Here is a 118,331-nt window from a genome sequence, read left to right on the forward strand (position 1 = left end):
CGCAGCATCGCCGGCCGCGCGTCGTGGCGGGAAGGCCTGGGAGAGGGAACCGAGTGGCGCGTCACGCCCGCCCGGGTTCGACCCCCAGCACCCCCGTTCCCAGCGGCTGCCAGGCGACCTCTCCGTGCTCGCGTGACTGTCCCTTCGGCTCTCGCGCGTGGAAGGAGGATGACGTCACTCGCGCGGAGTGGACGCGACGGCTGGGCACGACAAAGGGGCGCCCTGCACACCCACTGCGGCGTCCCGAAGGCGAGCGCCCGCCCCTGCGGCCGGGACGCGACCCCGGAGTAGCCGCTCCGCGCGTCTGCGCCCCGGGTGCGCGCTGGGAGCGCGAGGCCCAGCTCCGGGCGCTCGGGGTCCACCTGCCGCGCCCGCCGCACCCGCCGCGCGCCTTCCTGCCGGCCGCCCCCGCTCAGGGCGCGCGGCTCCCCCTGTCGCGAGGCCCCGCGCCGCCTCTCAGCGCCCCGCGGGCGCGCACGTCCCTGTGGCCGCGGCCCGCGGGCTCCGGCCGCACCTGTCGCAGGAAGAAGGGCCGGCCCGGGGCGGGGGCGGCGGCGGGAACTACAGCTCCCAGCCCTCGCTGCGCGGCCCGGGGAGGGGGCCGCGGGCGGCAGGCCCCGCCTCCGGGGAGGGGCCCGCGCGGGGGCGGAGCCAGGAGGCGGGCGGGCGGCGGGGGGGGGGACGCGAGCCGAGCCAATGGGCGCCGCGGCCACTAAGTGGGCTTGGCTTGCCGAGCAGCGCCGGCCGCAGGAGGGGAGCAAAGCTGTTGAGCCCGCGAGGAGTGAGGCTGAGCCTGGCCCTGCGCGCTCCCCGAGGGCCACCTCCGGAGCCGGAGTTCCTTCTCCGCTGCTTTCCGCTCCAGGCCCCTCCTGCCCAGGGCAATGCATTCTTGAGTGGCGGCGTCTGGACCCCAGGCAGCCCCAGAGGACCGAAGCCAAAGAAAGAAGACTGGGGCCAAGACACCCGGTGGGGGCTTGGATGCCTGGCTTTCTCTGAGGCCGTCTTCGGAGCGAGGGTGGCTTTGGGGTGGGGGCTTGTGCTGCAGGGAATCCAGCCAGGCCCCAAGATGGACACTTCTGGGCACTTCCATGACTCGGGGGTGGGGGACCTGGATGAAGACCCCAAGTGTCCCTGTCCATCGTCCGGGGACGAGCAGCAGCCGCCGCAGCCGGCAGCAGCCCCCCAGCAGCCCCCGGGACCCCTGGCGCCGCCTCAACCCGCTCAGCTCCAGCAGCCGCCGCCACCACCACCACATCCCTTGTCTCTGCTCGCCCAACTCCAGAGCCAGCCCGTCCAGCCCGGCCTGCTGCACTCCTCTCCCACGACGCTCAGGGGCCCCCCTTCGGCCAACTCCACCGCCGTCCTCCACCCTTCCTCCAGGCAGGGCAGCCAGCTCAATCTCAATGACCACTTGCTTGGCCACTCTCCAAGCTCCACAGCCACAAGTGGGCCTGCTGGAGGCGGCCGGCACCGGCAGGCCAGCCCCCTGGTGCACCGGCGGGACAGCAACCCCTTCACGGAGATCGCCATGAGCTCCTGCAAGTACAGTGGTGGGGTCATGAAGCCCCTCAGCCGGCTCAGCGCCTCCCGGAGGAACCTCATCGAGGCCGAGCCTGAAGGCCAGCCCCTCCAGCTCTTCAGCCCCAGCAACCCCCCCGAGATCGTCATCTCGTCCCGGGAGGACAACCGTGCCCACCAGACCCTGCTCCACCACCCCAACGCCACCCACAACCACCAGCACACCGGCACCACCCCCAGCAGCGCCACCTTCCCCAAAGCCAACAAGCGGAAAACCCAGAACATTGGCTATAAGCTGGGACACAGGAGGGCCCTGTTTGAAAAGAGGAAGCGGCTCAGTGACTATGCTCTGATTTTTGGGATGTTTGGAATTGTTGTTATGGTGATAGAGACCGAGCTCTCTTGGGGTTTGTACTCAAAGGTAGGGGCTGCGATTTCTCTTTATACCTTGAACAAAAGGGATATGTAGGTAGCAACAGAGAGAGAGAGAGAGAGATTGATGGAGGGGCGAGGCGGTGGTGGGAGAGGCGCTCGCTCAATTATATGGAACACGCGAACTTCCCATGGTTTTCCTTCTGAATCCCGGGAGAATTCATTCCTCGCTTTCTTGGGGGGGCTCCCCGCACACTGCCTGCTGCAGACTGTGAGGGAGGAGGAAGGATTCGCTTCTGAGACGTCGTTTTCGTCCCGGTTCCCTCGTACCGAGCAGAGCCCAGCGGCGTAACGCACCAATTAATTACCCTCTGCCTTGATGTGCCTGCCAGTTCCCTCCTCTGCTCCCTGCCCTGCTCCATTTTCCCGAGGATAGAAGAGAAATAAATGTCTGGGTGGGGGGCGGGGACTCCTTCCTCTCCCTTCTCGCTCTGGCTTCTCCCTCTCTTCCCAAGTTTCTCTTTCCCCCCTTGTCCCTGACAGACTTCGGGCTAGATGGCAGAGCGCCGGGGACCCAGGTCCCTTGGGGCAGGGGTGAAAAGGGGCAGAAGGACCCCCCCCAAGTCCTTTCCCTCAGGAAAGAGCCCTCAGCAGAGGCCGTTGCCTGTAAACAGCCGGCAAACCGGCTACAGGTGTCCCCAGCAGAGCAGGTGGGCGCCGCCTTGGCCTTGGCCCCGGGGAGCGCCTCTCCTTCAGATGGGCTGACAGGGCTTCCCCGAGCCCCGGGATCCGTGAGGCAGACCGTGTGCACACCCGGCTGAGGCGCGCGGCTCAGAAATCACGGCCTCCAGGGGCGTGGGGGAGGGAGGCAGGTGGGTTTCTGCCAGGGCTCGGCCTGCTGGGGGCCCTGCTGTGCCGGCAGGCCGAGGGCTTGGGGCGCCGGGCACTCGGCGGGCAAGTGGATTTCTTCCCGCTGTCCCCCTCACCCCCAGTGTGTCGTGGGGGAGGGCGTGTGTGCGTGCTTGCTTGTCCCTTGGATTTCTCTTATTGGTCATTTGGGCAGGGGGAGGCTGGGAGGGGTTCAGCTGTCGGAGGTTTCAAACAGAGCTCAGTTCAGGCTGGGCACAGCTGCTGCGGGGTTGCCACATTCCTCGTCGAAGCCCGGCCGCAGAGCCTGGGAGGTGCCGATCGGATTTCCCTCCTTCCCAGCCTCTCTCTCCCGCAGGCACGGGCAGACCTGTCAGGCCACCTGGGTAGCCAGCACCAAGACGTCCTCGCACACGGAGGGTCCCCCAGGGGCACGCTGCGGGGGGGGGCTGCCCCAGTGGAGGGCAGCCCCTGGAAGCTGCCTGCATCCAAATAGTGCAAGGGTCGGAGCCCCTCGGAGAGCAGGAGTGAGTGGGGTTTCCCCGGGAATAGCAGCTCACTTAGTCATCCCGGAGCGAGCCTCTGAGCTGCTGCTCTCTCTCGGGGCTGCCTCTCCTGCGGGTGCTTGGGAGGGGGCGGGGAGGGGCTGCCGTCCTCGGCACAGCCCTGCCTACCCCCAGCCCCCCGTGGGGGCCGGGAGCCCTCCCTGAGGGAGACTGACGAAGGCCCAAGGGCAAGGGGGTGAGGGCAGGGGGCAAAACCAGCCTCCCAGCCACACACCCCCCCACCGCTCAGTGCTCTTAAGGGAATGGCTCTCGGCGTGGGGCACGTTGGTCTTCATGCCATGGGGGGACGACGGGTTTGCTGCCGGCAGGGGAGGGTCTGGAGCGGGCACCTCCCTGAACGAGTTCCCCGGGGAAAGGGCCTTACCCAGAGCCGGGGAAACCAGACTCTGGTGTGAAGGAGGGGGGAGGCGGGCCCACGGGGCTGGGCCTTACCCGGTTCTAAGCTGCTGACCATCACGGCCGTGTGCGGGGCTGGGACCGCCTGCCCTAGCTGAGTGCCCTGAGACAGTGTGGGCTGTGACCAGCAGGGCTCACGGGAACCTGCTGCCATCTGCCCCTCTGTACACTGAGTCAATCTGGGACACGCGTTTTCAGGGTGCCTCCCGGGTCAGGCCGCGTGGACGCAGGATGCGTAAGGCGGCGAACCCTCGGCGCTCCCAGTCACGAACAGGGTCTTTGTAAAGAGCCCGGGTGACGTCTGGGTCCCAGCCCGCTGCTCCCAGGGCTGTGATCTTGGACGAGCCACAGGGTAACTTCTGCGAGCGCGTCTCCCCAGCTGTCAACGGGACGGCTCCTGTTGTCATTGTTATTAATAGTGGTGACGAGGGGAGGTCTTTGGGCCCAGCTCTGGCTGCAGAGCCGAGTCTCCACAGGCTGGAGCTCTCCCTTGGCCGTGGCGTGAGAAGTTGTGTCCTGTCAGGGAGAAGTTGTGAGAAGGGGCCAGGTCTTCTGTCTGCAAACGGCTCTAATCATGGCTCTGTTGCAGGGGATGGTACGTGTGTCCCCCGCCTCCCCGGCCTGTCACAGGCTCCACGTGGCCACAGGGCTCGGGTCAGGACAGAGGGCCGCGCGGCTGTCTGGCGGGCCCAGGGCTGGGCTGGGCAGCTGTGTCTCGAGCCGGAGAGCTCCAGGCGTCTGTCGGCTTTCCTGACCAGTGTGGCCGTCACACTGAGGGTGGCACTTCTCACTCAGAGGCCCTTGGGAGAGGGACACGCGTCTTCACCGAGCGATGGGAGGCCGCTGGCCTGCGCGGGAGCTGCTGCTTGCCGGGGCTCTGTCTCCTTCCTCGGGGCCGCGTCTGTCTCCTTCCTCGGGGCCGCGTCCCCGGCGGATACCGGCTGCTGGGAGGAATTTGCCACGTGGCCTGGCGCCCTTGCGAAGGAGCAGGGCCTGCCTGGAGCGTGTTCCGAGGTCGTGGGGAAGGGGCCCGTGTGAGGAGGTGAACGGTCCTTCCCGCAAGCCCCAGCTGACGGCGGGGAGCCGGCCAGGCCCAGAGGTCCTGCTGGGAACTCTGAGTGATTTGGGCTCTGCTGAGTCTGTGCCAGTCGGAGTTCAGGCGCCGTGTCTTCGGGGCGTCCTGTGACCTTCCCGAGCTGGCGGGAGGCCTCGAACGCCCTGCTGTGCTCTGTCAGCTGGTTGGAGGGAGAGCCGGGGCCAGGTCCTCTCCTCCCCGGGCTGTGCACCCCCTGCCCCAGCCTGCTTCTTGCTGTGGCTCGGCTGTGCCTCTGTCCAGCTGGCAAGTCCCGGGGGGCCTGGTTCTCAGGGACCTCTGGGCTCAGACGGCGGGGCCACCTCAGGGGAGGCCAGGAAATGCTGGTGCAGCGAGACAGCTTGCCGTGTCCCCTGTTCGTGTCCAACCCCCAACCAGCCCCGGGCTCACCATCCAACTGGGTCTCACCTCCTGGGCCGAGCGGTCCTCTGCCTGGTCCTGCTGCTGGGCTTGCCCAGGCTGTGGGGTGGGGGGTGGGGCAGTGGGACCGTGCTCCCCAGATTGCCCTGCGCCCCTGTGCCTGGCTCTGTGTCCTTCACAACACCTCGGCCCCCCCCCCCCCCCCGGGAAAGGGCAGGTCCCTCTGCATGCCCAGGGGAGCTAGGTCTCCTGGACATTTACTGTTCAAAGAAAATGGGGTGCCTTAGGGCCAACATGTTGTGTGTCTTTGCTGACCTCACAGAGGTCAGGGAGTCCACACTCAGCCTCTAGCCAGAATGACTGAGTAGGTTTGCAGGTCCCAGGTCTCTGAGCCCCTGCCTTCCCCAGCCATGTGTTTGGTTTCCCTAAAGACCTTGTGTGCCAAAGGGCAGAGCAGCAGGCCGGCTTGGCTGGGAGCACAGCCTGCACCTGCCAGGCCCAGGAGCCCCTTGGGATAGGCGGGTGGCTGTCAGGGACCCCTGGCCCTTGGGAGGAGACGCCTCTGTGGTCTCAGGAATGTTGGCATCTGAAGGGGACAGACCCCTCCCCACCCCGAGTGGCGCCTGCAGGACAGGGCTGCGGGAGGTGGGAGGGTCTGAGCCCAGGCACAGGTTTTCCTCTGAGGTTGTGCTGACTGTCTGCCCCAGGAGGGCAGGAGCAGCTCTGAGAATATGGAAATGAGGTTCTGCCCCCACCCAGGGTGGTGGCGACACTATTTACAGCCTTTGTGGTGGGCTCACTAATGAGTCAAACGTTTGTGACCGCAGCGGGGACCAGGGTGGCGCGCACCTGTCCGTGGCGCGTCATCATGCCGTCTGTAGCCGTCTGGGGAGGCTTTGGGGTGCTCGCCGACACCCCTCCCTCCCGGCGGTGTCCCCTGCGCCCGGGCCTGGTGCTGTCGCTGGGTGAGCGTCTGCGGCACGGGCTTGCTGGGAAGCTGGCGGCCACCTCGCATGTCCCTTCCTGAGCTTTTGGGGGGGGTCACAAGGCTGGGCCAGGGTCCAGAGATCCGCTCTGAAACACAGAAGGTAAAGACACCTGAGCGGGAAGGAGCTGGTGTCCCCTGCGCGGAGCGGCCGCCGCCTGCTGTTTGTGGCTGGTCCCGCGGCACCCTGGGGGACACCGCGGGTGACAGAGTGTGGCTGTGAGGGGCGTCTCGGCCAGTTTTTCTTTATTTTAAATCCCTGAACGGGAGAGTGAGAGACCGGGAAGGCAGCTACTCCTCTCTAAACGGCGAGGGAGGGGGCGCGGCCTGCTGAGCTGGAGGACGCGGGCGGGTCTGAGGCGCTGCCCTGGAGCCCCAGGGCTGCCGGAGGGCTGGGGGCCAGCAGGGCCTGCAGGCACCCCCGAGGCAGTGGGGGGCTCCTGAGTCCTAGCGGTGGGCGTGGCCACGGCCCCGTCCCCTTGCCCTGTGGTCCCCAGGCCAGGCTGCTGTGTGAGCCCGTGGGGTGTTGCCATGAGCACCCAGGCCTGTTCCTTTGCCGGCTGCTGCTGGAGAAGCTGCTCGTCCCTGTGGGGAGAGGCAGGTCAAGGCTGAGGGGCTGGAGCGCCATGACACGGAGCACTGGGCGGGGACGAATGTTTCAGGGGAGGCAGGGACCTGGGGGGCACCCGTGTGGGGCCCTGGGGCAGCGTGGGTCTGGGCTGAGATGCGCGCAGGCCCACGTCCCATGGGGAGGCCTGCGGGTTCTGCCCTGGGGCGATGCCCGCCAGGCGGGGCTGGGGAAGGCGCAGGGCTCACCCGGGAACAGGAGCCCCCCCGCCAAGGCCCCCAGCCCTCCCGTGGGCGGCTCTCCCTCCCCAGCACAGGTGGCCGGGCTCCTGCCGGGGCGACCTACCGGGCTCCACAGGTTGTGTGTGTGGCACGCCGTACCTCTGTGCCAGTGTTCCTCACGCCCCCGGCGGCCCTGGGGTCACTACTGACAGCGGCAGGCAGAAAACTGGGCTGCAGAGTGGGTTGTGGTCTGCGCCCAGGGCCCCTGAGCGGGGGCGATGGTTCTGGAGCCAGAGGCCAGGTTTCCAGCGCCTGCTTGTCTCCCTGTCCCCAACCCTGCCACAGAGCTCAGTGAGGGACTCGAGTGAGGGAACCGCTACAGGCTTCTCCGTCTCTGCTGCTGGGGTTTCCCTCTCCATCCTCGGGGCCCAGTTTCCTCCTTCCCTGGCGCGAGGCTGTGTTTGGCTCTGTTCGCAACAGTGTTCGGGAAAGGCCCGTCTGCTCCCCCTCTTGCTTCCGACTCGCTTAGTGGCCATTGTCAGGACCCTTGGCCTCTCTGGGCCTCTGTTTCTCGGACTCAAGCATGAGGGCAGGGTTCTCTCCACACGCACCCCCTTCCAGCCCTTTCTGGTCTCAGTGCGTTTGCTCCGCTGCAAAGACCACAGCCTACTGTCCTCAACTTCTGTCGTCGGGGGCCAGGTTTGCACCCCGGTGCACCCATCCAGGCTGACCTCCGTGTCCGCTGGTGGCACTGGGGCTGCTGAGCAATGAGGCAGCACTTCACTCACTAGAGAGGCTCCCTGCGGACAGCGGGTGGTCCCCAGGATGAACTGGGCAGAGTGGAGGGAAGGGGGCTGGAGCCATCCTGCTGGGGCAGGGTACAGGGCGGGGAGGGAGGACAAGGACGCACGGGGACTTCCTGGGGCCAGGTGTCACCTGGAGCTTCTCTGCAGGGAGCAGCAGGGCAAGCGCTCCGGGCAACGTAGTACCTCACTGACACCTGCAGTCGGCGGGAGCTCTGTGTCCGCACCGAAGACCTGAGGCTTTTCTCCGAGCTGGTGGCCCCGGCAGAGCCGGGCTACGGTGGCGGTCAAGGGCTTGGGCTCTGGGTTGGAGTTCGCGGCCTCTGATGGTGGGTCTCCAGGGAGCTTCCTGAGTTTGAAGCCCATCTCTCCCGTGTTCGGAGGGACTCCCAGCCCCCGCCTGCCAGTAGTGCCTGACGTGGAGTCAGGCACACACTGAGCCCTGCCCCCTGTGACTGCTGCGTCGACGAACCTGGTGCCTAGAAGCTGCTCCTGTGAACCCCCAGGCTCCTGGAGGGCAAGGGGATGGGCGGGGCACCCGTCACCCTCTGCACCATCAGCCACAGACGCGGGCTCTGGAGGAGGCGAGCACGTGCGGCCTGTGCCCTTCTCATCCTTGGGTGACAGGCCACCTGTCGTGCTTCTGGACGGGTCCCCCTGGGTGCATCTGCATGAGTGAGGGGAGGCAGGATGTTTCCTCCACCTGGAAGGTGGAGCTGCTGTGGTGGCCTGGCCTGGGCTTCTGGAGCCTTCCTGCCTCAGGGGATCCAGTTGTCCTGACCCACAGTCAGCAATCCGTGGCCTGGGCACAGCTAATTGGGTGTGTCCGTGCAAACGGGACAGGTGGAGAGAACAAAAATAAGGCCATGGAGTCAGGCCAGAGCCTCCGAGTCCGGGAGGAAGGTCAGGGGGACGCGCGATGACCGATGACGGAGCAGAACGAGGCGGTGTGCGTGGGACAGCGCTGGGGAGGGACGGAGGGTGGCGGTGGGCCCACGAGGAGGCCGTCCTGGCACAGAAGCGGGGGGCCGAGGAGACACGGGGGCTTCCTCGTGGGTCTTAAGACGACAGGCTTTCGGGAGACTCGGGACAGGGAGTGCGGGGCTGGGGGAGCGAGAGGACCGGCTTCTTCCCCGGCTCCTGGCTGTGGGCCGCTGCTGGCTCCCCGCGCCGGGCATGCCAGGGCGCCAAGAGCCCCCCGGTGCGGGGGGACATGCCGGGGGTCAGGGCCTGCCCTGTGAGGGGGACAGTTTTTGGTTTTTCTTTCCTTCCATGAGGGCCGCCTGGCCGCGAGGTAATGAGAGCCGGATTCGGAGCAGAGCCGTGGGGCCCTGGATGCGCGCCGTGCGGACGGCGTGAGGAATTCGCAGACTGGCGTCTGCTGTGTTCGAGTCAGCTCGGCGGGCATTTTCCTAAGGGACAGGCGTGATGTCAGCATCAGATGGGCAAGAAAGCTGTGTTCCAGGCCCCTCCCAAGGGGCTGAGCCCCCACCGCACACCCCCGGGAGCGCAGGGCCCGGCCTGCCAGCCGTGTCTCCGCGAACCATGGTTTGCCGTTGGGCACTTACTGACTGGGACCCCCGCAGAAGTGGGGCCCGCCACGGGCAGGGAAGGAGCCCCCTGGGCAGCGGGGGGCTGGTCTGACCCAGGCCCTCACCGCTGGGGGCCGTCAGGCCGGTGACACCCGGTCCCCAAGCCTTGCTCTCCCGCTTGTGCGTGGAGGGAACGGCCTGCAGCAGCCGGGCGAGGGGCTCGTGGCTCCGGGGGCCGCACGCCCCAGCTGCTGCCAAGCGGAGGCCTTCCTAGCGCCTTTGCCGGACTTGGCACCTGCTGGCGTCCGCACGGGGATTTTGCAGAACTTTTCTCCTTTTAAAGAAGATTCCCGATTTTAACAGAGCCATTGCTTCTCTCTTCTGGCTTCCCCGGGGTCGGGTGCTGGCTTGCTGGGCTGGGGGGCCGTGTGGCTCCCGTGCGTGGGCGCGTGTGGGGATGTGGGAACCACTGACTTCGGCGATGTTGCCTCCCCCCGGGAGGAGGGCTGGGCTGAGCATGTCACTGTGCGTCAGGCTCAAGGTGGATGGGCTGCGGCCTGAGGGGGAGCTGGGGGCACAGCTGGCCAGGGGTGGATTCATACCTCTAAGCCGGGCGGCCGAGTTCTGCGGACCCGCAGGGGTGAGGAAGGCAGGGTGGGCCATCCGCTTTACAGATCTCAAGGCCCAGAGAAGTGACTAGTCCAAGGCCACTCAGCATCGCAGGGGACAAGGGTGCAGGGGGTCTAAGTCGTAGTCCCGCCGAACTCCTGCAGGCGGCCGGCCCTGCTCGTGGCTCCGGGAGCGCACAGGTCCGCGCCGTTGAGGACTTGATCAGCGTCAGGGTCTCGTCAGCCGCTGTCGGCCGCCTCTTCCTGAAACAGCTCCGGCTCTCGACACTGGCCCGGGGTCCGACCCTGACTTTGTACGATATATCCGAGTGGCCCTGGGCAGTGGCCTCCTTGTCTGGAAAGTGGGACCATCATTCCTTCTGCTGAGGGGGGTGATGGGGGACTCCGCGTGGCACGGACCGGGCCCTGGGGGCTCCTTGGCCCACACGGGTCTCCAAGGCTCGGCTCTTCCCAGAGCCCAGTGGCCATGGGACTCCAGGGGACCCTTCAGCTGGTCCCGTGACTCTGGCCCCCACCCCGCCTGCTCTGGGCTGGACCAGGTGTCCGCACTGCTGGATGCCTCCCCTGCCGTGGCGGGTCTGGTGGTGCCGTGCTGGGCGGGGGGCGTGGGGCGCAGGAAACCAGGCCGGGCCGCGCTGTCCGATGGCGAGGAGAGGACCCGCGGACCGAGGTGGCTTGGGCGGGGCCGAGAGCCGCTGCAGGGTGGAGGTGGGGCGGGGAGAGCCGCCCCTGTGGTGGGCTGGGTCGTGTCTGATGCCCCGGGCCTCAGCAGCTCGGGAGAACACGTTGCTCTCATAGAATAGAAGGCTTCACCCTAGAAACGGCTCCCACGTGCGTCGCATTCAGGAGGGAAAATGGGCAGAGCGGGGAGGGGAGGGACACACCGAGACTCTTCCGTACCCCTCGTCTCCTCAGTCCCCACGATGGTCCCGATGGACAGACGACCCAGCTGAGCTCAGGGAACTTCCCAGAGCCACAGCCAAGAAGGAGCCGGCCCGTGATCTGCACCCGGAGCGCCCTCGGTGCCTGTGCTGTGTGGCCGCTTCCTGGCCTCAGCCCTTTCAAGCTCCAAAGCCATTTTCTCCTCCTGGGCGTCCACCCCGCCCACTGCACCCTATTCCCCCGGCCCCCTCCTGGCCCTACCAGCCTCGCCCAGAGCTTCAGTGGGTGATTGGAGCTCAGTGGGAGGGAGGGCTGTCGACGGACAGGTTTGTTGACCCGCCGGGAACCCCGGGATGCTGGAGTACGAGCTGGGCTCTGGGGCTGAGGTCCCCCACGGAAGAGGGCGACAGGGACCAGGTGTCCTGCTTGGCTTTGGGGCCCAACACTTGCTGAGGCCTGGGCTCGCAGGCTGGTTGGGGAGGGACAGAAGCAGGTGCACGCGGCCTGGATCTGACCCCCAGCCTGAGGCTAGGTCTCCCACGTGGCCTCTCCCCACCGCGGCCCCCATGTCCCTCCACATCTGTCATCCACCTGGGCCGTCTCCCAGATGGCTCTGCGGGTCCCACTCCCCGGGAGAGCCTGGCCTCGGGGGGGGGGCACAGCAGATCTGGCTTTGAACCCTGTGTCTGTCGCTTACACGTGTGCGACGTGGGGCGGGTTGCCTTCATGCTTGTCTTCTGTCTCCTTGGGGGTTAATTGCGGCCCCACGTCTGGGGCAGTGTGGGGGTTAAACGGGACCCCACTGTGGGCAGAGCATGTGACGTGGTTGTTGGCCCGTGCTAAGCACCAGCAGAGATGTGGGTGCCGACGCAGGCCCTGGGCTGGGTTTGGGAGGCCTGGCTTCTGGCTTCTGGCCTCAGTTTTGTCATCTGGAAAATGGGAGAAGTGAGGTTGTGTACAGAACAGCTCCTCCAGGAGGGAGGTGAGGGCCAGATGGGGTCAGGAAGTGAGTTGGGGGGGAGATGGCAGGGCGAGGTTTAGCCCCCAGTCTTGGGAGCAAAGCCTGCCAGATCACTGTGGCTAAGTGGGTTTTGTCACTCTTGGGAAACCGCTGAGAGAGACAGGCCCTTCTGGCCAGCCTCCCTCCCCACGGCCTGCTTCCCTGAAGGCCAGCCCTTGGCTTGAGGCCTGCTCCCTCCCGAGCTCTCCTAGCAGCAGGGATTTAATTACTATAATGTAAGTAGCCATGGCTTGAGGCCTTTTGGTGGCAGGGAAACAGATTTGTCTTCTCACTGGGAGAATAAAAATCGGTGGGAAGGAGCGGAAATGTACCTTCCCAGTAGTGCCCACGGCGGCTTTCCTGGGGGTGTGGGGCAGGGCGGCGTCTGAGGCAAGGACCTCGCTACTTGCTTTTACCTTCCCTGGTGAGACTGCACCTGGCTGCCTCTGTTTCCCCGGTGATCCCGGTAGCAGCCCCACCAGCACCTACTGTGTGCCCGCCCTCCCCAAAGGAATCTCCGGCTACCGTTTGTTGAATGTCTAGCATGTGCCCATTCCCCTGCAGGGATGGTGGGAAAAAAACCACAGCCAGAGGGAAGCCAGGGCCTCCGGGAGCGCCGGGGTCATGGCTAAAACGGATGCTGAACTCTGACACAGGCGCCCTGCTGGGAGGTGTTGCACGCGATCAAGGAAAGCAAAGCTGGAGGGGAAGGCACGGGAGAGTCGGGATGCGGAGCCGGTGTCTGAGAAGGCCTCCCCCAGGGGACGTCTGAGTGAGGGTCTTCCGGAGGTGAGGAAGCAGGACGGGGGGGCCGGGAAGGCTGGGTGGGCCGGCTGCCCGCTAGCCTGCGCAGCTTCACCCCTGCGGCCGGGATGCCTGGCGCTGCCCCGGAGCCTGTTCACGTGGAACGGAAGAGAAACGGGAAGCCCCTGTCCGCGCTTTCTTACTGAACCCAGCAGAGCAGAGAGACTGCCGTTCCGACGAGTCACGAGTGGAGGGGACTGTGGACTGTTAGCCGCACTCTGTGCTTCATCTGAGTCTTTAAAATCCAGTGTGTGCCCCCAGGACCTGCCCGCCGTCGGACCCTGACCCGACTGTGGAATCCCAGATCCGTACTGGGGCTCAGAACTGACAGTGAGAGAAGTGGACTCACACGCCCAAGCTGTTGCAAGTATATCTAAACGTTTTCCAATAAAAACATGGACTTCCAGTTTTTTTTTTTTTTTTTAAAGATTTTATTTATTTATTTGACAGAGGGATCACAAGTAGGCAGAGAGGCAGGCAGAGAGAGAGGAGGAAGCAGGCTCCCTGCTGAGCAGAGAGCCCGATATGGGACTCGATCTCAGGACCCCGAGATCACGACCTGAGCCGAAGGCAGTGGCTTAACTCACTGAGCCACGCAGGCGCCCCTGGACTTCCAGTTTTTAAAAAGGATTTATTTATTTTAGAGAGAGAAGGAATGTGAGTGGGAAAGGGACAGAGAGAATACCAAGCAGACTTCCCACGGAGCACGGAGCCCAAGGTCACGGCCTGAGCCAAAACCAAGAGTCAGATGCTTAACCGACTGGCACCCGATGGGTCCCCTATGATCAATATATTTTTTTAGATTTTATTTATTTATTTGAGAGAGAGCACACGAGTGGGGCAGAAGGCAGAGGGAGAGGGAGAAGCAGGCTCCCCACTGAGCAGGGAGCCCGACGTGGGCTCGATCCCAGGACCCTGAGATCATGACGTGAGCTGAAGGCAGAGGCTCAACCCACTGAGCCCCCAGGCGCCCCCCAAACATCAGTTTTTAAGTGTCAATGCTAGACATGAAATAACTTTTAAAATCCTGCTGTAGTAGCTGCGTGGCATGGCCCAGTGGTCCCATGGCCAAGGTCCACTGTGTTGGATGGTGGGGTCTCAGGGCTGCGAGGGTCTGCGAGGCCGACTCCCCAAAGGACGAGGGCCTGGGGGTGCATGGGGGGGGCGCTGCAGTCTCCGTGGCGTGAGGTGAGGCAGACCGAGGCCTCTGTGTGGCATCACGAGGTCTGGCTCACATTTTAACAGGACCCGCTGCTGAGTTGGGAACAGACAGGGGGTGGGGAAAAAGGAGCCCCAGTCCGGCGACCGGTGAGGGCCATGGGGCCTGGCAGGCGGGCACAGGCTGACGGTGAGGTGTGCTGGGACCCTGGGAGTCCCGGGGTGGAGGTCCTCCCTGGCCGGCTACGGGCTGCTCTGGTGCTGGGAGGGGCAGAGAAAGGAGGAGCCGGGAGGTCGCCCAGCAAATGCGAGGATGAGGAGTCCGGGCGCCGGCATGGGGGCCGGGGAGAGACGGTGTTGGGGGAAGACTCCGGGGTTGGACTGAGGTCGAGTGTGTCCGTGCGCAGCACGTGTCCCAGAGACAGTGGGAGGTCAGCGGACAGGGCCTGGGTGGGGGGCTCTGTCTGGGTCCCTGCCATGACGGCTGGCTCCCCACCCGTTCCCAGAAACCGCCTGTGGCACCCCGGGTCACGTTTAAGAACATTCACCTGCATTCCCTCTAGCCCCACACGCGCCCTCCTCGGAGGCCCCAGAGGACTTTATGGGTCAGAGCCACATTTCAAGTCATGTTTTCCTGCTCTCGGCTGACCCCAGGTCCGTCTGGCACATCAGGAGGGTCCTCCGTGGCTGAGAGGTCCACTGGGAGGCCTGACTTCACACGCACTCTCGGAAACAAGACGCACGTCCACGGGTTCACATGTCTGACTGACTTTCCCACGCATCCACTCGTGGGCCTGGGGCAGGGGTGAGGGAGGCGGCAGCATCTCCTCAGGGCGGGCCCCATGCTCACCTGCCGTCCTGCCCAGTGTCCAGGGCTCTGGGGGGCTTGCGGGGAGCTGTCCCACCTGGCCCCTCACTGCCAGGAGGGGAGTCGGGAAGGGGACCACGAGTGGCCCTGAAGGCCTTCTCCATCGCCTGCCGATGCTGGGCCCTGGGCCTGGAGGGTGAGGTCTAGACCTGCCGGCCACAGGCTCTCTGTGGGGCAGACCCGGACTCTGGGCCTCGCTGGCTGGGGGACTCTGGTGGCTCGATGTTTGAGTCCGTTTGCCTGCTGGTGCAGGGTGGCTGGTGCCTGCCTTGGTGCGTGCTGAAGACGTGTTGATGAGGGGTCCCTGCTAGGGACTAGATGCCTGGTGAGCGCTGGCTCTGGGCACCTGCGCGTTCCTGTCCTCCTGCCCTGGCCAGGTCTGCACTGCCCCAAGGGATGGGGTGGGGCGCGGCGCAGGAGGCCGTCTGCTCTGGCACGAGACAGGGAAGAGAGAACAGGGGGACCCATCTTCCCCCTGTGATGCCCAGGACCCAACTCTGGGCCTCTAGATCAGGGCTTCTCAACTGGGGCAATCTGCTTCCCCGAGGGGCACTCAACACTGTCAGCCAACGTCTCTGGTTGTCACAGTAGGAGAGGGATGTTGCTAGTGGGGCGGGGCCGGGGGTGCGGCCGAGAGTCACCAGGCCCCAAACGTCGCCCAGGTTGGGAGACCCTGCTTTGGGCGACACACACTCACAGGTTTTCGGGGTGAGTGAGAACCGCTCACGTCTTATGGGGGGCAGCGCGGCTCCCTAACCTGGTGCCCTAACCGGGCGCCCTGAGCCTACGCCCCCGGCCTCGCTCACGGGCGGCCCTCGTGGCCATGGGCTCTGGGCCAGCAGCTGGAGGCCCAGGTCAAGGCTGGATTCTGCAGGGCATTTCCTTGTTCCTAGTGGCTGCGTCTGCCTCCCTGCAGGTCGGCTCTGGTCCGTCATCGGGACCATGGTGTCTCCAGGGCCACTCAGGGCAGGAGGCGGGGGGGTGTGTGGGGTGGGCATGGGGACAGTCACCCCAGCCCTAAGGGGACTGCTGGGGAGGGAGCCCAGGACCCCTCTGCCCTGCCAGGCCACACGGTCTCCTCCCAGACCCATGCGTCAGGCCCCTTGTTTGGTGTTTCCTTAAACTGGCGGAACTGGCCCTTGTTCCTGCGCCGTGTGAGTGGGCGACAGAGCGGGGTGAGCGGGAGGTTTTCCTGGCAGGGGAGAGACATCGGAGTGCGCCAGCCTGGGCCCTGCCAGGATCCTTCTGGGGGGAGTGGGCCAGGATTCCCCGGGGGCTGCCGCAGGAAATCCGTGTTTGCTCTGAGCCCTGGGGACAGACAGGACCCACTGTGGGGAAGGGTCTCCACCTCCTGGGCGGACTTCTGCAGATGCCCCTTCTATGATGGGCACCAGCCTCAGGGTCGCTGGGGGGCACGGAGGCAGACAGCTCGTGGTTGGGGGGTGGCCGGCTCCCGGGGTGGGCCTCCTGGGGCAGACGCAGCAGCGTGTTGAGGGCACACCTGGGACTCCTGGTGTCTGGAGCTTCTCAGGCCTCGCAGGGCGTGCTGGGCTGGGAGGGACGGTGAGGCTTTGTGAGGCCAAGGGGAGAGCGTTCCAAGCTGCAGGGACAGCCTGGCCGGGGCCCAGTGCGGACAGTGCCAGGTGTTCTCAGGGAGGGACAGAGGAGACAGGCTTTCCTGGAAGTGCTGGGCACCAGAGACTGGAAAAGGGCCCAGAAGCTGGTCACGGGCCCGGAGTCGGCACTCAGGTCTGAGGGCACAGAGCGTGGTGGGAGGCGCTGGAGGTGGGCGGTGTGGTCAAGCCGCAGTAGGGGCGGTTCGTGGGGGGAACAGGCCGTCTGGCGGGACGGGGCTGGCGCCATTTGCGGGGAGAGGTGAGGGGAGGCTCACGTGTGGGGCTTGGCGTCTCCGCGCCCCGGGGGCCAGGCTGTGTGTGTGAGGCTGGAGGCCTGCTCTGCTCTGCTCTGCTCGGAGCCTGGGCCCCCCTGGAGCCCAGAGCTGCGAGACCACCCCCATCCCGAGCTGCCGGCCCTGGGCTCGGGGCCCCACCCGACGCTCAGGAGGTGGGGCGCGGCCTCTCCTGCCTGGGAGGTGTCCTGGCGTCCGGCCGCCCGGAGCTGTGTGTGGGGCCCAGGGTTAGGCACCTGCACAGGGGGCTTGTGTGAACGCTTCAGGTAAGGGCACAGGCGGGCTGTCCTTCACTCAACAAATGGCCAAGAGGGGGTTTGGGGTCGATGACCTGGGCAGAAGCCTGGGTTCTCCAAAGGGCAGCATCTCCCATGCAGCAGGCACGTTGGCCCCGTGAGGCGAGGGCTGTGGTCCCCCCACCGAGCCGGGCCAGGGGGTCCGGGTGAATGTCCGCATGGGAATGAAGGGTGGCCGGGCGGGGAGTGTGTGGGGACCCCCGGGCCAAGCGTGGGCTCTACCTGCCATTCCCAGGATGGCTTCGACCTCGGGGTCTGCCTCAGTGTCCCCACATGTACGGGCAGAGGTGAGGACGGCACTGGGTCTGTGGAGCTTGCCTCACGGTGCCACGGTGGGTCCAGATGGCCACAGGCGCCGGGGACGGACAGAGCTCTTCATTCACACGCACCCCTCCTGCCGTAAGGGCAGCAAGCAGCAGGGCAGAGTCCCCCCTGAGGGCGGTCTCGGGGGTGCTGCGCAGGGAGGTGGAGTGCGAGGGGCCCGGGCACCGGGCCGGCGGGGGCAGACACGAGGGACGTTGTCTACACAGAGTGGGGAAAAGTAGGTACAACCGAGGACGGGTACCGGTGAGCTGGCCTCTGGCTTGAGCCGCGGCCACTGTCCTGAGCCCCGTCAGTGATGACCTGAGCCCGTGTGGTGCGGAGGTCCTGCGGCCCCCAGTCCCCAGAAGCTCTGAGGTCCGTCCCATCGTCACGTCGGGAGGGGGACTTCCCAGGGAGCCTTCAGGACGGCAGCAGCTGGGGGCCTGGGGTCTAGAGACCCCCGCAGGGAAGAGGGAACAGGGCAGGATAGGGGGGAGGCATGCGGGCCGTGGCTGCAGAGGCCTTGCCAGGCCCTTTGGAGGTGGGCACAGAGAGGGTGTGTCTCCCCGCCCTGCGGGACCGGCCCTTGGGGGTCGAGAAGAAAGCCCCTGGCTGGGGACCGGCCGGCTGCCCCTTGCCCGCCGGGGGGCGGGGACGCAGGAGCCGGGCTGGACCCGCGGTTCTCCTCCTCTCATGGGTAACAAGCCCATGAGCATCAAAGCGAGCTTTTCCCGGCTTTCTTTGCCGTGATGTAAATGGGGTTGTGGGAGGCCCACGTGGAAGGGTTGTGGAGGGATTGTGGAGCGTCTCTGTCTAGACTGGAAAGGCCCGGACGAGGGGGACAGTGGCCCCCTCTTTCCCGCTGGGGGCTCGGAGGGCTCCGGCACAGGGTGAGGTCGGGTCTGCTCTGGAGCAGACACCTCCGGCCGTGCGGCGCCTGCAGACGTGTGCATCAGACCGGCCTCCGGGCCCCTGCGTGGACAGGCCCTGCGGGGAAGAGGGGGCCCTTGGGGCCGGGGGGGCAAGCTGCCCCCCTTCCAGATCTGCTCCCCAGGGCAGGTGCATCCGGTTCCATCTGGAGCCTGCGTGGACCCAGGCAGGTGGGCTCCGTGGCTCTCGGCGCCGAGAGCTCAGGCCCTTCTCGGAGGTGCCCACGGCAGGGTTGGCGGGATGTGGGCGCCTGGGCGGGGCTTCCTCGGGGTCACGTCCACTGAACCACAGGGCTAACTGCCAGAAGGGTGGTGTTGAGGATTCTGAGGGGCAGTGTGAGCTTCATGGGGACACTGCTGCGATGGACACGTGGTGTCGTCCTAGGGCATGGGGAGGGTCGCCCGTTCTCTCTGGGCCAGCCACTGTGCCCTCCCCCCCTGGCCTGCTGACCCCCAGCCACCGTTCCTGCCCAGACGACCTTCCCTGGGAGTCCCCAGGGCACCGCATCCCCATCCCAGTGTCCGTGTGCCCCGGGTGCTGGGGCCAGTGCGGGCGAGAGCCCCTCACTGACTCCCCGGCTGTTCTCTGGCACCTCTGCGCATTGCCTCCCAGGGTCTCAGCCTCTGTGGCCAAGCAGCCCACCTTCTGCGTGTCCCTCCCGGCCCCTGGGGCCCGGGTCCACCTGAATGCTGAGGTGAGGCGGGGGGCACGTGAGTTCCGATGCCTGGGGGTGAGCGAGCAGCTTCTTGTTCTGGACAAGGGGAGCGTCTGCGTGGAGGCGGCAGGGGTGAGCCCGGCCGGGGAGGGGGCGTCCAGCTCCTGGGAAGACCGAGTGGCCTGTGCGGCTGCAGACAGGCTGGTGTCCTGCTCAGGTCCTCACAGAGCAGACACCGCGTCCTGGGGGCTGGGGCTCACGCTGGGTGTGCGGACCGCGGAGACAAAACGGAGCTCATCGCTGTCATTTGCCGGCCCCCCGCCCCCCCCCCGCCCCCCGCAGTGGCGGGCCCCGCTCCACCCCCCGCCCCGCCCAAGCTGCTTGGTCCTGGCTCGCGGCACTTGGGGCAGCCCCACTGTGTGGGCCGCTGAGTGTGGGCTTGGGCCCGCTGTCGGCTCGTGGCCAGGCCTCCTGATCTTGACCCATTGCTGGTTCGGCTGACACAAGCCCAGACCCTTCTCTCTGGGCAGGTGGGCTCTGAGGCTCTCCGTGGGTCTTGGGGCCCTGCGGTGAAAGCGGGTGGTGGGCGCGGTCAGCGGGATGTGTGAAGAGGGAGGTGTCCCCAGGAGCAAAGTCCCACGGGGAGTTAATTTTGGGAGGCCCAGGAAGGCTCATGGGGGCGGCCTGAATGGCCCCCGTAGGACCCAGTTGCCGTGTGGTGCCTGGAAGAAGGTGGTGTGGGCTGCAGGTCAGTGGGTTGGGGCAGGCGAGGGTGATCCCAGGGGCTCGCCACCTTGCCCGCTCCTGGGCTCCGCCCCAGCCTGGCCAGGCCCCCCCCAGGCGGGGGGGTCTGTGGGTGCCTCTCCGCGTGTGGCCTCCATTTGCCTGTGGGGGTAGGTGTGGTGTTCCTGGGCCCACGCAGACCCTAGAATGGGGGCTCTGAGGCTCAGAGAGGAGACGCGATTGGCCCCAAGGCCCCCAGCCAGTGGCCAGCCGTGGGTTTCTGGGCTCAGCCCCCCCGGGCGCGCCCCACATGCTCATCCCTGGTCTTCTCTAGAGCAGCGGCTGTGCGGACTCACACACGGGCACCTCTGAGTGTGACTCCCTCATCTCACTGTGCTCTCGGGGCCCTCTTGGGCCTCTGTAGTGGAGAGAACTGGAGTGGGGTTCTTGGAGAGGGCGGGGCAGGCCCAGCGCTGCCCACAGGGTTCCTGCCCCCGGGCTGCTTGGAGGGGTGCCGGGCGCGAGCACTGTGCCTGGTAGTTCAGACGCCCTGCGGGAGCCATCAGGAGCCCCATGCTGGACTCAGAGACGTGTGAGCCCGTGTGAGCCCGTGTGACTTCAGGCGAGTTCTCAGCTGCTCTGAGGGTCGGTTTCCTTATTAATGGGGGTGACAGTAGCACGCGCCTCCGTGATACCAAATGCGGCTCCATTTTGGAGTCGCTGGTGGATCTTGAAGTGCACATGCCCGGATTCCAGCCCTCCTGGTGGATGAGCCCAGGGCCACCTGCCCGTCAGGGACTCTGGAAACTCCCCAGGGGATATAAAGATTGGCAAAGTCTGTAGCGGCCATCACGGGTCTGGGGGTCGGAGGAGGGGAGGGTCATTCGGTTGTCCGGCTCTGCTCAGTGTGGGGTCTGGAGGCACAGGAAGGGCTTGCCCTGAGGCCTGACCCTGGTGGCTCTCCTTGGCCCATCTTTACTCAAAAAGTCCCTCCTTAACCCTGGGGTCACTTAGCTGGGGTGCCCCTACAAGTCTCCTCCTGGTGGCTTTGGGGACGGGAGCGCTAGACCCCATGAGGTCCCCGGGAGGCAGAAGCCCAAGGTGCTGGCCTACAGTGCGCCTGGCCTGGGTGTGGTGGCCTGATCTCGGGGGCTCTGGGCAGGGTGTCTGTGGGGACGCAGCAGGGGAGGGGCTTGGGTGGAGGAGTGAGGGACCCCAGATCCCACAGGGGTCCCGGCCTGAGTAAGGGAGGAGGGGTTCCTGCCAGCCAGCCTGGGGTGGGGTGGGGGTCTTTCTCCTTCAGGTGATTCCTTGTTCCTTTCCCCCGAACCACGGAGATCGGATTTAGCAGATGGAGCCCAAGCGGGGAAGTGAGAAGGGGGTCCTTGGTCTCGTACCCAGGTCCCTGCTCCGGGGAGGGGGGCTGTGTAGCACTTGGCGAACCACAGACCACTTTTCTGTCTTCTCCTCCGTCCACAAATCCTGCCCTGGCAAGTGCCTTTGACTCCTGTTCTTGCCACCCCAAAACACAGGGAATCTTTTAATAGCACAGGCCCTTTGGATCTCTAACCAGTCGGTCACCAAATCCTACCCCAAGTGTACTCAGAATAGATGCTTTTAATAAAATATATTACCTTTAAGCCAGTGTAAACCCGTGAAATTTATACATTTCTTTTAGAGCATCTCTACAAATTTTACAATATTGAAATCACCACCCAGTGACCTTTTGGGAAACACTAGATAAATTACAAGAGACAAACAGAGAACAGGGAGGTCCGCTTTCTGGTGCTGCCCCTGCCCGGTTCTCAGGCTGAGCCTGGAGACCCCCGACTCCCCAAGCACCGTCCCCGGACTCTGGGCGGGCGCAGCTGTCCGCTCTGGATACGGCTCCCCGACTCCGTCGGTGTGCCTCTGCTCTCCACCCCCGAAACTAGTCCCCTGGTGGCCAGGGTCCCCGGAAATGTGCTCGGGAGGCCCGGACTGCTTTGGAAACACCCAGATGGTCTGCTGAGGGTCTGCCCCAGGCACACGGCAGGAGCCCCTCGGCCGTGCAGGTGACAGCCGAGCCTGGCTGAGCCCAGGGGCCCTGCTGTGTTCTCAGGGTTTCAGCCCGCCCACTCCGTGTGCTTCTCCTCCACCCACAGGTCAGGTCCTCTGCCCTCCTGCCCCTTGGGCACCTTCCTCCCTACCAGCTGGTGATGGTCGGGGGAAGCCCAGCGGGTGACCCCTCTTCCTAATTTGAGGGGGGAAGCAGAATTTCGAAAGGAAATGGTCCATCAAACCGCGTCTCTGTGAGCCCCGAGGGGAGCTGCTTCTCGTAATGCGGATGCACAGGCCGGGGATAGGGCAGGGGCGGGGGGTGTGACCTCACAGGCGACCGAGGCCCACCCGGCTGCTGTGCCATCACGCTCTGTGACCTGCCCCTCGGTCGGCTGAGGCACTGTCCGCGTCTCCCAGGCCCAGGTCTCCCGGGCCCCCCTGCTGCGGTTTTCCCGCACAGACACCGCCTCCCTTGAGCCCTGGTCATGGTGGCCGCTGCCACGCTTAGGCTCGGAGAGGGAGGGAGAGGAGAGGAAAATCGGGGGTTAGAGTCTCCTAAGCTACCCAGGCCAGAGGCTGCTGGCCCTGCCGCAGGGGAGCAGCTCTGTGAGGAAGGGAAGGAGACCTGTCCGAGCTGCCCATGGGCCACGCACGCCCTCGTCAGTGAACCCGCAGACAGGAATGGAGTTTTTCGCTGTGCGAGGGGCGGGGGCACGAAGACCCCGTGAGAGGACGGACAGCTGGTCCCCGGGGCTCGTGGGGTCCGCCCCTCCACTCTTGCTCCCCGGGGGGACGCAGGGAGGAGGGGCCACGTGGGAGAGGGCGCTGCTGGGGGTCGCAGGCTCACAGCGGGGTCTTGAGGGCACCCGAGGAACGTGTGGGGCTGGAAGGGGAAGGTCTGTGGTGTGAGTGAGGCCGGGGAGGGCAACAGGAGCCCAGTCACGCAGGGGCCTTGCTCAGGGGACCCACCTCCGTCCTGTGGGCCCTGGAGACGCGAGGCGGGTCGCCGCCGGGCGTGCAGGGCTCGGGGCCTCCGGAGCGACCGTCCGGGTCTGGACCCAACTGCTGGGTGACTTGGGCCCAGACCCCAGTGCGGACATTGTCTGTCCACCTCTGGCCACCTGAGCCGTGTCTGCTGGATGTCGCCGTGCACAGCTGGCGGCAGCTGGAGGGAGCAGGCAGAGTTCCCCAGGAAGGATGTGCCCTCTGACCCCCATGGCTCGCACTGCCTGGCCCTTTCCAGCCCTTCTGGCTCCCCCAAGCCCAGGGCCCAGCTGGGCTTCTTCAGTGAGACCATCCGTCCGGCTGGGCGTCCCGGCTGCTGGCCCCCTGGTGACACCAGCAGCTGGTCTGGGGAGGCGGCCCGGAAGCTGGGGCCACGTCATGTGCCTGGACGAGCCGTCCTGCCCCTGAGCTAATGGGTGAGGCTTTGCATGTTGCCCTCTGTGCTGGGGGCTCAGGGGCCCGGCGTCCGCTCCTGCCTGGGGCCCCAGCCCCTCGCCAGCGGTGCCGGGACGGCTGTGGGCGGGAGGTCAGGTTCTCATCCAGGAGCGCCGCTTCTCCCTCCATCAGAGCTTCCCAGGGCGAGGAGCCGGGGTGGGGGCTGCCCAGGGTTCCGGTTTTCCTCGCCTGTGCTCACAGCTGTTACGTGTAAAGGCTGAAACAGCGTGTTCTAGGTAAGTGAGTATCCGTTGAGTCTGTGGGATGAGCAAAGTGTCGGTGGCTCCAGGCCGCCCTCCCCCTCCACCCGCCACCTCCTGCCAGTCCCACGTGCGCGGCCTGGATGGCCGGACCTGTGATGGGGTCGTTCCTCATGCTCTGCCCTCCTGTCACTTACTCGCTCATCAAGTATTTACTGAGTATCAGGTCACGGGGACAGAACTAGGATAGCTCGGAGTCGGGGATGACCCCCCATGGGAGCCGAGGCGCTGCGGGGTCTCGGGGGCCCAGCACGGAGTGTGGTTCAGACCTGGAACTGCAAGCTGACAGTCGCCAACCCTGTCCCTGGGAAACAGGGGCACAGCTGTGGGGTGGCCGGGGCAAGGGGGCACGGCCGAGGGGACCCAGCTGGTGCCTGGACCGTCCTTGGTCCCTGCTATGGGTCCCAGCCACAGCCAGAGAGGACCGCTCAGAGGGACAGGCCCCGGGCGGGCTCGGCCCCACCCTGGCAGGCTGTGCCCAGGGCTGCTCCCACCCCCTGGTGGCACAGTTTCCCATCTGTAAACTGAGGCTTAGGGCTGGAGGAGGACCTCGGCCGTCTGCTCTGAGCCCACGTTCTGTGCCCAGCACAGGACACCGGCCATCTGGGGCCGGAGCTCCTCAAGCGAAGGTGTCCCCATCTCACACTGAGAAAGTCCCCGAGGGGCTGCGGGCGTCCTGCTAGCTCCTCGCCGGCCAGGCTCTCCTGGCTCAGCCCTGGGCGGAGGAGCTTGGGTCTCGTGTGGGTACGTCCTGGGGGACATACTCTTTTTGGAGTTTCTGTCTTTGCTTTTCCTTCCTGTCAGTGAGGAAGGCTCCAGGTCCAGGACCGTCTGCGGGACAGGCGCCTCGGCAGGCCCAGCTCCCGGTGCCCTCAGAAGCCGTCGCCTCCGCCCGGGGCGGGCTGTCTGGCCACTGCAGCTCGAATGGCACGTCCCCGAGAAGCCCCAGGCAGGCCGCATTCACGGCTCTGTGAAGAAAAGAGTGTTTGGGCAACACAGTGTTAGAAGATTTGGGGTCCCGAGCTGTGTGGCCCTGGGACACATGTCAGTTTTCCCATCTGTAGCTGGGAATGGCTGTCCTTACGTCCCAGAAGTCAACTAGAAAACCAGGCCCAAAAAATGCTTCGTAAGCAGGAAACCCTTCGCTGGTGTCTGGGACAAAACCATCTAGTCGTGAACATGTCCTGATGTTCCACCATCGCCGCAAGTCCTCTGGGCTGAGAAATTCCAGTCGGCAGGGGAAGGCCCGCTAGGCCCATGGTTGCCTACGACAGAGCCAACACGGGGAGGAATGACAGACCGTCGTTGTGAAGGCGGGAGCAGCCACGCCGTGTCCACTAACGAGGCTTGATCCAGAATATGATGCTTGTCCACAAGCCTGGGGGCCGGGACCGTGGCAGAGGGGCTGCTCATGGCGGCCTGGAATGCCGCCGTGCCGCAGCTCAGGGCGGGCGTGGAAGCTGGGAGGCATGGGCCGCCGGGCCCTTAGGCCTCCCAGACCTGACAGAGGCTCCACGTCTGGGATGATGGTTAGATTCTCTGTCTGGGCAGGGAGACTTTGGGGAGTAGCATGTTCGTGGCTACTGTTCGTATTAATAATCATGCCAGGCAGCAGGTGCAAACTGTCCCCCCGCTGCCCACGGCTGCTGGGAGGCGTGGCCGTGCCATGCACAGACCGTGGGGTGCTCTCTGCCCACTCTTGGTCGGAAGAACTCCGGAGGGAAGAAAGGACTCTTCCTCGGTGTCGGTATAAGGATGAGGGTGGAGTGGACCAGCCCAGTTGGGGCCTGCGGTCTGGCTTCCCTGTGGTCAGCCTCACGCAGAGGCGGCCAGCGGGCTGGGGTCAAGGGCTCTGTGACCCAGCAGGGGAGAGCCGGCAGCTGTGGCTTCAGGCCAGTGGCTGCCAAGGGACCGCACGCACAGGGAGCAGGGGCCTCCGCACCCGAGGTTGGAATCAGGAGGCTCCTGCACTGCCCTTGGGAATCTCACCAGGTAGTGCAATCGCTCTGTGCCTCAGTTTCCCCATTTGTCAAGTGGGGACGACAGCTCCTTGTTGTGAGGATTTGGTGAGATCCTATGTGGAAAGGGGGGACAATGAGTAGACTTGGGGTCTGGCAGGTCATGGGACTTGGGAGATCCTTGTGGAGTTTGCTCCTGCTGGCAGGGTCCCCAGGACAGCGCCTGCAGGAACCCGGGGCTCCTGCTGCAGAGTGGCTCTGCTGTGAGCCCACTCCGGGCGGGCGGTGAGCCTCTGCCAGGAGGTCGGGCCCGTCAAGTTCTTGCAGGACAGGAGCAGGTAAAATAAACGTGCCGAGGAACTGAGGTTCGCGACTCCCCTGGGTGTGGACACTGTCCTACCCGCGCTGCATGGGGCCAGGCCGCATCCCAGGGACCCTCAGGCCAGGGACCCCAGGCAGAGCCTTGAAGCTCTGCACAGACAGGCACCCAGTCCGCCTCTTCTGGGCCCGCGGAGGAGCCAGCTCAGACTGGGGCAGGGGATGTGGCTCGCGGGGGGCCCGCTGCTGGAATGGGCGGCGCCTCTGGCCAAGGGTGGGCCAGAGTTTGGTGCCGGGTGGGAGAGGGGGCTTCGGGAAAGTGCCACGTGGCCCATTCACAGCCTGGGTTGGGTCTGCGTCGCTTCTCGACATAGTCCCGCACCTGCAGACAACTGGGGGCCTGTGCCAGCGGCCACGAGGCCCGGAGCTGAGTTTCTGCAAAGCAGTTTTCCCTGTGCTGACCGGGGCCGGGGCCAGAGTACCCATTGTTCCGTGCTGACTGGTTTTTTTTCCAGACCATTTCCCTTTGTTTGTGTTTAAGCTCTTCTATTTTTAAGCAAAAACAAGATGGAGAACGCACAGTAGGTCGGGTTGTTCCCCCTGATTTGCTCTGAATTAACCACGGGAGAAGTGCCGCCCCCAGACCAGGCGGAGCCCCTTGGAGGGATGGCAGGGGGCTCAGATGGGGCCCGACGTCAGGCGGCCAGGACGGGACGGGGTGCAACGCTAGCCCAGCCCTCAGAAGACTCAGGGCCAGATGAGCGTATTTTGCTACTGGTGTGTGGCCTGGAGCAGATCAGGAGAGAGCTCTTCTCTGCACCTCATTTCCTTGCTGGGAAAGGGGGAGTGGGGCTAGGTGACCTAGAGGGCCCCCTCCAGCTCAGTCTGTGCACCTGGGGTGGGACACTGCTGTGGGAGGGGGGGAAGGGGTGCTGTCCTCAGTGTCCTACTGCTGGCAGCCCGGCCCGGGGGCACACAGGGGCGCACGGTGTGGGGGGCGGAGTGCGGACAGGGCTGATTCTTACCTGGGACGCTCCGATCAGCCCCCAGAGACATCCGTGCAGCCAGCCCCGCCGTGGTTTTCTCACCACGTGGGATTCCTGGGGATCTTGAGATTTTCGGCCCAAACATTGCCAGGCTCAGGGAACACTTTGCGCATGTGGACAGGCTTGCCTCGGGCACCCGGCTGGGAGTGGGCAGTGGGGTCGTCGGATGAGGCCGGAAGTACCGAGATCCTAGCGTTGCTTCTGCCCCGGCCGGAGAGGTGGGACTGTGGGCAGAGGAGGGGAGGGAGGGACGGGGGTGGGCGGGGGTGGTCTGCAGGCCCCCCCTGGCGCCTCCAAGACCAGCATGAGCTTTCCTCCCCCGGGGGCGCAGCTTTCCTCTCAAGTCACTTGCATCTGAGGGCGAACTCCCCGGTTCGTGGCCATGGGCTGACCCAGGGCTCCCGCAGCTCCGTGAGCCGGGCTGCCCGTCCTGGGGCAGGTGGGAGGCGCTGGGTCAGGCTGGAGCCCCGTGTGTGCACACAACCTCCCGCGAGCGAAGTGATTTCCTTCCGTTTTATTGGTTTGGGCTTAAACAAGAGCACATGAAACGACTCTGAAGCCAGCCGTCGAGGAAGTGTGGTTATTTGTTCAAACATTCTAGAACACTTCAGAAGGCGGGGGCTTCTGCCAGCTGGAAGAACCGTGGGGGCACGGTCTTGGCAAGGGGAGCAGTGCTGTCTGTCCAGGGGGATGGGAAAGGAGGCAGTCCTCCCCAGGGTTCTGTCCCGCCTGGGGCAAAGCAAGGTCACGTGGTTCTCTGTGACTTGGGACCCTGAGACCGTTGGGACTGACGCTCCCCAGAGCCTCTCTTGGGATGCGGGTGTGCGTCAGCCCCCGCCGGAGAGGAGCAGTGGTGGGTGTGCACCTTGCAGGGCGGGAGTGGGGGCGGTGCCCGCAGGCCAAGGGCTCTCACATTTCCTGGGCAGGGGCAGGCAGAAGACCGTCAGGAGTGTTTACTGGAGAAGGAGACGCAGCGGCCAGGGGAGAAACTGGGAGGTGATGTCCGAGACAGGGATCCGGCTGATGGAGAGTGTGAAAATTCAGCGTGGTTTTATTTTCATAAGCAGAGAAGAGAGGGTGGCAGGCTAGCACCCAGGTTCTAAGCCTTGTTTCGACCCTGGCTGGTGCTGCATGGGTGCTGAGCCAGCCTGTGCTCACCGCGTCCTCACACTGAGTGAAACCTGCGTGGCTGGCCAGTCTCCAAGGATGCCTCTAGGCGTGGTGTTCTGTGCCTGGTGGCATTCTGATCCTGCTGATCCAGGACTCCGGTGCTATACTACTGTCAAAATGGGGCTTTGTTTGTTTCTTTACTGGGTGCAGAGCACCCGAGAAGACAGAATCCACGTCTTTGAGAAAGTCAGAGCCTTCCAAAGTAGTGATGGGGAGTGAGTTCCCTGTCCCTGGAGGTAATCAAGTAGACTGACCACATGCCAGGACTCTCACAGAGAGTCCTGTGTTATTTAACTTCATGGCTTTTGAGTTTCTTTTTTAAACAGGGTTTATTTATTCATTTATTTATTTAAGAGTTTGTTTATTTATTTGACACAGACACAGGGAGAGAGGGAACACAGGCAGGGGGAGTGGGAGAGGGAGAAGCAGGCTTCCCAACGAGCAGGGAGCCGGATGCGGGGCTCGATCCTAGGACCCTGAGATTATGACCTGAGCCGAAGGCAGACGCGCAATGACAGAGGCCCCCAGGTGCCCCTTGAGCTTCCTTTTCACTCCAAGATTCTGGGGATCCACACACCTGGCTGGCAGTTTGTCCTGAGGCCTGGGGTGGTGCCCAGCTTTCTGGAATTGTCTTGTGCCTCTGGAGCAGCAGTTCCCATCCCTGTCCTGCACGTTAGAATCACTGAAGTTTTTCAGATGTCAGTACCCGGGAGTCAACTGTTCAGCCGTGGCCCCAACGTCCCTCAGTTCTAGAGCAGGCCTGGCTGCTGGGGCCCGGTGGCTTCTCTCGGCCCCGCGCTGCCTGGAGATCTTGGGGGATTGACCCCGGGTCTCACTCTGCCTTGGAGTGGAGGTCCCTCCTGGGGCTGTGGGGACGGACCCTTACACACCCACTGCCCGGCAAACATTTGTCAAGGGCTTCCCTTGGGGGCCAGCTGTCGGCTGCCTTCGGAAGGACGTCCCCGTGCAGAGCCAGACGGGCACGAGGCAGGGATGGAACGTTGCACTGAACCGCACGGAACCTTTGTCCGTGATGTGAGTGGGCAGGAAGGTGGACCATGGACCAGCGTGGTCTGGAGAACGCGCCCTGCTGGCCCCTGTTGGCTCAGACCTCACAGAGGAGACCGGTTCCCTCACTAGAGTCATGTCTGTGGCCTTGGGAGTGACCCGTCGGACTCAGGATTTTAGTATCATCGTCTCCCAAATGACCTTTTTCCTTCCTTGGGGCATCAGGCAGGGGAGAGCCGGGGCCAGGGTGGGTCATCTCTTAACTGGTGTCTGGGCCATCGTGCTGGCTTCACCAAGCGCCACGGTCCCTCTGCTCAGACCCGAATGTCCTTGTTCCTCAGCGCCTGGTGTCCTTAGACGTCAAGCTCCATCTCCTTCTAGGGATGACTGAGTGGAGGCCACAGAGAAGTGCCAGAAGTGCCCCAGGCCAACCTGACCTGGTGGGTGCTATTTTGGGACCGCGGCCCTCCCCACACTGGGCCAGCCCTGGCCATGCCTGTTGGGATGCGTCCCTCCCCCAGCCCTGACCTGAGGCTGCCCCTGGTCCGTCGTGCCGGAAGGGGACGGGAGGGCCGCGGTGAAATGAGGGGGCCTTGTCAGGGGCAGGTGAGACAGGTCCATGCCACCAGGAAGGGGCCTTGTCGGGGGGCAGGTGAGACAGGTCCATGCCACCAGGAAGGGGCCTTGTCGGGGGCAGGTGAGACAGGTCCATGCCACCAGGAAGGGGCCTTGTCGGGGGCAGGTGAGACAGGTCCATGCCACCAGGAAGGGGCCTTGTCGGGGGCAGGTGAGACAGGTCCATGCCACCAGGAAGGGGCCTTGTCGGGGGCAGGTGAGACAGGTCCATGCCACCAGGAAGGGGCCTTGTCGGGGGCAGGTGAGACAGGTCCATGCCACCAGGAAGGCAGGGCCTGGATGGTCCGCAGGCCAGACTCCGACCCCCCCCCGGGGCCCTGCCTCCTCCTTGCTCGGGTGGCGGGTGAGGGAGTGGGTGTCCTGGGCCGGTCCAGAGATGCTCACTTGGAGGGTGGGCTGCTTGGAGGGTCCAGAGCAGGGGTCGCAGCACCTGGCTGTGTCTGCAAAGTCAGGATGCAAGTGGCCGTCTTCATTCAGAGTTAACACTTGGCTCGTCTTTGTTGCCCTACGGTGTGCCTGGTGACACCCTAGGAGTGCATGAAGGGAGACCCCATCCTTCTGGGGCACGCAGGCCAGCTCGCAGCGGTGGGCTGTTGGGCTCCTGCCACCCCGCGGAGGTGCACTCAGGGAGGACGCGGGGCACCGGTGGGCGGGCGGGTGTTCCGGGCGCATCGCATCTGGGCCGGGAGCAGAGCTCCCCGAAACAGAGCCAGAATCCCCCAAGGACTGAGGACGGGGTGAGACGCTGTCTCCCATTGGTTCGGGTCCGGGCCCTGCTCCGGGCCCCGCTCCTGGCCCCCGTCAGTTCACGGAGTCGCTGCTGGCATCTGGGCCGGAGGCGAGGGTGGCTGGTGCAGCCTCAGTTCTGGGCCCCTCGGGAACATCCCTCAGGCACCCCAGACTCGGTGGGGGAGCGAGCCGGCTCAGAGCCTCTCCGTGGGGAAGGTGCTCTCTGCACTCCTCACTCACCTGCAGGGCGTAGGGTCAGGGTCAGGGTCAGGGTCAAGGGCCCCTTGTCACCGAGAGGGCCGCCTGCAGGCCTCTTCCGTCCCCCTGGGCTTCTTGCCTGTTTCTGAGCATCCTAGCCCGGCTTCTCTGGGCCCTCCCCACCTGCCCCGTCCCCGGCCGGGCGGGATCCCGGCTCAGCGGGTTGGGGTGGAGGGGGTGGGGAGCCCCTGGCGTTTTACAGGTGCCCGGCACAGGGCCTGGCCATGGCTGAGCGCTCAGGAAACGCTTGCAGGGTGGACGGAGGAGTGAAGGAATGTTTGGGCCCCGCAGACAGCCGGTGCGGGGGAGCGTCGTGGTGCCTGTCACAGCCTTGAGTCACTGGCCCGGGAGGCGCGCAGGGGCCGCGGCCGGAAGGCCGGGAGCGCCGGGGGAGGGGCCTGAGCTTGGCCAGGAGCCCCGCGGGGCACCGCCATGAAGGACGGAGAGTGGGCAGAAGGCCGTCCTGGGGCAGGGGCAGGAGGGCTGAGGGAGGGGCAGAGCGCGGCACCCAGGAATCCAGGCTTCCTGTGCCCCAGGGCTGGTTCCGACGTGCGCCGCGTTCTGGAGCGTGTCTGACCGGGTCAGCCGGTCCAGAGCTGGAGGTCACGCTGGCGCCGAGCGGCCGTCGGTTTACAGCCTCTCCGTGAGGCTGAGGGAAAGGTGACCTTCTAGAGGAGAACCTTTCTGCAGCTACGGTTTCCGGGGTGGAGGGAGGCGTGCAGAGCTTCGTCCAGCACATGCCAGTGTTAGATGACGTCCCCCGCCCCGGGGTCCTGGCTGGTGACAGAAACCACGGGGCGACCACAGACGCAGGAACACGCACGCACGCTTGGGGGACGTCTGCTCGGCTGGGGGGTCCCCTGCACGCTCTTCCCTTGGTGAGCCTCCGGTCCGTCCCCTGGGACTCCAGTTTTCTCTTGTTTTCAAGTGTCGCAAACAGTCAAACACATTTAGGACCCCAGCGTCTCTGGGAAGATCTGCCGTCGCCACTACAATTGTGCCCCGTGTTTGGAGGCCACGCGGCTGGGCAGAGACGGGAACGCACACTCCCTCACCCTCCGCGGTGCCGTGGGCCAGCCGGAGTCCTCGGCAAAAGGTCACGGCGTGTGGAGGGCTCGCCGGTGGGTAGGGGCCCCCCACGGGAAGGCGGCGCCCCCCCCAGAAGTCTCGTCTGAAGCCCCGATGGGTGGCCGATGGGTGGCCGTCATCAGTCTCCGCGAGGACGGTGGAGCAGTCTCGGGTGGCGGGGAGGACCGGTCTGTGGAAAGTCCGGTCGATGGCTGAAATCTGGGCTAGTTGTGTGACCTTGGCGAAGTCACCTTGTCTCCCCGACTCTCGACACAACGGAGATGTCATGGCCTGGTCTGTGGGGGCACCCGGCGCGCGGTGGGTGGAGGGCAAAGTTCCAGAAGCACTCGTCAAGCCCCTGTTGTGCGCGGCGCTCTCGGGGCGGCAGGCTCCCCCTGGCTGGCTGCAGGGTGGCTCGCGACGGCCCGTGCGCCCCGACGCTCTGTATCGTGCGATGCTGTAGTCTCAGTCGTTTTCAGGTTAAAAAAAGTAAAACAATTAAAAATAAGGGGAAGGACCATCTATGCGGCTTTGGTGTCGGGGGTTTTCACCGGGTAGCACAGGCTTTTCCTCTTCACGTACTCTTGACAGAAATGGTTTTAAGTGGCTACCTGGTGGCCCATTGCTGGCCACTCTCGAATGTATGTGACCACTCTGACAGCGCTGGGCATTTAGGAATAAATGGCTTTTAAAAGGATTCATCTGCAGGGATGTTTCTCCGCGTTCCTCTGTGCTGGGGTCACCGCTCCGTCGTGAAGAGCCCCGAGACGCCGAGGAGAGGGCTGGCACTCGAGGGGACCCCCTCCCAGCCTAGCAGCCCCTCGGCCTGTCTGGTGGGAGCCTGTGGGGCAAAGCGAGTGGCCGGTGCCCTATGGGGTGGGCACAGCTGACTTGCCCACGACTGTCCCCCCAAGAACGGTATCGATTTCAAGCTTCGCTCGAGTTGAGGTAGCAAAGAAAAGACAGAAATTCCACATTTTAGCAACTGGACGACACTTCTAGTCCAGCCAGACTTTGACATGTTTTCCAGCTACTAAAAAGTGTTGAGCGTTTACTTTTCATGGACATGTGGCAGAGAATGCCGGGGTCTGCAGGGAGGAGAGTGTCCCGCGGCTCCGGGACAAAGCTCGTCCCCCGTGGGGCTGGAGCTGACCAGAACCAAGGAGCGGGTGGAAGGCGCCTCTTATGTAAGGGCTTTGAGTTTTAGAACAAAAGGAAGAGGCCCAGAGGAGGGGCGGCAGCTCCTTTCCCTCCACCTCGCCCTCTAAAAATGATGGGAATAGACTCAGATTCAGATTTTAGTTCATTTCTGCCAAAAGAAATAAATTAGATGTTGAAATGTGCAGCTGATCCCGAGGCCTTCCCAGGGGAGCCGTGACGCTCCCCAGAAGCCTTCTGAGCCCTTGGAGGGAGAAGTTGGGGCCGTTTCCGGCTCACGAGCAGGGAGAGCTGGCCCCATTGTCCCTGTCGGGATGATCGCCTCGTCCCGAAGCGGCCGGGTCAGGGCTGTGTTCAGCCCTCAGTAGGTTGGACCTCGAGGCTTGGGTGGTGTTTCCAGCACCCAGTCCTGCTCTCAGAGATGGGAACCCTCCCCAGGGTGTCCTGAGGCCCTGTCCATGTGTGGAGCCAGCGGCCGCCAGCTCTGCACTGCGGTGTGGACCACAGAGCCTCCGTGGAAGCTGGCTGAGGTGTAGACGGTCCTTGGGGCAGTGTGGATGGAGGGCTCCTGGTTGGGGAGCCTGCGCGGCACCCAGACTAGGGCCTGTGCAAGACCAGATCGGCGGAAGCTTCCAGCTGATCACCCCCTAGTCCCGCAGGGCTCCAGCAGTGAGAAGGGCTGAACCGTCCGAGGGAGCAGGCAGGAGGGAAGGCACGGTTGTGTTCATTCTCCTCGGGTCCCCAGCACAAAGCGGGGCCCAGCCAGCCACTGTACCAGATGCCTGCAGGGGGGCGACAGACCCAGGGAGAGCTTCTTGCTGTCTCGGCCTGCGGGGGGAGGGCTGGGGAGCACGGGGCCACCGCGGGTCCGGGGCCTCTCCGACCCCCGAGCTTGCCCAGCTGGACGCCACCACCTAACCCTGCAGACCCGAGCCGCTGTCCCTCTGCCTTTGAGCGCGTCCAGGGTGGTCTGTCCCCTCCGGCCGTGGTGCCCTCCCCAGCCCTGTGAGGCCTCACTTGGCCGTTCACCGTCTCCTAGCTGGGAGACACCTCCCACGACCAGGGCTGCCATTGGGATCTGCTCCCGTGGGTCCCACCTCGCTCCTGCTTGTTTCTCATCGCAAAAGGGCCGGGAGTCTGAGGGCAGGGCTCTGGGTGCGAGTCAGAAACCTTGGCTTTGAACCCGGGCCCAAGCCACTCACCCCTGGAGCCGCCTCCTGTAACGTCCAGTTGGGACAGATGCCAAAGGCCATTGTGAGCACGGATGAGAGCAGCCATGTGCCGCCGCCTTGCACAGCAGAAGCTGCCTTGTAGAGCCGCTGGCCGCGGGCGCGGGGCCGTTGCTGCCAGGCTGCGCGTCTCAGGACTGAGCCCTCGGACCTGCCGCCTGGCCCACCGGCTGCTCTGCTCAGGTGGTGTCCCCATCTTCCCGGGGGACCGGGGTTGTCCCTACCTCCTGGCTTCCCAATGTCCAGCAGGGCGCTGCGCCCCAGCCTGGACAGCTGACCCTGCTGGGCACAGGTCTGGAGACTTTACATCTCCAAACATGCCTTGTTCTTCCCGGCGGCCCTGGGAGGCAGGGTCTCACGTTACCCCCAACGGACACAGGGGACCGTTGGGGCAGAGCGAGGAGGAGTGGACAGCATGAGGTCACACAGCTGGGAAGGGGCCGCGTCCGGAGCCTGTGTGGCCCGGCGCTGGAAGGGGCCGTGAACACGGGGGCCCACCCCGGCCTGCCCCACCCCCTGCAGGGAGACCCGTCCTGGCTCCCCAGCAGCCCCTCTGCCACCCGTGCCTCCCTCCCTGCTCCTGACCTCACCTGGGGGGGAGAACACCTGCAGGACATTCTAATTCACGCGGACACCCCGCGTGGTCAGAGCCGGAAGGAGCCCAGGAGTCCTCTGGTTCAGGCTCAGAGAGGAGGGAGGCCCAGGCTGGCGAGAGACTGACTCCCTGACTGTGAAAAGCAGGGCAAGCAGGAGTCATGATCGCACGACTTAGGCGCACCGAGGCGGACTTCCAAACGCCTGCGAACTGAGCCCCAGGAATGCAAGCAGGCTTGAGGCTGGGGGGGGGGGTGCTCATCCCGAGGGACCCCTGGGCCGGGCCCCTGAGCCCCTCTCCCTTTGCAGAGCCCCGTGGCTGGCTCCTTCCCGACTGTCCTAATTCTCTTTCCGTTTCTCCCGCAGGACTCCATGTTTTCGTTGGCCCTGAAATGCCTTATCAGTCTGTCCACCGTCATCCTCCTGGGCCTGATCATTGCCTACCACACGCGGGAGGTCCAGGTACGTGCCGCCTCCCCCCGCCCCGAGGGCGTCGGACGTCAGGGCCCTTCCCTTCCAGGTTGGACCCTCACGAGAGAGGGAACTGGGGTTGCCCTGGGCCTTCAGAACGCTTGTGACGGCATCTTCATTTGGGGATCCCAGAGGCGAACATGGCCTCAGATCTGGGGGGCTGCCCCGGTCAGGACCCTCACCAGGCAGTGTGAGAGCCCTGTACTTTTTCTGTCTCTTGCCGGACAGTTCCAGCGCTTGAACCACCGACCTCCCGACCCGATCAAGGCAACCCCATCTCATGTCCCCATACACGCACACACACGCGTGTGCTCACGTGCACAGCCCCAGAAACCAGCAGCACTCTGCGTGTCTCAGTGGTGTGGCCTTTATGCCGCTGGACCCTGAAGGCTGGGGGGGTGTCGCTTTCTCAGTGGAATGCGAGTCTGATGTGGGTAAGGGGCTGCTGTTTCTCACTGCTCAGAAGTGACTCGGCTCCCAGAGAAGTACCGGTTGGGCCTCTGGGTGCACATCCAGGCCGGAGACAGGCAGCCTCTCTGGGCCGGCGCCGGAGGCAGGACTGAGGAAATCTGCATCAACTTCTCAGGACCCCAGCCCCCGCTGCCAGGCCCCTCCGCTGCAGGCTGGGTCATTCTAGAACTCCAGATGCTTTTCCTCCCATGCATGGGAGTCTGGACAGGACCCCCGTCCCAGGGCTGGGGGAGCGCCGCCAGCTCCACATCTGGGCTGCGGGCGACAGACGGACAAAGACCAGAGCTCACCGTCAGAAAACCTGGGCTGAGTCCCGGCTGGGACCTTGTCCCACAGTGAGTCCTTGGCCAGCCATGACCTTTCTCCGTCTGTCTGGAACACCTTTTGCAGAGGACAGGACAAGGAGTGCTCTGTGAGCTGGAAACGCCATGCAAATCTCGTCCCTGTTGTTGTGGGGCTTCTCAGATGGGGCCGGCTGCTCGGGCAGATGCTCTCAGAGGTGTCCGTGGCCCCGGGTTGGCTGGCCGGGCTCCCGGCTGTGGATGACCCGAGGACACCGGTCTGGAAGCCGTACCTCTCCGGGCTCACAGGCGCTCAGACAGAACGTGTGCACTAGGGCTGCGTCTGCACACCACCACGGTCTGTCAGGGGCTCGGAGCTGCGTGGACCTGGGGGCCTTTGACCCTGACCGCTGTCCAGTCAGCCCCCCGCAGAGGCCACAACAGGCCGGAGGGCCCAGGTTCTCCCTTGGCCCAAACCAGCTGTGGGGCCCAGGGATTCCCTTGACCCCTCTGAACCGCGTTGTCATCTGGAGGGAGGCCATTTGCTACCTATTGACCTGGCCTGTGTGGAAGGTATCACCCAGGCCCAAGAGGAAAGCCAGAATCCCGGAGCTCAGCGGGGACCCCCGCTTGAGGGAGGGGGGCGGGGAGCGGGCAGCAGCCTGTGCCCTACGCTGCGGTTCCCACTCCAGATGCCCCATCCTCTGATACCTGTGGGGTCCGTGTTCCCAGCTCGGGCTGCAGCCACGGCCTCAGCGCTGGCCCAGCCCGGCCCAGGGCCCCAGTTCACTCGGTCCCCTCTCCGCTTTGCCCAAATTACGGGCAGTAGGGGACGCTGTTCTGGGCACTTATTTTGGCCTGGACCTCACAGTTTGGAGAAACAAATTGAAACCGGTGGCACTGAGTCCTGGCTCGGACACCTCAGCCTGCATGACCTGGGGTCAGTGACAGCTTCTTGGGCCTCAGTTTCCCCATGTGAAGTATGGGTGTACCCTCACCCACTTTGCTGGACCCTGAGGGGGGTACCAGTGGAGTCCAGGGTAGGTGTTTATGAAATGGAACCTGCTGGTCTTCCTGTGACCTCTTTCTGTGCCCCCCCAGGTGGATGACCCTCCCCCCTGCGGCCGCGCCTCAGCCCGGATTGCCTGGGCTCTCAGCCGCCAGAGCTGTGCCCCGTGGTCCCGGGCCCACCCCCCAGGTCACGAGGGGAGTCACCAGTCCCTGGCTCCCTCTGTCCCCTTGCTTTTCCAGTGAAATGATTTGTGCGTGGAGCTGGACCTTCTCGTGCCCGAGGGACGCGGGTGGGTTTGGGTCCCGGCAGTCGGCACGGAGGCAGCTGGCTCCTGCAGGCTCCCGAGGACGCACCCTGCCCAACCACACTGCATTGCCTGTCTGGGTCTTTCTCCCCAGACTTAGGGATGGTGATGTCACGAGTCTTTGCCTGTCCAGGGGCCCACGGTGGCTGACAGAGCAGGGGTCTGTGGCGTCTGAGTGAAAGGGCCCTAGATTCCGAGCACGTGGGACTCTTCCTCGGCCTGTGGTCTTGGGCTTCGGTGTCCCCATCTGTTAAGCGGGACCCTAAGCGTCCTCCTCTGTATTGCTCTGGTTTAGGTCTGGGCGCAGCAGCCGCTGGGGGAGGGCAGCGCTGGGAACACTGCAGGGGTGAGGCAGTGCGGGGAGGCCTCTGGGCCACAGGAAGCAGGGCGTGTGGCCCGGCTCCTCAGAGGGGCGGGGCTAGGGGCCTGTGCGATTGGCGCCCACCACGTCCGTTGGCCGCACCAGCTGCGGGGGATGTGACTCGGACACATGACCCTGTGTGGACATTCGCCCTGGACATTCGCATCCGGGCCGGCCCTGGCGCGTGGGAGGCTGGGGTGCCTCCTGGACTGTTCCCCTCCTGTCAGTCCGGATGGCTTGTGTCTTCGAGGGAGAATTCTGGAACCGGGTAGCTCTTAACCCAACTCTGGCTCTCTGTCTGGAGCCTCGGGCTTGGAAGGCCCACCGAGGGGGCTCTCTCCTGCCGAAGGGTGGCTCTCTGTGATGGGCCGCGCGGGTTCTTGGAAAGTCTGCTCTCCACCGGGGGGAAGAGGGCCTTGCGGGAACATCTGTTCGGCCCCGAGCATGGGGGGTGGGGGCCTGGGGCTCCCACAGGGCAGCTCTGTCGCTGGAAGACGGCTGCTCCATTTCTCCTCAGGTTCTTCTGCTTGGCTTTTGGGGGCAGGGAGCATTCAGAGCCTCAGGCATCTGTAACCTCAGGCCAGGAAAGATGTGCACACATGAAAACAAGGCGTTTCATTTATTTACCAAAACTCCGACAATAGCGCTCTCCCTGGGGGAGCCCCGGCCCGGTCCGGCATCACCCCCAGCCCCCGGCAGCGCCTGTCCCCGCCCTGGGGCTGCAGCGCTGCTGTTAGAGGCCACTGGCGCCCACGCACCGGACTCTTTCTTGTCCCCCGCTCTCGCACTGGCCTCACACGCAGTGGGGTCCACTCTGGGCCGCATCTGGCACAGGAGCCCAGTGTCGGCGCTGGGAACCCCGCAGTCACCTTTGCTCCCGAAGTCGTGACCGCCCTTGAGCGAAGCCATGGCTCCAGCTAAGGTCTCTGGTTCCACCTGGAAGGCAGGGCAGGGCCGCAGGGAATGCAGACGGTTGGGTGGCCGGGTGTGGGTTCAAATCAGGCTCTTTGTCACATTTTCGTGTCTCTGGTGGCCTTAAGGGAGTTACTTAATCCCTCTTAGCTGATTTCCTTTCTGCAAAATGGGGCTGATAATAGTGTCCACAACGAAGGGTTGTCGTGTGTTAGAGTTTGTGCAAAACAAACCAAGGCCTGGAGAGGGAAACAGCAGCGCGCCCCGCTGTCTCCGGGACAAGGTCGTCGGCGAGAGGACGTGGATCCAGGGAGGATGGAGCCCCAGCGGGAGGCTGTGTGCCCCGCTTGGTGATGACCTAACCTGGCAAGACGAGAGCCAGGGCAGGAAGGACTGTGCATGAGGAGTCGAGCAGAGAAACTGCCCAGACTTGGTCACCAGCTGGGATGGAGGTGCTGTCTGCAGCGGGGGAGGAGTCTTCCTGCGGCTCAGGTAGCTCAGGGGCTGGCAGTGCCATTCAGACTGAAGCCCCAAGAGGAGCCAGGAGCTGGAGGTGGGCGTGATCACCAGGTCAGTTTGCGGAGTCTGAGGTCTGGCAGGGGAGGGCAGGGAGGAGCACAGCTGTCTCCAGGCCTGGGCTGCAGAGGCCCCCAGTGCGGGGAGGGGGGCGGTGGTTGGGAGGAGAGACATGACAGACCCCCCGAGGAGAAGGAACCGTCAGGGAGACCCGGAGGTCGAGGAGGTCGAGGAGCTGGGGACATGGGTCATGGGCTTTGGGCTGGGGCAGGGTCCCTGTGCCCCTCCTCCACTGGGGCAGTCGCAGGGCAGTGGTGGAGTGAGACGGGGAGTGCAGGCCGGTCTTGGAGCTAACTTGTTGGGTTGCAGGAAGCCAGAGTGGCAGCTGGACGCACTGCTAAGGGAGGGGTGTCTGGTCCGCTTTTACAGGGACTGCGTGTGTCGGTCCGCTGCCAGGAAGGGGCCAGTCGGGACGGGAGGAAATGATGGGCAGCGTTCTGGTCCAGGAGCTGGCAGGGGTCGGGGCTCTCTAGGAGCGTATGGGAGGCGGGGCTTGCTCTCGTGGGGAGGAGGTGCCCTGGCTAGGAGCCTGGGGCCGGGGTGGGGGGCAGCTCCCCCATTCTGGAGGGAGGGGCAGAGCCTTGGTGAAGCCACAGGGCGGGAAGCTGCAGGGCCCAGAGCAGGGGCAGAAAATTCACGCGTCCAGCCCCGCGTGCGCTGGAGCCTCAGAGGCGGTTACTCTGCCCGTGGTTGCGGGTCCCGTCCGAAGTCCAAGGACTGAGGCCGCCACTCTTGCTTGGGGGTGTGATCTCCTCCAGACCTTCCAGAGGCTTCTAGCCTGCTTTGGACCCGAGGAACACAAGGGCGGGAGCGAGATGGGGCCTCCAGCCGCTGGGTCGGGACACGGACCTGTGCAGTGGGACACTTGGGATCTGGCAAGTGTGTCTCAGCAGGTGTTTCCATTAAATGCCGGTAAGTTCTCGGCTTCAAATTGTGGGACATACATTATGTTCAAGAGAATGTCCCCTCACAGAGGAGCTCGCCTCCCGTGGCGTGTTAGGACCACAGGCCTGAGCGCCCTCCTGTGTGTGTCACAGGCCGCGCAGGGACACTGCCCTCTGGGCTGCGGGAGGCCTTCCTGGCCCAGATGCTTCGAGGCCCCATGCTGGATGAGTTGGTGGTGTCTCCCGCTGGGGAACAGGAGGACAGTCCAGGCGAAGTCTGGCTCCAGACCCTCACCCTCACTCTCTCGGTGGAAGAAGGCCCCCCCTGAACTCACCCCCCACTCCCAGGACTACCTGGTCAGATGCTGGGAATCCAGAAATAATGCAGGCCATTTCCTGCCTTTGGAGGCCGCTTGTCCTAGACCTTGACACACAGGGACCAGCCTAAGAAGTGCCATCACATGAGGTATGTGTGACTCTGTGTGGTCACAGAGGGCAAGGTCGCAGGGAGATGAGGCTTTGGGTGAGTCCCATGTTCACCGGGAGCAGAGACTGGCCTGAGCATTCAGGGCAGTGGCGAACGAAGAGAAGGAAGGCATGTCTGTCCTCCAGGGGACACAGCGGGCGCCTGACCACAGTGCGTTGTGGTCTCTGTCCTCGAAGGCCTCTGGGGGACATTGCCTAGGGGTGGGTGTCTCTGGCTGGCTGGCTGATGGATTTCACTTGCCTTCACTGGCTCCAAGATGGGCCAGTGGCCCAGGCACTCCCTGAGACTCCAAGACCTCCAGGACTGCCCCCCGCCACCCTGGGCCGTGGGTGAGGAGCTAGGTTGTCGCTGGCTCCGACCCCTCCGTCAAGTGTAGCCCCGTTGAGTGCCGGCACCCGCTCCCTGCGGTGAGTCCGTGCAGAGGGGGCGACGTGACTCACTGTTGTGTCCCGGAGCCGGAGCGCCTCCCAGAGCAGGTGTCCAGTGAGAACAAGGAAAGGAATGAGGGTAGGCAGGCGACGCCTCCCCCTCATCCAGGAGAGCCAGGAGCCTCTGTGTGGCCAACTGGCCCCGTGGCCACAGCCCTGTTCTGGCCTCTGCGGCTGCGTGGCTCGGGGCCCGGGTCTGTGAGCCCGCCGGCCCTGTGGGGCGTCCTTCCCGACCCCCGTCACTGGTCCCTCCTCAACCCTGTGCTGCCGGCCACTGATTGCCATGGTGACCACACTGGCCTGGCAGTCTCCATGTGACATTTTAGGTTTATTTGCTAAATCTTTAAACCTTTGGGCTTCCCTGCCCTGTGGCCCTCCCGGAGCCCACCGGGCCTGCCTGTGTTGTCTCAGACACCGCTACTGACTTTCTGTCACGTCACCTAGAAATGTCGCTCTGTCTCGGTGCCTCAACAGGGCGCGTGCAGTGTCTGTCAGCAGGTTCAAAACCGTGGCCCTGGCAGAGCTTCAGTGACTCCAGCGGAGGCCTCTCACCAGCTCCTCCAGAAGCTTCCTTAGCTCCAGGAGCCTGACACGGAGGGGGTGTCCTCTGCCTGTGAACCCTCGTGGGGCCCTGTCTCTGTGTGGGGCTATCCGGGTAGCCTTGCCCTTCTCCAGCCCCCCTGGCCTCTGTCCAGGAAGGGAGCTAACTCTCGCCTCCGAATAGCCTCCAACCTGAGACGGGGAAGATCGCAGACAGTTCTTTGGCTCGAACATCTTAGAGTTTGAAGGGACTCCTGGTACGTCTCTTACAACTATGAACTGGCCCGACATCTAAAAGCTTTTAGGATAATTAGAGTCAGTGACCGGCCTCCCTTCCCAGTGCCAACTCCCGGTCGCCTTCTCTGAGGATGGACATCCAATTGCCCGAGGCCCCGGGGCCCAGTGCCCAGCGACACGGCACATTTCGTGTCCCTGTGGGCCTGTGTGGGCCGCCCTTGCCCAGGGTTAATCCCTCCCATTTAGTGTCATCATTGCTACTGTCATTGCTACTAGGCCCCCAAGGTTCCCTGGCCTGTGTCTTCTCCTAGCTGCCCCCATGGCTGTCCCTGCTGTGCTGGTCACTGCGTGGGACATTGTGGGGATGCCATGATTCTAAAGACAGCCAGCTCTCCGTGGATTGGGGGAGTGTCTCGTGTTCTGGATGGTTGTCATGCCGTTGGACCACCGAGAAGATTGTGAGTGTTCTAGTGTCCCCAGAAAAAAGATGGTAAAATCACCTCTGGTCGAATTCTCCAACACCCAGTCACTGGAGAAGACGAGCCAGGCCTGGTTTATCTCTGAATTAAAGAAGTCAGGACAGCTGAGTCGAGCAGGGCCCTCTTGCCCTGACCGTGGTACAGACACTGGCCTGGGGGGGGGGGGTGGTGGGGTGCCAGGGCTGTGGTCCGTAGGCCACATCGTGAGTCTGTCCCTTCAGCACGTGGTGAACCACACGGAACACAACCTCCGACATTTTTACAGAGTGGAGCCTCGTCCGTGAGTCCCGCACACGACTGTGCAGCTCACCCCGCCGTCCACCCCCAGAGCTGGCTTTGTCTTTTCCTATGTAACCTTACGCCACCATGGCCCATGGGCGTGGGCGTCCCCCCAAGGCCCCCGCTCCTGCCAGCTTGGCGTGCGCAGACATGAACCTGCCTCCCCTGTCCCCACTCACGGCCCTGCCATGCCCTGACCCTCAGGTTAGATCGGGAAAGTGGTTTGTAATGTCATGGATGCCTGTGGGGTCCCCTCTGCTTGCTGATCTCGTGTGTGCCAGCTGTGCCCCTGTGACCGCAGGAAGGCCTCCTCACGGTGCCGGGAGGTGGGTTCTGTTACCGTCCCTGTGTGGGGGAAGCCAGTTGAGGCCTAGAGGCGAGCGACAGGCCCCGCGTTCTGTGGCGGGGTGGGGGAGGGCCGGAGCCGGGTCAGCCCTGCCCAGCCCTGTGAAGCCTCAGCGCCTCGGGGACAGAGCTCTGGCCATGGACTGTGTCTCCTGTCTCCGCTCCCACAGGGCCCAAAGGCAGCCCGGAATTTGGGCTGAGCCAGGAGGACTGTCCAAAAATGAGCACAGGTCACCATGGCAGAGCCCAGGTGGATGGTGACCAGAATAGACCAGGCAGCAGCTCCTTGTCCCTCTGCCCCGGCCGCCCCTCTAGCAGGGACCCCAGCCTCTGCTCAGCTCCACGGGTCCCCTCTGCCTGTGAGAAGCCCCTTCCTTCTAGTTTCCCTGGGGTCCTCCCCTTGGGTCCAAGGCCAGCCGCAAGAGGAGGCCGGGCATGTTGAGGACAGCAGTAGCTGTGTGACTTGGGGCCTGGCGTGCCGTCCGATGCAGCCCTGCCACGATGCAGCCTTCCTGGCTGGCTGGCCAGGCCCCTCCTGGCTCTTGTTCTTTCCTGCCCCTTCCCAGGGCCCGAGAGCCGAGGCCTGCCTGGAGTGCAGCTGGCCTTCCCCTTAGACGCTGAGCCTCGGCCTGTCGGTGGCCGGGGCTGGGGACCAGGCTTCAGTGGCTTCCTCCCCCCCCCCCCCCACCCCGTACCTCCTTGTCCTTCTGGCTGTCCTGTGGTAAGGGTCAGCAGCCTCATCCCCTAGCCTCCCCGGTTGGACTTGCCAGGGTCTTCTCCTCCCCAGATGAAACGCCCCCGACCTCCCCGGCGTGGTTCGCAGCAGCCCTGCCTGCCTCATCCCCTAGCCTCCCCGGTTGGACTTGCCAGGGTCTTCTCCTCCCCAGATGAAACGCCCCCGACCTCCCCGGCGTGGTTCGCAGCAGCCCTGCCTGCCTTGCCCCCCTGCTCCCCGCTCAGCCCACTTGGTCTGCACCTGCCAAGGCCTGCGAGCCGGTCAGTACGGAGCGCCAGGCACCTGCTTTCGTGCTCTGTCCCCGCAGCCAAGGACAGTTGGCGCCCTTGCCTTGCTTCCAGCTTGGTTGTGAGCTCGGAATCTCGTGCTTATGAAAACGCGCCTGTCGCAGAGCCGCCAGGCCACCGGCTCCGCGTCCCTGACCCCGGCTCCCACCCTTGCTTGCATAGCTGGCCTTGTGGGGGGAGCCTCGTCTTTGGTTGGCCTGCTCGGCAGCCCCCCACCTTCCTCAGCTTGTCCGTCTCGCCTGTCCGGGTCCTGTCTGTGTGCTGGGGGTCCTCCTGCGCTTGACATGATCGTTGCATCCAAACCGTGGATAGAAACCTGGGGCCAGAAACGGCATCTGGGGAGAGACTCTTCCTGTCCGTGGGTTAGAGACAGGAGGAATGGACAGACAGGAATTCAAGGATTTGCGGCTCTTTCTTGTCCCAAGCGTTTTGTGGCCTCTGCTTCGGCTGTGGCTTTGTGCTCCCCGCAAGCCCACCCTCCCAGAAGAAGACCTGCTCTGCATTCCCGGAGCCACACTCCCTGCCAGGGAGGAGCTGTGAGCCGTGGGGTAGCCGCCGCCGCCAGTGGACCCGCCTGCCTGCAGGATAGGGTCAGCACCGCGCCGCCCCACGAGGCTTCACAACAGCATGTTTCCATGACAGTCCCGAAGCCGCTCCCGGCCCCAGCCACCGGCCCGGCGTGACTGCTGACCTGTGGTCTGCAGGCCGCAGCCCCACGCCGGCATCCGCGGCCGGCCACGGCACGGCCACCCGTTCTGACCGGGCTCAGGACGGCCGCGGTCACTGGGCTGGGCTCTGCGAGGCCGCTCCGAGGGGCTGTGTTCGGCGTCGCCTCCTCGGGCCCCTGCCCTGGCTCAGTATCCCGCCTTTGTGCAGCTGGGGCGAGGCTCCTCCTGGCCCTCTCAGGTGCCTCTTGCCGGAATGTGCTAGAAACCTTGTTGGTTTGAGAGCAAAGAGGAATGATCACCACTGTGTGTGGAACTGGGGGAGGGGGTGGGCAGGGCACTGTTTGTCTTCCTGCTGCTGTTAGAAATAGCAACCGTCGTCTGCCGCCTGGAGGCCCGGACAAAAGGTGATTACTTCATTTGATTCTGAGCTATTGAAGGTCTGTTCTGAGCGGGGCACTGCAGAGACAGCAAGGTCCCTGCCCTAAACGGGCTTGTGATCGAACGGGGAGATAAGGCTCGAGTCCCACCACCGCCTTGGCCCGAGCGCTGGGGTGACGCAGGTGGCAGGTGTGGTGGGCACGGCACGGACCCCCGGGTGCCGGGCAGGCCGGTTGGGATGGGCCTCCAGGGCTGGGCAGAGCTCCCGGGCTCAGGTAGGACGAGGGGGGCTTTAGGGAAGGGGTGTGCTCGGGCAGGCGTGGAGCAGGGAGTGGGGGACGGACGCCACACGGCCGTGGTGAGAAGGGGGGGCTCGGGGGCTGGCGAGCAGACTGGGGGCAGCCCGTCACCCGCACGTAGAGAAGCACAGCCCTGTCCACCAGAAGGGGCTCGGGGACGGCGAGCTCATCCCCAGCCACACGAGCACCGCGTTTTTTGGGTGACTGGGAGGCCTCACTCGCAATGCTGAGACCCGTGGGGATGGGAAGAGACCCCAGCCCCAAGCCAGCACCCGTGCCGACCCACAGCCCAGCACAGATCAGAGGAAGTGGTGACGGGTCTCCCTCCTTGGGAGGGCATTAGGGAGACAGAGGCAGATCCCTGGCACCCTCCGGCTCCCCAGTGAGAGCCCTGGGAAGCACATCTGCCGGCCCCAGGGTCCCCCCGGCAGCTCAGGACCTCACTGGGAGTCAGGGCCTCTCAGAGCCTGTGCCGTCGGATCCTTGCAGATGTGGTGCAGGAACGGAGCAGGTGAGACTTTACCAGAGGCTCAAGGGTTTTACAGTTTTGCTCTTCCCTGAGAATACACTGTTCCATGCGGCCTGGAGACCGAGTGGCCCAAGGCAGGGCGCCTGCATCCTTGTGTTGTCCGCGGGACTCCAACTATAGGCTTGGGGATGCGTGCTGGCCACAAGGCCGGCCACAAGGCCACTCTCCCACAGCGTGGCGGGTTGGGCTCCTTTCCGCGTGGGGTCAGTGACCTCACCCAGCCTAGTGCGGGGGTTTCTCAGTTTGTCAGGGACGGCTTGTCCAGAGCCGCTGCTGTGGGCAAGGACCACCCGGGGCCCTGCTGCCGTGGCTCCTGCCGCTGGGGCTGGCTGCCAGGACACAGGCTTCCTTTCCTTCCTCCTCTCTGAGCTCCTGTGGGCACTGTCCACACCTGCCTACTTCCAGTGCCGCCCTGTCCTGCGGCTCTACTGGCTGGTGCGCTCCAGCCTTGCCCCCCTGTCCCATCTGAGCACGTGGTGTCTGTCGCCATGGGCTGGCTTCGTGCGTGTGGCTTTCAAGTCGAACTGACAGGGCTGAGCTGTGCAGCCAGCCCTGCCTGGCTCTGGAAACAGGACCAGGGGGACGCTGAGGGCAGGGTCACGCAGCAGAGGACATTCTGATCTGGGTGTCCCTTCAAGGTAAACGTAGTTCCCGGGGCCGGTGCCACATTCCCGTGTGGTGGGAGCTGTCTGGGTGGCAGCGCGGGTTTGCGTGGTCTGTCACCTGCCCAGGCGGCGCAGGGGCCACAGAGAGCCCGAGGCGTCTGACCGTCGCACAGGTGCTAGGAAGCTGCTTGCCCGGTCTCCCAAGGACAGGCCAGGCCCCCCGCCTGCTCAGGGCTGATGCATCCCGCTCTGGAGCTGGGGTGCGGAGAGGGGGCAGCCCCCCAGAGGATGGCCACGGGAGACGTGGTGACGGCAGCTAACTGTTCCCAGGCCGTGTTTGCACACCTCATCTCGTTTAACCTTGATACGGCCTCCGGCTTCTCCGCGCACAGCTGCTGTCCGTCTCCTGCAGCTGCTGGGACAAATTATTATTCATTTAGTGGCTGAAAACAACACACATTTATTGTCACAAGGTTCTGGAGGTCCGGAGTCCTGAATGGGTCTCATAGGTTCTGGGGATTAGGATGTGGGAACATATTCATAGGTTCTGGGGGTTAGGATGTGGGCGTCCAGGGGGCCACTGTCCCCCCCACTTGCAGATGAGGACTCTGCGTTAGATGGCCCGTCCCTAGTCGCGAGCCTGGAGTTGCGTCTGCAGCCACACGGCCTGAGACCCGCCAGCTCTCACCGAGGTGCCCCAGAAAACCAGGAGCAACTCATTCCCCCAGGACGGGCCTGAATGGTGGGGGTGGGGGCGATGGAGGGAGTTTAACCGGTTGGCATCTCCACACGGCACGGATCCCAGCAGGACAGCCGCTGCTCTGGCGAGTCACCCATGCAGGCTCTGGACCAGGGGTCCTCACGTTTGGCTGGATCACTCAGCAATCACCCTTTACTTAATTTTATTTTTTTGTAAGGATTTATTTATCTAGAGCGAGGCTGTGTGAAGGAGGGAGAGAAAATCCCAAGCAGACCCCCCTTGAGCGGGGAGACCCATATGGGGCCTGACCCTATGACCCTATGACCTATGACCACGGAGGTCCGTGGAAACCCAGAGGCCGGGGCTTCAGCTCCCGAGCCATCCGGGTACCTCAAGCACCACCTTTACAACAGCGCTGCAGCCCACATCCCTCCGAGACCTAATTGCTCCCGGGCGGCACTGGGCATAGGCTTCCCGGGCTACACAGGGGATTCTATTTTTTATTTTTTAAAGATTTTTAATTTTTTCATTCGAACAGAGACAGGGATAGAGAGAGGCAGAAGGAGAAGCAGACTCCTCGCTGAGCTGGGAGCCCGACAGGGGGCTCAACCCCGGATCTTCGGGATCATAACCTGAGCCAAAGGCAGACGCTTGGTGGCTGAGCCCCCAGGTCCCCCTCCAGGTGACTCTAGACGGAGCAGGATGTGGGTCGCGGCTCCGAGCCGGTCCATGGCCTGCCTGCACCACAGCCGCAGTCTCATGACTGTGGGGACAGTCCGTCTTGCCCCAGACTGAGCTCATGGCCCTTGTCCTGTGTGGCCGTGTCTCCCGCTTTCCCCCTCAGAAATGGCCATGCACGGAGGCCCCCGGAGTGGGCCTGTTTGCCTCCTGCACCTGTCGGACCCTTGTCAGGGCTGTCCACGGGGCTGACTTGTATTAATTTCCCCTTTGCATGTTATATTTCTCTGAAGGGTTTCTCCTAGAAAATACAATAAACTGGTTTTTGAGACGTCCTCACTGATGTGGAAATTTGGACTTTGAAGCCGACAGCCAGGAAAGAATTCTTGAGACGTCTTTGGTGCAGAAAGGTGGTTTTATTGAAGCAGGGGGACAGGCCCGTGGACGGGCGAGCTGCGCCGGGGCCGTGAGGAGGGACGCGGGGGCGGGGAGCGGTAGCGGAGTTTCCAGAGGAATCTCGGGTATGTTACCGCGGACGTAAGGGTCCGGGCAGTTGGGCTAAGGTTGCCTTTGCCCTCAGCAAAGTCCAGCACAAGGCAGCGGAGTCCCTGGAGGAAGGTCACTCTGCCTGTTTCACAGCCTTGGCGGCGGGCGCTGAGATTTTCTGTCCCGCCTGCTCGGGGGGAGAGGCAGTGTGTGGGGTCTGACTGCATTCGGGCTCCGGAGCCCGGCCGGGGCGTGGGTCCCAGCGTGCCAGCTCCTGCCTGTGACCTTGGGGTGAGGGGCCGCCTCTCTCAGCAGCCTCACCTTCGGGACAGGGACCGTCACGGTGCCCGGGGGGTGGGGCCGCTGGGACCATGGAAGCAGGATGAGGGCGTCGGGCGCCCGGCAGGACGATGAGTCTCGCTCGCATCCCTCCTCTCGGCTGAGCGCCGCTGGACTCCCCACTCCCAGTTGCCTCCTCGGTGCCAGGACGGGGCCAGGGCCGGTGGACTCCCCGCCCCGAACAGCGCGTGGTCTCGGGAGGGAGTGAGGGGTGCTGAGGCGGGGATGGGGGGACACGTGGGCACCTAAGCGCAGCGTGGTGGTTCGGCTCTGGACCCAGAACTCTCCTGGGGTCATGAAGAGGGGGACGCCCGTGCCGTGGGGACCCAGGGACCGTGGAGGAGAAGGTGTGTCCCGAAGCGCAAATGAAACCCTAACTGGTTTCCCATCCACTTGCCGGGCGCATTCTGCAGCGGTGGGTTCGGGAAAGTGGGCTGCACCTGCTGCCGCTGGAGTCTGGGGCCTCCACTGGGCAAGGGGCAGTTGCAGCAAAGAGCAGGCAGGGCAGTGGCCTGTGGCGCCACCGGGGACAGGGACGGCCACGCCCATGGCGCGTTCGGTGGCAGTGAGGTTCCTGGGAGGCTGCTTGAGGGAGGTGTCCCTCTGTCCCCCCTGACCCCGTGGACCCCGTGCTTGGCGTCAGCCCACACAGCCAGCAGCGGCAGCACATCTGCCAGCTGTGGGAGCAGCTGCTGCCGCTGCTGGCCGTGCTCGCCGCTGGCGTGCTTCCCAGCCCGCTGGCTCGGACACGTCTAACAGGACTCAACACCGCTTGGGTTCAAGCTGTGAAACACACCCTGAGAAGGAAGCGGCTGTCGGCCCCGGAGGCCGGGGGTGGGGAGGACGCTCAATGGGGCTGCGGGTCTCCTGGTCTTGAAGAAAATCCGCTGTGTGTGGAGGGACAAGAGCAGGTGCGGTGCTTCCGAGGGCCATCGTGGGAACCAATAAAGACGGCAGGTTGCTCCCAACGTGACAGGCATCGCGTCTGACCTGCAGCTCCCAGGGTCTCGCTGTCAGAAACGTCCAGATGCCTGACTGTTCACCTGCAGCCCTGACCTGGCCTGTCGCCACACGCCGGCAGGTCCTGGGCCTGTTTGCCGTCCCCAGCCTCCAGCCCCGCACTGTGCCTGGCAGGTGCACACTGATGTCCCCTCTTCTTCTGGCCAGAGCCTCTGGGAGTCTGCGCAGGGAAGGGGAGCCCCAGGGCACTTCAGAACAAGGTCACAGGGCCCCTCCTGAGACCAAGGCCCAGTCCCACAGCTGGGGCCAAGGCGGGGCGACCCCGGGCTCCGTCCCCCAGTGAGGCGTCCTTGGTGTGGCCCCGGCGAGCCTAGCGGCTCCGCACCTGCCATGTGCAGCAGGCAGGGCCCTCACAGACGGGGGCAGGCTCTCCTGACCGGCAGCGGCAGCGGGGTTGCTCCCAGGAGGGAGGCCGCCTCCCCGTCTCGGTGGGACCAGCAGAAGAGGGAGCAGCAGGGATGGTGGGGCTGTGGCTGGAGTCCTCCCGCGGGCACGCGGGCACGGGGCAGAACGGGATTCCTCAGGTCAGATCAGAGGCCCGGCTCTGGCTGGAGGGCTTCCGGCGGTTTTCTCTGTCACCACTCAGGTGCTGTCTTGCCTCCTGGGCTGGGGTTACAAGTACTCGTCCGCCGCCGGCAGTCTCCTGGAAGTACCTTTGGTGACGTCTAGTGAAGCCCCTTCCCCAAGCCTGGACGGCGGGCCCTGTGGCCACTCACCACAGACTGGCTCTTACTGCCCGGTCCCCGTGATTACGAGCCCACCTCCCAGCCAGAGCGAGGCCCCCACCCCCATGGCAACCGGGCCAGGCCGGGCTGAGCAGCTGGTGGCTCGGGAGGCGCAGGCGGGAGGCCAGGTTGGATGCTCTGGGGGGCCCTGGCCCAGCCTGTGACAGGAGCGCGGCCAAGGCTGTCGGCTCGTCCCAGCAGTGCCCGCAGGCGGCTGGGCAGGTGCGGTCCCCGAAGCGGCGAGGGGCAGGGGCAAAGGCTGGGCTCTGCTCTACTCCCTGCTCTGAAGGGAGCCCCCCCACCCCCCACAGAGGCTGCCCTGGGGCAGAGGGCTTAGGTCACACCTCCTCATGCAGTGGGGGAGCATCATCTGGGCTTCGCTCCAGGGAGCCTCCCCCTCAGGTCCTGCGTGGGGTGGGGGGCTGGAGCCGCTGTGCGTCCGGCGCCCCCCCGGCCCCCGCGTTTGCTCCGGTGCGTTCGCAGGCAAGTGCACTTAAAAATAAGTCACGGAAGGGACATTTGTTTGAAGCGTGAGAGATGTCCCTCAGAAAGCGGTTTTGTTCTCCCGTATAGAAGACAAGAAATAGCTCCCTGGTCAAAGGACGTTTCTGGCCAGCTCTGCGTTCCGGGGCGGGCACGGCGCCCTCTGTCCTTTCGGCTGGGCCCGGGAGAGGAATGACTGAGCTCTCCAGAGCCCCCCCAGCCAGGCTTTCTCATTGATCCATTTCCCTCCCGTGAATGGGCCCCCCAGAAGCCACACAGAGATTGCCCGTAGTGTCGTGGGCAGAACAGAATGGAAAGTGGCTCTGGGGGTGTCTCGGGATGGTAAGTGCCCCATGCTGACACTTCGTTTCAGGACACAAAGGGCCCCCCCCCTCCCTTTCTCCCGGGAGGAGTGGCTTTCTGTCATCAGGGACAGTGAGGGAGGAAGCAGGGCTGAGAGGCCTGACAGACAGCCCCGGGGGTGGGGGGGTGGGGGGTCTTCCCGCCCCTCATCCTGGATTCGCTGAGTCTCCAGCAAGGGAGGCTGAGTCCTCCTGCCAGCTTGGGGGACACAGTCCGTGTAGCAAGTGTCTCTGGGGGAGGCCTGGCATCTAGGGAAGGAGTTCCTGCTTCCTGGGCCCGGGGAGACTCCTGCTCCCACTGCCCAGCCCCAGAGTTGATGCCCGGGAGGGGGTGCCCGCGCTGGTCCGGGAAGGGCTTTCCCTGGGGCTCCTGCATCCTGACCGGTTGTGACAAGCCCGACCCGAGCTCACCCTGTGAGCTCACATCAAACCTTAGCGTTGGCCTCCAGGTGAGGGTTTGGGCCAGAAAAGGGCCCAAACCAGCGCTGGTTCCCCTGTCCGGGCCCTGGGGTAGAGCCGCGGCTCTGTGAGGACAGGGAGGTCACCACATGCGCTAGCATCGGCAGGGGGCCTGGCCCCGTGGGGATCCGATGGGCACTGACCTACAGGGAGCCGGAGGCTGGATGGAAGCAGCGCTCACCGCTGCTTCTCCAGCAGGGCTGTGGCCTGGTCTGCTGGGCGGGCTCAGGAGCACCCGGAGAGACAGGCTTTCCTTTTATTTCAGAGTGAGCTGGGTGGGCGGCTCTGTAAGAGCGCAGCCGATGGTCTGGTTGGGGGTGCAGACCCCAGATACCCCAGCACTCAGAGCCAGTTCAAATCCAGCTGCACAGGGTTTCTGGGGCCCTTCCCGGGGGTCCTGCCCTCGGCTGCCTGCGGCAGGTCGGGAGAGGCTTGCTGTCAGCCCTGGGCTCCCTGTCCCCAGGGCACCTGGGTGCTCCGGAGGGGCCCCGGGAGCTCGCCCGTCCCTCCTCTGACCAGCTGGTCCACAGGGGCTGTCCACATTGGGGCCTGACCAGGATGGGACAAATGCCTGGCCCCACTGGGCATTCACCCAGGGAGGAGCAGTGACCTTGAGCCTTTGACCCTGTCTCAGAACGGGCTAGGCCGTCTGCTGACCGAGCTCAGACGGGAGAGCCCTCGTCTCTTCCCATCCCCATTGGATGGGACTCAGCTGCCCCCATGGGCGGCGTCCACGGGCGCCCTGTGTGTGTGTGAGACCGCAGGCTAGTGGGACAGAGACACCGGCTCTGGGGCTCACGGACTTCAGCACCCCGTCTGCTCGGCCTTGGGGAGTTGAGGGGGCGGGGAGGGGGACCCCGGGGTTTGCGCTCAGGCTCTGCCCTTTCCTACCTCAATGGCCTCAGGCTCCTTGGACCCCCACTCCGGCACCTCCCCCGCGGGCCCCTCCCCCTCTCCCTCGCGGGGCCTGGGGCTAGAGCTGCTGGCCCCTGGAAGGTGTGCAGGCAGGTCCCACTCCCGGACTGGCCGAGGCTTCGTGCCTTGATTTTCACTTGGAGTGAACCCTGAGGACCAGGCAGGAGGCTGGCGGCTGGCGGCTGGCCCACCGCGGTCTTCAGCCGAGCCGGGGAGGCGTCCTGGCAAAGGCTCGGCCTTAGTTCCTGCTCTGTCGCTCGCTGCTCCTGGGGATCGCCAGTGCCCCCCGTCTGGGAATGGGGCAGTGACACCCCCAGCTGGATCCTTGCCGGCTTGTTTCCTCCCTCCCCCTCCCCCCTTCCCCTCCCCCTCCCTCCTCCCCCTCCCCCCTCCCCACTTCCTCAGCTCCTCCCTTCCTTCCTGGGTTTTCCAGCCACTTCCAAGCTGGTAAGACTCTGCCAGGCCTGATGCCAGGTGGCCAGGCCGATGGGGCAGGGGAGTGGGTCTGGGGGTGGCTGCTAGCTGTTCACACGCCCACCTCCCCTGCCATAGCGGTACTTGGGCCTCCTGCGTCTCTTGCACGGTGGTTGTGGAGCTGAGGGTCACACGTGGGCTCCGGTACCGGCATGGCTTTTTACCGTGGTCCTGTCTGGCCCAGAGTCCATGCAGAGCCAGAGAATCCTGGAGAGGGCCTCAGCGGCCGTCTTCTGATCACCCTCCTCGCCGAACGGGGGAGACTGAGGCCTCTGGGGGAGGCCACTCACCCAAGTCCACACAGTGAGATACAGACTTGTTCCAGGCCAGACCTGGGTTTCTGCTCCAAATGCTCAGCCGTCTGGGTGTCCTGGTTTCCTGGTGTCCAGGGGTCCAGGTGTCCAGGTGTCTGGGTGTCCAGGTACCCAGGTGTCCAGGTGTCCAGGGCCTCAGGGTGTCTGGGTGTCTGGGTTGGACTGACCACCATGCCCTTGGCCCCCGCCACAAGCTGGCCCTGTGCCCTGTTCAGGTCACTCAGCACAGATGTAAAGGACACTGCTCATTTCTGGGCACTGGGGCTACAGCCGTGACATGACAGATCCCAGAGCTTCCGGCCGGAGGGGAGGGACAGGGACAGGCTGTCGTGTGAGTCAGGTGAGCCACTGCAAATTCCCACGAGGACAGTGGACAGAACTGGGCAGTGATGGGTGGCGTCAGGGTGGGCGCCCCGGAGAACCTCCTTTCCCGGGCCCGGCCGTGCTGCCGCTCCGGAGCCTGAGGCTCGGAGTCTCCAGATCACACAGCTGGTTCCTAGAGGAGCCGGACTGGCGTCCTGCTCGGCTCCAGGGTCCTACTTCTCCCCTTCCCCGTCCTCGACAGTCCCCGGAATCAGCACGGCCCTGCCCCAGCGTGCGTGGTCACGTGGTGACCATCGGAGCACTGAGAGTCCCCACGGCGAAGCCGTCTCTGCCTCCCGTCCTCGGGGAAGGGGTGAGGTGGGCACGCCGGGGCCTCTCTTCCTCCTCTCGGGACTGGTCCCAGGGGTTGGGGGTAGCCCCGTCCGAAGAGCAGCTGCTCGGGGCCACCCCGGGCTCCTCAGGAAGCAGAGTGGCTCGCGGGGCCTTGCACGGCGGGATGACACGCCGGACCCCGACTCCCAGTGGCCGTTGCCATTTCCCGGTTCGGTCACTGTTTGGGCTCCTCCGGCTTCATGTGTAAAGCGTTTTCGTTCATCACGGAAGCCAGCCACAGTCAGAGGAGCCGCAGCCGCCCTCCGCATGCCCCCACGTCCCGCCCTTGTTGACGGGCGTCGGGAGCAGGTGCACGCCCGGCGGTCAGCATGGCATCCGCGGACCCGAGGGCCGCGTTCCCCGCCCTCCCGGCGCCCAGCCTCAGCCCCTGGGGAGCCCACTGCTTTACGGACATGACGGTTCCTGAAACACGACTTTCTCCCACACAGCTAGTGTGTCCCTCGCTCCCAGGGAGCCTTTGTGGACGGGAGGACCGTAGTCCGGGCGCACACGCCCCTCAGGGTTTCGCTCCGGTGGGAGTTCTGTCAAACACCTCTGTGTGCACGAGCGTGCTGCCCAGGGTTGGCGCGGGGCCGGCAGGCGGGGACAGAGACGTGGGGGAGGCCAGCTCTGCCCTCCGCCTGCCTGCACACGGGGGAGGGACGATGCTTGACTGTGATTCAGGGGGATGGACAGACGGTGAAGAGCCCTGGAGACCAGAATTCAGGTTTGGGGGGAAGAGCCAAGAATTTGGGTACGAGGCGGAGACCCGTGGGCCCTTGAGAGTTTGGTTGCTGTCTGGTGTTGCTGAGCGTGTATCTCCTGGGACAGGTCACCTCTCGCTGCGGCATTCACGGTCCCACCTCCCCACACCGGCCTCACGCGGCTTGTTCGGGGAGTCTCTGGCCGGCCCCCCACCTCCTGGCCCTCCCTCAGAGCCTCACCCCACCTCCAGTGCTGCTGAGGAATCCAAGAGACACACACGCCTGTCCTTGTCTGAACCTCCAGCTCCGTCCTGCAGCGAGGCGTCCGCTCCCCCCCAGGTCCGACGTTGCACCTGTGCTGGCGCCCAGCCCCCAGCTCCCTGCACCTGCCTCCAGGCCTTGGCTCGGGCCACCCCTCCCCACCATTGCCCCCTGTAGCTCCCACTCCAGCCTCCCCTGTCCAGGCGGAGAGCCCTCCAGCCTGGTGCACACAGAGCTACCTCGGGGATAATGGACTCCTTGTTCGTGTGACGGTCATCTCCGGGGGGCTCTTGGGGCTCTCCGGGGGGCTCTTGGGGCTCTCCAGGCTCCCGCATCCCTGAACCCACCCCCGCCATGCCTTATCCAGCGGATGAGAGAATTATCTACCACTTGCACGGTCCTTCGACGTCAGCTGGGGAGGTCCCGACGCTGAGCCCCAACCTCAGAGAAGCTCTTTATAGTGTGGCCAGCGGGCAGGGCTGCGTCGCTGTCCCTGGAGCGGGACCCAGCTGTGCGCTCTTTCTTACGTGTTCTTGTGCATTCAGAAAGGGCTTTCTGTCGGGTGCTCAGCCCGAGGCAGCCAGGATCCTTCTCGGAGGTCAGTTGAGTGGATGAGACCCGCACAGGGAGGGCCGGGGCCTCCAGATCACGGAGGTGCCCTGATGTCCGAGCCTCTGTGACCAGCAGCTGCATGGAGGGGCCCTGACCCACAGGGAGCCTGCGGAGAGGGAGGGCCGACCCTGCGGGCCCGCAGGCCCCGAGCAGACAGATGACAGGTCCTCATCTGCACAACAGAGAGCCCAGAGCAGAACCACGGCTCTGTCTGCAGCTCTGGGGACAAGGCCTCCTGTACATCCTTGGTGGGCAGCAGCGGGCCCCCCAGGGCTGAGCTGGGGGTCAGGTGCAGGCTGGCCTGGTAACTGGGGTCTCTGGCAGCTCCTGAGTGAGGCAGCGAAGTCACTGCTCTGGGCCATCTTACGGGTAATTTATGCGGGAATTTTGTCTTCTCCTGTGCCCCACCCCAAACATCTTGGGTCATGGTTCCCAAGCTCTTGAATAAGTTACGAGACTTAATACTGATTCGATGCTTCCTTTCTTCGTTATAAGGATCGTTCAGGACTCACTGAAACTGCGGGCTTTAGCAGCTACCATTAATGGTAATCCTTCCCTGTGGCTTATGCCTTTCAAACGGGGTCTGTCGGCTGCTGCCCTCCCGGGCTGCCTTTCTGGTCCCACGCCCCCACAGGCCTCCCCCGCACTCCGCGTGTGAACTTGGTCGCGTCACCCCTCTAAGGAGCAGGCGCCCGGCCCTCTGGCCGTGGGGCAGGTGCGTGGTTACCCAGGCCCGGGCCTCGGCTGTGGGCGGAGGCAGTGAGGCCCTTGCCAGCCGGAAGAGCTCCGCGGTTTTGCAGCTCCGCTCCCCGTTCCCTGGTTTGCATGTCTGCCACCTCGCTTGGCACGTGGTTCACTGCGGCGTTTAAACAGCCCTAGTTTCCGGATTGAACTGTCCGTACCCCCTTGGAACAGGCAGACCAGCTTCAAGGTGCTCTAGCCGAGCACGTTCCTGTGTGGGGTGGTTTGGGGTTGAGGCCTCCTGCTCCTTCGGCAGAGCCAAGGGCCCGCTCGGGAATTGCCCTTGACCTGGCTGGCACGCAGGAGGTGAGGACGTCTCTGGAGACGTGCCGCAGGAGGGGACTGTGCACAGAGGCTTTCAGTCTTGCCAACATCTTCAGGGACAGAAATGCCTCACAACTTCCCCTGGATCAGAGGCGAGGAAAGGTCCCTCCGTCCGAACAGACTGCAAAGGACTTTCTTTACCAGGTGGACGGGTCAGGATTCTATTTAGAAAATCCTTCCCTGGGGGGAGTTTCTCTGATGCGCTTCCCTCCCCTCCCGCAGCAAGGTTTGGCCATCTCTGGAGCCAGAATCGCTCTTGCCGTAGTGAGAGCCTCTTAGGGACCAGTTACGCTGGAATAAAGGATGGTTATAACAAAACATCCAAATTTCCTTTTAAAGAGAGCTGGGTCTCCTGGATGTCACCAGAGTAAGCTCATCTGTTGGTTATTGTGGTTCTGGGATTGTAATCGGGAAGGACGCTTGCAGGGTTCCCTGTGAAACTCTTCCGTGCTCCGTGTGGGGAGGGCAGGTCCTGCCGGTTTCCTGCGGAACATTCTGGTTCCTATTGTTAGCCTGTGTTTATAGACGGGCTCCACGAAGAGCCCCCTCCTCCTGCGGCTGGATGAAAGGCCATTTCACGCAACAGCCCGGTAAGGGAGAAGGGTCCGGCTCCAGAAGCAAGGCTGACCCTGGCAGAGGGACCCCCGGTAGCTGCACCGGGGAGCTCCCTTTCCGGATCCCCAGAGTGGAGACAGGACTTTTGCTCCTCTGCCCATGGCCCTCGTCAGGCGGCCACTGCCCTGCGTGGCTTCCTTCTGCTGCCGCTTGGAGGTCCCTGCGATCCTGTCCCCTGCGCCCCCCGCCCCCCACCCCGGCCCCGCGGAACGGTGCTTTCACAGACGGGGTGCTCTTAGCCGGGCTGGCGGTTTTCCGAGGCACTGGCACAGTGCCCGGAGGAGTGCGAGTCCTGCAGCAGGTCTGTCCCTCCTGCTGGGTTCCCGCAAACAGCAGAGCAGTTTGAAAACCCTCAGGTAGCTTGTAACCATTCGTCTGGCAATGGGGGACACAGCTGCCACAAACCCGTGCGCGTTAAGCCACGGGAGAGGCTCACTTCCCTCTCAAGCTACTTGCAAACGCCCGGTCCGAGTGCCGGCTGCTTCTGGACCGTCCCGGGAAGGACGGGCATCCGCTGTCCCTCCGGCCTAATCCGTCAGGCCACCTCCCCCGGGCCCAGGGCTTCGGTTCTGTCTTGACGCCTGGGGTGGCTGTTTCCTCAGCAGGGTGGGGGCTTCTGGAAGAGCCAGCACCCCCCCCCCCCCGAGGCCACGGGCAGACGGCTGGGGAGCCCCCCTCACACCTGCCACAGGAAGGGACAGACATGACCCCCTCTGCCCGGACTCTCTTTAAAGTTGCAATAAAATACGCGACAGGACATCCACCGTGTTGCCCACTTCAAGGGCTCACGTCAGGGCACCCAACACACTCCCGCCGTCGGCCTCCAGAACCCGTCGCCACACGGGCCTGAAACCCCGTCCCGCCGGGCCTGGACCCTCTGTCCCTCCTGCCCCCGCCCTGCGGCCGCCCCTGCTCTGTCTCTGCGGGGCTGGCGACGCGACGGGCCTCCTGCATCGCGCGGGCTCCTCCTGACGGTGATGGGTTATTTCGGGCGCTGTGACGTCCTCGACGCTCGTGCCTGTTGCAGCGAAGCTAGAAGGTGCCTCCTCCTCAGGCGATGGTCCCGCGGCGACCTCTGCCGCACTCTGCGGCTCCTGTCACCCCTGGGTAATGGCACTGGGGCGACTGTTTCCGCCTTCGGTGATGGTGACTAAGACCGGGGCACAGGGAGCCCAGGGGTGCAAACCCCTCTGAGATTCTGCTTTCCAGACGGGGCGTCCCTCACCCGGTGCCTCCGAGCTCCCAGGGAGGCTCGCTGCCGGCGGCACATCCTGCGGGAGGGCAGGTCAGAGCCCGCCTCACGCTTTCTTGGGGCCAGAGGGCTCGTCTAGAAGGTAACAACGGCACCTGCTTCCACCCCCCGAGACACTGCACAACCGGAGCCCTCCAGCAGCGGGCGCAGGGGAGGGCAGGGGCGGGGCGCAGGGGTGGGCGCAGAGGCACGGGTGCCAGTCCGCCACGTCTGTCGTTGCCGCGCCCTTTACCCCCCGGGGGACCTTTGGCAGCTCGCTGGCTGTTCAGAGGCTCAGCCATCCTTGGGTGTAGGATGGCCACAGCCCCCCGGGGTGGCTTCGAGAGTCGCGCTCACGGAGCAGGGATTTAGAAGCCGCAACGAGCTGAATGAGGCCCCCAGGTACCCGGGCACAGTCCCTGGAGTCGCGAGTCTCACCTTCCACGGCAAAAGGGACTGAGCAGGTCCCGCTCAGATCTCGACATGGGGGGTAATGCTGGATTTTCCGGGTGGCCCTGACCGTGGCCACACGTGTCCTTATGGAAGCGCGTCGGAGAGGAAGCGCGAGGTGTGGGAACTCACCGGGAAGCCAGCGGCGGGAGGGGCAGGAAAAGGTGCGGGGCCTGGCCAGAGCCAGCCCTGCCCACGCACTGGGCTTCGGGCCAGCGCGGCTGATGTCAGACTTCTGGCCTCCGACAACGCGAGAGCAGAGCTCGTGTGGTTTCACGTCACGGGTTTTGTGCAGACGTGTTAGGGCGGCCGCGGAAGGCTGGCGCACACGGACTCTGGAGCCAGATGGCCGGGCCTGGGCTGGCCTCCCCCCTGCCCAGCTGCGTGACCTTGGGTGACCATGGGCGAGTCACTAACTCACCCTGCCTCTGCCTCCTCATCTTTAAACTTGATAATCATAGGGCCCCACTTCGGGGTGTTTCGGGGACTGAAGGAGACCTGTACCTGCCACCTGGTGAGGGCGGCGGGCTGCTTGTTCCGGAATCTCCTCCACAGCCCCGGGATGTGGCTGCTGACGGGAGCCGGCGCCCCAGGCTGCCGCAGCCTGGTCCCCACTCCAGGGTGCCCCTGCTGAGGGAGGCGTGGGTGTGCGGCTGTCCGGGGCCACGGAAGAGCGGGTCCCTGGTCTCAGGAGACACCCCTGCACCCCACACTTCCAAGTGTGCCTTGAAACAGGAGCAAGAGTCCGGTGGAAAACAACCTCCCTGAGGCCAGCGGGTTCCTTTTCCTTAGGGTTTCTCAGAACCTTTAATATGCAAACAAGCCCAGTGAACCTCCAGGAGACATTTCCAAACAGGGACCCCACTGGCCCCTTTTCCTGGGTAACACCCAGCAGAACCCCCTTCTGAGCAAGTCAGGAAGCCGGGCAGCCCCGGAGGTGGGCGGAGGGAGGAAGGGCCACAGGAGAGGGTGTGGCAGAGTCCTGTTGGCTTGACCTGCGAACGGTCTAGAAAAGACCGCCTCGGCTAGTGTCTCTACCCAACCCGCAGACAGAAAGGGTATGGGCAGACCCCTGTCTTCAGGACCCGGGGCCAGCACCCAAGCCCCCAGCTCTTGCATTGTCCTGAGGACTCTCCGCGGTCACATCAGCCCTCAGGCGGGAGCCCTGCCAGCCTCCCCGCCGCCCCCGCCCCCCCCCCCCCCCCCCGCCCCAGGGCTTCTAGCCCCGCCCCCCGTACAGGCAGCTGTGCTCTGCCCCCCGGAGGACAGCTGGGGAAGGGGCGTGCAGCTGGGGCTGCAGGCTCAGGTGGAGAATTCCGGGTCCTGGACATCCGAAGGGCAGCCTCCGAGGTGGGAGGGCACGGCTCCGTGGCCTGGAGGAGTTCTGGAGCGCGGCCTTCTATTTGGGAGACTGGGAGCAGGAGCCCCAGGGGTCCACGCCGAGCAAACAGTAGCTGCCTTCCGCCCTCCGCTCGCCGCCTGGCTGGCTGCGTCCACAGCCTCACCCTTGCTTAATGCCTGCAGATGTCCGAGCTCCCAGCCGGGCGGCGACGTATGTCCTCGCCCCCCACACCCCATGGGGTCTGGCGCTACGCCTGCACGCGGCGGCCAAGTCCCCTGTGAGGCTTCACCCCCAGCAGCCACCTTGGTGACTGTGGCTCCTGGGCCTGTCCCCGCCCCTCCCTCCTGAATGCAGGGACCGCGGAGGGAGATGGTGCCCCCCTCCCCCAGGAGCCCAGGCCTCTGGCCACGCTGGGCCCGCGGGCAGGCGGTCTGCAGCGACCGTGGCCTTCCCTGCCTGCGTGAATGTGCGTAAGCGGAGCCTGGAGGGAGTGTTTGTGGAATCCCTTTCGGGGGGCGGGTGGTGCTAGGCTATGGCCAGTGATGACATTGGCCCGGGGCAGCCTGTTGAGGGGAGCCTGGCTTTGTTCCTAGCCTCCTGGGCTCAAAGCTCTCTGTGGAAGGCTCGGGAGAGCCGTGTCCCTCCAACAACGACCACGGAACGTCCCCATGGGGCTCAGCTGGTGGCGTTCCCGGGATAGTTTTTCAGAAAAAATACTTCATTGGGTTTCCAGGATTACAAAAGCAACATGCGTGCGTTTTCACACGAGTGTGCTCTTGCTGTTGCAGGGAAGTAGCCGGCCACTGCCCTGGTCTTAACCGCGTCCTCGGCGTGCCCGTGGGGACCAGATGGCCCGAGGGTGTGCACTGCTTTGCTGTGTGTCTTTGTGCATGGACAGGCACGGCTTTGGCTTCTGCGCGGTGCTGTTCGCTTTTTTTTTTTTAAGATTTTATTTATTTATTTGACAGACGGAGATCACAAGTAGGCAGAGAGGCAGGCAGAGAGGTGGGGGGAGCAGGCTCCTCGCTGAGCAGAGAGCCCAATGCGGGGCTCGATCCCAGGACCCTGGGATCATGACCTGAGTGGAAGGCAGACGCTTAGCGACTGAGCCACCCAGGCGCCCCCTGTTTGCTGTTTTTAAAAAAAGAGGATCCCACCACACGGCAGTTTTCACTCTTCAGGCGATATTGTATCACGAGTATTTTGGAAGTCCACACCCCGAGGTCCAGGCCTTTCTTAAAACCAGCAGCTGTGAGTCCCACACGGAGCTCCGTGGCTTATCCAGCGGCTTCCCTCTGATGCGTGTTCCGTTGTTTCCACGCTGGCTTTCTTCTTCTTCTTTCCTTTAATTATTAGCAGTTGTTATTAGTAATTCTCTTTTAAATACTCTGGTAGCTTTACCTTGTGCATACGTTGTGAGAGACGATCTGCCTCGGACAATCACAGAAATGGTGAGCAATTAAAATATTTTTGTTTTTTTTTTAAATAGTCACAGTGAATCGTCTTAAGACCTTAACCTGTCCCATTCTCAGAGAGTCTGCCCCCATTTGCACGGTCCCTGGGACGCCCGTTTATGGAGCCTGGGCGCCCGCCGTGGCCCCGCCCCGCCCCGAGGCCTCCTGTCCTCCAGGAGCCTGGTGGGAGCCCAGGCAGCAGGACCAGGCCTCTGGTGCGGCGGCTCCGGTGGGGACCAGCTCTTTTAATAGATGAGAGCACGGACTGTGGCTCAAGTCCTGCCTCCACCCCTACTGGCTGCGCGGTCTTGGGAGGCCGCGGCAAGGACCGGGATGGACTTGGGTCAAGCCCAGCCGCCCCCTCCGCCTGGCAGGACGGCCCCCTGAGCGGCGGGCTCCGCGGTTCCCAAGCCGACGGGCATGTCGGTCAGTGGGCGGACAGAAATTCCCACCACCCGAACGCCTGGTCCCGACCGGGTTCCTCAGCTCCCCCAGCTGCTGAAAGATCCAGAAGCTTCTTTGTTTTTAGCAAACACGGTGCCTGTGGTGAGCAGGACCGGTGAGGGCACCGCCTCTCCACACGCTCGGCCGGACAGGTTCCCGCGGCAACGATCAGAAGCCCGTACGGAAAACGGTGCTTCTCACCCCAGACGCCGCGGTGCTCAGGAACCTTCTCGCCCCCTGACTTGCCAGAGGCACCCACTGCCTGGGCCGTGTGGCAAACCCCGGGGGCCACCCCCCAAGACCCCTCGCAGGGCCCGGCGTGGGACATAGGGCTTGGGGTTGTCCACACCCGCTGTGGGGCCCAGATCTGCTCCTTGTGAACTGTGCGGCTCGAACGAGTTACTTCATCGCCCGCAGCCTCAGCTTCCCTATCTGTATAATGGGAGTGATGACACCCGTCCCCGGGCCCTGTCAGGGCTAAATGAGGGAGTGTCCAAGTGCAGGGGGTTGTGGCCATGGTGTCCAGTGGGACGGGGATGGGGACGGCCAGCCCCCCGCTGCTCCCCCCCCATACCCCGGAGCTAGGGTGAGCACTCCGGCCCTTCCTGGCTGCTCTCTGAGCCCGTCCGTGGCGGCCTGGGACAGGGGGCTGGGGGAGTCCCGGGGGGCATCTGACTCTGCCTGTGAAAGGAGAGACTTTGATCTGCGTCCTCAGGGGCGAGAGGGCTCCCCGGGGAGGATGGTGACAGGGGGCACTGCTCATACGGAGCTCAGAGGGACGGGAGTTCTGCAATCATGAGTGACCAGGGTTGGCTGGAAGGAGATGCCACGTGGGGCCACGTGGGGAAGGTCCCCTTTGCCACGTACACCTGGGAGGTTGGCTTGGGTCCTGACCACTCTGGGGAGCCCCCGAAAGGCTCTCCCAGAAGGGCAGAGCCTCAGCCTGGCCTGCCTTTCCCATCATCTGCTCTCGCAGCGGTGACGGTGGACGGGCCCAGACCGCGGCCGCTCTGACCCAGGGCCGGGCCGCCGCGTTCTTGCTTCACGAGGAGTTGGGCGAACTCCCACCCCACGCAAGGACGTTCCTGGTGTCTCTCCAAACGTCTCTGGGGACTCTTGGGGACTTCCGTCTTTCTCTCGGCAGCTCCTTGGGTACCAGACTCCTGCTCCCGCTGAATTCCGCAGCCCGTCCTGCACGTGGGGACCCCTGTGGGCACCGGCACCTCCTGGGTTCTTCCCCACAGGACAGGCACGACCAGCCACACGAACCCCTGAGCCTTCCTGCCCCGGGCAGTGACAGCTGCTCCTGAGGGGCCCCGACCTCCCACCCGGCCCCCGCGGGGCTCCTCAGCCCCCGCTGAGCCTCTCCTCCTGACCCCACACCCTGGCTCTCCTGTTCACTTCCGGGGCAGGTGATGTAAGCCCAGAGCAGGTCTGTTCCGAACCCCTGCAGGTGTGCCTCAAAGGAATCCTGTGCATCAGCAAACATGCTGGCGGGCCGGGGGGCTCCTAACAAAGATGGTCTCTTCCCACCGGGGCCTCCGCGCCATCCGATCTGCACCCAGGAGGGGCTGAGCGCGGTCAAGGAATGGACGGAGTGTGTCTTGTGGACATGCAAGCCCCTGTCCTAGCTCCCCAGCAGGAGACCAGTCTGGCCGGCCGGTCACCACGGGGCAGGGGGGTGGGGTGGGGGAGGCTCCCAGAGTGCGGCAGATCCTGGCCTCTTGTGTACTGACCCTGCGCTCCGGGAAGTTTCTTCTGAAAGAAGTGGCCTTGAACTTTCTTTATAAGAAACAAAGTAGAACCCAAACCAGCTGGTCCCTAACCTAGAGGGCTCTGCCTGGTAGGTGGGCAGCTGACGGGGCGGGGGCCCTTGGGGGCGGGTTCAGCCTCCGTGGCCTTTACTGTCTCCCCCCGTTCGAAGGGCGTGCTGCTGCTTCCTTACAGGAGACGGCGAGGCTGTGAAGGACGGCCTGTGTGGACTCCGCGGTCGCAGCCTGTGGTTGGGCTCCTGGGTGACGTGAGCACGCGGGAACCTCACTAGGGGCTGCACCGGGCCCTCTCGGATCCCCATGCCGGAGCCCTAACCCTCAATACCACTGTGTCTGCGGGAGGTCATTAAGGTTTATTGAGGTCTTAAGAGTGGCTTAGCAGATGGGACTGGCTCAGAAGAGGAGCCAGGGAGAAGCCGTGTCTGCGCGGCCTCGGCCGCGTGTGGGAAGGGGCACTGGCCAGAGTGTGGCTGCGCTGTCCCTCTGATCTGAGACCCCTGGCCTGTGGGGCCATGACAGAGCCGCTCGGCCATGTAGCAGGCCTGGTGTGGTGTTCTGTTATGGCCACCTGGGCTGACTACCACACTCACAGATTCCACCCATGGGCAGTCTGTGTTCGGGGGTGGGCCTGGCGGGCACGGGCTGGCGGGCACGGGCTGGCGGCCTCCCCCCCGGAGACAGCCGACCCCATCTGATGCCGCCCTGGCTTATCTCCCACATTGGCCTTCTTGCTTTCTTCTCTCAAATCTCTCAGCCCCGCCGTGCCCCAGGGCCTTGGCACCTACTGTCCCTGCCTGGGATGCATGTCTTTGCAGGCTCACCTTTCACAGGTGTACTCCTCAGGGAGCTGCCCTGGGCGGCCTGCTGGGGACGACACTCCTGCAGCCGGGCCGCTCTCGTCGCCTCTGCCCTATCTTAGTCTCCTGGGACCTGGCATGGCACCCTGAAGTGCAGTGTTTGCATGTTTATTATCTGTTTTGTCTCCACCGGAACATAAACTCCCTAAGGAAAGAGGCCGTGTCTACTTGTTCCCACTCTAACCCTAGAGCCGGGCCCGGAGGCGGTCACATAAGAGGGACAGCCCATGCTGAATGAGTGAAGGAATGAGTGAGCCGACCGATGAACTGGTCTGGGCCAGCATCATGCCCGAGCATCAGCTTCTCGTGACTTAGACCCAAAGCATCTTGATGTCCAGCCCCATGCCTTATCCCTCCCTGCAGCCAGAGGCCAGCTGGTCCCACCATGGATCTCCAACAGAAAGGCTGTCAGAGGTGTATGGGGCCACCATGGCAGGCCAGAGAGGCTGGTGAACGGTTGGCCTCCCACGCTCTCTCTCCCCTCGTGGAGCAGCTCTGAGTTTATCCGTTCCCCATACCGGGCGCCTGTGAGAAGCCCCATTAGAAGACACGGCTCCACAGCTAGGAGAAAACGGAAGGTCACCCACGGACCCACCCTTCCGCGCTTCCGATGGGGAGTCTGAGGACCAGAGAGGGACAGGGACTTGCCCACACGTGGACGGTCAGTGACAAAATGCCGTCCCCAGTGGTGTCATGGCCAGGGTCAAGGAATTCTTGTGATGTGCGTGAGACATGCTTTCTCAAATGCCACCACTGACTTTCATTCTCTGACAGTGGGGGACAGGAAAGGGTGTATGGTCACCCTGGTCCCCAGCAGTCCCAAACCAACCTCAGGCTCAGAAGTCCCTGTGGCTCTCGTGTGTGCCGCAGGAGCCCGTGGGCTGACTCTGCCAGGCTGAGAGCTCCCAGGGGACCCAGGGCACAGCACTTTCCGATGGGCAGGGTTTCTTGGAAAGATGCAGAGCTGGCGAGCGCACCCCAACCCGCTGAGGGTCTCCATGGCGGGGGAGTCATCAGACTTTCCCGGCAGCCCACGTACGTGCTGGCCTCGTTCAGAGGTCCGTTTTGAACACCTCTGCTTTCCCCCCTCCTCCCTTTCTTCAGCAGCAACATGGCACCTTCACTGACTGGGGATTTTGTGTTAACCATCCCTGCAAACCCAGACGTGCGTTTCAACCCTGGCAATCAGAGCTTGTCCTTGGGGAAACCTAATTAGATATTACAGGACTTGCGATGTTTCCATGGAAACTCCCATTGTGATAGTGTATGTGTATAATATATGCTCCAGGATTAAAAAATGTATATATATGTAATATAATATATAAATAATTCCTGGATTTTAAGAAAACATTTAATTTTTTTGCTTTTTTTCCGCATATATATATTTTTTAAATGATGAAAACCTTCCCTGGAGGTTTTCTCCCGCAGAGAGAGAACAGCAGAACACAAAAGGCCTTTCCACGTCCTCTCCTTTAATTTAAAAAAATTCCTAGTTGCATGAGAATTAAAGTTTTTCAGGTTAGTCAGAAAATGTCTGAGCAGGATCTCCCCTAACAGCCGAGAACATTCCGATGAAAGGTGTTGCTTATATAAAGAGCCTGAAAGGCCTTGGGCTTTCAAAATAGCACAGGGAAGCAGGCAAATCCAGTGAATCAACTCCAAACTCACTTTGCCTAAAAGGAAAAACCCCGAAAGGCTGGTTTCCCGTGTGGGAAGGGCAGGCGCTCTGCCGTCAGGGTGCAGGGACGGCCGCACCTGCCTGTCCCGGCCCGATCGGCGACCCCCGCGGGCTCGAGCTGCAGCGCACCTGTCCTGAGGGGACCAGCTGGCCCTGGGTGGGGGCTGGTTCTGGGGACCGAGGCAGCACGCCCACTGCTGGACTACGGCAGGGCCGCCGGCGAGGGACCCGCTCTCTGCCGTGAGCCTCAGCTCCAACCTGAGGGTTTCTGGAGAATTCGTAAATAACGGAAGTCGGAGCTTTTCCGTGCCTCGGACGGGCCGTTCAACGGGAGAGCGCTACGCGGACCCCTTTGCTCCTTGCCACTCCTCAGCTAACTCCCAGATTTGCCGGCAAGACTCGGCGTTCCCGAACGCGCTGCAGGTTTCCCCCGTGCACACCGGAAATTCTGTCTTGCCTTTGTACTGGACTCTGTGTGCGGCTGACTTGCTCACGGGGGAGGAGCACTTTGCAGGCGAAAGGGCGACGCGGCGTGGGGCCAGGCGCAGGCCTGTGAGATGGCGTGTCCCCAGGATGGGGCAGGGGTGGGGGGAGCTGGCGCGCCCTTGTCACGGTCCCGTCCCCAGACCATAGCTCCGTGATGGCAGCCAGACTGTCCTGCCCGGACTGGGGAGCACACAGGGCAGGAGGGGCCAGCGCCGTGACACGCTGGAGGGAAGGGGGCACTCTTCCCACACGCCTGCTCCCTAAGTGCACGAGCCAGTGTGGTGTGTTCCTTTTGCGGCATAAGAAGGCGTCCCCAGATGGTGTCTTGAGACGACCCTCAATCCGTCATGATCTGAGGGTCGGCGATCTGGCCTGGTCTCCCCGGGGTCACGCGGCTGGTGTGGGAGGCAGGCGGGGGCGACGGGGAAAGCAAGGCGTCCAAAGCAGGCTCCACGGCACGGACCCTTCCTGACCCCCGCTATACGCCAAAGCCAGGCACGTGGCCGGTTCCGATCGCAGGGGCCGAGGGCGGAGAGGCAAGCGCTGTGTGAAGGAGCGGGCCAGCGGGCCGGGGGCCGCCTGCACACGTGCGTGCGAGCGGGATCCCAGCCCTGCCTCGCCCCAGAAGCTTCCTGGGCGCGCCCTCGCCCTGCCTCTCATGCCAGAGCTACGTGAGGTCACCAGCTGGTTCCTGGACAAGGGTCGGACTTGTGTTTAAGTCCCTACCGTGTCCCCACCGTGTCCCCACTGTGTCCTCACCTGGTCGGTTCTTTTCTATCGAGGAATAATCGACACATAAAACTGTAGATGTAGCGATCTGCATCGTGGAGGGACCGCCGCAGTCCAGCTCACGGACACCCGTCCCCACACCATTGCCTCCTTGGTGGGGAGAGCACGGGACAGCCCCTTCCTTAGCTCACCTCCAGGGTCCCTGACTCAGGACGGCCTGACTCACAGGGCTTCACGATGCCACGGTTGGACGGGTGTTCAGTGACGAGCATACTCTGAACTTTGGAGATGGGTCTTTTCCCCGGCCGGGGACATGTGAATGGCCCTCGGTCACAGTGCGTGGCGGCCGCTGGGGCCAGGTGTGGGCACACGGGTGGGCACTCTGTCTCCGCACAGCCGAGGGCTCGTCCGTTCCCTGGTGGCGTTCCCAGGGCGGGAGGCAGCCCGCGCTCCAGTGTAGAGTGTGCTTTGTGGGTGAGGCTGCAGGCCGCGGCCGGCACTGGGGTTCTGAGCTCGGTTAGGGTCGGCCAGGCTGAGCCGCCAGGTGGGGCCGGTCAGGGACCCCGCTGCAAGTCCAGGAGCGCCGACCGTCGGCTCTTGCCAACTGTTCTCTAGGATGGAGTCGAGCTGACTTGGTTCTCCCTTCTCTCTAGTCCAAGCTTTGCGAAGGGACACATGGTACCTTTCTGTCATGTTAAATCCCCGTCCCACAGCTCTGGGGGTGACCCTCCCAGGCCGGAAAGCCTGAGGCCAGGGCGCCATCCGCGGCAGGAGAGGCCCGGGCCTGCGGGCCTGCCCTGCGCCCTGCTCCCTCCGGCCGGCCAGACCCAGTGGGCTGAGATCGCTCCTGGAGGCTTAGGAGGAAGAAAGTCCCAGCAACAGGGACCGTGGGGCAGCCCCCAGCCCGGGAAACCAGTGTTTGAGGAACCACGGTAGGAGGAAACCCACTGGTCAGCGTGGGCCTCGGAGGTGGCTTCTCCGTGACTGCCCAGTGCTGAGCTCTCCGGGGCTCCCTGGTGCCCCTGCCCCAGGCCAGGCCCCCACTTCCCCTCGGCGTGCTTCCACCATTCTCAAACGGGGTGCTGCGGAACCCTGGCTGTGTGGCTGGGACCACACCTCAGGGGAGGACGGTCCTTTGCTGGACGTGCTTCCCCCTTCCTCTCACCCCACTGGGCCAGCGCTCTCAAGAGCCCTGTTCCGGAGTAGCTCCAGAACTTCCTAAGGCTTTATTTAGTCCGGCTGGAGCACCCCCTGGGAAAGGAGGTGCCCAGCCCGCGGCTAAGGTGAACCCTTAGGTGCTTCCTTGGTCACAGGCTTAGGAATGAGTTTTCCACAGGAACTTCCATCCTGGGTGGTCGACAAGGGGCCCAGGCCATCTGTCCTCTTTTTCACATAACATAGTCGCCTTCTATATACCGCTTAGTTACTGAAATCCTGCGCCTGCCCACAGTGCGCCCGCTGCCCTCCTGGGGGCTGGAGAAGAAGAACGTGCGCCAGGAGTAGGTCCTGTCGCCGGAGAGCTCAGGAGCCCCTGGACACACAGGAGGGAGGCACCGGCCAGACGGTCCTCTGGGGACCGTCTGGCCGGTGCCTCCCTCCTCAGAGGAGGAGACTGAGCCCAAGAGAGGGGCGCTCACCCCGTGGGCTCCCCCAGTAAGCCGCTGTCCCCCAGACACTAAACACGTGTCCACCCAACACCTGCTCCAAGTGCAGAACGGGGCTGGGGACTGGCGGTGCCCTAGGGAACAAGAGGACACGGCCCCTGTCCCTCGGGAGGCCTGTGCTGGTGACTCCCAGTCCGGGAGACCCTTCAGTCCATTGGGGAGCTCCAACAAAAATCCCAGGGCTGGTGCCTCCCACTCAGAGATCCGATCCAAGTGTTTCCCCAAACTCTCCCAGTGGTTCTAGCATCCCAGGGAGAGCCAGACAAGAAGCAAGTGCACCCCGAGCTGTGCCGTGTGTCAGGGACTGGCAGGAAGCTGAGTGAGAACACAGTGTGTAGGGGACCACCAGGTCGAGAGGCGGGGTCTGCCCCGGGACTCCAGAGGTCATAAGGGGGTCCTCGTGTGGGACAGCAGTGCAGTCTCCTGGGCCACATCGGCGACCCTGCAGACCCCAGCACCCTGGCCTGGTGCCCCAGCTGGCAGAGGCTGTCCGTGGCCAGCTCCATCCCCCAGCCCACCCCAACACCCCCCCCCACCCCGTGTTGATGAGTGTCCCCGGTCCATTTCGAGAGTGGCTGGTGAAGCACATTTCCTCATGTCGTCTGCACTGCTGGCCCCAATGCTTGTCCCACAAGGTTGGCAGGCTTGAAAGGAAGAGCTCCGTGGCGGAGAGGTAGAAACGGGCTCGGAGCGGCATGCAGCTAAGGTCACGCAGCTAAGAACCAGACGTGGAGCCCTCCTTGTGGCTCGCCCGCTGTGCCCCACGGCCCCCCACCCCTCCTCCTGCACCAGGAAACCGAACCCAGCAGAGCACGTGCGAGAGGCAGGGGTGTCCGTGCCCCCAGACCAGCCCCTTCCTGGCAAGCTGGGCAGAGCCGTGATGTGCTCTCTCAGAACACGGAGGGCTGCAGTCTCGCTCCCCATCGGGGAGTCACAGAGGTTCCTGCCTACGGGGAACCCGGTTACTATAGTAACCCGATGCAGTTCTTTATTATAGGATGGATGGTTTTCATTTCCTGTTTGAACAGTGTGGCCAGCAGTCACATTGCCATGGCTTGGCCCGTTGGTGGCAGTTAGGAGCAGAGGGGACCCACTGAGCAGCCATTGAGGGCTTTTCTGGGTCTGCAGATGGTGGAAAGCTATGTCTGCCAGGCCTCCCCCAACCCCCCGGCTCAGCGGCACTGGGCAAGGCGGGAGGGCTGTGCTGGCGGGGTGCTGGGCTGAGTACCTCTCCCGCTATGGGTCATACCTTCCTCATGAGCCCCGCTGAGCCCCGCTGGTCCCACAGTGCCTTCTAGTTCCCCTTATGGAATAGCTCAGTGCTGTTCTGGTTAGCTTGGACTCTCGGGTGGACCTCCGTGAGGCCTGGGCCTGCCCCGTGTGGGCCCCATCATCGGGCAGTGGTGGCCACAAAGCACGGGCTCACCCTCATGGCATGGCCGCAGGGGCCTCAGCTGCCAGGAGGGCGAGGGCCGTCTGTCGGCCCTGAGCGCGTCCACCGGTGGTGCTAACGGCAGTCAGGGTGAGGGCTTCCGGGACTCCAGGCGGGCTGCTGACCCCCATGCACACGGCCCCAGGGCCGGGTCACAGTGCCGGCCCGTGGCGGGGCAGCCCAGGCACAGCGAGGTTCGCTGACATACCCAGTCACAAGCGCTCGTTGGCGTTGGGGTCGGGATCCTTACCCAGGCAGTGTGGCTCCAGGGGGACTCCAGGCCTCACGGGGGACCGTGGCGGCTGGGGCCCCTTCTCCGAAGCCCCTCGGGGGTTTGCTGGGTAGGAAGCATGACTCGTTCATCTCCACACCCCCTCCAGGGCCGGGCAGGGGCCAGTTTGAGCGAGACCCGCAGCTCTTCGGCACTTTCTGGAAGAGCTGTTTCAGGCCACGGGTGGGGGAAGCGGTCTGGAGAGGCCAGCAGGCCCCAGTGCACAGGTGGGCCCCCCAGAGCGCCCCCAGACAGGCCGCTGCCCCTCTAACGGCCCTGTGCTCCCGCCAGCTCTTCGTGATCGACAACGGCGCAGACGACTGGCGCATCGCCATGACCTACGAGCGGATCCTGCACATCAGCCTGGAGATGCTGGTGTGCGCCATCCACCCCATCCCCGGCGAGTACAAGTTCTTCTGGACGGCCCGCCTGGCCTTCTCCTACGCGCCGTCCCGGGCGGAGGCCGACGTGGACATCATCCTGTCCATCCCCATGTTCCTGCGCCTCTACCTGATCGCGCGGGTCATGCTGCTGCACAGCAAGCTCTTCACCGACGCCTCGTCCCGCAGCATCGGCGCGCTCAACAAGATCAACTTCAACACGCGCTTCGTCATGAAGACGCTCATGACCATCTGCCCCGGCACCGTGCTGCTGGTCTTCAGCATCTCGCTCTGGATCATCGCCGCCTGGACCGTGCGCGTCTGCGAAAGGTAGGCGCGCTCCCGGGGGCTGGGGGGCGGGGGCGCCGCTCCTGGGGGCTGGGGGCGGGGTCGCGCGCTCCTGCGGGCTGGGGTGCACACGCACACGCGCAGGCTGGAGGACCAGCAGGTGCCTCCGCGCCAGGGGAGGGGGAGGGGGGGTGCGTCCAGGTGAGCGGGGAGCGGGGCGCAGTCCAGGCCTCTGCAAACCGCGGGGCACTCGCGCTCTGTGTCGTCGCTCGCTCTTTCTCACCACGACACTGGCTAATTCTGCATCATCCCTCCCCTCACCAGCATCTTCAAGCCTTCGGCAAGGCCTGCAGTAAGGAATCTGGTTTAGTTTGTTTAGTCCAGGTAGTCTCACAAGTATTCACCCCAAAACCCTTTTCACTGGGCGCTATTGAGGGGTGGGTCCCCAGCGTGGGGTCCACACAGCAGCGGCATCGGTATCATTGGGAACTTGTCGGGACGTAGAGCTCAGGCGTCATCGCAGAGCTACTGAGTAGAATTTGCTAACAAGGTCATCTGGTGATCGCGCGGAACTAAAATTTTGAGAAGCTCGATGCGGCTAGAGCACAGTCTGGGAAACACCACTTCAGGAGCTGGTGCCGGGCAAGTGGAGGACGTGGACCGTGGAGACCACGCCCGCCGCAGAGAGCCGGCCCTTGAACTGCCCTCCCTGAGCCTCGGGGCCCAGACGAGGCCCCTCCCTCCCCTGCCCCCCCACGCTGGCCTTGGTGACTCCTGCCCTCTCCAGCCAGCCCTGGGTATTCATGCTAATCTGATTTCCCATGTGGAGTCTGAGCACATCTGTTAGAAACCTGTATTCTCTCCCTAAGTTGCTGTGAGGCCTCGGGCAAGTCCCCGAACCCCTCTGGAGCTCAGGGTCCTTGTTTTGAAATGAGGATCGCTCAGAAGGCAGGAGGAGACGCTTGACGGGAGTTACTTTGATCACGTGGGGAGGCCGGGCAAGACCCCGGGCGGTTTGCACGGACCCGGCAGCGCCCCTCGGTCTGCTGGTGGCTGTGCGGCCAGTCTTCCAGCACCAGCGTCCCAGCAGAGACAAAGGAAGAGAGACAGGGTTGAGGAGTTAGCCGAGAACTCACGTGTGTGTGTGTCGAGCCATCCCCTGTTTGGAGATGTTCTGTTTGCAGGTAAATGTCCAGCAGACACAGTCAGATCAAGAGGGGTCCCTTTGCAGCCACAAGGACCCCGAAGCAGAACAGGGTGGTCCCTGCGAGCCGGTGCAGGGTGGGGACACACTTCTTGTGTGCAAAGGCCCGGAGACTCGTGCTGGCCTCCTCCTCAGAACCCCGCCTGTGGCAGCCGAGCCCACAGCATCTGCTCTTGGGGGGATGTGTTGGGAGGACTTCATGAGCCTTTCCTGGGTGAAACCTGGTGCTTGGATTCCAGCCTGAAATCCCTTGATGTACTCCGGGCTGAGCAGTATTGTGCCGGTCACTGTTCCTCTCTGGATCCCGGCTCTGTCCCTGCAAGCTGGGGTCGTGGCCCCCACCTTCAAGGCTCTGTTGCTGGAAAGAAGCAAGGGAGCTGTGGGCCTGCCCGCTGCGTGGCGGTGAGAGTGGAAATCAGCCGTGGTGCCGGGGGGCTTGTAGTGACCGTCAGGAACTCTGCGGCTCTTTGTGGACGGAACCAGCTGGTCCTTCCACAGGCAGGGCCCCGCCTCGCTGTTCTGCTTTCTGGTCGATAGGAGCGGAGTCTTCCGACAACCATGATCGAATCTGCAAATCCCTCAGGGTGTTTGGAATCTCCTGCGGCTCACTTGCGCCCACTTGGCGTCGACACTCCGCCGCTGTCTGGGCGAGCCCAGGCACTGAGCGCAAAGTGTCTGCGAGTATGTGTCATTGTTTACTGAACCCGCCACAAGGTGCGGACCATTTTTTACCCCAAAACAAGCATGCTTCCAAGGGTGTAGTTTGCAAAGCGCTCCGCAGCCTTTCATTTGGTGTTGACCGGCCCGCCAAGGCCTCTGAGCGGACGCCGGGTTGCCGTTCCCCGCAGCCCATCGCGCCGCTGCCCCCAGTCCCAGCAGAGCCCGAGAGTCAATGAGCAAATCCCCGTCCTCGTGCCGGTCCCCCGTGTCCTGTGGAAAGGCCCTTCGACCAAATGGCTTCCGTCCCGGCGGACCCCGAGGATGTCACAGCCTCGGTGGGTGTCATTGTCCCGCCAGTCCTGGGTGGCGGCCTTCTGAGGGTCCCCTCTGTTGCCGTCCGTGGGGCAGACGTAGAGGCGCCGTGACTGTCCCCTCCTTAGAGCTGTGGAGACACAAGCAGAGGCCCCAGGCCGCAGGGTCAGGAAGCGCCGAGTCAGTTCAACCTGGAGCCTGTTTCTCTCCCACCCCCGGCGGACGCTGGAACTCACAGGGTCGCTGTGGCCTGGACTCTCCGGGGGGCTCCCCAGCCCGCGAGTCTCATGGCCGCTAGGGCTGGCGCTTGGACCCAGGCCTCTGCTGTCTGGGCCCTTAATGGCTGTCTTTGGTGCTGCCTCCGTGGTAAATTCACACAAGGCCGCCGTGCCCCCCCGCCCCCGCGCCCCGCATGCTCACTCTGGACCACGGGCCTTCCTGCAGGGGCTGGTGATGGCCGGGCCCCTCCCTGGAAACACCCTGGCTGAAGGGTACAGCCTCGGCCAGGTCAAGAACGGAGTCCAGGGCCACGGGCATCCAGGCCCGGTCCCTTGTGAGTGTGAAGGCCCAGTCCCCGGCCCCTCACCTCCTGTAGGACGGTCCCTGCAGGGCCTTCCTGGCTCCGCGGCCCCCGAAGGGTCGCCCCAGGCCCCCTCTGGCTGCTTGGCACTCCACCGTTCCCTCCGCCGCACCCCCCAGCGGGCTGAGCTGAGAGCCGCCCAGTAAAGCTCCCGCATGAGACTCTCGGGAGTGTGGCCTCCAGACCTGTGAAACGTGTGTAAGTAAGCATGGTTCCTGGGGTTCAGGGAAGCACTTCTGCTACTGTGACCGAGCAGTTTCCTTTGGAATCCAGCGGGGAGGGTCCCTATCCTTTCCCAGCACCCAGTACAGGGTGGGGGGCAGAGACCTCGACACAGGAGCCACTTGAGCACAGACTGGACAGAAACGGGATGCAGGGCTGCTCCTGGGGGACAGCAGGCCGGGCAGGGGGCGATGCGGGGCCCCTGGATGTGGCTTGGCGGACCCAAGGAAGGCTTTGGCACCCACGGCGGCACAGAGGGTGAGTGACCTGCACAGGCCCACCTAGCAGCACAACGGGTTCTAGAACATTCCCGCCTGCTGATTCCCAGAGCTCACTCCCGTGCCGGCGCCCTTCGCCAGCCTGGACTCCTCTCTGGTCGTGTACGCGCTTCTGAAGTTGCTATGGAGATCTCTCTCCAGAGGGAGGCATTTTAAAAGGCGTTTCTCATATCTTAGGTTGGCTTTTATGTGACAGTAAAGGTTTTTCACGTTTCCTCCTCCTGAGGAAGGAGAGGGAATGAGCGATCACGCAATGCGTCTGCTCCGGGGAGGGCCGGGGCAGCGCAGGCTCGTTTCCCGGAGCCCAGAGCGGTTTCCATCCCGCGCTGCGGGCCTGCCCCTTGGCCCTCCGTGTTCTCGGGGATTCTCCTGGCCGCATGCCCGCCTCCCACGGGCCTCCCAGAGCCCATCCGAGGAAGCCCCTCATTAACCCTGGTCACGCGCGCCAGGCTGGCTGCAGAGAGCCCTGTCCCCAGGCGGCGGACTGGGGAAGTGGGCTTTCCTGCTGGCTCCCAGACAAGGCGTGTCTCCCCGCAGGCAGCAGAAAGCCTCAGAACGTGGAGAACGCATGCTGGCTTGTGATCCCAAGGCCGGTTTTGTAAAGCGCCTCCAGCCTGTTCAATGGGATGGCTTCAGACTCCGGCCCGCGGCTCCGAGCTCCGCACAAAGCCAGGCCGCCAGCAGGCCTCCGAGGCGACCGTGTGAATTTTCATCAATTTCCACATGTCGGTATTCTCATGAGAAACTGGGTTCTGGAGGCCCTGCCCCCGGAACCGGAGCAAACGGCGCCTGGCGCCTTCTTCCTCTTGCCCACAGCCACCTTTCCTGTTCCAGGATCAGCAGAGGCCTCCTTCCTCTCCCCTCGTGGCCCACGTCCCAGGCGACTGCCCCACTCTGGCCCGCGCCGCCCGGAGCCAGGAAGTGAGGAGAGCCTCCTCCTCCGGGTCTCCTCCCCACACCCGACCACCTCTGGCAGGGGGCTCGACCCTAAGGAACGAGTCTGCAGCAGGAGCCACGGTGTGGGGCCGACCCGAGCTCCCAGGCCGAGCCCACGTGGGTGGACGGAGCTGCAGGCAGGTCGCACGTGTGTCCTGGGCCCCTCTGGTCGGAGGCTCGGGCACAGAGCTCCACTGGGACGGTGGGAGGTCGTGACCAGAGCTTCTAGTCACAGTTACTGTTATTACAAAACTTAAGATTTAAAACAAACCCCCATAGTGCTGGGAGGGGGAAGGGCAGAGGGAGAGGGAGACGTGCAGCTTCCCCACCGAGTCTGGGGCCCCGGGAGCGGCTCGATGAGGGGGTCCCTCTCGCGACACTGCGGCCATGACCCGAGACAAAATCAAGAGTCGGGAGCTCAAGTGGCTGAGCGGCCCCGCGGGCGTCCCTCCGAACTGGGGCCCTCGGGCATTGACGGCAGCGCCAGCGGCCGGCACTGAGCACACACGGCCTGCGTCAGCGTCCTCGTGCTAACAGGCGCGCGTGGAGCCGGAAGCCTGCCGACCGCTGCTCTGGGGTCTCCCAGCACCCGCTGGTGAGGACGGGGAAGGTACCCGCCAAGCGGGGTGAAGCATGCCCTCCAGCTGAAGGAAGGAGTCGTCAGTAGCCCTGGCGGCAGGGGCAGCCGGGGGTGCGGGTGCCAGGTCTGGGCAGGTCCCCCCTAATGGCGCAAATGGTGAGTTCCCGGCAGAGCGTGGGGGAATCCGCCGCGGGACCCCAGGAACCAGACCCATGAACTAAGGAAGAGGAGAGTGATGGCAGATGCGGGCCAGTGCGTCATCCGGAGGGGCGGGGGGGCCGGCAGTGCTGGAGGCTCTTCTGCCAGCGACGGACGAGGGAGCAGACATGAAAGCGAACCGTGTTGGTTCACAGAAGCACAGAGTTCCAGAAAACTAAAACTGTTTTAGCACAAAGAAGATTCACTTTGGAGGCACGGAGTGTTTTAGAATGTGGACTGCGGAGGACGCACTTAAAAGTTCTCTGAATGTAGAGCAGGACACAGAGAGGCGAGGTGGACGACAGGTCAGATCCAGAGACTCCAGAATCAAGGCTAAACCCGGGAATGAGACTTATTTGGAGGAAGAAACTGGGCTGATCGGATAACAGCATAATCAGAGACAAACACCCAGAAAACTTTTCTGGACCTGGCAGCCCGGGGGTGGGGGTGATTAAGATTAGGCGGCTGGAAACAGCGGTTCTCAGTCACACAGGGATGCAAAGCCACACCTAAACATCTCCTAATACACTCTTTTTCTGGAAAATTTACTGAACCTAAAGGTTAAGCAAATCCTAGGACACAACAGACAGCAGGAAGCAGACCTTCCTCAGGAGCCGAAGTTGCAGACATCAGTGTCACTCCTGTCGGAAAACAAGCACAAAACTCATCCGGAGAGTTTTGTGGGCTCAGAAGGTAAACGAGCTGCACGTTTTGGGGAACGGATCACAGTTAAGGTCTTCGTGCAACGGCGTGGAAGTAGGATGCGTGCACAGCACCGCAGCCAGGGAGGCGTGGGATCTAGGTCCGCCGGCCACCGCTGCAAAACCAAATTCTAACGTCAAACAAAATGTAGGCTCTGGAAAGAGCAGGTGTGTGATAAAAGGTTCCATAACAATTAGAGAGTTGCAAAGCCTCAGATTAAAAAGTTGGGAGAAGGCTAAGAAAGTTTAGTAAAAGTATGCTAAAATCGTCATGTTAGGTGGAAGAGAATGTTAAAAGCCTTCTCGACTTTTTAAACCTACAGGCAACCAGCTAGAAGTTTTGAAGTGTGTGTGACAGCAGAGTAAGTAGCAGCACCAGCAAGCTTTATTTCACTTAACCTGCACCCCAGCTCCATGAGGTGGGGGGGCCAGTATGATCTCCACTTCCCGTGGGAGGGAACTGAGGCAGGGAGAGGTCAAAGCAGCACGCTGGGTCCCAGAGCTGGGGACTGACAGACCCGAGACCCCAGAACCCCTGCCCGAGAGCCCCAATTTTCCCTAACTTGAGAACGTGCACTGTCCACATCCCTGGGGGAGACAACCAATGGCAGAGACAGAAAGAAAAAAGTGGGCGCCGGTGGGGGCTCAGTGGGTTGAGCTGCTGCCTTCAGCTCGGGTCATGGTCTCGGGGTCCTGGGATCGAGCCCCGCATCGGGCTCTCTGCTCGGCGGGGAGCCTGCTTCCCCCCCCCCCTGCCTGCCTCTCTGTCTGCTTGTGATCTCTGTCAAATAAACAAATAAAATCTTAAAAAAAAAAAAAAGAAAGACAAAAGAAGTAGGAAAAATGCTAAAACACAGAAAACATGAAAGAAGATGAGAAAAAACAAACTTGGAATTTATAACAGTCGACATAATTGAGTTTTCCTCCCCTGTTCGAAGGCAGTGTCTCTCAGGATGGGATTTAAAGGCAAAATTTTATTTCATGCTGTTTACAGCAGAGGTTCCTAAAGTGGAAAGACCTAGAAAAATAAATGAATAGCAGAGATTTATTAGAGAAATACAAACGGCAATAGACTAGAAGTCCTTGTTTTAAACCAACTTGAATTCAAAGCAAAAAGCATTAAATGGCCTAGAAGAACCATTTAATATGGATAAAAAGTACCATACACAGTAAGCTGTGAGTTTTTACGCAAAAATAAGTAAGGAGCTCGAGACCTGAATTATTAACTGTTTTAATAATTGATAAATATTGAACTTTGTAGCCCATAAACAAATAATATATCTTATTTTTAAGCATTCATGAAACATTCACAAAAAATCAATCAACTTCTTGGCCACACATTTCAAAATAATCAGAAAATACCTTCAGACATATTTTCCAGCCACAAGGCCATAAAAATTCAATTAAAAGGAAACTTTAGGGGACCTTTTAAAGCAATCTCCTTAGCTACACTTGTCCAAAAAAGAATTATTCAAAACCACCATTAAAGATGATTTTAAAAATTATAATGACTCTGGGTACCCAAACTCATAGTGTGACCTAAGTAGCACACACAGGAAAATATTCTGGAAGTTCTTTATTTTAAAAAAGTCAGCATGGAGGGGCCTAGGTGGCTCAGTGGGTTAAAACCTCTGCCTTCGGCTCAGGTCATGGTCTCAGGGTCCTGGGATGGGGTCCTGGGATGGAGTCCCGCATCGGGCTCTCTGCTCAGCAGGGAGCCTGCTTCCTCCTCTCTCTCTGCCTGCCTCTCTGCTTACTTGTGATCTCGCTCTGTCAAATAAATAAATAAAACCTTTTTTTTTTTTTTTAAATCAGCATGAAAATAAATAAAATAAATTGAAGCTCACTAGGAGAACAAAACTTCGGGAGAACAGATTATAAGACAGGAGTTAATAAAGTGAAAAACAGAATCCATACATCCAATGATATCAGCTTCCAATAAATTTAATCAAGAAAAAGCTATGGGATGCCTGGGTGGCTCAGTTGGTTAAGCGTCTGCCTTCGGCTGCGTCATGATCCCAGGGTCCTGGGATTGAGCCCCGCATCGGGATCTGCTCAGCGGGGAGCCTGCTTCTCCCTCTGCTGCTGCTCCCCTTGCTTGTGCTCTCTCTCAGACAAGGAAATAAAAAATCTTAAAAAAAAAAAAAGCTAGAAAACACAAAATTAGGAATTTTAAGGGTGGGGGGTGAGTACTGATTCTGAGCATGTTTTAGTAAATGACAGCAGCTTCACTGTTTTGAGAGGGAAGACCCCTGAGGGGGACTTTGCTGGATGGTAGGATGTATTATAAAACTAAAGTCATTCAGTCCCTGGGGCATTACTGAAAAAATCAGTAAGAAGAGATGCAAGAATCCTAATGGAAAGCCCTAATTAGCCCTCCTGCGCACGCACCCAGCGAGCAGCAGATCCCGTGGAGAAGCCGTGGGTTCGCGGCAAACGTTCCCGGGGACACTGAGGGTTAGAGTCTTGGATGAAAAATCAGGTCCGAGCGGCCTGCCACCAGCTGCGGACCAAAGTCCAGGGGGATTAGAGGCAGATGTGACCGCGGCCGCCCCCGCGAACCTCGGAAAGCCCGACCGTTTCCTCCGTCCTGCGACGGGAAGGGCCGCGGGGGCCCGGGGGCCGCGCAGGAGGCGACGGTCGCTCGCTCCCGGGGCCACTTTCCGTCCCGTCCTCCGGAGACACACGGGTTCCAAGAAAGCGAGCGTCACCGCAGGGAAAATGCGCGCAGCAAGCGCGGTGGCAGCGACTGTCCCCGCTGGGCGAGGCCGTCGGTTAAATAGAGACAAAAGGCCGCACGGACACGGGAGCCCCGGAAGCAGCGCGGACGGCCTCGCGGGTCCCCGGGCCGCAGCGAGGACCACTGCAGCCTCCGCTCCGGGCGGGACCCGGACGCACACGGGGCGGCTCGCGGGAGAAAGCGGCGGCTGCTGACCCCGCGGTCGCCCCTCCCGCAGGGGGCAGGCGGAGGGGCCGCCCCAGGACGACCGGCGCACCCGGACGCTCTTCCGCGGCGACCATCGAGGGACGCGGAGGCCCCTCGGCCCGCGCCCCGCCCTGGGCTGCAGAACCAGACGCCGAACGAGGGGCGGGATGTGGCCCGCGGGTCACTCGCGCCCACGGGACGCGCCGGTGGGAGCGCGCGCGTCGGAAGCCGGAGGCGGGACGGGCATGGACGGGGTTCGAGGCCGAGGACGGACGCGGACCCGGTGTCGCCCAGTCCAAACCCGCACGGGACGCGCCGGCAAAGCTGGGAAACGCGCGTCCGCGGGGTGTCACACGCGGCTCCCGCTGACGCTCCGCGGTTCCCTGAAGACGCTGGACTTCGCGGGCCCGCGTCCAGTCTTTAATGGAAAGAGGCGGCAGGAGCTTCTCCTCCCGCCGCAAAACCGCTGTCGGTCCCGCGCAGGACCCGCCTGTTCCGCCCGCAGAGCCTGGACAGCGAGGTGGCGGCGCGCGGGTTTCCTGGCAACGGTTCTCGGTCGGCGGCGCAGCCCCCCCACGTCCCGCCTGTGGGTCGGCGGCCCTGGCGGCCAGGGAGGCCTCCGTGACCCGGCGAGTCCTCTTCCCGGGGGTGCGCGCTTGCCACCCCCAACGGCGGGACGCGGGGCGTTCCTGGGAGGACCTAGAGCCCCTGTCCGCGCAGGTGGAGTCTGCGGGTGCGCCGTGACCCGACGCAAGGCTGCGGGGTCTTCAGCACCGGCCGGGGCCGGCTGGACACTCGCCAGTGTGGACCGGTGGTTCCGTGGCGACGAGCTGCTCCCGGGAGCGCGGACGGGTCGGGGCCGCAGGGCCGGGGTCGGGGCCGCAGGGCCGGGGCCGGGGGGTGGGGGCCGGTTTCCGTGCGCTGCGGGATGCAGGGTGCGCGGTGAGGGGGCGCCTGCCCGCCGCGGCTGGTCAGCAGGACTTGGGGCCCGGCCTCTGCTCTGGGGCTGCCTCCCTTTCCCGGCCCAGCAGCCCACCTTCGGGCGTCAGGTGCTCGTGGGTCGCTGCCCCATCTTTACTCCTCGCAGCTCACTTTCTCTCTTGCCTCTTCCCCGTGCGCAGTGACTGTGCTGACACTTAAGCGTGAAGTGGCTTTGTGGCCAGCGTATCTGTGCTTTTATATTAAATAACAGCAAGTTACTTGGGCGGTGGCGGATGGCAGCTCTCCAGAGAGTGAAGACCAGTCTGTAAAGTCAGCGGCCTGAAGCGTGGAGTTTGGAACGCGGGTGCAAAGTTGCCCATTTTTCCAGCCAATCCAATCCCCAAATCACTCCAGTCTGGGTCGCACTACACCCTGGGTTTCCCTGACCTCTCTGCTGGGAAGGCTCAGGGGCTGTTTGAGGAAGCCAGCCTCCTCTCTCCGGCGGGAAGGACATGCAGGCCCCCACTCGCCGCGTCTCTGAGAGAGGAGGCCCTAGGGAGCTGGCCTGAATGACCGTCGTCCCAATTCTGCCCGGAGTGGCCCACAGCTGGGCACACAGCTGGAGGGAAGCTGCAGGACTCTTACAGGGAGGCCTAAGGGCCTTTGGCTTCACTCTTCCCCCCGGGGCCCATGGAGGAGGCCACAGGACCACAAGGCCTCTGAGTGAGCAAAGGTCAGGAAAGGGAGGGGTTCCTGGAGGCCACGTCAGCCACGGCTATGTGTGGGCTGGCATTAGTTAAGACAGGAAAACCGCATTCTGTCAGCTTTTCCACTTCGGGTTGTTCTGTCCCCGGTGACCCCACTGTGCCCTGCATCTCTAGGGCAGGCGCCCACCAGCAAGGGACCGGGCCTCAGCCACAAGCCTCCGAGCGTTCGGTGGCCCAGGATGGGTCAGTGTGCTCTCCCCACCACCCCCGCACCGCCACCCACCTGCCATGGAGCCCTGTGGTCCGCCCCCCCCCCCACAATTCCCACCACCGCCTCAGGGTATGCTTTCATCAGATTTCCTCCTTCCATTTAATGCAGACTCCCCCATCCCCTGAGACTTGGCCACAGGCCCTCAGAGGCTGAGCTGGGAAGGAATCGGACAGGAACACATTCTACTCCAAACGGCACCTCCCTGCACACACTCCCTCTGCGGGCTCCCTCCTCATCCTGCACCGCCGGAGCCACATCCAGCGAGAACCCACAAACCCTGACACCTGGTTGCGCTGCTCTCCCAAGAGGCCCCTGGGAGCTGCCCACCAGCAAGGCCCCGCAGGCTGCCCAGTGCGCAGACTGCCCAATGAAAGAAGGGGCACGAAGCCTGGGGAGCAAAACTCCTTTTGGAAATTTTAAACCTGCTTCAGCTGAACCCACAGACAACAGTGTGAACGCATAGAGGCTGAGTCAGGGATGGACGTGGCCTGAAACTGGGGCGAAGGACAGTCTGGGTCCTGGTCGTACGTGTACTTAATGTGACCAGAGTCAGCTTCGACTGGACATGCCCTGGGACGGGGAGCTCACCACCTCCAAAGACAGCTCTGACCTACAAGTACCTTCCTAATGTTGGTTAAAATTAAACTCCTAGTGGTTTATGACTTGGGTCTCAGCTGTTTTTTGCATCAACACAAAAGAAAGTCAAGCAACACAGGTTGGTAGCTAAACCATCCCCATCTGGGCAGATGTGGGCTTGGGCCTTGCTGGGGTGGGTTCTTAGTGGCGGGCAACCCTGTGAGTCAGCCAGCCTTAGGACATCTAGGAAATGGGAGAACTTGCAGAAAGGCCCTCGCAGAGAGCACAGTGCTTAGCACGGTGTGACCCCTGAGGGAAGCAGGCTGGTGTCCCGTCTTCCACTGGGGGCCCGAAATACCGAGAACCTGTCTAATCTTCTTGAAATAAATGGTCCCTGCTCCTTGGACAGGTCCTCCCAGGGCTCTGTTCCCATCAGACTGCTCTTTGCTCATCCTCCTTCCGAGTCATCTGTGTCCCTACCGAGTGGGGACCCCAGACTGAATCCAGTGACCCTCGTGCTAGGCACCCTCCCATCTTTTTTTAAAAGATTTTGTTTATTTGAGAGAGAGAATGAGCCAGGCAAGGGGAAGCAAAAGAGGAAGAAGCAGCCTCCACTGAGCAGGGAGCCTGATGCGGGGCTCAAACCCGGGACCCCAAGATCATGACCTGAGCTGAAGGCGGATGCTCGACCGACTGAGCCACCCAGGCGTCCCTTTATTCTTCCTTTAACGCAGTGTGAGAGCGGCCCATGGGAAGGGCCCAGGCCCCCAGAACAGGCTCTCCGGGCTGGGAACTGTGGAGGGAGATCCAGGGTGGCACATCCCTGCTCAGGGCTTGCACTTTTGACAGCCCCGCTGCCTGGCGTGGCCCACCACGGGACAGGAGCCACGGGTGAGGTCAATGCCAGAAGGCTCTCGATGTCCAGATGCTCGTGTCCTGCTCCAGCTTTAGCGAGGGCTGGGGGTCTAGACTGGGTGCCCACCTCTCTGCCTCGGCTCTTCCTTGGATAAATGCAATAGTTTATCCAGCCAACGGCCTGAGCACTGGGTGCTGAGCTCTCCTCCCCGGCTCTTGGGACCTTCCTTCCAGTTCGTCCTCCACCCGCTCTATGTCCCTGAACTGGGCTTGCTACGTCTCGGCCACCCCCAGGAACATATCTATCCCCCCACCCCAAACACATGTGCGGCGCCTCCCAGGCCCCTCCCCTGAGCGGTGATGCTCTATTGTGAACGTTTGCTACATTGTAATGATATTAATCACAACGAGTCCAGCCGCTCACAAGGCACTGTGTCGGGGTTAAATACACTCCGAAAATAAGACAGGGCTCCTTCCTCATGGAGAGTCTATGGGGAAAACTGATAGAAACCAATAAGCGATTGCAGGTCTCTCCTGCGTACTGCAAAGGAGTTAAACACAAGGTCGCAATGACCTTTTTTGGTAAGTAGTGGGGTTGGAGAGTGAGCCTACTCAGCTGGGACCTCCCTGGAAAGTCATTCTAGGGAGGGTGTGTGTCCACTGGCACCTGAGGAGCCATTTATGGACCATGGGGGTGAGCTTTCCAAGAGGAGGGAATGGTATGTGCAAAGGCCCTGGGCTGGCGAAGGCTGTAGAGTGTGGAGTCACCTGAAGGACAGGAAAAGGACCAGCATGTGGCTGCGGCAAGGCCTGGGCCACAGAGGCGGGAGGCCCGTGGGTGGGGGTGGGGAACCGGGTGTGTTAAGGGATTGTAGCCAAGGGCTCTGGGAGCTTCTGAAAATGCTTAGCTAGAAGGTCCGGCTCATTCTAAGAGTGGCACCTCTAGGCAGAAAACCCGCTGGGGAAGAGGCCCCGGGGAGAAGAGCTCCACGCCGCCGCGGCCCGGACAGGAGGCAGGCGAGTGCTCCAGGACCTCCTGACTGTGTCACGGTGAATCACAGGCATTTTCTCATGTGCTGTCTCGGACTTCAAGTCTCCATTCAGAATCATCAGGCTGCCTCTAATTTCTCTCTGCTAGTCTGTGTTTGTCTTCTTTTTCTCAAGAGCTTTCTCAGTGCTAGCTTTTGGCAGCAAGGGACAGGAAATCCAAAATAATAGAAGTCTCTTTGTTATGCAGAAGAGGACTGGACAGGGTCAGTCAGAGCCCGTAGCCGTGCTCCAGAGCATCAGGAACCCAGGCTCCTTCTCTCCTGTGGCCCTGCCAGCCTTGGTTCATGGTTCTTCCTCAGAGCTCAAGAAGGCTACAGGAGCTCCGGCCATCTCATCTACCGCCTACACTGCCAGAGGGAGGAAGGGACCAAATCAGAGTGCTTTCTCTTTAAAGACGTTTCCTGGAAGTAACGTAGGTCATTTTCATTTGCCTTCACTGGTCAGTTCCCGGGATGGAAAATAGTCCGTGTTATGAACCACCGCTGCTCGTTCCTGGGTTCTTTTACTGCTGAAGACGGGGAGGAGGGCCGTTGGGCCATTAGTATCTTGAAACCGTCCACCAGCCCTGCCCCCAGGCCGCGCTCCGTCCAGCTCTATTCAGGCGCTGAGCCCTGCGGTTCTTATTCTGTGATATCCGTGTGTAGCGTCTCCTCCGGCCCGTCCCTGAGCAGAGCTCGGCCGCCGCAGGCGGGACTGTCAGAGTAAGTGCTCGGGCTTCAGACCGTACTCCCCCGGGTAGGTCCTGTTACCCCCAGAAACTTCTGCCGCTCCCCCTCGGAGATGAGTCCACACCCCCCGCGTCCGCGGCAGGCAGTCCGGCCGTCGTCCACCTTGACGAAACCGGCGTGGTTCCGTTTCGTAACGTTAGTGACACTCGCAGCAGCACCTCGCGATGCTAAACGCACGGCTCCTTGTGTGCGGGACAGAAGGTGGCGGCCCCCGAGCCAGAAAGCTCAGACTCGCAGCCGGGCTTGACCGTGGCCCTCGCTGTGGGGCCACGGGCGAGGCACGTCCCCTCCGTTAACTAAGACAAGTGCCTGGGCCTGGAGCCGGATCCGGACAGGCGGGGTGGTTTCTGTCCCCGCTCTCATGCCTCCCACCTGCGGGTTGGAACTGCAGCGCCCCCCGCCCCAGAGGGTTATGAAGCGTGAAAGCTGGGGAGCCCAAAAACTGCAGGTCCCAGCGGCCCTGGGGGGGAGCAGAGTCCCCATTTCAGAGGTTAGGGCCTGGCAGCTCAACCAGGCTCTGTGACCCGTCCTGTGCCCCGACTTGCGGGGTGGTGGAGACCTGGGACCTTGCGGTCCTGAGGGCCTGCTGCACAGCTCTCGAGTGTCCGTAAAATTAGGGGCTTGTCTGCTGTGACCACGTTGGGGCCAGGGGAGAAAGAGCAGAATGTGAAAAGTTCTTTCTCAGTTTGGGCTGTGAAGTGGCTTTGGAGTTTGGGTGAAGCCACGCTCTCTGGGACCTGGGCGAGGGGAGGCTGGTACTCCTGGAACGCTGGTTCTCGTGGGAAGCCGCGTCCTGTAGGCAGGCCCGGGGCCCGTCGCCTCGAGTGCCGCACGTCGGCTCGGGGGTGGGGTGTGCTGGAGACCGGCTGACATTTTTTGAGAACGTGTGTGTCAGAATTAATAGAGCAAACACTTACACTGTCGCACTTCCGGAGTTCATAAACGTGAGTGTAGTTAACCGGGTGGAGATGTATAATTATTTTGTCAAGCTTAACACACAAAACCGCCCCCACTTAGTTACCAGCATCCTTAATTTGTTTTGTTCCTGTTTATAATTTAAACCGTGGCTTTTATTTAGGGATAAATGTGTCTTGAGGCTTTTCATTAGTTTAGAAATTAGACGGTACCGTCCCGAGGTTGCCAGACTATTCCTGTGGCCGCCCCGGGCCAGCTTCAGGGCTACGGGGCTGGGGGGGGACGGAGACCCCCTTCACAGGTGCTGGCTCCTCACAGCCGGCAGCCTGTTCGAGGCCGGCTGGAAGCTTCCGTAGTGCTCTCTCTGGCCCAGAAGGAAGGACGGGCCCAGGGCCCTGCCGGGCCTTGCTCACCACCGTGTCCTCGTGCGAGGTTCTCACTCTGTGGCTCTCCCCGGGCAGGAGGTGGGTGTGCAAGAGAGCGCCCCGCGGGAGGAGAGGAAGGAAGTACAGCTGTCCCTCTGTCACAGCTGGGGCCGGCTCCTGGGTCCTCCTGACCTCCCTCCGGGTCCCTTGGTGGCTGGGCAGCCACAACCTGGCCCTCCCTGACCCACTTGGGACTCCAAGGCTCCAGAGCCCAAGGCCACTCCAGCTAACAAGTGAACAAACCTGTGTTTGGGTGACAAGGAGGACAGTGCCGACCCTCGTTTGGGGACAGTTGTGTCTCCCGGAGAGTCTGTGGAGGGTCGGGCCATCGCCCAGGGTGCGTGAATTAGAATCGCTGGCCAGGTAGACACAGAAGCCGGTGGGGGGTGGGGGTTTGGCCACAGGAACCATCCCCATCAGTAGCCCCGGGATCTGATCCCAAAATAACCAGATAGAGGAGGCCTTCCGTCTCCTTGTGGTCTCTGCTCGGTCCCAGCGAGGCAGCTTCTCCTGCTGCCGGCTCCGCGGGCGCCCGCCTCCGTGCTGCGTCCAGAGCAGGGTCAGAGGTGGGTTGGAGTTTCCCGGCTGGTTTGTTGCCCGGCAACGCAGGAGGAGCGGCTTTTGTGATCCTGTGCCCGGGCAAGGAGCGGGGCTGGGCGCCGGGAGGAAGGAGCCAGGGCCTTGGGGCCTCACTGGGTGTGGGGAGGAGTGGGGGAGAGTGGCCCGGGCTGGCCTGAGGCTCAGCCTCTCCCGCCTTCCTGCAGGAAGCTGCTACGTTCAAGGGTGGAAGGTGTGGGAGAGGCCAGAGCCGCTCCAGGCTGCGCTGCAGCTCCGGGGCAGGGTGGGGGGCGCAGGATCAAGGCCACCCCACTGCGTTGACCCCCTTACGGGATGCCAAAGGCCACCTGTCCCTGAAAACACCTGGCATCCGATGTGCGCTCAGTGCCCGGCTGCAAGCTCCCCAGAGCCTGGGCAGGAGGGGGTTGCAGGGGGCAGAGTGTGATCAAAGACCCCCCGACCGTAGAGCCGGAAGGGGCTGTGCAGCTCGCTCAGCTGCGTTCTCCCGTGTGACGGATGAGGACACCCGGGCCCAGAGGAGAGAAGTGAGCTGCCCAGAGCCCACAGAGAATCTGGCCCCAGCCGGGGGTCTTTCTCCTAGGGCCGACCACGGGCATACGTGGCAGGTGCCCCGGGCGGAAGGAGGCAGCGGGTGGCGAGGGTCCCCGGGCTCCCTCGCCCCTTCCAGCCCCCAGCTCTTCACCTGAAAGGAGTGAGGTTCGCCATGGGGGAGGTGACCCCAGGCCTTTGTGACTCGCAGGGACAGAGACGACCCAACAGGCAAAGCGCCTCTTGCCCAGGTCCTCCCCGTGAGTCCCTGTCTCTCCCTTCCTGAGACAGTCCTGGGGCTCTGGGCTAACGGGCCCCAGGAGAAGCCCATTCCGTGACATCTGTCACCAAGACTGCCGGGAGTCCGCGTCTTCCCTATGTGGCCCGTTAGCGGCGGGGCCAGGGGCCGCAGCTCTCTGTCCCGTGTGCACGTGGACCGAGGCGGCGCCCTCACAGCCTGCAGCCCGGGGCCGAGGCCCCCTCAGTTCACAGAAGAGCAGACGGACGACCAGAGGGTCGTCCCCTCTGTTGCTGTGGGAGGGGAGGTGGGGCCCGCCCGGGGTCGGGTGCGTGCCCGCTGACTCCACTCCTCCAGTCCACCGGATTTCTGATGTGTTCCAGGACTTTCCATCTAATCGTGTCAGCCGAGGTCTGGGTGGTTTGGCTGAGGCACAGATGGGCTTGGACCGGCCCCTGAGACCCAGCCTCCCTCAGACTGGTCACTCTTGCAGCCAGAGCCCACCTCCAGAAGTCCAAGCACATGTGCCACCGGCGTGCCCTGGCTATTGGAAAGAGGTTAGAGACAGCCACACTGCGCGCGTCAGCGGCTAGAGGCAGCCACACTGCGCGCGTCAGCGGCTAGAGGCAGCCACACTGCGCGCGTCAGCAGCTAGAGGCAGCCACACTGCGCGCGTCAGCAGCTAGAGGCAGCCACACTACGCGCGTCAGCAGCCGGCGGTCCGGAGAGTCCTGCAGCCCTGCCCCTCCTCCTCTGGGTACCGGCTCTTCTCCATGGCAGGGGAGGCCGTCCAGGCAGAGCTCCCACGCCCTGCCCTGGAAGCCCCACAGCTCTGGGCATCAGCAACAAGGCAGCTTCTTCCCAGGGCACTTCTTCATGCTCTTCCTCTTTGTCCTTGGTCCCCCGGTGGGCCCCACCTCGCCTTCCACCGTAACACTGCCCAGGCAAGACAGCAGCTCTGCGCCCTCCTCAACAGTTGCTCGCCTGGGGAGCTGCCTGCCCTTAATTCTCTTTGGGAAGCATAACGGAGAGGAGAAACACACCCTTTCTTTTGAGGCTCCAACCAGGACCACCGCCTACACAGCATTGCCCTCCAGGGGGCAGCGTTCACATCGAAGTCTCCATGAGTGGCACTCCTGGAGTTGCCCAGAGTGCAACCTGTCCTGCTGAACAGGGCAGCCCTGGCTCTGGCTTGCTCCCTCATGAGGCCGGCTCATTGCGATACAGATCCAGGATCAGGTACCCACAAAAGGCTGAATCTCTCTGGTCTCTCCGGTCAACCTCTCTGGGCCTTCACTGCCTCCAAGGCCTGACACGGTTGAGGATGGGGCTGCGGAGTCAGCCCGAGCCCAGCTCACTCTTCGGCTCTGCCGTGGTAGGTGTTTGATTCTGTGCAAGTTCCCTGATACGACTGACCCTGAGTTTCCAATTCAAGAAAACAGGAAATGACGTTAGGAATCTCGTTATTGGTAAGATTCACCGAGATAACGCACGTAAAGGTTGGCCCGTGTTGCCCCTGGCCGGCAGCTGACAAGCAGTCGTGATTCTTATTGTCCTGTAACGCAGAGCTGCATCTCCAGCCCTCCCCACCGCACAGAGAGGGTCCCAGAAATAAACTGAGATGAGAAACAGACCGTCTCCACGGTCTTGGAGGAAGGAAATGCTTTACAAGAGTCCGGGCCACTGGGATTCCTGTCTCTGTACGTGAAAAACTAAGAGCTTCCCAGTCAGTGACTGATGGTGGTTGGTCGTCGGGAAGAGCCTCAGCCAGGAGCAAAACAGCTCGCGTGTGTCGGACCGGGTGGGCGGTGCCGAATGAAAACCGGGGGCAGCACCGGCCAGAGGGAAAGCAGAGCCCGGAGAGGGGAGGGCCGTGAGACCGGGTTTCGCCTGGGCTGACGCGGGGCCAAGCAGAAGGGCGAGCCCGGAGAAGGCATCAGACCCCGTGGTGGGAGAGGACACGGAGGGACGGAGAGAGAGGGGGAGGGAGAAGGGGCCGCAGCAGAGGCTCCAGAAGGAACAGTGGATCTGGGGTGGGGGTGGGGAGGCTGGGGTGGGGGCACGGGGGACCCGCCACGCAGGCCCCGAGGGGCTCACGGCTCCCGGGCTCCGCTCATGGGACCCCAGGCGGGTGGCTTGGAGAGCACCTCTTCATCCGCCTGCCTCTCCTCCACCTGGGGGTCCCCTCCCCGCCTTCCCCCGCTCTTCCTGACTCCGGCATGCCCTGTTCTCAGAGAGTCCCCGCCAGGTGCTGCGGGCCGCTCCTGGGCACGCCTATCTCAAGTGAACTTGGCCTTTTTTGCTATCGTGCTGCCTGGCGTCAGCCTCCGTCCCGGGACAGTGCGGTCCATGAGGCAGTGGCCAAGCCCGCGTGTCGCCCGGCTGGTCACAGCTGTCCACTGCAGGGGTGCGTCCGGCCAGCCCCAGACCCGCGCCGCCCGAGCCGGGCCACGACGGACTCTCAGCAGCCCCTGGGAGGGGCTCATGTCACAGACGAAAGGACAGAGGTGCGGAGGGGCCCTCGGCGTTGCCGGGGGACAGCTCACAGCCGGCGGGACGGGGTCGCGCCCCGTGTCCTCTCCTGCGCCACCTCCAAATGCCTCGGGAGAAACGCTTCCCGTGCTACAGCGCTTCTCCAAACACGCCATTTTTCTCTGTTTTCATGCATTTTTATGAAACATTTCCAAATCGGGAAACATGGAAATATTTTTTAATAAGAAGAAAGAAAACATCGCACAGAGACACTGACTCAGCCGGGTTTGCCAGGCGAGCCATCCGGAGCTCCATCTCGGAGCCGCTCGGAGAGGTCGCCGCGCTCCTCTCGGTGATGAAAGTGGCCTGTGCGGTGAGGGCGCCGCCGTCCGCCGGAGAAGCCGGGGAACTTCTCAGCAGAAGAAAGGGAGGCAGAGCCCAGGAAGAGGGCAGTGCCCACCGAGAGGAGCTGAACTTGGCGTCCCTGCTGAGGGATCCCCTCGCAGCCTGTTGAGAGAGGCACCCAGAGGTGGGACGCCAGCCCCCCTGGCCTGCATCTTCCACATTTGGCAAAAACCTGCGGAGAAAACCGCCAGGGGACAGGTGCGTGTCCACATATCTGCAAGGAAAGTCCACACCAAGCTACGTCGACAGAAGGGCAAGGGGCCACGTCCGCTGGGTGGGGAGTCGCAGCTGGCTGGTTGGCGACATCGTGCTTTTTGGTTGGGGGGGTGGTTCTCCCCTTTCAAAACTAACTGGAGACCCTGCACCCACGCCGGCAGATCTTGGGGCTGGAAGTAAGAGATTAGACTTGCCTTGGAAAGATCAGGGGCTATTGCCTTGATTACCAGGCAGAAGGAAGCATCACTCCTTTCCTAAATTCAAAGCCTGCTCTTCAGAACTAGGCCACTGGCTCTCGCGACAAAGCTGAGGTCACAGCGCTCACCCCGGCCTGGCATCCCAGCTGGTGGCCGAGCCGGCAGCCTGGGTCCCTGAGGCCGTTCATCTCACACTTCAAGATGTGTGTAGGGGAAATTGTTTTTAAGAAAAATGTGAGTTCACCTGCAGCCCAGCACGCGGCCCTCCAGCCACTCACCGCCCGGCTGACCCCCGCGTCGGGTTCTCCCACCCCATTAGTGGCTCCCAGAACCCCTTCGGGACTCCAGACTCGGCAGCGATTCCCCTGAAGCTGGGATCACACCCCCAGCCTTCTGAGGGCGTGCGCAGCTAGCAGAGGGGACTGGCGGCCTGGACAAAGGCAGGGGCAGGGCCAGGAGTGAAACCCAGGACTCACAAGAGCCCCTGGTGGGAGCCAGAGGGCCTGGCCCCTCCCACAGGGCCTGAGCAGGTGCCCATCACCTCGCCCACCCGCCCCTGCTCACTGCCGCTGAAGCTCTTCTCCGGGACGCTGCTGTGACCACTCACTCTCCTGTGCTTGTCATGGCTTCAGGATAGAGTTGGGGCAAGAGGCCTGGGCCTGCTGGCCTGTGATGACGACATGGGATCCTTTATTCATTCACTCAACCAACACTGACTGAGTGCTGGAAACACAGCAGCAAACCAAGTACGGAGCCAGGCTGATGTTCTAATGGGGGCCGGACAGTCAGTAAACACAGAACTAGCCCAGAGCTGTTGGGGTGGGGGGGCGCCTTGGTGGGAGGGATGGCCAGGAGGGTCTCTGGGTAAGAGTGGTGCAGGCGGGATGGGGGGGCGAGTTCCAGAGGAGGGTCTGTTTGGAGGAGCCCGAGTGGGAGGGGTCCCAGGGGAGGAGCCCGAGTGGGAGGGGCGAAGAGGCGGTGGTACTCGCGGGGAGGCAGAGTCCCACCGGGTGTGTGTCCGTCTGAGGTTGGCCAAGCCCTTCCGCCCTGATTGCTCCCCACAGCCTCCTTACCCGGTCAGGGAAGACAGGACCCTCCGCGTCCCTAAAGAGGAAACGCTCCGAGACAGTGAAGTGCTTTGTTCCAGGTCGCAAACCCGTTAGGACTGGGAGGGCAGGCGTTGGCTCCCGGTGCGCGCTGGCTCTGCTGCGGCAAGGCCGGGCTTGCACGAGGTGGTGGGGGTCGCCGACCGCCGCTCCGCTCAGCCGGCCCCAGCCGTGCCTCTGGGCCTGTTGCGCAGTTCTCCCCTTTTACCGACAGCGAAACTGAGGACAAGGTCATGCAGATACTAAGGGGCAAACCCAGATTCAAGCCTACACAGTCTGGCCCTCCAGCCCCCGCATTCCGACCATGACACCGAGCAGCCTGAGCTGTCCCACACCGTGCAGGCAGGGCGTGGACGGGGCCAACGCCAGGCGGGCCGGGGTTAGAGGCAGAGAGCTCACTGTGGCTGGGAGGGGCAGGCGAGGTTTGAGCTGGGTCTTGAAGCATCCCTTAGAAGGGTCAGTGAGGACAGGGGCCAGCATGGTGGGAGCAAGGAAAGGGGTTTGCCCACGGTGAGCATGTGGCAGAAAGGGCTGAACAGGAGGCCAGAAGAAGGATCCAAGAAGGATGGTCAGACAGGAGGAAACCAGGACAGCCGGCTCCCGGCAGTGCCAAAGGAGTGGGGCTCTGGGAAGGGAGGCAGCCGTGGTATCAAAGCCCACCAGGAGGTCTAGGTGAGGATCCAAGGGGTCCCTATTACTGGGATTTTTGTTGGAGAACTTAAGTACAGGATCCACAGCTCTGGGGGCGGCTCCGACTGTGTGAAGCTGGACCATGAATGGAGGGTGAAGACAAGGTAGTGCACTTGGCTCGATCCCTGAAAGTCTCCAGCAAACAAACCAGACCCAGGATGAATGGCCATGAAATCACCAAGATCCATGTGGAAAGTCAGGTCACAGCTACTGGCAAGGAGCTGAGTTCTCTTTAATGGCGAGAACGGACTCCAAGTCCAAGGAACCCGGCAGCCAACAGAACTTTACCTGCCGAAGAGAGATTCGCTGAAACGTGCTTCGCTGAATTTCTGAAGCAAGCATCGCTTTCCCGCGGGGACAGGAAAAGCAACAAGCGGGCCACAGTCATTCCACAGATACTTACTGAGCACCTGTTCCGCTTTAGGCTCTGGGAAGGTGTGCAGAAAAGGCTACAGAGGGGAGTATGAAGGAACCACAGGGGCTGACGCGCAGGCTGATGGAACAGAAGAGAGAGCCCCGAAATTGTGTCACTTCTGTGTAAAATCCACATGGCAGGGGTGGGGGTGGGGGGACACTGCTCTTCGTATGGGCCAAGGATGACTGGCTACCTGCTCGAGGGACAGGAAGGCGTAGCCCTACCTCACACCGTACACAAAATTACTTAAAGACTTAAGTGTGAAAGGCAACATTTAGAAACATTTGAAAGTCTCGTATCCGCAGGCAGGCAAGTGTTTCTCTAAAAATAATACGTCACTGGTTACGAGTGACCAGGATGATGAATTCAGCCGCAGAAGAACTTAGAACGTCTATTCATCACATATACTACAAAGAAAATAAAAAGACAGGCACAAAATGGAAAAAGAATTTTCAACACAAAAACTGAGAAAGTTCTTATCTAGAGTATAAAAAGGACTCTTAGAACCAATAAGAAAAAGAGACAAAAACAAAGCAAAGGAAAAATGGACAAAAGTCAGGAACGGTACTTCAGAGAAGAGAAGCAGTGCCCACCTGGGTGGGAAGGCCGCGGGGAGCGTGAGCTCGGGGACAGGGAGCCCGGGCGGAGGAGAAGCGCCGCGGACTCTTCCGTGGGCGGCCGGCGCGGGAGCTCGGTTGGCCTCGCGTCTTCGTGTCTGTGCTTCATAAATGAATTTTATGTGATGTGCATTTTTGGTTTTTTCTCTTCGGCTTGGTTTTACGTCGGCTGTCACAGAAGTTCCTCGAGGTCGCGCTGCAGGGTCTGGGCTTGTGCATTCCTCCCCCTCGCCCCTCTCCAGAGGGGGTTCTCCGCAGCCTCCTGCTCAGTGCGGCCCCTGGTGACCTCCCTGTGTCTAAGTGACATGCGTGTGCTGCTGGTTTTCAAAACTTGTTTTGGTGCCATCGGTCGCTCCCCATGTGGGAGGTGCGAATGTGGCCCCCCTGCCCGCCCCTACCCCCAGGCCTCCTGCCGCCGCCGCCAGCCTTCCCTAACCCCGCTGGCCGTCACCTCCCACCACCGTGTGCCCGACTCCGTTCAAGCTGTGCCTTCCAGAGAGCGGGACGCCTGTCCTGCAGATCTCGTTTGCTCCTGGCAAAGCGCCGCGTCAGCGCACGTGCTCAGCGCCTTTCGTGCATTTGTCCCTAATTCAGCTCCACGTGCTGGCTGTGGTCCAGCCTGTTCTCAGGACTTTCAGGCATATTCAATTTTCTATCAATTTTGTCTTCTTGGAGAAAGGTCCCCCAGGTCCTCTGACCTGCTCGAGCCTGGCACTTGGCCGACATCCAAGGACCCCTGGGTCCCGTCCCCCTGGTTCCCATCTCCTTGGGCTCCTGTACCCCTGGGCCACTGCTCCTCTAGGCCCCTCCCCCTGGGCCCTCCCCCTCCCTGGGTCCCTCACCTGCTCTCCCTCCCCGCTGGCTCAGGAAGCCCCGCAGCACCTCTCCTTCCCCCTGGTGTTCTGAAATTTCACCACGATGTGCCTCAGTGTGAGTCTTTTCATCCACTGCACTGGGGACAGGGGGCCCTTGATCTAGAAACTTATGTCCTTTAGTTCTGGAGATTTTTGTTAATGATTTCTTTAATGTTACTTCTCTCTTCCTCCTCCTCTTTTCCAGTTCTCTTTCTGAAACCATTATCATTCGAATTGGTAGATGGGTTTGGTGATACGCTCATGTTTTCTTCTCTGCCTTTTGGGAGACCCCTCCACTGACCCCCATTCCTTCCAGAAAGACCCCCTTGTCCGGCGTCACCTCGCATCTCCTGGGGCCAGTGTTGTCTCTCTCGCAGTGTTGGTTCTGGACAGGGTCACGCCATGCGCTGCTCCCTACCAACGGTCTGCACGGGATCTGGGACCCCAAGTCTTCCAAGTGTTGCATGATCACCTGTCCCTATCATTTGTTTCGTAATATTAAAAAATGAAAAATGAGAAATTAACAACTATAATAACTATCCTCAAAAAGAAAGACACCTTTTCCTCCCTGGTCCTTAAAGAAAAAGATGGTTCTCTGAAAAATTGTCTGTTGAAGAAAATGGCATGACGCGAACGTGATTTGTGGCACGTGGAAACCACTGTAAAGTTGTCAGTAGTTTTGGAAACAGCTTCTCCTCTCCGGCCCCTGCACCACAGCCCGTCGCCTCCCGCGCAGTGAGCCTCAAGCCTCTCTCCCCATGACGGGGACAGTGGGTGTCTTCGTGCCCACCCCCCAGAGGGGACAGCCCTCGGGTCTAAGAAGTGAGCAGTGAGGGGCATCCCCGAGAACCGCTTTTGTCCCCGCGCTCACGATGACCGCCGGTGAGGTTGTGCGTGTGAACGAGAGAGAGGTTCCCGGAAAGGGATTCGGAGCGATGAAACAGTGAATGGGGCGTCAGGTGACAACAAGACGCCTGCCTGTTGCGGACGCCCCCTCTGAGCTCTTCTTTCTTTCTCTCGGAGGCCGCTCACGTGGGGCCGCTGAACCCCAGGGACACTAGGTTAAGCCTCGGGTTTGCAAGGAGAGGGACACTGTGCGGACCGCGCGCAGCAGGACCAGGAACGCGAGCAGAGACAGGCTACGGATTCGTCCCGGAGCCGTGGTCGGCGGCCGCCTGGGTCCCCTGCAGCTCCCCGTCGCTTCTCGGGCACCTGCAGACGTTCCAGCAGGTCCGTGTGGGGCCCGCCCGCCATCACCACTGCTGCAGGCGGCTGGGACGAGCCTTCCCCGATACCCAGTGCCCCGTGTCCCTGCTGTGTCATGAATCGGCTCCTTCCTCCCCGTATCAGGCAGCTCTGCAAGGGCGGACGCCTGTTCGCTCCCCGGTCGGCACCCGCCTCCTCCGTCTCTCGGTAGATGCTTCCTGGACGGAGGCACCTGCCCTCGGCAGCGACTGGACGGCCCGCGTGCTGGGGCGGGCTCTGGGCGGGCGGCGGGGCGCTGCGCAGGTGAGGCCCCGGGGGGCCAGTCCTAGCAGCAGATGAGTTTGGTCACTTATCGCAGGCTGGAGCCCCTTGAAGGGGAACTGGGGCTTGAAGCCGGGTGAGCAGAGCCAATGGCCACAGGCTCACGTCCTCTCTGTCCTGTGCCCCAACCTTGCCGTCCGCAGACCTGACGGGAGACGTCTTCAGGACGAGCCGATGACCCACATTTGTGTCTGTGTTGCGGGCTTGCCGCGTGGGGCTTCTCTACGTGCGCCCCCACAGTCTGCCTGCCCTGAGTCTGGCCGCGTCACAGACCCCGAAGCCCACCCCTTCCCCGGAGGATTCCACACGGCAGCTCGGTGCAGGCGCCAGAGTGGGGGTCTGCCCCCGCGCCCTCCCCGCCCCAGAGCAGCCCACAGGAACAGAAGGGACGGGCCGAGGGGAGGGGAGGGGTGGCCCCTGGCACGGGAGCAGGGCACCCTCTGTCTTGAGTGTCCAGGTGGCAGCACCAGCCGGCACCACTCCTGCGGGGCGCGACAGGCACACACAGGAGGAGGCGGCAGCCAACCAGGGGAGGGCAGGTGGGCGTCCTGGAGACCAGGGCGTGCGTGCCCCGCGCGGACGGCTCTGAGGCTAATGTGCACATCTCTGCTTGCTGGTCCAGGCGTCGGGCTGGGGCTGGACATCCCGTCACCGGTGCTCGCCCTGGAGTCGGTGCGGGCTGGTGGGTGACAAAGGCTGTCACCTGCGCCTTCCACCTGCTTCGCACCTGCTGCCTCCCCTCTGTGGTGTGGGGTCAGGCAGATCCTGCTAGCAAACGTTCAGAGAAGGGATCCACCTTCACCTGCCCTGCCGCCCCGGGGCCAGCCCCGCCCACCTGCCACACGCAGGCCCAGCCCCTGCGGTCCCTCTGTCTGAGACCCCACCTCCCAGCTGCCTGGCAACCAGCCTCTATCTAGCCTGCCCAGCCTGCGGCTCGCATCAAGGGCACTGCCCTTTCCTGCTGGAGAGGCGCCTTGCCCACCCGCTTCTGTGCATGTCTGCCTCCTCGCCAGCCCTCCCCGAGCTCCGAGCCCCAGGGGCAGGGGCTGTATCTGGACGGCAGCAGGGTCCCTGCACGGCAGCACTGGCGCGGAGCCTGGCACTCAGCGGGCTGGGTGTCTGGGGTGAGGGGAGCAGCGAAAGGACACCCCGGGCTGTGAACGGGGCAATACCATTCCAGTGGGTGCCTCCCCAGGCGGGCAGCCCAGAGCCCCGTCCAGCTCCACAGGGAGAAGCCAGCACCCCCACAGACGGCCCAAGAGCCCCCACGGCGACAGCCTCCCTCTCCGCCCTGGGCAGGTGCCCCTTCTCTGGGATCCCTCAGCATTCTTACAGGAAACTGCTAGACGTGTTGGTGATTTATTTTTTACATTCTCCCTGTTCTGGGGCCTGTGATTTCTGATCAGTCACGTCTACGCACACTCAGGCGGTCGCTAGGAAAAGAACTTTATTCCCGCATGATTTCATCCAGAGTTGTTTGAGCAGCTCCGAGAGGGCGTCTGCAGCACGGAGCACCTCTGGGGCAAGCCGGCAGTGGGTGGGGGCCCGGGCTGCGTCAGGCACTGGGTGGGCAGAGTCGTGGCGCCTTCAGTCCCCGGCACCCGCCATCTCCACCTTGGCACAGACCCGTTTCGTTCCCGGTCCGGGTGCGCCTGCAGCCGTTACCCCGGGGCCTGCGGTTCCATCCACTGAGCCCTGTCTCTCCCTCGGCAGGTACCATGACCAGCAGGACGTGACCAGTAACTTCCTGGGCGCCATGTGGCTCATCTCCATCACATTCCTGTCCATCGGCTATGGGGACATGGTACCCCACACATACTGCGGGAAAGGCGTCTGTCTTCTCACCGGCATCATGGTGAGTGCCTCCCCCTCCCAGCTCCCCCCCAGGCGCCGCCCCCCCCCCCCCCCGCCCCGGCTCCCCCTTCCCCCGGCTCCCGCTCCCAGGGAGCTGCACAGAGCAGAGCCTTCCTGGCAGCTCAGGGGGTCTGCCGGCAGGTTCCGCACGCTCGCGCTGCGCGGTGGGGAGGGCAGGTCCGCCTTCCGTTCCTAAAACAGGAACCCTCCCCCGTTCTGGATAGTTAATGGCCTCTTCAGGGCCCCCCAAAACAGGCTGGGCAACACTGGCCTGCCTGACCCTGCACCCCCACCTGTGTAAGCTCCCCACAGTAAGCCTCAGGGCTTGCACTGGCCTGTCCCCCTCCTGCCCTAGGGCCCCACAGACTTAGGTCTGAGAAAGCTAAGCTGGACGTCCCGGCGGGGGTGCTGGGCAGGGCCCTGGGCCTGGAGCCGCTGGTAGAGCAGGGACGGAAGGCCTGCCCTGTGCTCCTGACGGGCTGCCTGGCAGTGAGGGTGAGCACCAACGCCGTCTCCAGCGAGGAGCCATGGGCCGCCGCGCCTACCGCTTCTCCTGCGCCGACCCGATGACGCGAGGCTGGGCCTTGCTGTCTGTAGGGCAGCCACCCCCTGGGGACCCCGAGGCCCAGAGGAGAACGTCCGCGGTGAAGCCAGGGGTGGCTGGGGTGGGGTGTGGGGGCGCATGGGTCCTCCGCTCAACTCTAGGTGCCCTGTGGGGGTCACAGTCCCCCCAGGGGAGCCCCTCCACAACCCGCACACTTGGGTGAAAGTCTTTGCTGTTGGTGCCTCTCAGGTTTTCCCCTGGGGAGGGAGCCGTTTCTTTCTGCAGCAAAAAGGGCACTAAATTCTACCTGGGGGGGCTTGCCCCCCGCCCCACCCCTGCAGCCCGGGGCCCTTTTGGCACTGACCTCAGGGACAAGGCCGGAGTGTGGGCCCCTCAGAGCAGAGGAGGCCCTAGGGTCGGGGCCAGAGCAGGAGGGCCCAGCCCTGCTGGGACACAGCTGTGCCGTCTGCCCCCTGACAGCCCCCCACGAAGCCAGCGGGCTGGGTGCAGCAGCCGAGCGGTGGGCGGGGGGGGGGGGGGGGGCGGGACGTCCTGGGTGAGTGGAAGGCCCCAGCACGAAGGCTTCCGTCCATCCGGAGCGTCAGGAGCGGCCTGTCTGTCTGCCAGGGCTCCAGCAGCCACCAGGATCCAGGCAATGACCCCTCCAGAAAGTTGTGAAATGCTGCCCCAAGGCCAAAGTCCGCCTGTCTCAGCGGCTCCCGGACAGGCTCTGTGGCTGGGGCAGCCAGAGAGCGGATGAGCCCCGCGGAGAGCACGACCCCTCGGCTGCCAGCTGCACCCCCGGGTGTCTGCCCCGTCTCTGGGCTCTGGGCCTGTGCTAGGACTGAGCCTCCGGCAGGCGGGACCAGCCCCACCCCTGCTCCCTGGGGGCGGGCCCAGCACGGGTTTGCTCCCCCGGTGGCCCGTGGCCCAGGCTGTTCTCCCGGCCTGAGCTGTGGCCACCGCGAGAGGGTGCACCCTCCCGCGCTAAGAACACAGCACAGGCCCTTCATCTTCTCTTTTGCCTAAAATGCGCACCTCACCTCTCCGTGTTCAGGGGCCGCGTGTTCACTGCCCGTGTTTCCCCCACAGCCGGTGCACGACCCCCTCGGGGCGGCCCCAGTGAGGAACCTGGTGGCGTGTCTTCCTCCCTCATCTCTCTCTCTCTCTTTCTTTCAAGATTTTATCTGTTTCTTTGACAGAGAGAGGCACAGTGAGAGGGAGCACAAGCAGGGGGAGTGGGAGAGGGAGAAGCCGGCTTCCCGCCGAGCAGGGAGCTGGATGCGGGGCTCGATCCCAGGACCCCAGGTCCGTGACTTGAGCTGAAGGCAGCGCCCCTGGTGGCATTTTTCTCACAAACGGGGCTCTTCTCGCTGAGTCATTCTTGCCTGGGTTTCGGGGAGCTGCCCTCCCCCCGCCCCCTCCCCCGCCTCCCGCCGCCCCTCGGAAGCTCACAGCCAAGCCCGCACTCCAGGTAGGGCTCCCCGTGCGGTTGCCATGGACACCGCGGCCGGCTCGGCTGCCCGTGGGGAGGGAGGGATCTGTGTGCGGGGCTGTAAATAGTCTTAATCATGGTTTTCTCCGGCAGCCCCAGAAACGGTGTAATTATCAACCATTAGGCAGGGTTTGTGATCGTCTGAGCAACTTGACATTGTTGGCCCAGACCTGGTGTATCCGAGGGGTTTCGGCCACAGAAGCTGATGGGTCAAAACACGCATCTTTCCCTGAAGAATGTCATGGCGCGACAGAGAAAGCTGTCGATATTCAGCCTCCAGAGCCAGACGTGGCCACACCCTTCGGCCGGCCCGTGGAGGTTTTCCTGCTCCGCATCTGGGAGCTCATGGGGTCTCCAGGACCGCCTGCTGAGAGCCCCATGTCAGGACGGCTAACTCGCACTCGCTCTACGGACCCTCCCTGAGCTGGGGACAAACAGACAGAGCTGCGGGCTGTGTGCGGGGGAGGGGGGACCTGAGCCCCCTACCCACTGCCCCCCACCGCGGCCTCGGGAGAGATGCTCTCTTGGCCGCAAAGGGAACGTGGGGGCAGGTTCTGAGTCACTGTTTGGAGGCTCAGCAGGACGTGTCCTTCCAGGCAGGGTGAGAGACCAGCTTCTCCCTGAAACACCTGCTTTCAGACCAGAACTCACGTGGAGCCTGTGGGAGAAACAGAATCCTGCGTGAAACCCAGGCTTCCGTCTGCAACTCGGCCCCATCTCGGAGGCTGGAGAGGAGGGAGGACTGGTGGGGAGGACCCCGCCCGTCCTGGCCAGAGGAGACCCAGGAGCCCAGCTGCTGAGGACTGTGACTCAGGACTGGGCACATTTGAAGGCAAAAGTCCGAGTCATGGAAGTCACGCCAGCAGCTGCTCACCCTCCTCTGTCCCTCGCCGGCTGGCGGGAGTGCGCCAAGGCCTTTGTGCCCGGCTCCTACAGCCTCCCCAGGCGGGGACGCACCCTCCCCACGGGGGTCCCTGCGACCCCGGGGAACGCAGGTGACCAACAGACCACTTACAAGAGAGCGCAGGAGGAGGGGCCGGCTCCAGTAACGTGCCCAGCAGAGAGCCAAAATGGACATGACCTTCTTTTTTCTTTTTTGAAGACTTATTTATTTATTTTAGTGAGGGGGAAGCAGAGAGTCTCGAGCCGACTCCCCTGGGAGCACGGAGCCCGGCTGGGGCTCGGTCTCACCACCTGAGATCAGGACCTGAGCCGAAATCAAGCTGTTCAACCAGCGGAGCCGCCAGGCGCCCCTGGACGGCTACCCTCTGACTCAGCTCCTGCTTCCCTGTTCCTCCTGGCTCAACCGCGCCACCCAGCCTTTCCCTCCTCTCCGGCTCCAGCCCGGCTGGAGTGTCCCGGCTGGTGTCTGCTCCCGCTGGCTCCCTGTACCCTCCCTGCTCCCGTGTCCCCGTCTCTCTCACATACCGTGCAGAGGACCCGCAATCTGACTGCGGCCACTCACCGCTTGCTGGAGGTTGCCCGGGTCTGACCCCCTCTTCGCAAGGAAATGACCAAGTGAGGCTTCATTACAGGCGACTTCTCAAATTACATTTTCTAAAAGAAAAATGAAGTTGAGAGTACTCCTTGTATCTGTTCAGGTTAGACTTTACGGTTAAGAACCCAGTGCCCCCCAGAGAATTAGCCACGAGGGAGTCTTGGCATCTTTAAGTCGAAAGAAATTGAAAACGTAATCCTGTCCACCTCCCGTCTCCATGCAGAAATTTATCTTAGCCGTACAAAATAGGTGGTTCCTTCGTTAAAACACTGGCTTCCAGCGAGAGGCCCCCTGCACTCGCCGGCTGGGCTGGGAGCCACGGCGGGGGCCGGGGACCCTCTCCTGGACCCTGGAGGTCCAGGCTGGTGCGTGACTGCTCGTTTGATGGGATCCCCAGTGCGGCGTGACAAGGGGGGCTTCTCCTTGGCGCCTCTGCCCCCCCGGCTTGTAGGGGCAACTGAAGTGAGCTCTGCTTTCCTGGCCCCAGGGGAGGCGAAGGAGACGCCTCATTTTTAACAGTACGATGCGTCCCTCTGTCCGGGCTTGGAACTCCCCACGGAGGAGAGGGACCGTCCTCTGTCTGGTTGAGGGGAGTGGAGTGCTCCCCTTCCCCCCGGAACAGGGCCTCTAAGCCACGTGCTGCTTTCGGAGGCCTATGTGACAGCTATGGCCCAGGCTGTCCAGTGTCCCCGTGCAGATCTCCTGAGAGTTGGGCATGGTTTTCCGCAAGACACAGATGCCAGGAAACACAGCCGTCCCCGAGCAAGCAAGGAGGCCGAGGGCCGGGAGGGGCTGCCGACACAGACGCTTTCCAGCTCGCTGTGCGGGCGGTGGGTGGTGGACCCCAGGGCCAGGAAGCGGGAGATCATTCGGAGGGCTGGCTGAGGAGCTGCGGGAGGGCGCGCCCCCTTCAGCCAGAGCCCCACGTGGCCGGCCAGCCCCGCCTGTGGCCATCCGCTCTCCCCCAGGGCAGAGCGTTTGAAAACATGCGTCTGGGTGGGTCGCTAAGCCCTTCTGGTAGACTGATGCCAGGTAGGCTGAGGTCTGGTTGGCTGACGTCTGCGAGGCCAATGGGCCGGAAATGTCGTGGACGGAGCCCTTGCGCCCCGGGACCTCCAGGGGCTAAGTCAGGCTCACAGTAACCACAGTCCGAGTTTGGCCTCTAGACGGTCAGACTTTCTTCTCTTCCAATGAGGGAGAGCAGAGCAGTCCCGGCCAGTGTGCAGGGCTGAGCAGGGGCAGGGCAGGGGCAAGGCCAGGGGCGAGGCAGGGGTGACACAGGGCAGGACTGACTGCTGCCCCTGCAAAGGGCTGAGTGTGGGGGAGACCTCTGGGCCCTGAGCTCGCAGGCAGTGGGGTCCAGGGCGTGTGCTTGGCCCATATCTGGAGGCTGCCAGGCTAGTGCCCTGAGGGCCCGCAGAGGGGTTTCTGTGGGACCCCGTGTGCCCCGCAGGATGAGAACATGGCGGGGGGACGTCCTGAGGGCTGCGGCAGGCTCCCCCGAGCCAGGGTCTGGAGCTGTGTGTTCCCACAGTGTCTGCGGCGAGTATCCTGGAAGGTCCCCGGGTCACAGCCAAGTGCAGAGCAAGCCCCGTCCCAGAGCTCGCACACCCACGCCAACCCTGTTCCTGGGGGTGCGGTGTGGTGCGGTGTGGGGTACAGTGTTGGGTGCATGGCTGGAGCTCTGTCACCGGACTCTGGTATCAGCACGGCCTTCTGTCTTCCCGGCCCCCTTCTCTGGAGCCGGTGGTGGGCTTGGATGAGCAGGCCAGAGCCGGGGCTTGGTGTCAGGATCCTTTGCCCCTGCACAGCCTTGCCCGTGAACGTCTGCTGTTTTCCATTCCCCTAACCCTAAGTCCCCCACCCCCGCCACTAGCCGCTGCGGGGCTAGCCGAAGAGGGAGGTCAGCCCGGAGGCTCAGCTGGGAGCAGGGCAGGATCCTCCTTGGCACAGCTGTCAGGGCCCGACCCGCCAGAGACCCCAAGTACCCCCACGCTCCTGGAAGCCCACGGCGGGCCAGCGGCGGGCGGGGGGTGCGGTCTTCCGCCTGCAGCCGCGCCCTCACGAGCTCTCCCCGCTTCTGCCCCCAACAGGGTGCGGGCTGCACCGCCCTGGTGGTGGCCGTGGTGGCCCGCAAGCTGGAGCTCACGAAGGCCGAGAAGCACGTGCACAACTTCATGATGGACACGCAGCTCACCAAGCGGGTAAGTGGCACACGCACCTCGTCGGGGCCTTTGGCCTCGGGGCAGGAGACGGGTCAGGGCCGCGCCTCTCAACGGGGCCGGGACCCAGACCCCTGCGAACGGGTCGCCTTCTGGGCTGCGTCTCCCACCAAATCACCGCACGGTTTGGACCACCTGACAGTGGAATCGCACGTCTGGTGGCGTGTCCACCGCCTCCCCCGATGGCCGGGAACCAGTCACCCGGCGGGAGACGGCATTAGGAAGGGCCGTGGACTCTTGTCTTTCTTTTGTTTGTTTTTTAAGTGTATTTATTTAACTCCTCTCTATATCGAATGTGGGGCTCGAACTTGCGACCCCGAGATAAAGCGTCTCGTCCTCCTCTGACTGAGCCGGCGGGGACCGAGGGAGAGCGGAAAAGTGTTAAAAACGATATTGTATCTAAATCCAATTGTTTTTTTTTTTTTTTTTTTTTAAAGTCTTTAAAGACGCTCATCCCAGCAGAGCCCCCGTTTCTAAATGACGTTCATCGAAGTGTCCTCCGGTCCCCCTTGGGGGCTTCCGGGCAAAGCTTCTCCCTTGTGGTTGAGGACGCACAGGAGCAGGGTCGGGAGCTGAAAGTCTGCCACGGCTGGACTGTCTGAGAAGGGACGGAAACCGGTCCTTCCAGGGCAACAGCCAGACGAGCAGGGCAGGAGCCATTCCGTAATGACTGGGTCGATGGAGGATGCTCTAGAGCTGCAGGCCAGACCGAGGTCAGCTAGAGGATGTCGTGCAAAACTCCTCTTTCTGAGACGAGCATCGGAGCCCGTGCGGGGGCTGGGCCGCTGCGGCCCGTCCTCCAGGCTCAGGACAGGAGTGTGAGGGGCCCCGGAGCGAGCAGGAGCCGGTCTGGGTTTTGAACGTCAGACAGGACACCGTGTGCGGCCGCCGCAGCCGGGAAAGCATCAGCAGCAGCGGAGTCGGAGGCCGAGCGAGAAGGGAGGCCTGGAGGCCAGCGCCATGGCCTCAGCCTCTGCGCTTCCCAGCAGAGCTCTCCGCGGGGCTGCGTGTCGGGTCTTCGGTTCCACGGATCGGATCCCTCAAGGGGGCTCCCAGCTGTGCAGAGTCCCGGGCCCCGGCCGACGTCCAGCCTGGTCGGCGGGCAGGCGCGTGCCCAGGGCGCGGCGAGTCGGAGGTGCAGCAGGAGCAAATGTCACATCCAGATGGCCCTGCGAGGGGCTGTTCCCGTGGCTTCCTGGGTGGGCCTCACCCGGAAGCCGGTGGCCCAGCGGTTCCCTTCGGCCCCACAATACGCACATGCGTCCGGCTCGGCGTGGAGCAAGTTACCAGCCTGACTGGCCTCACCGTGCAGGGGTGACGGCGGGGAGGCAGGGGTGTGAGCGGCCGCTTGTGCCCGTGGCACCTTCCTCAGAGCAGGGAGCCAGTGGCGGGGTCGCGCCTTCTGGTCGGCTTCAGGACATCGGCGCTGCGCGGTACCTCGTGCCGCCGGTGGTCCCTCCGTGTGTCGCTTCGCGGGTCAGACAGAGAGGGAGCCCAGCCAAGGAGAGCCCGCTCCCCCGCGGCGGGAAAGTGGACAGTCTGCCTGCGCCGGACTGCGGAAGGACTGTGCCGTGGTCGCTGATTCTTGTCCTTCAGGAGTAATTCTGTAAATCCTCCTCAAGGCCACTCAGTTTTGAAAAGTAGGGCTGAAAACCAAACAACACGTACGCGGGGCCCGTCCACCAGCGCCAGGCGCCTGTGAACTGAACCCGTCTCACTTTCCTGAGGACTCTTCAGTCCACTCAATGTCCCTTTAATGTCTAGAATCTTCTCCCGGGGAGGAGCCGGCACCGCGAAGGGGCGGCTGCCGCAGAGCCAGGGTTCTTGGAGCCGGCGGCACCGGCCGGCCTGAGGCTTCCAGAGGCTCCTCGCCGAAACCCTGCTGGAAGGAAGGTGCCGGTGAATTTGGCAAGCCCTGGCATCCGCTCCCCGGGGCTGGCGGTGGCCCGGACGTAATCAGAAACCTTCTCGAGGGCAGGCCACCGTGCGTCCCACAGATAAGAGCCACCTATTACGAAAACACAGGCAAACTTAATTCTTCAAATACCTAAGCAAACAGAGAGAGAGAAGAGCTGTGACTTAGTCCTAAAACTACGCAGACGGTTCTAGCTTACGTGTCCTGCCAGGTTTGCTGTCCCAGCACCAGCCTCACGGTGGCCCCGAGAGTCACTCTTGTGTGGGCGAGGAGGGGGCAGGGCCGGCTGGGGGCACCGGGGAGGAGCTCAGGTCCTGGTTCTCCCGAGCCCACGGCCTTCTCGCCACTTGTGTAGCTGGTCGACTCGGCGGCAGTGAGATCCGGACTTAGTGCGACCAGACCTTCCCATGGTGACCTCCCAGGGTCAGGGCCACTGCCATTCCCAGACTATCATTTCTGGCTGCCCTCTGGGCTGGTAGCTAGCAGGTAAAGGCCGCACGGAGAGGCTGTGAGAAGGGTTCCAGCTCCCTGCTTTCCCCCACATGAGCTGCGTGCGCCCGGGTCTCCGTTTTATGGAACTAACCACGCTCATCATCGGATCACCCGCTGGACACCACCCTCTGCTCCGGGGACACCCAGATGGGCACCAGGCGGTTCTTGCCCTCAGAGCCCACCCGCTCTTCTAACCAGCGGGCAGGCTGCCCACGGACGCGTGGCTTCCGCTGCGGCACAGACGGGACATGTTCTGTTTGCCGTGTCGACTGTCCCCGCGGGACCTCGGGCAGGGCCACAGGTGCGCCGCTGGCCGAACACTGCGTGCCCTTCCCGTTGCCGTGGGGTTTCCTGAACGTTACCGATGTGCATTTCCCCACAAGGTCAATGAGTAGGACCAAAACCAAACTCCTGCCTTCCCTTTGCTCGTTGCTTCTCCTCACACCCCTGGTCTCCAGGCCTGGGCGCCCGACAGCACCTGGACTCTTCTCTGCCCTGGGCCCCCGGGCCGAGCAGCTCCCCGGCCTGCTTCCACCTCGCCGAGGCCGTTCCCGCACGCCGGCTGCTCCAGGCCCGCTGCCCGGCACACGGCTCTGTCCCGGGAGTCACTGCCTCCCCCTTCCTGAGCCTCCCTGACCCTAGTCGTCCTGCTCTTTGCTTCCCTGCGGGCCCCTCTGAGGCTCCCAGACTCCGCGATGAGCAAGTCACCCTGTTCAGGACCTTAGTAACCCCCGGACCTACCGATTCACGCTAAAGGAACCTCTTCTTTGGTTACGAGCAGATGCAGAAGTTTTATCGCTATCCTGCTGAAGCGCCTTTTCTTCCAGCTGGATAATCCAACGGTTTTCTCCTCACGGGTCTTCTCTTAAGAATTTATCAAGCAGTTGACAGATCAGCTATCCGTACTAACCCCCAGAAAGGGCCTGTAAAACACCTCGGTCACAGCGCCCTGTCCCAGACAGGTTTGGGACAGGCTGACTTTACGGAGAGGCCTGCAGACACAGCTGCTGGGCCAGAAGGAGTCCAGGGGACAAGGCTCGCAGCCGGACCCCAGCGGGGGTGGCCGGCACGTGGCCTCCAGCCCCAACCCCGTGGGTTTTCCAGAGCAGTGGGCTCCTGGGGACATGGCATGGGGGTTGGGGTCCCAGGCCTGTGGGAGCGAAGAGCCCATTGGCCGGCTCACCCGCAGAGCACCGTGCCGATAGCAGTGCACAGCAGAGCGCCGGCGGTCACCCTGCGCAGGGCCAGGAGCCCCGAACCCCATGTCCCACGGCAGAAGCACTGCCTTCCTGCCCTCCTCACTCCCGGCCCCAAGCTGCCGCCAGCCACGGGGCCCAGCCCAGTTCTGAGCCGGAGAGCAGCAAGCAGAGAAGCCTGAGAAGGGGCACAGGACAGGGCTGGACGGGCCAGGGAGCAGGGGGGAGCGGAGAGGGGACGGGAGGCCGCGGGAGGTCTCTGGGGTCAAGGCGAGCGCACAGAGCAAGGCCCCTGCCCAGTCCTGTCCCTCACCAACGCCTTCAGTCGCGTGTTGAAGGACTGACCCGCAGGTTCTCGGACACGACGCTCAGCTTTCGGATCACCTAAACCCGATCCAGGGCTCCTTGAACCCACTTCTGTCACCCGCTTGCCAGGCCTGATCTGCGCCCTCTCCCTCCCCGGCCTCACCCCAGGGACCTTTCTTCCCTGGAGCCTCATGGGGAGGTGTCCCTGAGGTTTCTGGAAGCGTCTCGTGTCCTCCTGCAGCAGGAGGATGGCCTGAGTCAGCAGCTCAGGGGACAGAGCACTTTCTCCGGCTGCGGTGGGCGCGGGGAGGGCACCCGTGGCGCTGCCAGGAGTGGAAGAGCCCGTGGCCAGTCTCTGTGCGCAGAGGGTCCCCGTGCGGTCACTGCTGTGAGCTGTCTCTTCCCCCGAAGCTCTCGGTCGTGATACTACCTGACCCCAGAGGCCGCGGACGGCCTGGCCGGACGGTGAGCCCCGAGAGCCGAGTACTCCCGCCTCCGAGCGGGGTCTGCGTGCTCGGTGCTCCTGGCTGGGGGAAGGAGCGAGGAAGTGACTGAGTCTCCGGGAGCCGAGTGGCTGGACGGGAGGGGGCGCAGCCCCGTGTGCGGGTTCTCTGGGGGCTGATGAGGCGCTGCACGCGGCCTGGGACGCCGTGAGCGCTCCGTGTGGGCGGCCGCTACCATCACTCGTGCCGCCTCCCTGCGCCGGGCCCAGCCTTGCGTGAAGGTTCACAAGCCCGCGCTCCGGCCGCCCTCAGAGGGGACACGCACTCGGTTCGGGTCTAGAACGCGTGCACCCCAGCAGGCAGTCAGCTCGCGTGAGTACGTGTTTGGGGAGCAGAAGAGCCGGCTCCCGTGTGCAGGCAGGACCGTCGGACAGCAGCCAGCCTCCCTCAGCCCTGCGCGGCCCCTGCCCCCCCCCCCCAGGAGCAGCTTGGGTGCCCCTGCCCACCAGGAGCACTCAGAGGGTGCCCGGGCCCCCACAGGAGCTCAGCGGATCCCAGGAGGGACACGCGACCTCAGCTGCTCCTTCCCCGCTGATGGTCAAGGTCCTCAGCCGCAGGACTCGGCTGCAGCATTTCTGGTTGGACGGTGGCGGGGGCTCGGTGCCCTTAGAAGCTTGTGTCCGTTTCTCTCGTGGGCATTGAGCCCCTTAGCCTTGTGCCAGGCTGTGTGCTGTCAGTCAGCTTCAGAGTCCGCACCGAGGCTGTCCTTTAATGCTGCTTTCCCGAGCACATGGGCCTCCTGTTCCCGCCCACGATGCTGCCACCTGGCGGGCCGTGACCTGCTGGCCACACCCGGGCCGAAGAGTCCCGGGGGCCCAGGCTGCTCGCTCCATGACATGGCCCTGCGGGGGCCCCGAGGGGTGAAAGAAAAGGCAAACGTTTCTCTGGCTCCTTGATCCTGGGAAACAGGAAACGGTGCTGCGGAGAGAGGGCGTCTCAGCAGGTCACTCTTCAGAACGCGCCGGAACTTTCTGTTTGTCTCGGCCCCGGGCCCCTGTGGCCCCTGTGCGCGCCCTGCCGTCGGCCGGCCCTGTGACTCTGGCCCCGGCGACGGTCTCCACCGCGCCCTCCTCCTGGCTGGACTCGGGTCTCGGTGACGCCGCCGGAGCCCGTGTGTGCTCAGTTCGGGTCAGCGCAGGCTTCGCGGCGTCTGTCTGCGTCTCGCTTTGCTCCTCCGTAAAACGGGGGTCGCCCCAGGGACTGGCGGGTTTGTGGGGAGCAACCCCCATGCGCGGGAGGCGCTCAGACCTGCGCCCGGCCCGGCCCGCGTCCCTGTCCCTGCCTCCTGGGGGCCTCCCGCGCACCCGAGGGTGAGGCTCCGTCTGGCCCACCTGATAGGGTGAAGCCTTTGTTCAGTGACGGGAAGATCAGGGTGGACGCCGTGGCTCTGCCGCTCCAGCCGCTCCCCAGCAACCCCCGCGCGAGTGTCCACGGCCGCCCCCGGCGCTCCTGGCTCGGCCGGCCTCCCGGGCAGGGCGCGTGGGGAGCGGGGGCTCTGCCGTCGTCCTCGCCACCGAGACAGGCTTTTTCTCGCGTTTTTCTGTGACGCCTGCCCTGGAACCTAAGCACCCAGGAAAAGCGAAGAATTTACCCGTCAGGAGAAGCTGGCGGAGGTACGCAGTCTACAGAGAGAGCCGGGGCCATGGGGGGCCTCCCTCGCACCCCTCCCTTGTCCAGGAGGCTCCGGTCCACTCGGGCCCGGACAGACCCGCGTCCGCTGCTTGCCGGGCGCTCCCTGTCCCTGGAGTCCGCTCCCCACCACCTGCTTCCTTTCAGGCGAGGAAGCACCAGAAGTGGGCAATTAAGTCGTCGAAAACCATTTTCACAGTGGATCTTTACTGAACAAGAAAGCTGTGTTTAAGTCACTTAGACATTTCTGAGAAGACCGAGCTGTTCCTTCAAAAACATCACTTCAGCGCCAGGGAAAAATGTAATCCAGCCGCGGTAATAAATTTTTAAAACGTACACACACAGAAGTGCTCGGCCTGGACAACGGTGCCTCCCAGGCCTTCCCGCACGCCTCCGCACCCTTGCGAGATCCCATCTGCTGTGTCGGTCGAAGGAGAAGCCCCGGGCTCCGCGGCTTCGTGAAGATCTTTCCTGGCGGCTGCCTCGGTTTCTCCCAGGCAGAGTGACGGACCCGCAGCCCCGGCCTGTGGGCCTGGCCCGTCTGCGTGGCTCACAGAGAGGGGGGTCTTTCCTCACAAAGCCTTGTTTCCTCTTGCTCTCGTTACTGTCTGTGTTTGGATTAAAATTTTGTCCCCTGCCATCCGGATGCCGTCGACGCGTCCCGGCTCCGGGGAGAGCCGGTGGCATCAGCGGTGTCCACGTCAACGGAGGACAGCCTCACAGGTCGGAGCGCGGGGTCGCCGCGCCACAGAGGAGCCCGGCTTGGTGAGGACGCGCCGTTGGCTTCACAGCCAAGGATCTTCACTGATTTTCAGATGCTGCTTTGAAATGGTGTCAGTTTTAAGCCAATTACATTTACGTGTAAAATTACAGTGTGAATGTTTTTGGCCGTTTGGAAAAGGACACAATGGGCTGGCCGAGGCCTCCCGCTCCATTTGTGGGAAAGGCATTTCCCCAAAGAGACCTTTTAAAATCTCCAGCTGATGGGAAAGCTGTTCAGTGTCTGAACCCCGGAAAGGCACCGGGCGGTAAGAGGAAATGTCAGGTGGAGTGTGAGGCTCTGCTCGCCCACGGGGCGCCCGACCCCCGGGGCTGGGGGTGCGGGCTGGGGCCAGTCTGAAGTCATTAAGAAGGAAACATATCCGGCCCATCCACTGTGTCCAAGATGGGAGTCCTAGGAGATGAACCGTGACCCTCCTTTCTAAGAGTTCGTGAATCAGGGAAGGGAACCACAGATCTGGGCTAAACCGTGTCCTTATAAAGTAGACGGTCTCAGCCGCCGCCAGAGAGAGTCCACGAAACCAGGAAACCACCTGCAACCCGCTTGCCTTATTTGTCTTCCCAGATCAAGAACGCAGCAGCCAACGTCCTCCGGGAAACGTGGCTCATCTACAAGCACACGAAGCTGCTGAAGAAGATCGACCACGCCAAAGTCAGGAAGCACCAGCGCAAGTTCCTGCAGGCCATCCACCAGTGAGTAGGCGGGGCACCCGCCGGCCGTGCCCAGCACCTCCCGACCCGGGGCGCGGGGGAGACCTGTGCAGGGTCCCCGACAAGCCCTGGGGGCCGTGAGCTGCACCCAGATCGCTCTGTTTCTCCGTTTGCGGCAGCCGCAGCCGGAGCGCCCAGGCAGGATGCTATGGGGAGAAGGGTACGAGCCTGTGGGGACACCCCTGACATGCCCCCGGGGGCACCTGCGGTTAATGCTCTCCAGAACAGAGGCCCTTGACCGTGGGGTGGAGGAGAGAGGAAGGTGGTCTGGGGCGGGGGCTTCAGGGGGCACCGAGCCAGGGAGATGGCCTGGTAGTAGTGGCGAGGACGGCAGTCACTGCCTATAGACGAGATCCGCTTTCCTGGGGACCTGGGAAACCCATGACCAAAGCCCCACGACCGAGGCCCCGTGACCAAGACTGAAGCCCGTGATTGAGTCCCCATGATTGTGACCAAAGCCCCGTGACTGACGTCCCATGATCGAGGCCCCGTGATCAAGTCCCCATGATCGTAACTGAGGCCCCATGACTGTGACCGTGGCCCCGTGATTGTGACCGTGGCCCCTGGGAATCGCGCTGCGTTCCAGACGCAGGTGCACTGGTTCAGTTGTGGAATGTGTAGGTGAGGCTAAGCCGTCGTGGGCTGAGGGGTGCAGCACTCACGTCTCTTCCCCACAGACTGAGGAGCGTCAAGATGGAGCAGAGGAAGCTGAGCGACCAGGCCAACACGCTGGTGGACCTCTCCAAGGTGAGTGGCGGAGCCCGGAATGTGCCTGGGCTCTCAGCTCTCCCCCGTGGCTGCCAGGACCCAGCCACGTCCCAGCTACGCGGTGCCGAGCAGCGAGAGCAAGGACAGCCCGTCCTTGGGCAGAGGAGTCCAGGGCTGGGTTCCTGCCAGGAGTTCTACTGCCGGGAAGCCCAGCCATGGTCACAGTGCGGCCACAGCTCTGCCCACACCCGTGGGCCTGTCCGTGCCCATGGGTGGGTCTGTCCATGCCCATGAGTCTATCTGTGCCCAAGTCTGCCCACGCCCGTGGGTCTGTCTGTGCCCGTAGGTCTGTCCGCGCCTGTGGGTCTCTCCATCTGTAGCCCGTCATCTCATGCTATGCAGTGATGATGCCCCAAGAATGAGCTCGACTTGCAGGGAAGCAGCCTACCAGGCCCGCCTGGGGACACGGGGGCCACACTGCCCGGCACGTGGCGGTAACACTTGGCAGTTCATTTGCTGCTTCCTCTAATCCTTCCAGACCAGCTTTTCCGGCCCCTGGATGGTGGTGAGGAGGGCATTACTTTACTTCTCAAGAGGGAGGTTCCCCCACGGTGAGCATAAAGGCCGGGTCAAACGCAAGAACCCTGGGAGCCCCAGGACTCAGCGCCCCATGGCCTTTCAGGCGTTCCGCACTTCTGGTGCAAACCGGCCATAAATCCCGCGAGCTCCATAAAGAAGCCCGCCTCTCCTCTCGCAAACATGGCAACCAGGAACGGAAGACGCCCCGCGGGCTGAGCTGGGGCTGCTGCTCCCCCAGCACGGCCCCTCCCCTCGCAGCCTCTCTGTAAAGATTGTACTTCAAGCGTTCAGCCCAGGGCCAGGCTGGCGGAACATTCCGGCAACGTCAGTTGTCATCATGGAACCCGTTCCCTGGGTGACCCAGAGCTACTCTCTCGGGCAGCTTCGCAGCCTGTGGGAGGAGAGGCAGTTGCTGTCGTCAGCCCACGTGCAGGCGCCTTGCTTGGTGACGGGCTCAGGCCCGAGCCAGGGCCTCCCCAGCCGGGCAGGGGGACTGCGGCAGGGCCGGTGTGGGTGCACGGCTCCGGGATGCCCTCGGGCCTGTGTGCCGACGGCCGGCTGCTGCCGCGGAGCTGGGGCCCTAGAGCCTGGACGTGGGGACGGCAGGGGACACTGGATGGTGGGTGGGAAGCCCCCAGGTTCTCGGGTATCAGGAAGCACCAGAAGTAGGTTTACAAGGCGTTTCTTAGAATGACAGAAGGAGGCCTCATTCCAGAGCCCCAGAGCGGTGGGCCAGACTCGAGGGGGCCATGGAGAAGGGGCCACAGGCAATCCCCACATTGGGGGAGGGGCTCACCCTCTCTTTCCTCTCCTGTGCAAGAGCCTGCTTCAGGTCTGTCCCCTGCTGACCCCTCTGTACTGTGGCTTCTGTCTCCTGGCAGACACGGGAGCCCCGTCCAGAGAACTCCTGCTCTCGCTCTGGCCGCCGGTGAGGACACAGTGGCCTCCTGGTGGTCTTGGCTCTAAACTCTCAGAGATGAGGTGACTGGCCAGCCCGGTCACAGGTCCGCACTCGAGCCAGCCAGCGGCAGCCAGGAGGAGGGCCGTGCAGGGCAAACCCAGCCGTTTTGGCAGCGCGAGGCAGGAGTACTCAGCCTCCTGCACGCCCCAGACTTTCTCCCACAAGAAGCTGGCTCTCCCGCCTCCCCCCTCCCCTGGCAGGACACACTGTCGCTGATGTTCTCCTGGAAACATAGGCAAACCGACATCAAGCCTGCGTCGCGTCAGTACCTCTCACAGCACCTGCCAGAGACGCAGCCCCGGGAGCAGCGGGCTGGACGTCCTGGGAGCCTTGTGCCTCCTACGGCCGCCCTTGCACTTGCCAAGTCGGGCTCGGGGACCCACATGGCGACTGAAACCCCATCAGTAATTGGCAGTGAATTGCCTGGGAGAAGAGGTGTGTAGGGAAGGGCAAAGGGGGCCTCTGCAGGACTGCCGTGGGGACGGGCGAGCCCAGATGCAGGGGCTTTGCCTCCACCCGCTCGTTCCCTCCCCGGGACTCACCTGGGCCCCTGGCTGCAGCTCAGTGTGTTTGGGTCCACGTGCCCCCTGCCCCCCACCCCGCACCTTGTCCCCAAGCAGCAGAGCAGGCAACATGCCGTGTTCTGTCTGTGCTGTGTCCTCCGGGCCCACCACCTTCCCACCCCTGCTCCTCAGTCCTCGCTAGGTCAGGAAAACGTCATACGGGCTCGAGATGCCATTTTCGGGAGGGAACAGCGACCTCACAGGGCGGCAGTGCGGGCAGGACTTGGGTCTTTTCGGGCTGGCGGCAGTTTCTCTCACTGGAATGTAAACAGAATTCCTAGCATCTGGGGCTCGAGGACCCAGTAAGACAGCGTCTGTGGGGACTGTGGTCACCGACACGGAGGTCTTGCAAGTGGTAGTTCTCATGATGAGCCCTGATGAGGAGGCAGGATCCAAAGGGACAAAGTGGCCACCCTGAGGTCCAGCAGCCGAGACCCAGGGCCCAGGCCCCGCGCAGGCACAGGAGGGAGTGGCCTGGATGTCCCGGGAGCCTCGTGCGTCCGATGGCCGCCCTTGCATTTGCCGAGTCTGGTCTCCACCCGGGCGTCCCGCCCCGGCCCGGCTGCCTCCCTGCCACCTCTGTGGTGGCCCCGTCCCCACCCCTCTCCAGCCCTCGTGCTTTGTCACCTTCTTCTACTCTGCCTTTCTCTCTCACCTCCATCCCCCCCACCCCCGCGGCCGCGGCTTCAGAAGTTTTTGCATCTGGCTTGGAGTAACTTGGAGTTTCGGGCAAATAGGATCGCGACGTGACCGGCAGGGGACCCTCAGCCCTGAGGGCCACACTACCTGGGAGGGGGCGGGGGGCCCAGAGCAATGGCCTGCAGCCACTGGGAGTGGGAGACCCAGGGGCTGAGGGTTCACAGGGCGGTCACTTGTTAGCTGGCAGGGAAGCATAGCCGTCACATAGGTGACTGCTCTCGGGGCTAATTATAACCAGAAAGTGGCCTGATGGGGGAGCCATCGGGCCACGGGACAGCCTTGGGGGTGCACCTGCGGGAGGTACAGGTTGGAGCGCAGGTGGCCCGGTTGCCACTGAAGGAGCCGGTTCGAGGGGTGTGGGAGGGCTCAGTGGGGCTTTGTGCTGGGGCGGTTGGGGCTCCCAGATCTGTGGTCGGGCAGCCGGAGGGAACGGTGCCCGGGCCTGAGCCCCCTCTGTCAGCTCTGCTCTGAGCCAGTTTTATGACATAATTCTCAGAAGCCAAGTTCAGTGGATTCCTTTTAAGAGTCCTTTGTGTCTCAGTGCCCTGGGGGCTCCCCCACGGGCCCCTGCCCTCCCACAGGGTTCACTCCCAGGCAGTCCCGGGTGGGGGCCCCCGGGGTCTTCCTTCCTTCCCTCCGGCCACACAGTCTCCTTGGTAAATGCTGAGAAACCTTCTAGGTACCTGGGAATGGTTCGTGTTGTGACACGTCTGTCCCCATCAGTGGAATTCCTACATCGGCCGAGGGAGGAAGGGACCCGGACGTGCCTCCCTCGCTCACCCGTTAGTCCGAGGACCCCCTTCAGGGACAGCCCCCGCCCCCAGGTGTGCGTCTGTATGTTTGTGCGTCTCTTAGTGGAGCATCTCCCACGAGCCAGGGGCTGTTTTAGGCCCTTGAGACACATCAGTGACACGGCCAGCAAAGGCCGGTCCCCTGAAGGAGGGTCCCTCTCAGAGGGTGACGGCAGCCTAGCCCAGGTGCCGCAGAACCTGGAGGTTCTGTCGCTCGTGCAACAGAAGGTGGGAGAAAAGGGGCAAGCTGAGCGGGTTAGCAGGATCGGGATGGGGTGCCGTGTGCAGCAGGGCCAGGACTCGGGGAGACAGCAGTGAGGGGGCACGGTTACTGCTGGGCCCGTTCGAGAATGAAGGAGACAGGACAGGGCCGGGGGGTGGTGTGAACCGCAACAGACAGACAAAGGCCTCCGCCGGCCCACGGGAGCTCTGGGGGTGGACTGGCCCTTCAGGATGTCCCAGATGGGAAGCAGACCTCTTGTGGCCCAGGCAGTCGGGGGGCTGCGATCCCGCACGGCAGGTCCGTGTGTCTGCGGACCAGGCCGGCGGTGAGTCGCCGCGTCCGGCATGTCTTCCGGCGGCCGTGCTGCCGACATCTGACGGGCAATAGCGTCATGACCTGTGATGTTATTACTCTTGTTTTATAAGGAAGCCAAGGCTCAGTCTTGTCCTGGCCCACGGCTAGTCCCTGCGCTGTCCACCGCCCAGCATGGCGCCCCCTGACCGCCAGGCTCCCGCAGCCTCTGAGCCGAGAGGTCGGTCCGCAAGGACGCGGGGACCGGCGAGACTTGCCCGTCTTCTTCCCCGGGACGGGCCCCCCACCCCCTGCGCCCCTGCCCCGGGCTGTGTTCCCGCCTGCACTGCGGGTCTCCTTGTGGGCAGCCCGGGCTGCACGTGCTGGTGTGGACGCGGCTCTTGCTGTGATCTCGACACGTCCTTCCTCCAGCCGGGGGCCGCCTGCGCTAACCGCGGTGTCCCGTCCCCTGTGTCCCCGTCCAGATGCAGAGCGTCATGTACGACCTGATCACGGAGCTCAACGACCGGAGCGAGGACCTGGAGAAGCAGATCGGCAGCCTGGAGGCCAAGCTGGAGCACCTGGCCGCCGGCTTCGGCTCCCTGCCCCTGGTCATCGCCGACGCCCTGCGCCAGCAGCAGCAGCTCCTGTCCGCCCTCGCCGAGGCCCGGGCTGGCCCCGCGGGCGCCACCCGCACGCCCCCGCCCTCCGACAGCCCCCTCGGGGTCAGCTCCACCTCCTTCCCGACCCCGTACACGAGCTCAAGCAGTTGCTAGATAACCCCCCTCCAGAAGCATTACCCATAGGTCTTAAGATGCAAATCAACTCTCTCCTGGTCACTTTGCCATCCAGGACCCACGGGACCAGGGACCGTCAAGAGGAGAGACCGAGCTAATGACCTGGCTCGTGTCCATTCAGCGTGCTTGGTTCGATATGCCTTGAAACCAGAAATCTAATCTCTGTTTAGGTGCCTCCGCTTGGGAGCAGGAAGAGGAAGTGGCAGGACCCGGCCCCAGGCGGCGCCCTGGCTGCAGGGCTGGGGCGGAACAGAAATCCACGCTCCATCTCAGGTCTCGGGGGAGGGCCGGGGGCGGGGCGGGTGCAGCAGGGCGGCCCACGGAGGAGCCCAGGACAGGGTCCCTCGGGGGTGGTGTCAGGCTTGGGCGGGGGTCCCTCACCACTGGGGTCCTGAGCACACCCCTCTCCACGCCATTGTCTCAGAAAGCTTCTGGGCGACAAAAGGCAGGGAGAGCCCCACAACCTGCCACAACAGACGTGCTTTCCTCCCGTACTTTAACCAGTCATAAAACCCAATTTAGACTAAAAAAGAGAGAGAGAGAGAAATAAAAAGCCAGATTTTGCTGTGTGTCTACAAGTGTGTGCACGCACACCCCCTACACTCAACGCAGGCCTGGCCTGGCTTGAGCCCGACCCGAAGAGACGGGGACCTGACACCTTGTCCCGCACACAGCTGGCACCAGACGCATGTGGAGTTGGCTTGAATCCGAGTGTGGGTGCCTTCAGCTCAGGTAGTCTGCTGGCATCGGGCACATTCTGGGCTTCCCTGAAGATGGGGACCCCTTCAGACACGGCCCAGGCGCCCGGCCTGGACGCACACCAGCCTTGAGGGGTTTGAGACGAATGCTGGCCACCCTTGCCGGCTTCTGGAGAGAGAAGCAGCCTTCTGAAAATAACAGCCTGTGCCGAATTTTCTCCTTATATCCAAACAGCTGTGTTCCAGGGGAGCAGGTGACCGTGTCCATGTGGGGAGGGGGCGTGTAAACACAGGTGCAGCCCCGGGAGACCCCCTGGAGGTGGTGCGGGGCCTCCACTCAGCCTCACGCACCCAGCAGCGCTGCTCCTGCCCCAGGGGTTAGGAGCGTAGAGGGGTCCAGTGCCTCCCTGAGAGCAGAGCCGGGACACGTGGTGGTGAGAGGCCCATGTGGCCCCTCCTCCTGACCCAAGACCCCCTCCAAATGAGAGATTCTGGGAACCAGGGAGCTTGTAGAGAGGCTTGTGGGTTAGGGGAGGGGCCACAGATCTGTCAGCAGCCCGTTCCTACTGTATTTTGTTCATCTTGGTGCAAAATGCATTCAAATTTGTCTCAAACTCCAAGAAACTTGAGAAACACCCTGGTCCAGCACTGTGACGGGTGTCGGGGGAGGCGTGTGGACGCC

At 63.2% G+C, this 118,331-nt stretch overlaps 1 protein-coding gene across 1 annotated transcript; it reads left to right on the forward strand.

The window, feature by feature from the left end:
- Positions 1-688: 688 nt before the first annotated feature.
- KCNN3 (potassium calcium-activated channel subfamily N member 3) lies at positions 689-117,516 on the forward strand. Its single transcript, XM_059145512.1, has 9 exons — positions 689-1,939; positions 34,717-34,812; positions 70,929-71,347; positions 97,908-98,049; positions 103,679-103,789; positions 111,194-111,321; positions 112,017-112,086; positions 116,640-116,879; positions 117,122-117,516. Exons 1-9 carry the CDS (start codon positions 1,067-1,069, stop codon positions 117,344-117,346), a joined length of 2,304 nt encoding a protein of 767 aa, XP_059001495.1. The 5' UTR covers positions 689-1,066; the 3' UTR covers positions 117,347-117,516.
- Positions 117,517-118,331: the final 815 nt, after the last annotated feature.

This window comes from Mustela lutreola, chromosome 14 (assembly GCF_030435805.1).
Source record: "Mustela lutreola isolate mMusLut2 chromosome 14, mMusLut2.pri, whole genome shotgun sequence".
Classification (NCBI taxonomy): domain Eukaryota; kingdom Metazoa; phylum Chordata; class Mammalia; order Carnivora; family Mustelidae; genus Mustela; species Mustela lutreola.

Excerpts from the sequence above, each read along its gene's own strand:
- KCNN3 (XM_059145512.1), top strand. The coding sequence starts at position 1,067 with ATGGACACTTCTGGGCACTTCCATGACTCGGGGGTGGGGGACCTGGAT. Across the intron at positions 112,087-116,639 it reads CGCTGGTGGACCTCTCCAAG|ATGCAGAGCGTCATGTACGA; the intron begins GTGAGTGGCGGA and ends GTCCCCGTCCAG. Across the intron at positions 116,880-117,121 it reads CCTCCGACAGCCCCCTCGGG|GTGCCTCCGCTTGGGAGCAG; the intron begins GTCAGCTCCACC and ends ATCTCTGTTTAG.